This window comes from Schistocerca americana, chromosome 3 (genome assembly GCF_021461395.2).
Source record: "Schistocerca americana isolate TAMUIC-IGC-003095 chromosome 3, iqSchAmer2.1, whole genome shotgun sequence".
Classification (NCBI taxonomy): Eukaryota; Metazoa; Arthropoda; class Insecta; order Orthoptera; family Acrididae; genus Schistocerca; species Schistocerca americana.
Genome location: NC_060121.1, coordinates 963,001,453 through 963,145,631, shown reverse-complemented (window position 1 = coordinate 963,145,631; position 144,179 = coordinate 963,001,453). Strand labels below are relative to the sequence as shown.

The window sequence follows — 144,179 nt, the reverse complement described above, 5'->3', positions numbered from 1 at the left end:
GGTCAGTGTAGTGAAAGTACGACGGATGCATTTAATTCAGAAATAATGACCGACAGTATACATTCGACTGACAAATCTTTTTGTAATTCTCAAAATGACCAAATGGTTACAGAAAGTGAAACAATTCCAGATCCACCATTAAATAGCACAGAGAATAGAAATGCTGACTTTGAGTCGAATCCAATTATGGCATTGTTGCGACAAATGAGTAAACAACTTAATGAAATTAGGGAGGATAACAAACAAGATAACGAACACTTAAATGAAAAACTTGACAATAATGACAAAAAACAAGACAAACTTAGTGAACAGGTCAAGCAAGATAACGAAAAACTCAAACAATACTTAAATGAAAAATTAGACGACAATTCCAGACAGCTTAGTGAACAAATTAGAGCCGTTGCCGCGCAGTGTCATGACACTAAGGAACAGTTGCGCGTGGAAATTGAGGCTTGTTCACGAAAAAATAGCGAAGAAATTAAGTCTGTTGCGCAAGAATTAAGAGAAATGCGAACAGCCGCAACAGAAACACTCAGAGACGAAATTAGCGGAGTCGCTAAACAATGCTCTGAAAAAGCTACACAATTACGGGACGAGTTTAAAGCTATGACGGTAGAACTTTCGCGCACAGTGGACGCAAAGATAGACGCGAAATTCGAACAACAGAACACTCAGATGAACGAGCGCTTTAATCAGCACATACAGAACAGTGATACGCGTTTCCGCAAATTTATTCAAGATCAAAACAAAGTAAAACGGCAAGTCATGGAAACAATCACTGCACAAAGACAAGAGGACAAACGTAAAATGTTCGCGAAAGCGAAGACGTATGTAGACAATAATATTACTACAGTGTCCGACAAAATTAATACCATAGAACAGTTGAACGCGGAATTAAGGGATGAGATTTCTGATCTTAAATCAAAAACAGATACACACACAGTAAATATTCAAACAGTGACAGACAGATTCGTACAATTAGAACTAACACAGGATTGCGATGTCATCAAAGCTGATGTTAAAAAACTGAGCGAAACTACGCGTAAGTTGCAAAAACAGATTAATGCGTCTGATTCTAAAACCGATGATCAGGTTAAAATGCTGTCTGAAAAATGTGATGAATTGGCCAGTCGTATTGATGTCATCGAAAATACTAATGACAATAAATCAGACGATACTGCACCGATTTCATTTAACCAAACACCTGAATTTCAAAATTTACAGCAGACTATTAATGAGATCGATTCATCTAACAACACGTTACGTAGGAAGTTGTCAAATTTACAACAAGAAGTAACAGAGATGAAAAACACTTCAGTTAATAACATACAGCAGACGCCACGTTGCGAGCATTTGTCAGAGTCACGCAGCGTGTATACTGTGAACAATTTACAGAGACTACGCGACTTAAAATCCGAAAAGCCACGCGACTTAAAATCTGAAAAGCTACGCAACTTGAAATCCGAAATAAACAGACGAACAGATTCACACACAAACCTGAACGTGTTATCAAACTGAGTGACGAGAACGTAGATTTCGAGCAATTTGCATTTGTAAGAAAATGTAAGGAATTTAATAATGACAGCGTACAGGTACACGATTTGCACTGTATACGACAATTTATCTTTGTACATTCACCGCTATTACCTGTAATGCAGAAACTAGCTTTGAACCAGATGCGACAATTTATTTTTGCATTTTCATCAGCATTGCCTATAATGCAGAAATTTGAATTAGCACGGATACAACAATTTGCCTTTGGATTTTTACCGCTATTGCGTGCAACGCAAAAGCTAAAATTTATTTGCAGTGCGTAATTGACCTCAGGGGATTCATTACGCTTTAATGAATATGTGCCGTAGCGAGCATAGGGCCCCGAGCTGTAGTAGTGCTATTTCATCTTTAGTTTTCTGCACTGCTGCCTTTTCTTCTACTATCCTTTATATCTATCAAAACTGCTCTTCAACTATTGCTCTATCTAGGATTAAGAATATGTAAAGAAAACCCGATCTGACAAATTTTTAGCGAATGTGACAATTTTCATTAGGCACTCCAGAATCACGAGAACTAAAATAACAGATAAAAATCGTAATCATCAGTATGTGTAAAATTAACAGCAAACGCATTTTTTTGTAACAATAGACGTTTTCCACCACAGTAGCATGAAAGTCAGCCGCTTAGCATACGTAACCAACAATGCAGTCTACAAGGTCAACCAGGCTTTAATGTTTCGCCGCGTGCATGTATAGTCTCAGCTACAACAAATAGTAACGCACAGCAGCAAAGAAATAACTACGTACAGGCAACACACTATTTCAACTCGTATCGCAATGCGCCGTATAGAAATTACTATCATGACAGACGTAAAAATAACGAGCACAATTTTCAGCGTACATTTAATAACAGTCGATCTTACTAGCAGCAACAACATCAGCAACAACAAATAATCATGAATGAAACAGACAATAGGTGTCATCCATAGCGTAACACGTCAGTAAGAAATAACAAAGCAGTTCATATAGTGGATATGCCACAATATTCTCCCGTAAATAACAGCACGTACGATAGAATTTGACCAGACACAGTACAGATTGCATATTCCAATAACGTAAGCAATAATTTAGGCACGCAGAATCTTGTTCACGAAAATGTTATTAATTTTGACGCCATCCGACACACGTTTGCATTAAAGACAGAATTACGACGTATGTAGACGACATTCTTATCGCAGAAGCTAACTGGTCTGAACACAATCTGATTCTTGAATAACTGTTACAAACCTTTCATGCACAAGGACTTACAGTTAATCTTAGTAAATCGCACTTTGGCAAAACTTCTATAAAATTTCTTGGACACGTGATTTCAGCAGAAGGCATTGCACCTGATCCAGAAAAACTTCAAGCTCTACGTGACATTACTGTTCCTACGACGAAGAAACAACTACGCAGTTTTTTGGGCTTAATTAACTTTTTCGTAAATTCATTCATTATTCCGCTTTAGACACACCCAGATTATGTCAATTGACAGGTAAAAACAGTATTTGGTCTTGGGATAAGCAAGCACATTCTGAATTCATGAACCTGAAACATGATTTGTTGAATGCTCCACTTTTATCGCACCCCGATCTTACTAGAAATTTTTCCATTGCCACCGACAGTTCTAACACCGCTTTAGGCGTACACATTTTCCAGGAAATTGAAGAAGATGGTTCAACAGTTATTAAAAACATCGCATTTGCAAGCCGTATTCTGTCACCTGCTGAACGAAATTATTCTGTTACAGAACTTGAAACATTATGTGTTGTATGGGCTTTTACGAGATTTAGGCACTTTCTTTATGGCAGACATACCACCGTTTACACAGACCATAGAGCTATACAATTTTTACTTTCGGCTAAATTTACTCACGACAGATTAAGTAGATGGAAACTATATTTGCAAGAATTTAATTTTACGATTGTTCACATTCCCGGCACACAAAATGTTATAGCAGACGCACTATCGCGTTCTCTCAGCAACAATCAGCAAGACGTAGCAACCAACTTCTGCAAAACAAATTTCAGTGTCATGTACATTCAGCAAGTCGCATTTGAAAACTTTATTTCATCGTCACTACAGGACATAGCGCAAGAGCAAAATAAGGACAATGTGTGGAAAGAAATTAAACACCTTTGGCAAGATAGGAAAAATGTTACGATTAGGAACCACTACACTGTACGCAATGACATTCTGTTTCGCCGCTCTCATCCTGACAGCAACAATTGGTTATTATGCATTCCTGACGAACTGGTTAACAAATTAATTTGGTACACTCATTTAAGTTACGCACATTACGGAGCACGAAAATGTTTTCTTATACTGAGACAGAACTCTTATTTTACTAACATGGAGAAACGTATACGACGAGTTTTAGCGTCTTGTAAAATTTGCCAGAAAGCTAAATCAGACACCACTTCACATATTCCTCCATTATATCCCATTATACCTGTTAAATTAAGACACATGGCCGCAGTAGATATTTTTGGTCCGATTCCGAGAACTAACAGAGGTTTTTGCTACATCTTTGTCGCTGTTGAGCTCACTTCAAAATTTGTTACTTTCACTCCGTTACGTAAAGCTACTGCTAAAACTGTTTCGAAAGCATTTGTAAAACATTTTCTATTTCATGTAGGGCATGTGATGAAAGTAATTTCTGACAATGGATCTCAATTTCGTAGTAGTGTATGGACACGCATGTTACGAGCCAGAAACATTTCTCCGATCTATATATCCAAGTACCACGCTTCTTCGAACCCCTGTGAACGGTTAATGAAAGAAATTGGTAAACTGTGCCGAATATACTGCCACAAAAGACATATTGATTGGGATACACACATACTCTCATTCCAAGATGTAATTAATTCCATTCCAAATGAATCCACTATGCTATCTCCGTCTATTATACTGAAAAACGTTGAACCACCAAACAAAATTAAAGAATTAGTAAACTTCCCTAAATGTCGTCGACTAAGACACCACGAAATAATTGACATTGCGCTGAACAACATCAAACGTGCCGCAGAGCGCCGGAGAAGACGGCAAAAATAGGTTTGTAGACGCCGCGACTTTCACATTGGACAGAAAATATTAGTACGTACACATTATTTATCCAGTAAATTAAAAGGTAAGTGCAGTAAATTTGAACTTCTATACGCAGGTCCATATCGGATTCGCAGCATCCCTCACCCCAATGTTGTACACGTCGAAACTTTGAGAACTAGAAAATCGAAAGGCAACCACCATATATCAAACATTAAACCGTTTATTGAATGAAGATACTTTATGATTCAACACACTATGATGTCATTTATTAATGCAATTATTTCACTTGACTAATTACTGATGATTATCGCATTTTTTCTTGGCAAGTGCCCGGCAAGGTAAGGTTAGCAGGTCGCTTTTCTTGTCGTTACACACCAGACCGTGCACATTTTCCACTTTTTTTGTGTATATGATTGTACTCCAGTTTTGTTTGTATGCACTGTGAAATAGTTAAGATATAACACACCTGTTGACTTTGACATTTTTTGCCTTATGACATCTCAACATCGTGACTGTTTTACATTTTTGCTGCTGCATTGTATTATTCTGTGTACATTTTTGCATCTGAACACTGTCAATGCCTTTGACATATTACGTTTTCTGTCATGTTATGCTGTATGGTTAATTATGTTACCATAAACCAGTCATTATTTAGTGGGTATATGATTTAAATGCAGGACATTAATCTTTGTTCATCAATTTCAGAAAGAAATGATGCGTGTAAGAAATAAATTCAACAGAAATGGGAATTTCGCCTACGGAATAAACGATAGAAGATGCAATAACTTGATGAGGAGGAGTAAATGGATCAGGATTAACAAGCATTAACAAGAATATACTATACTCATCGTAGAATAGCAGTCTTAACTAATTTTTTCTTTCAGAATACAAGGTGATTGATGCAGGCTGTCAGACTGAACTACACATCTTAGTTTTAGTGATGAAATATGCTAGAGATAAGGAATAGTTGTATAATGAGTAATGAAGTGATTTTTTGCAGATGATAATGAATACTGATGAATAATGATGAAGGATATGGTATTATGAATAATGAAGTTTTTATTTACAGGTGATGATAATAATGAAGTTATGATAATATGGATAATGAAGTGATTGATAATGAAGTTTTTTTTTTACAGATGAGGATAATGTTGGAGTTTTATATTTATGCTATGTAGTTATTTAAGTATTTGTTGCAGTTTGTTTTGACAGCAGGTGTTATATTGCACAGTAGGATGACGGAAAGTTTTGGAAAGGACAGCTATGGAACACATTTTATACACATTTCACTACTTGTTAATTCGAAGTTCACTACTTTTCAGCATGGTGTGCGTTTCTTCTTTCAGGTCAATAATCCATTTTGTATTTTTTCCAGGAGATGCTTGTCATGATACTTACTAAAACTGTTACTTATTATACCTGTTCTAGTACTTGCATTTTTTTTTACCCATTTGTGTTTACCATTTATAAATGTAATCACATATACTGCCTTGTTACATAACCTTGCTACAGCTGACTCATGACGAATGACGTTACCTATCCTCATTTGCAGCAATAGGTCAAAAGCAAAAGGTGTTATGCCTCAGCAATTAATTATCGATCCCAACGCAATGCATTGCTAACAAAAAAATGTATTAACAGTCCCAAATAGTGATACCAGTTTGAGAAAATTCTGAATAATACTGATTAGCTCTGAATAGTATGTCACTTGAGTAATGACTTCTTAATGAGACAACAAAAATACACATATATATAAAATAATGCTTAGTAACTGGCTAGTAATTGCCACTGTTATTGTAATGAGACTACTTATAATCCCCATGATTATTAATGTTATGACTATAATTAACTGATTTTTAATAATGACTTCGTAATGATCTGAATAATACTGAATGAGGAACAATGCTTTATACTATTCGATACCTGATGGCCACTGGGTGCCAATAATTAGTGTCACTTAATGAATTGTTATTAATTATGCCATTAATTAGCTCTTGTTTTATTCGATACCTGATGGCCACTGAGTGCCAATAATTAGTGTCACTTAATGAATTGTTATTAATTATGCCATTAATTAGCTCTTGTTTTATTCGATACCTGATGGCCACTGAGTGCCAATAATTAGTGTCACTTAATGAATTGTTATTAATTATGCCATTAATTAGCTCTTGTTTTATTCGATACCTGATGGCCACTGAGTGCCAATAATTAGTGTCACTTAATGAATTGTTATTAATTATGCCATTAATTAGCTCTTGTTTTATTCGATACCTGATGGCCACTGAGTGCCAATAATTAGTGTCACTTAATGAATTGTTATTAATTATGCCATTAATTAGCTCTTGTTTTCAATGTTCATACTTTGTAATTGGAAATGAATGTGACTGTTTAATAATGCTTTGTAATTAGAAGAAGGCTAATGATTCTTACTAGATTGGAATGACACATAATTAATTAACTATGCTATTGTTTCATAATGCTTTGTGATTAGGAAAAAGCTAATGATTATTACTATTGGAAGACAAATGATTAATTAATAATGCTATAGTTTATAACTGGAAATGAATGCGATTGTTTCATAATTGTTTGTAATTAGAAGGCTAATGATTCTTACTATATTGAAATGACAAATGATTAATTAACTATGCTTTATAATTGGAAATGAATGTGACTGTTTAATAATGCTTTGTAATTAGGAAAAAGCTAATGATTATTACTATTGAAATGACAAATGATTAATTAACTTTGCCATACTTAGTAACTGGAAAAGAATGCGATTATTTCATAATGCTTTGTAACTAGGAAAAGAAGATTACTGATTCTATGTAAAACAATTAATGAACATTTTTCTGTAATACTACATACATGGTACAGAAATGTTCAATAACTGGGCTATGAATGCCGCAAACTACTACTGTAATTGACAATATTATGTGACTTAATGTCCTTCACCTTATGAACTAACTACCCTGAATTACTGCAATGTCCATTGGTCCTGTTTATCCTAGTGATCACGGAGCACTATATTTGGTTTTGCACTAATTCTACGTTGATGTGCCGTGTAAGAGCGTGGTGTTGACACGACATGCTGTCCACCACCGTGAGCGATGAAGACGTTATTATGGTCCCACTGTTTGGTGTACCTAATATACTGCCAAAATAAAATAAAAATGGAATATTACTACGACAGTTCAGTGTCTTGGCTTCGCTGATAAATTCTGAGGGGAAAAGAACTTCAAGTTGTGTCACTTGGTGTTGTACTTCTGTGGAAAGATATGGACTTTCAAAACAGCTGTGTGCAATCTAAAGTGCTACAACCATGATGCAATCCTTCCCTTTCCTATCCTAATTCTTGTCATATAGTGAAAATCATTTTTTGCTAACATTATTTATGTTCATGGGTTATACATTTTTTTTTCGATTCGCTAAACTCCAGTGCGAGTACACTTATGTCACTGGTCGACATGATTTTTTTTTGCCATTATGTTTATTTATTGCGAAAATGCTAAAGACATTTTTTTGATTTGTTCTGAAGTACAGTATATGTGCACTTTTGTCTTTTATATTGTATATACATTTTTTATTTTCTGAACTACAGTGCATGAGCACTCCTGTTAGGTGTTAATATGTTTTCTACTGAACTTCAGTGCCTGTACACTTTTCTCATTTTTCAATATGATTTCTACTATTCTGTATATTCAATACTTTAATGCGAATGCACTTATGTCATTGGTTACTAATTGTACATACATTTCATCAATTACTGATATGTTCTCAACTGCAGTGCATGTGCACTCATGTCACTTGTCAACATAATATTTTGCCAGTCTGTTTATTTGTTCTGAATATGCTAAAGAATTTTTTTTCAGTGCCTGTGCACTTTGTTATCTGTCAAATAATTTGTATATACATTTTTCTGATTTGCTACTATGTTTTGTACTCACATTTTGTCTTTGTCTGATATATTTTGTACTTAGTGCGTGTGCACAACATTTAAATATTCTGTAAGTTGTAGAATTTTGTTAATTAAAGAAAAATTTTGCCGCGCTTGGCAAGTCCAAATGACTCACCATCGCTGCCAAATTTTTGCCCCCCCAGTGGAGGGTTATGAAACACGTATGTAACATAGCAGCGATGGCGAGGCATTGTAGCATCTGTGACCAGAGAGTATGCGCTTGACCGCGCGAGTGTTGCGAGCGGTTCTCAGTCTGTCAGTTAGTCGTTGCGAGTCGGTCGGTCAGTCGTTACGAGTCTGTAGCTCTGTCTAGTTGAGGGAGTACTCTGTCAGTAGTCGTCGCGTGCAGTACGCTAGTAGTCGTCATGCAGAGCGGTCGGTCAGTGGTAGCAGCCCAGTGGGGTTGCGTGATGTGGTCTGGCGACAACACTGGTCAAGATGCTGAATGAGGTATACTGTTAATTAAGATAATCATCGGATAATGTAAAGTTTAACTATTGTAACTAATTTTCAACAAGTGCCCCCAATAATAACTTTGATTTCAAAAGCAATTTTACATAAAATTTTCATTTAATTGAAGTAACTATTTCGTTCCACTTCCCTTAAACAAAAGTTTCAGTTTTCAATTAGATTACAAAAGAAAAAAAAAAGGGAATATTATTATTTGCAATGCAGTTCCTCCAAGCGGTGCGCAACAACAAGAGCAGAAATTTGACTAGGTGTTGCAATGAGGTAAGAATTTAATTTTGATTTTTTGCACAGGGCCAAAGACCGATATTTCGGTTTAATTGAATTATCATTATCACTGAGGTTTTCTTATCACTGAATGGACCTTAATTTTTTATGAAGTACTTATACTTGAGTCAGATTGCGATTCTCACTTTTATTGTCATTAAATTTAATCGCTAGGGAGGTTACGTTTGGCTCCTATTCATTTATTATTTCTGTCTTTAAAATTTCAGTGGAGAGGTTACACTTAGCGCAATGTCCATTGGCATTCCTAAATAATATTGTCATTCATTATAAATTTTTGTGGGGAGGTTACAATATATATATATATATATATATATATATATATATTACAGGGTGTTACCAAAAGGTACGGCCAAACTTCCAGGAAACATTCCTCACACACAAAGAAAATATGTTACGTGGACATGTGTCCGGAAATGCTTACTTTCCATGCTAGAGCTCATTTTATTACTTCTCTTCAAATCACATTAATCATGGAATGGAAACACACAGCAACAGAACGTACCAGCGTGACTTCAAACACTTTGTTACAGGAAATGTTCAAAACGTCCTCCGTTAGCGAGGATACACGCATCCACCCTCCGTCGCATGGAATGCCTGATGCGCTGATGCAGCCCTGGAGAATAGCGTATTGTATCACAGCCGTCCACAATACGAGCACGAAGAGTCTCTACATTTGGTGCCGGGGTTGCGTAGGCAAGAGCTTTCAAATGCCCCCATAAATGAAAGTCAAGAGGGTTGAGGTCAGGAGAGCGTGGAGTCCATGGAATTGGTCCGCCTCTACCAATCCATCGGTCACCGAATCTGTTGTTGAGAAGCGTACGAACACTTCGACTGAAATGTGCAGGAGCTCCATCGTGCATGAACCACATGTTGTGTCGTACTTGTAAAGGCACACGCTCTAGCAGCACAGGTAGAGTATCCCGTATGAAATCATGATAACGTGCTCCATTGAGTGTAAGTGGACGAAACTAAAATGAGCTCTAACATGGAAATTAAGCGTTTCCGGACACATGTACACATAACATCTTTGCTTTATTTGTGTGTGAGGAATGTTTCCTGAAAGTTTGGCCGTACCTTTTTGTAACACCCTGTATATCTATAAACGCACTCCAAATGTCCACGGGTGAATTCTTTCAAGTGCAAAAAAAAAAAAGTGAAGCACCCAGAAGAGGAGGAGGAAACAGAATGAAACTTCACTGGTTGTGAGGGTATGTGATGTTATTTTAGTGATTACAAAATCGACTCAAATTTAGAAAGAATTTGGCAGTACGAGTCCACTTATCAGTATGACGTTACACCCATCGTGGCCTGGTGCATCCACTGATTCGGTCGGGAAGGGCGTCGTAACGATTGTGTATCCTCTCCTGTGGCAAAACGCTGCAACTGGTGCTCTACATCCAGGATGCTGCCACTAGAACAGAGTTGGTGTCCGAGCCGGTCCCGGACACCTTACATCGGAGGCAGATCTGAGGCGCTTACTGGCTACAGAAGTACCTAAACGTCAAGCAGACACTTCGTAGAGGCAAGAGCTACGTGTGGATGAACACTGACATGCGGAAAAGTGGCACCACGACACTAAAAATAAATGTCGTGTGACTAGGGCCTCCCATCAGATAGACGGTCGCCGGCTGAGAGTCTTTCGATTTGACGTCACTTCGGCGACTTGCGCGTCGATGGGGATGAAATGATGATGATGATTAGGACAACACAACACCCAGTCTCGAAGCGGAGAAAAGCTCCGATCCCGCCGGGAATCGAACCCGCGCCCTTAGGATTGACATTCTGTCGCGCTGACCACTCAGCTATTGGGGGCGGACGCGACGGTACTCTCACATTGGCACCAATAAATGACGTACCGTCAGAGTTCCCTTAATCACAACCAGTCGAGTCCTGGAGTCATACACGGTGGCTCCCCACACCACGACGCCAGGACTAACGCTACTTTGCCTCTCCAAAACGTTTGAAGACCGGAACTTCACCTCAGGTCGCCACCACACTCGCCGGCGATAGTCATCCGGGGGTAGCGCAGAACTGCGATTCGTCGGTGAACACAGTGCGACGCCATTCATCAGCATCTACGGTCAGGCGCCACTCCAAACGCAGCCATTTGTGTTTTGGTGTTAACAGCAGCCCATACTTGGGACGGTAATTCCCCAGTCCAGCTGCTGCTGGTCTCCAACCAATGGTGCGGGGTGACACAAAACGTAGCAGGTAGATGGTAACTTTTACTCAGATGGCAGGCACATAAACACTACTGGTCATTAAAATTGCTACACCAAGAAGAAATGCAGATGATAAACAGGTATTCATTGGACAAATATATTATACTAGAACTGACATGTGATTACATTTTCACGCAATTTGGGTCCATAGATCCCGAGAAATCAGTACACAGAACAACCACCTCTGGCCGTAATAACAGCCTTGATACGACTGGGCATTGAGTCAAACAGAGTTTGGATGGCGTGTACAGGTACAGCTGCCCCTGCAGCGTCAACACGATACCACAGTTCATCAAGAGTAGTGACTGGCGTATTGTGACGAGCCAGTTGCTCAGCCATCATTGACCAGACGTTTTCAGTTGGTGAGAGATCTGGAGAATGTGCTGGCCAGCGCACCGTCGAACATTTTCTGTATCCAGAAAGACGCGTACAGGACCTGCAACATGCGGTCGTGCATTATCCTGCTGAAATGTAGGGTTTCGCAGGGATCGAATGAACGGTAGAGCCACATCTGAAATGTAACGTCCACTGTTGAAAGTGCCGTCAATACGAACAAGAGGTGACCGAGACGTGTAACCAATGGCACCCCATACCACCACGCCGGGTGATACGCCAGTATGGCGATGACGAATACACGCTTCCAATGTGCGTTCACCGCGATGTCGCCAAACACGGATCCGACTATCATGATGCTGTAAACAGAACCTGGATTCATCCGAGAAAATGACGTTTTGCCATCCGTTCGTCGCTGTGTAGCTCCTGTCTGTGATGCAGCGTCAAGGGTAACAACAGCCATGGTCTCCGAGCTGATAGTCCATGCTGCTGCAAACGTCGTCGAACTGTTCGTGCAGATGGTTGTTGTCTTACAAACGTCCCCATCTGTTGACTCAGGGATTGAGACGTGGCTGCACGATCCGTCACAGCCATGCGGATAAGATGCCGTTGGGATCCAGCACGGCCTTCCGTATTACCCTCCTGAACCCACCGATTCCATATTCTGCTAACAGTCTGCTGGATCTCGACCAACGCGAGCAGCAATGTCGCGATACGAAAACCGCAATCGCGATAGGCTACAATCCGACCTCTATCAAATTCGGAAACGAGACGGTACGCATTTCTCCTCCTCACACGAGGCATCACAACAACGTTTCACCAGGCAACGCCGGTCAACTGCTGTTTGTGTACGAGAAATCGGTTGGAAACTTTCCTCATGTGAGCACGTTATAGGTGTCGCTACCGGCGGCAATCTTGTGTGAATGCTATGAAAAGCTAATCATTTGCATATCACAGCATCTTCTTCCTGTTGGTTAAATTTCGCGTCTGTAGCACGTCATCTTCGTGATGTAGCAATTTTAATGGCCAGTAGTGTATGAAGGGGTTGGAATATGTTTACTGTGGTAGTGTATGAAGGGGTTGGAATATGTTTACTGCTAATGCACAATATGGTGGTCCTCTCTTGTGTTGGTCTGATGTGGTCAACCAGAACCCCGATCGGAGATACGCGCCGACCACTGTCACACATGATCCCCCCCACAATCTTGGATGTTGCACATTCAACCATCTGACCAAAAGACTCCCACAATGAGACCCTTTTGTAACTCTATGAGGTGCTGATAATGCTGTCTAAGACGATTATACCGCGTCTCCATGTCGCTCTCAGCGATCATGTAATGCTCTTCACGCCCCTTACATACCCTACGGGGCCTGATAGCAAACTACACTAATGCACTCTGATCACTGTTCTACCAGTCACAGAAAACTGTAGCTGTAACCATTTATATATCTGCCCATGGTGTTTATATGTACCATGTTACATTGACATATGACCATGTCTTCTCGGTGCTGTACATGCTTTTGGCTTTGGATAACTTCACATTTGGCTTCAGGCCCAAGCCATAAATGCTACACCGTGAGATATGGAACGAAAGTAAGCAAAACGTGATAGCTGTTTTACTTTTATGTCACCTAAGTCTGGCAACATTGGAATAGCAAAAGAGTATTTGTTTCCTTCAGCACACCGTCGACAACTGTTGCACAGCGTAATACAAAACCTTCCACCAAAGGTGCATTGCCTCTCCATTACAAGAAACTAAAAACGTGTTCGGCGTGACAAGTTACAAATGGTTCAAACGGCTCTGAGCACTACGGGACTTAACATCTGAGGTCATCAGTCCCCTAGACGTAGAACTACTTAAACGCAACTAACCTAAGGACATCACATACATCCATGCCCGAGGCAGGATTCGAACCTGTGACCGTAGCAGTTCCGGACTGAAGCGCCTAGTAGCGCTCGGCCACAGCGGCCGGCGCCAAGTTACAAATAAAACCTAAAAGACTATAAAATGTTGAAAGTTATTGTGCGATTTAGCCCGACAACCATTTTATTTTTATACGAGTACACCATTGGTGCGTTTGATGAAAGTGGTGAATTGAAAGAATTGCCAGCGTGCTGAGCTAATTGTAATTTGACGACCAAAATTACTTACAGAGTGCCAAATTTCGCAAGTATTCTTTAAAATTGTGCTTCATGTGTTTCGCAATTCCTCTGCCATGTTTGCAGGGGGGGGGGGGGGGGGGGACTAAGTACATAAAGTTTTCATAGAGAAACTAACTCTGGAGTCCGCCCCCGGTAGCTGAGTGGCGTACTCACTTCGGCGGTACATATTCTAAATTTGGAACAATACAGAGAAGTTTAGCATGGATGACACGCAAAATCGTGAAGCGTCCCACATTTTTTATATGTATCGCCGGCACGGTAACTCAGCGTGTTCGGTCAGAGGGTTTAGCTACCCTCTGTAGTAAAAAAACTGAGCGAACGGATCAACGAACAACCTTAACGAGTGTCATCGGTCATCGGACGCCCGCCACAAACAAATTCAACGAACAATATAGAACAAAAAAACAAAAAAAAGAAGTGGTCAGCGCGACAGAATGTCAATCCTAAGTGCCCGGGTTCGATTCCCGCCTGGGTGGGAGATTTTCTCCGCTCAGGGACTGGGAGTTGTGTTGTCCTAATCATCATCATTTCATCCCCATCGACGCGCAAGTCGTCGAAGCGGCGGTAAATCGAAAGACTTGCACTCGGCGAACGGTCTACCCGACGGGAGGCCCTAGTCATACGACATTTTTATTTTCCAAGTCTGGAAACATACTGTTTGAATACAAAACAAGTTGAAAGATCGAATCACAACGCGGTACGCGCACGAACTGAGAAGAAGGTCTCTTAGTAAGGCCCTGTTGTTGTTATGACGTCGCATACTACACTCCTGGAAATTTATGAAACTTCCCCTTTTTAACAATTGTACACGACTGTGCTTAAACTGACACACAATATTTTGTTAGCGCAACGCAATCTGACTTTCAAAAATCCTTACAAAAGAATGGCCCTGACTAACATTAAACTATACCTTTCACAAATCACTTACCTCACAAAAATCTTCGCTACTCAAGCTACTGCAATACAACGAGCGCCACTACTGCCAGCTAAATAAAAGATTCAAACTACTGAAGGCACTAACTACTGATAGGGATAGTTAGCAAATGAAAGATATTAATAGAGAACAAACAATGTATTTACCTTAATATCATCATATATAAATATGGCAGTTCATGACAAATTTCAAAACTCCGCCATCTCTCTCTCCACATCCACCACTGCTGGCGGCTCACCTCCAACTGCGCAACGCTACGCGCTGTTCACAGCCAGCTGCCTAACACTACAATGGCGAGTATTACAACAATGCAAAGCAGCCACAGACTGCACACAGCACAGCCAGTGATTTTCATACAGAGGTGGCGATACCAATAAAAAAACCTAAACAGCCTACTTACAACTACACTCCTGGAAATTGAAATAAGAACACCGTGAATTCATTGTCCCAGGAAGGGGAAACTTTATTGACACATTCCTGGGGTCAGATACATCACATGATCACACTGACAGAACCACAGGCACATAGACACAGGCAACAGAGCATGCACAATGTCGGCACTAGTACAGTGTATATCCACCTTTCGCAGCAATGCAGGCTGCTATTCTCCCATGGAGACGATCGTAGAGATGCTGGATGTAGTCCTGTGGAACGGCTTGCCATGCCATTTCCACCTGGCGCCTCAGTTGGACCAGCGTTCGTGCTGGACGTGCAGACCGCGTGAGCCGACGCTTCATCCAGTCCCAAACATGCTCAATGGGGGACAGATCCGGAGATCTTGCTGGCCAGGGTAGTTGACTTACACCTTCTAGAGCACGTTGGGTGGCACGGGATACATGCGGACGTGCATTGTCCTGTTGGAACAGCAAGTTCCCTTGCCGGTCTAGGAATGGTAGAACGATGGGTTCGATGACGGTTTGGATGTACCGTGCACTATTCAGTGTCCCCTCGACGATCACCAGTGGTGTACGGCCAGTGTAGGAGATCGCTCCCCACACCATGATGCCGGGTGTTGGCCCTGCGTGCCTCGGTCGTATGCAGTCCTGATTGTGGCGCTCACCTGCACGGCGCCAAACACGCATACGACCATCATTGGCACCAAGGCAGAAGCGACTCTCATCGCTGAAGACGACACGTCTCCATTCGTTCCTCCATTCACGCCTGTCGCGACACCACTGGAAGCGGGCTGCACGATGTTGGGGCGTGAGCGGAAGACGGCCTAACGGTGTGCGGGACCGTAGCCCAGCTTCATGGAGACGGTTGCGAATGGTCCTCGCCGATACCCCAGGAGCAACAGTGTCCCTAATTTGCTAGGTAGTGGCGGTGCGGTCCCCTACGGCACTGCGTAGGATCCTACGGTCTTGGCGTGCATCCGTGCGTCGCTGCGGTCCGGTCCCAGGTCGACGGGCACGTGCACCTTCCGCCGACCACTGGCGACAACATCGATGTACTGTGGAGACCTCACGCCCCACGTGTTGAGCAATTCGGCGGTACGTCTACCCGGCCTCCCGCATGCCCACTATACGCCCTCGCTCAAAGTCCGTCAACTGCACATACGGTTCACGTCCACGCTGTCGCGGCATGCTACCAGTGTTAAAGACTGCGATGGAGCACCATATGCCACGGCAAACTAGCTGACACTGACGGCGGCGGTGCACAAATGCTGCGCAGCTAGCGCCATTCGACGGCCAACACCGCGGTTCCTGGTGTGTCCGCTGTGGCGTGCGTGTGATCATTGCTTGTACAGCCCTCTCGCAGTGTCCGGAGCAAGTATGGTGGGTCTGACACACCGGTGTCAATGTGTTCTTTTTTCCATTTCCAGGAGTGTATTTTCGTCGACTACAGCAACGGCTGCGAGAAACTGGTACGTCCGCAACTTTCCGAATGGACACGCCGCACTCTCGGCTTTGAACAGGACGTCCTTCGTCACATAGAAGAGAACCCGACGACCAGTACTCGGAACACCGTCGAAACCATGGGTTCCTGTAGAGCACCAGGTCACCGCTCATTGTCTTCGCTGTGTGCTTGCTGTGGAGCGAGAGATTTGAAAATGATCCGATCTTCAAAATTATTGTACAAGCAAACAGTACATTACCGGATATGGGTTCCTCATCAACACATTAACTTCTAAGTCTCCTCTACAACATCCTGGATAAAACTATTGTCTGACGTTTCCTCTCCGACTGCAACAGACATCTTCGGAGGTAAAACGGCATTTGCCTCCGAAGATGTCTTCTGCAGTCGGAGACGAAAGAATAGTTCTATTCATCGATCACGTCATCTCAGCCCCTAAATTTTAACTGAAGTAAACTCCGACTGTGAAGACCTACCTTGTATGGTTAGTTCCTGTATAGTTCGTGCAATCACTACAGAATTCAAGGAGGTGATTCACGAGCCGTATGTTGCCGCGCATCCCAACTTTCAATCACGAATCCTTCATTCTGCAGTGGTTTTAAGCTTACTGACGGACTGTGACACGAAACTGGAACCTGCTTTCGCGGACATTGATATCACCAAATGTGCTACCTTGGCACGACTTAGAAACCAGCCTGACAGATTCATTTCAGCCAACACCTGTCTCTTATTGGTTGGCGACTCCATGGAGTGCTGTGTGCACAACGACCATATACGTGAAATTAGAAGGAAGGTCAGTGTTGGCAGTAATATAGATAGTTTATTGATAGAAAAATCGATTTTCAACCACATAGTGATCATCTTCAGTGCTGTGGTGTACAAATTAAATTCATGGGCACTGGTATCAAGTTATTATCAGCAAACAAATTTTGATCGTTTCTTGGCTTTGGTTACTGATAATAACTTGATACCAGCGCCTATGAGTTTAATTTGTACACCACAGCACGGAAGATGATCACTATGTGGTTGAAAATCGATTTTGCTATCAATAAACCATTAATATTACGGCCAACGCTGACCTTCCTTCTAATCTGTCTCTTAGTCTGCAAATATCACAGAAGTTCTCCTGCTTACTTTGCTCAAATAATATCCCTGGAAGAAAGCGTATCTCGGAGGACTGGTTTAGCCAAATGATCATTAATCCTGCAGCCCATTGGTCACGAAAGTGGATGTGGATATGGATATGAACACTATCCGGAGACATTGGGGCCAGGACTTAAAGTAGCATACATCGTATTACTGAAACAACTGCAATACGATTCCAGCCTTGCGGCATGAACAGCTGCCTTGAAACGCCATGTCCAGTAAGGTAGACGTCGCTTGGGGTGATCAGCAACACAAGCGACGTTGTTCGCAGCTTTTAAGGAGTATTGAGTAGTGCCACTGAGACCGATGTCAATTTTCCTCACGATACAACACTGCCAATGAGTGCGGTCTTGTAATCATTTACTGTGCACGTGTTTTCCTTGAAGACGGCATATCGTAACATACCCATTTCCGTTTTCACACAGGAAGCGGATCAGGCAATCAATTTCCATTGTTCTAAAAGCCCAGTCACGGTTTCCCCTGATAAGTGATTAAGCCGTAGCGTCAACAACAGCCCATATCCGTCATTATTTCGCTGCGGAGGCCCGTCTGTACTACTAACGGCTAAAAGGGAGCGCTATTCTACTTGCAGGTTGCCTATCTAACGACTTCCGGGGGCAACAAAAATTATATTTTCAGCGTTTCATATGGCTATCGATCGAATTTAAAAATTTAAAATGCTGTCATAACCTGCTCATTAATAGATATCATCTTATGTTAAATACACTACTGGCCATTAAAATTGCTACACCACGAAGATGACGTGACGTGCTACAGACGTGAAATTTAACCGACAGGAGGAAGATGCTGTGATGTGCAAATGATTAGCTTTTCAAAGCATTCACACAAGGTTGGCGCCGGTGGCGATATCTACAACGTGCTGACAAGAGGAAAGTTTAAAACCGATTTCTCATACACAAACAGCCGTTGACCGGCGTTGCCTGGTGAAACGTTGTTGTGATGCATCCTGTAAGGAGGAGAAATACTTACCATCACTTTTCCGACTTTGATAAAGGTCGGATTATAGCCTATCGCGATTGCGGTTTATCGTATCGCGACATTGCTGCTCGCGTTGATCGAGATCCAAGGACTGTTAGCAGAATATGGAATCGGTGGGATCAGGAGGCTAATACGGAACGCTGTGCTGGACCCCAACGGCCTCGTATCACTAGCCATCGAGATGACAGGTATCTTATCCACATGGCTGTAATGGATCGTGCAACCACGTCTCAATCTCTGAGTCAACAGATGGGAACGTCTGAAAGACGAGAACCATCTGCACGAACAGTTCGACGACGTTTGCAGCAGCATGGACTATCAGCTCGGAGACCATGGCTGCGGTTACCCTTGACGCTGCATCACAGACAGGAGCGCTTGCGATGGTGTACTCAACGACAAGCTGGGTGTACAAATGGCAAAACGCCATTTTTTTCGGATGAATCCAGTTCTGTTTACAGCATGATGATGGTCGCATCCGTGTTGGGCGACATCGCGGAGAACGCACATCGGAAGCGTGTATTCGTCATCTCCATACTGGCGTATCACCCGGCGTGATGGTATGGGGTGCCATTGGTTACGCTGTAAGTAGGCTGTTTATGTTTTCTTATTGGCAACGTTACGTAGCGCTCTGGATGAAAATCACTGGCTGTGCTGTGTGCAGTCTGTGTCTAGTTTGCATTGTTGTCTGCCATTGTAGTGTTGGGCAGCGGCAGCTGGGTGTTAACAGCGCGTAGCGTTGCGCAGTTGGAGGTGAGCCGCCAGCAGTGGTGGATGTGGGGAGAGAGATGGCGGAGTTTTGAAACTTTTAAAACTGGATGTCATGAACTGATATGTATATTATGAGTTTTCAACATTATTAAGGTAAATACATTGTTTGTTCTCTATTAAAATCTTTCATTTGCAAACTATGCCTATTAGTAGTTAGTGCCTTCCGTAGTTTGAATCTTTTATTTAGCTGGCAGTAGTGGCGCTCGCTGTTTTGCAGTAGTTCGAGTAATGAAGATTTTTGGTGAGGTAAGTGATTTGTGAAAGGTATAGGTTAATGTTAGTCAGGGCCATTCTTTTGTAGGGATTTTTGAAAGTCAGATTGCGTTGCGCAAAAAAAATATTGTGTGTCAGTTTAAGCCCAGTCACGTGTATAATTTTTCAAAAGGGACGTTTCAACACGTCTCGGACACCTCTTGTTCGCAGTGACGCACTTTGAACAGTGGACGTTACATTTCAGATGTGTTACGACCCGTGGCTCTACCCTTCATTCGATCCCTGCGAAACACTACATTTCAGCAGGATAATGCACGACCGCATGTTGCAGGTCCTGTACGGGCCTTCCTGGATACAGAAAATGCTCGACTGCTACCCTGGCCAGCACATTCTCCAGACGTCTCACCATTTGAAAACGTCTGGTCAATGGTGGCCGACAAACTGGCTCGTCACAATACGGCAGTCGCTACTCTTGATGAACTGTGGTATCGTGTTGAAGCTGCATGGGCAGCTGTACCTGTACACGCCATCCAAGCTCTGTTTGACTAATTGCCCAGCCGTTATTATGGCCAGAAGTGGTTGTTCTGGGTACTGATTTCTCAAGATCCATGCACCCAAACTGCGTGAAAATGTAATCACATGTCAGTTCTAGTATAATATATTTGTCCAATGGATAGCCGTTTATCATCTGCATTTCTTCTTGGTGTAGCAATTTTAATGGCCAGTACTGTACAATAAGCCAGGTGTTAAAATTGGAAAGTTTATATATGTCTTGAGGCAGTATAGGTCACAAAGCACTGCACTCCGTCTTCAGGCCACAAGTGTCCCATCGGTACCATCCGACCGCCGTGTCATCCTCAGATGAGAATGCGGATTGTAGGATCGTGTTGTCAGCACACCGCTCTCCCAGTCGTTATGGTAGTTGTCTTTGAACGGAGCCGCTACTATTCGGTCGAATAGCTCCTCAATTGGCATCACGAGACTGAATGTACCCCGAATAATCGCAACAGCGCATGGCGGCCCAGATGGTCACCCATTCAAGTACCGCCCATGCCCGACAGCGCTTAATGTCGGTGGTCTGACGGGAACCGGCGTATCCACTGCGGCAAGGCCGCTGCACAGTGTAACTCAGAGCGTGCAAATATCCGGACTTTGTTCATCCCTTATTTGAAAATGAGAGCACTTAGCGAATTCCAACGAACTTTACACATAATTTCAAACTTTTAGGAAATCTTTTCCCCTTACACCGCCCCCCTCCCTCCCACAAAATTAGTAAAGGAAAAAAGTTAATCGCCTACTGCATTTCGTTGTTACTGGACTAAATCTGCAACATCAGGTATGGTGTCTTAATTTGTTACTTCTTTACTACTTACACCATTCGCAATGCTTTATGCAGACAGTATCCACATATGAGACTGAACGTACCTGCAAAATTATATCACTGTATTAGGTTTGTGCATAAGTTCGTAGCGTTTTTGTTTAGCATGTTAGCATTCCGGTTGCTAGGGGTTTATTTATCGACTGTCGTTTTTCATTTGTGGTTTGCTGCTGCTATTTGAGTTTCCATATTGCCATCTTGTCACCTGGAGATAGTGAGTGAAGGTGTGGAAGTTAGAAAATGGAATGCCAAGAAAAGAAATCGGAACATTTCCGATATACCTGTATTCTTCTGTTTGAGTTCAATAGTGGGGAGACACTGCGGAGGCAGCCATAAATGTTTGCGGCGTGTATGGCGATATTGCCATTGGATAAAGCACGCAAGAAAATGGTTTTCTCGTTTTAAGGAGGATTATTGTGACATTAGTGACTGTCCATATTCAGGAAAACCTTCGCGGTTTGATGAGGATGATTAGAGTGCTTTAATCAACAATGATGCACGTCAGTGTACTCGAGAACTGTCAAATGCGGTGAACTGTGATTATTCTACCATCGTGCGACGTTTGCATGCAATGGGGAAGGTTCAAAAATCGGCTGTGTGGGTACCGCATTCTCTAAGCCAAAATCACAAATATGAGGAGGGGCCATATGTGAATCTCTGCCTGCTTGTCATCAGTTGGCTCGTGAACAAGACCAACCATTCCTACAATGTATTGTTACTGATGACGGGAAATGTACCGTTATGCCAACGTAAGGAAACGGAACGAATGGTTGAGCCCTAACAAAGCAGCAAATCCTAGTAAAAAAGCTGCGCGCATCCACGAAAGATAATCTTATGCTTCTGATGGAACAGCGACGGTGTGGTGTGCTACGAATTGCTTCCCCGAGATTTAACCATAGCTGAGGACATTTATTGTCAACAACTGAGACGTCTTGCAGACGCAATTCAAGAACAACGACCAGGAAGACTGCGTGAAGCGATTCTACTCCGAGATAATACACACAGGCAGTCTGCTAAACTGGCAAAAAACACTGCACAGGAGTTGGATTGGGAGATCATTCCGCACCCACCTCTTCACACGATTTTGAACCCTTAGATTTTCAGCTTTTCCTCTCTCTACCGAACAACTTTCAAGGAACTTCCTTTCCAGTAACATAGCTTGACGAGTTCTTCACCACAAAACCACGTGATTTCTGCAGTCGTAGAACCGAAAAGCTACCCCAGCGTTGGCAGAGTGTTGTAAATAGTGTTGATGAAGTCCCATACTCAATCACAGAGCATAGGGAACGATGCAGGAGACCCGCACCTAGGCAAGGTCCTACCGGAGGTGGTTTGCCATTGTCTTCCTGCGACCGTAATGGGGATGAATGAAGAAGACGACACAACAACACCCAGTCATCTCGAGGCAGGTGAAAATCCCTGACCCCGACGGGAATCGAATCCGGGACCCCGTGCTCGGGAAGCGAGAACGCTACCGCGTGACTACGAGCTGTGGACTGTTGTAAATACCAGTGAAGGAGGACAAATTATTGAAGACTAGAGCCTCTGTTATGTGTATTTGTAGTGTTTATTAAACTCACGGAAAAACGCTACGAACTTATGCACCAACCTAATACGACACCGTCCGCATCTCGTGGTCGTGCGGTAGCGTTCTCGCTTCCCACGCCCCGGTTCCCGGGTTCGATTCCCGGCGGGGTCAGGGATTTTCTCTGCCTCGTGATGACTGGGTGTTGTGTGCTGTCCTTAGGTTAATTAGGTTTAAGTAGTTCTAAGTTCTAGGGGACTGATGACCATAGATGTTAAGTCCCATAGTGCTCAGAGCCATTTGAACCTGGCCGGCCACGGTGGCCGTGCGGTTCTGGCGCTGCAGTCCGGAACCGCGGGACTGCTACGGTCGCAGGTTCGAATCCTGCCTCGGGCATGGGTGTGTGTGATGTCCTTAGGTTAGTTAGGTTTAAGTAGTTCTAAGTTCTAGGGGACTTATGACCTAAGATGTTGAGTCCCATAGTGCTCAGAGCCATTTGAACCATTTTTTGAACCATTTTTTTTAATACGACACACAATTCGGAAGATATAACGTTTCATTCATGGGAGTTAGATTGTTTGGAGTCGAGAATAGAAGTTTACTTGACTATAACTTACGATGAACTGTATTAAAATCTGCAAGCCGACCACTGCAGTTGAGGTAATAACCACAAAATTTGCGCCGTGTTCTAAGTAAGTAATACGATTTATTGGAGTCAGAACTAGTGAATAGTCCTGTCGTCAAACTGTATAGTCATAGCAATCGGTCGGCTGTCGCTTTGTCTCCGCCCTAATAACAGCCCTAGCTGCCAGTCTTTGACAGGCAATGATCGATTAAATGCATGATGTCTAGCATATATTGCAAAAATTACACGGTCCAGTCACATTAACGTGTCCACCGCCTATGTTCGACTTCAGCGTGCAATAACCACTGACTGACAACAAGAGGCGGCACCAGCGGTGGAAGGTTTATAAAGCGTGCCTGGGGGACGCGGTGAGTAGTGCAGTTGTTGTTGACGTCCAAGAGAGCACGATCATTGGCTTTCACACTAACAAGGGGAGGCCGCCAATTGTGAAATTCAGATTCGATTCATACTGCGCATAATAAAAGATCATGGCCAGAGGTGTAATGTGGCAAAGCACCAAGATGCACTTCTCAGCCGTTGTCGAGAAAATCGACAGTTAAAAGAAACCGTTGTGGTTAAATACTCTCCACGATTAACAATTTTCTACAGCGTCGTGGCGCAGCGGTAAGCGTTTGGGTTCGTAATCCGAAGGTCGCCGGATCGAATCTCGCGCCGTGCGACCTATTTTTTTTTTTAGTATTTGTTTTTTGTAATTAAAAAAATGGTTCTGAGCACTATGGGACTCAACTGCTGTGGTCATAAGTCCCCTAGAACTTAGAACTACTTAAACCTAACGACAACACAAACATTCATGCCCGAGGCAGGATTCGAACCTGCGACCGTAGCGGTCGCGCGGTTCCAGACTGTAGCGCCAGAACCGCTGGGCCACCAGCGCCCGGCTTTTGTAATTCAAATATATATATATATATATATTTGATATATATATATATTTGAATTACGCAACAATTATGCATATATAATAAGTTGTTGAAAGTCGTTTGTCGTGGAAAAACTGGCGACTTCGAACATCATTATGTTTTCCGCAAAAAAAGTTATATTTCACAAATGTTATTAATTGTCTTCATAATGTTAACCACGTATAGTTAACGGAAGACGTAGAAACGATATTCCGAAACGAATACGTATAGCGTAAGTCAAACGTTCGAATTAGGATAGAGACCCCACGAACACAAATTTGCTGTGGCAGGTATGAAATACAAACTCCGTTACTCGCTCGTTACACTTGAAGGACAGATGTTGAATGGGCCGAAACGAGCCGCCGCATAACAGCGTAGTTGCCTGCTAACTTCGAAAGAAGGTAGATGCGGTCCCTAGCGCAACTTATAACATCGTCGAAAATCAGTGCGGACGTGAGAGCTTTGGTACACCCTGTTAAAAAAAAACGGAAAAATGGAGGCGGTACAATTGGAGAGCGATTCGCCTTCACCAACATGCATAAGCAATTCATTAATACTTTATATATATATATATATATATATATATATATATATATATATATATATATATAATTTGAATTACAAGAAACTAATAATAAGAAAATGTCGCATGCCGCGAGATTCGATCCGGCGACCTACGGATTACGAACCCGAGCGCTTACCGCTGCGCCACGATGCTGTAAAAAATTATTAATCGTATAAGTGTATATACCTACGATACGTAATTATTCAGAAGTTTTCCTGTATATTTTATTTTTGTTGAGAATAATAACCCTCTAAATTCAAAACGTAAACTGTCACCTGTAGTCATTGGTACGATTTCAGGTAAAATCCCTCATTATTTTATTCGGAAAGCAGTTTTTGTTTCTGTTCACGCTTATACAACGGCTAGCAACTCACGATCGCCTAAAATTAGTGAAATTTGGGGTTTCTTCGCCGGTTTAGGTGATGGGAAAGCAAAGTGCAACTGTTGCTCTAAGTGTATTTCACCGCGCGATTCGTCGACAGGCAGTAGAGGGAGGCCTCAAGTGAAGGGAGAATGACTGACGTAGCGCCAATGTAGTGGAAAAGGGAGAGTGGAAGAGAGTGAGTGAACTAGACAAAAGTGTGGAGTGTGCTATCTGTGAAGAGTTTTAAGTGCCAGTTCATTGAAATTGAGTGGTTAGTTCACACTTCACTGGAGTGAAGCGTTCATTTGAACGACTCATTCACGAGCTCCCCATCACTACATCGGGTGCCTCTGAGTGTTCCAGAGATTATTCGCATTGTTTCCTTCAGTTGAACGTCCACTTCAGTCACTTGTGTACTTTTGATCCAGACTAGCGACGAACAATATTCCGTCACGCTGTAGACAAGAGCTACTGCTGAAGTCTTCAATGTGCTCGCTCTATATTTACGTTGATGGTCAAGTGACCGACCCAGCACCAACCGTCGAATATCTGCAAGCTTTTTTGCAGTTCTCTTCGGTTTTCTAGCTTTGTAATTTTCCTAAATACGACAGCAGCATCCGCAAACAGCTTCACGAAGCTGCCGACATTATCCACCAGATCAGTTATGTACACTCCTGGAAATTGAAATAAGAACACCGTGAATTCATTGTCCCAGGAAGGGGAAACTTTATTGACACATTCCTGGGGTCAGATACATCACATGATCACACTGACAGAACCACAGGCACATAGACACAGGCAACAGAGCATGCACAATGTCGGCACTAGTACAGTGTATATCCACCTTTCGCAGCAATGCAGGCTGCTATTCTCCCATGGAGACGATCGTAGAGATGCTGGATGTAGTCCTGTGGAACGGCTTGCCATGCCATTTCCACCTGGCGCCTCAGTTGGACCAGCGTTCGTGCTGGACGTGCAGACCGCGTGAGACGACGCTTCATCCAGTCCCAAACATGCTCAATGGGGGACAGATCCGGAGATCTTGCTGGCCAGGGTAGTTGACTTACACCTTCTAGAGCACGTTGGGTGGCACGGGATACATGCAGACGTGCATTGTCCTGTTGGAACAGCAAGTTCCCTTGCCGGTCTAGGAATGGTAGAACGATGGGTTCGATGACGGTTTGGATGTACCGTGCACTATTCAGTGTCCCCTCGACGATCACCAGTGGTGTACGGCCAGTGTAGGAGATCGCTCCCCACACCATGATGCCGGGTGTTGGCCCTGTGTGCCTCGGTCGTATGCAGTCCTGATTGTGGCGCTCACCTGCACGGCGCCAAACACGCATACGACCATCATTGGCACCAAGGCAGAAGCGACTCTCATCGCTGAAGACGACACGTCTCCATTCGTCCCTCCATTCACGCCTGTCGCGACACCATTGGAGGCGGGCTGCACGATGTTGGGGCGTGAGCGGAAGACGGCCTAACGGTGTGCAGGACCGTAGCCCAGCTTCATGGAGACAGTTGCGAATGGTCCTCGCCGATACCCCAGGAGCAACAGTGTCCCTAATTTGCTGGGAAGTGGCGGTGCGGTCCCCTACGGCACTGCGTAGGATCCTACGGTCTTGGCGTGCATCCGTGCGTCGCTGCGGTCCGGTCCCAGGTCGACGGGCACGTGCACCTTCCGCCGACCACTGGCGACAACATCGATGTACTGTGGAGACCTCACGCCCCACGTGTTGAGCAATTCGGCGGTACGTCCACCCGGCCTCCCGCATGCCCCCTATACGCCCTCGCTCAAAGTCCGTCAACTGCACATACGGTTCACGTCCACGTTGTCGCGGCATGCTACCAGTGTTAAAGACTGCGATCGAGCTCCGTATGCCACGGCAAACTGGCTGACACTGACTGCGGCGGTGCACAAATGCTGCGCAGCTAGCGCCATTAGGCTGCCAACACCGCGGTTCCTGGTGTGTCCGCTGTGCCGTGCGTGTGATCATTGCTTGTACAGCCCTCTCGCAGTGTCCGGAGCAAGTATGGTGGGTCTGACACACCGGTGTCAATGTGTTCCTTTTTCCATTTCCAGGAGTGTAATATACCGCGAACAGTGACGACCCATTGGGGTACTCCTGGGGATAATTTTACATCTAATGATTTCGTCAATTTAAGAAAGACACGTTCAATTCTGTGTACTAGGAAGTCCTGAATCCAGTCAGAAAGCAGGTTCGATATTTCATAACCTCATATTTCATTCATTAAGCTAAACTATGGAGCTGTATCGAAAGCGCTCCAAACGCCAGGTCTGGGGTTTCGTGCAAATGTAGTCTTATTATGTATTGACTTTCTCAGTAGTAACTCCTTTAATAGATATACAGGGTGTTTCAAAAATGACCGGTATATTTGAAACGGCAATAAAAACTAAACGAGCAGCGATAGAAATACACCGTTTGTTGCAATATGCTTGGGACAGCAGTACATTTTCAGGCGGACAAACTTTCGAAATTACAGTAGTTACAATTTTCAACAACAGATGGCGCTGCAAGTGATGTGAAAGATATAGAAGACAACGCAGTCTGTGGGTGCGCCATTCTGTACGTCGTCTTTCTGCTGTAAGCGTGTGCTGTTCACAACGTGCAAGTGTGCTGTAGACAACATGGTTTATTCCTTAGAACTGAGTGCCGGCCGAAGTGGCCGTGCGGTTAAAGGCGCTGCAGTCTGGAACCGCAAGACCGCTACGGTCGCAGGTCCGAATCCTGCCTCGGGCATGGATGTTTGTGATGTCCTTAGGTTAGTTAGGTTTAACTAGTTCTAAGTTCTAGGGGACTAATGACCTCAGCAGTTGAGTCCCATAGTGCTCAGAGCCATTTGAACCATTTGAACCTTAGAACTGAGGATTTTTCTGGTGTTGGAATTCCACCGCCTAGAACACAGTGTTGTTGCAACAAGACGAAGTTTTCAACGGAGGTTTAATGTAACCAAAGGACCGAAAAGCGATACAATAAAGGATCTGTTTGAAAAATTTCAACGGTCTGGGAACGTGACGGATGAACGTGCTGGAAAGGTAGGGCGACCGCGTACGGCAACCACAGAGGGCAACGCGCAGCTAGTGCAGCAGGTGATCCAACAGCGGCCTCGGGTTTCCGTTCGCTGTGTTGCAGCTGCGGTCCAAATGACGCCAACATCCACGTATCGTCTCATGCGCCAGAGATTACACCTCTATCCATACAAAATTCAAACGCGCCAACCCCTCAGCGCCGTTACCATTGCTGCACGAGAGACATTTGCTAACGATATAGTGCACAGGATTGATGACGGCGATATGCATGTGGGCAGCATTTGGTTTACTGACGAAGCTTATTTTTACCTGGACGGCTTCGTCAATAAACAGAACTGGCGCATATGGGGAACCGAAAAGCCCCATGTTGCAGTCCCATCGTCCCTGCATCCTCAAAAAGTACTGGTCTGGGCCGCCATTTCTTCCAAAGGAATCATTGGCCCATTTTTCAGATCCGAAACGATTACTGCATCACGCTATCTGGACATTCTTCGTGAATTTGTGGCGGTACAAACTGCCTTAGACGACACTGCGAACACCTCGTGGTTTATGCAAGATGGTGCCCGGCCACATCGCACGGCCGACGTCTTTAATTTCCTGAATGAATATTTCGATGATCGTGTGATTGATTTGGGCTATCCGAAACATACAGGAGGCGGCGTGGATTGGCCTCCCTATTCGCCAGACATGAACCCCTGTGACTTCTTTCTGTGGGGACACTTGAAACACCAGGTGTACCGCCAGAATCCAGAAACAATTGAACAGCTGAAGCAGTACATCTCATCTGCATGTGAAGCCATTCCGCCAGACACGTTGTCAAAGGTTTCGGGTAATTTCATTCAGAGACTACGCCATATTATTGCTACGCATGGTGGATATGTGGAAAATACCGTACTATAGAGTTTCCCAGACCGCAGCGCCATCTGTTGTTGAAAATTGTAACTACTGTAATTTCGAAAGTTTGTCTGCCTGAAAATGTACTGTTGTCCCAAGCACATTGCAACAAACGGTGTATTTCTATCGCTGCTCGTTTAGTTTTTATTGCCGTTTCAAATATACCGGTCATTTTTGAAACACCCTGTATATACATTTCTCTTCCACACTTACTTGTTAAATTATGTATTAAATAAGGCACTGTAGGAAGTCAAGTGGTAACTGTGGAATATCACACCAGAAATGAGATTCGTTTGTGAATGAGAGTGAGAATGACGCGCGATGGCCTCTTTGCTTATGTGCGTCTACTCCCAGCCTGCTTTGAGCGCGTTTGGACGCCATTTGCAACCGTATCGTCTGTGTGCAGATCTGTAGAAGTTTATAACGTTTAAGAAGTAGCCTATGCCTTCCAATGTGTTGCTCCTCAATGATAATCCAATGGCACATGTTTTTGCACAAAATCCGATGATGTCTTTTGGATGGAACAACCGGATCATCCACCTTACAGTCCAGGCCTGTCTCCCAATGATACTTGTTTCGATACTTAAATGAGTTCCTTGGCAGTGAACAGCTCAACGACGGCATAGAAGTGAAAACTGCAGCCATCGATTGGGTTTCTTCACAGGCGGGAGATTTCTTTGACGTCTGAATTCAAGAACTTGTTAACTGATATGACAAATTTTCGTATAAACAGTGTGAAAGAATAGTGACTTGTTGAGAATTGTGTTATAGATGATAACGTTTTAAGAAGGTTGAGATATAATGATGACGCGTCGACAATGTCAGAAGACTCTTGAAGTTTGATATTAGCCAAACCACAATTGGTAATGGTCTTTAAGACCAAAATTGCAATAGCGAAAATAAATAATTATATATTCAAGGGCGACTATGACTTCTTTTAAAAAGGCATGACAAAAGTTTGAAAAACAATGGAAATTATGTAGAAAAGTAGCTAAAAGTATGTGGAATACTGACAAAAAAGATATTCTCAGTGTTTTTGTTCTTATCGGAAAATATACCTTATTTTAAAAAAATACCTCTCATATAAATAAATCAAACAGCGCATAAGAGGTTTGCCTGTGGATGATACTGTCTAGAAAAGAAAGAAGTATGTGCTGGTGCTCTACATGTCTAAGACAGAGCAGCAATAAATCTTGCTAACAGCAATATTAACAACTGGAGGACCTAAATACACTTACTGGCGAGTTAAAATGATTCTTTCACACTGCAATGCATAGTAATCATTAAATTAAAATACACTACTGGCCATTAAAATTGCTACACCACGAAGGTGACGTGATACAAACGCGAAATTTAACCGACAGGAAGAAGATGCTGTGATATGCAAATGATTAGCTTTTCAGAGCATTCACACAAGGTTGGCGCCGGTGGCGACATCTACAACGAGCTGACATGAGGAAAGTTTCCAACCGATTTCTCATACAGAAATAGCAGTTGACCGGCGTTGCCTGGTGAAACGTTGTTGTGATGTCTCTTGTAAACAGGAGAAATGCGTACCATCACGTTTCAGACTTTGATAAAGGTCGGATTGTAGCGTGTCGCGATTGCGGTTTATCGTATCGCGACATTGCTGCTCGCGTTGGTCGAGATCCAATGACTGTTAGCAGAAAATGGAATCGGTGGCTTCAGGAGGGTAATACGGAACGCCGTGCTGGATCCCAACGGCCTCGTATCACTAGCAGTCGAGATGACAGGCATCTTATCCTCATGGCTGTAACGGATCGTGCAGCCACGTCTCGATCCCTGAGTCAACAGATGGGGACGTTTGCAAGATAACAACCATGTGCACGAACAGTTCGACGACGTTTGCAGCAGCATGGACTATCAGCTCGGAGACCACGGCTGAAGTTACCCTTGACGCTGGATCACAGACAGGAGCGCCTGCGATGGTATACTCGACGACGAACCTAGGTGCACGAATGGCAAAACGTCATTTTTTCGGATGACTCCAGGTTCTGTTTACAGCATCGTGATGGTCGCATCCGTGTTTGACGACATCGCGGTGAACGCACATTGGAAACGTGTATTCGTCGTCGCCATACTGGCGTATCACCCGGAGTGATGGTATGGGGTACCATTGGCTACATATCTCGGTCACCTCTTTTTCGCATTGACAGCACTTTGATCAGTGGACGTTACATTTCAGATGTGTCACGCCCGTGGCCCTACCCTTCATTCTATCTCTGCGAAACCCTACATTTCAGCAGGATAATGCACGAGCGCATGTCGCAGGTCCTGTACGGGCCTTTCTGGATACAGTAAATGTTCGACTGCTGCCCTGGCCAGCACATTCTCCAGATCTCGCACGAATTGAAAACGTGTGGTCAATGGCGGCCGAACAACTGGCTCGTCAAAACACACCAGTCACTACTCTTGATGAACTGTGGTATCGTGTTGAAGCTGCATGGGCAGCTGTACCTGTACACGCCATCCAAGCTCTGTTTGACTCAATGCCCAGGCGTATCAAGGCGGTTATTACGGCCAGAGGTGGTTGTTCAGGTTACTGATTTCTCAGGATCTGTGCACCCAAATTGCGTGAAAATGTAATCACATGTCAGTTCTAGTATAATACATTTGTCCAATGAATTTCTTCTTGGTGTAGCCATTTTAATGGCCAGTAGTGTAGATACACCCTCTTAACGGACTGTAGGTGATACAAGAAGTTGTTTCTGTGTGACTGCAGTTGTGGGTCAGCGCCACTGAATGGACGGCTGTCCCACGGGAGACAGCGCAGCGCCTGGCGCCTGACCAGCCGGCCGTCCGTGGCGCTAGCTACACAGAACGCACGCGCCGCCAAGGTCACACCACGCGCCACGCCCTGCGCTGCAGCTGCCGCCTACCGACGCCCACGCAGCCGCTACTTCGCGTCGCGTCGTACGACACCACTCAGACCACAGTCCGAGCGTCGAGTGCCCTAACAAAAGCAGCATCGCCCACCGGCTGTTCACCAAGAGCGCCCCGCGTCTTCAACTTCAGCTTTCACTAATATCGCACCCCAGCAAGAACAGTGACACAACTCAAAAATGCAATACTTGAGAAAACTCGACTTAAAGACATTGGTTAAAAACAGTCTCGGTTGCAATTTTAGTTTTTTATTTTTCTACAACGCGTTTCGCCTTATTTAGGCATCTTCAGGTTATCTACATAGAAAACAGAGAACAAATACATCTATTTAAGAATCGCGATCACGTTGTGCAGATTCTTAAATAGATGTATTTGTTCTCTGTTTTCTATGTAGATAACCTGAAGATGCCTAAATAAGGCGAAACGCGTCGTTGAAAAATAAAAAACTAAAATTGCAACCAAGACTGTTTTTAACCAATACCGTCAAGCACTGGTTTGCTGTATACCACATATGCATTGGAAGAATTTCGACTTAAAGAATTCTATAAAATTTATACTGAAAAACTATAAGCTACCTTTAAGTTTCGAATTGAGGAAAGCCGGAACAAAACCCGATATATCCACTTTTGCTGTATTGGCGTGTTTGAGCTGTAGGGGGGAGATATGGGAGTAATACATGCTGCCACAAAATAATTTTCAGCACAACGCAAGTGTTTTATGGTGCGTTTCTTCTTTTGATAGCTTGCGGAGCCATTTAGAGATAACTGTTTGTTACTTTCTGTATTAACAGCAAATGCGGATTCATACGTTTTTGTTCCGGTGCTCCCTAATCAGTATTTCTGACAGTAAATTCCAATATATTCTATACAACAGTAATATGGACGACATGTAGTTCTGTTCCCGTCGAACGTGACGTGTTACCGCGTAATTTTTAATTACTTATTTCAACTGTGTCACTTTTCTTCCTTTTCTAAAACTTTTTTTTTGTTTTTGTTATGACTCCTCATTCAATACTTTTGGCTCTTTCCCTTTCCAAATTATATATATAATTGATATCTTTGCAAGGCAATTCTTTGCAGCGTACAAGAAAAACTGAAATTTGTGCTGTAAAGAAAACTCTTTATTAAATCTCTTTTCTCCGCGAAATATGTTACAACATTGTATAAGCCCATTTATGATTCTATGTTTTTGTATATTGTGTTCGTTAAATTGTTCCGAATCGATGTCCTTTATTAAATTGTATTAATTTTCATAAATTATAAATTTGCATTTACTGTTTACCAAATAAAATAGTTACAACTTTTTTTCATTCTTTATTTCAGCCTTATTCCAGGATATATTAGTACTTAAGCTAGATATATATATATACAGGGTGAGTCACCTAACGTTACCGCTGGATATGTTTCGTAAACCACATCCAATACTGACGAATCGATTCCACAGACCGAACGTAAGGAGAGGGGCTAGTGTAATTGATTAATACAAACCATACAAAAATGCACGGAAGTATGTTTCTTAACACAAACCTACGTTTTTTTAAATGGAACCACGTTAGTTTTGTTAGCACATCTGAACATATAAACAAATACGTAATCAGTGCCGTTTGTTGCATTGTAAAGTGTTAGTTACATCCGGAGATTTGTAACCTAAAGTTGACGCTTGAAACCTCCGACGTTCAGTTGCGTGTTGTAACAAACACGGGCCACGGTCGGCGAGCAGCATCTGCAGGGACATGTTTACGATGACGACCGTGTTTCTCCTGATCTTACACCTCTGGACTTCTTTCTGTGGGGTACGTTAACCCTTTGTTTCCTGACATAAGAAAAAATTTGCTTTTTAACATTTTCTTTGCACAATTTATGCTATTGTGGCCTCAAATGACGGTAGAATTTTTTTGTAAAATTTTATTTTATTTTGCACAACTTTTTTCTCTCCTGGTACTCAGAAGTACCGTCAGACTCCATGGACAGAATCACAACATGCGCAGAAAAACGCTCCAATTTTTATAACTTGTACTTTATTCCACGTAAATATTAAATATTTTTACATTAGAAAATTAATTAACAGAAATATGATATTTCTGATTTTTTTTTAAATTTCGCATGAATTTATTCTAGAGCAACTTCACAATGCATAGTAACTTAGCTATACATTTTTGACAGTGTATACATATCACATATTTAGTGATACCTCATGAAATCGTAGGAAACAGTTCTTTTTTCATTGCAGCACAAATATACTTTACATGTACTACATTGTGAATGTGGTCTCGACTGAATTTTATTTTTCGCACACATTTCGCATCGTCCTCTTTTACAACTGAACACTACAAAATGGTTTCCTCGGTTGCCAAGACGTACATCCTTCGGAACAGAAGAGTTATCCTTCGTTCTCTTTGGGAGAGTTATTTCATCTTTACCAGTGTTTCTCTTTTTGAGATTTGGCACTTGCTGTTCATTCATTAGCCCTAGTGCCACAGCACGCCTGAATTCCAGCAGTGGCAGTGCCCCATGTAGATCACTGAAAATGACGTAAGCATTGACAAAAGCAATTTCTATTGCTCCACAGAAGAGACGGTGCCACCATTTCTTTCATCGCTTGTCAAGACCTTAAGTTGAACGTAATCTGTCTGCATGATCCACACCACCCATGTTTTTATTGTAATCACATACAATAACTGGACATGGTATAGTCATATTAGTTCCAACTTTCTGATTTTTTGTCACTACGCTCTGTTCAGTGCCATGGAAGTTTGACGCAAAATACACTACTTTATTTTCCTTCCATTGAAATACTGTTAGGTCTAAAGATGACTCTCTGTGATTTGATTTAGACATTTTTCTTTAGGTAAATTCCCTCGCAAACCTTTCCTGTTTGTTCTAATTGTTCCACAGGCAAATGTATTTACCGATTTCTGTGTGAGAAAAAGTGGACAGAACAACTAGTGAGAGGTAATGCATTGTTGCTACAATAAAGTGTTCACACAACCTGACGGTACTAATAAGTCCGCCTTATACACTCCTGGAAATGGAAAATAGAACACATTGACACCGGTGTGTCAGACCCACCATACTTGCTCCGGACACTGCGAGAGGGCTGTACAAGCAATGATCACACGCACGGCACAGCGGACACACCAGGAACCGCGGTGTTGGCCGTCGAATGGCGCTAGCTGCGCAGCATTTGTGCACCGCCGCCGTCAGTGTCAGCCAGTTTGCCGTGGCATACGGAGCTCCATCGCAGTCTTTAACACTGGTAGCATGCCGCGACAGCGTGGACGTGAACCGTATGTGCAGTTGACGGACTTTGAGCGAGGGCGTATAGTGGGCATGCGGGAGGCCGGGTGGACGTACCGCCGAATTGCTCAACACGTGGGGCGTGAGGTCTACACAGTACATCGATGTTGTCGCCAGTGGTCGGCGGAAGGTGCACGTGCCCGTCGACCTGGGACCGGACCGCAGCGACGCACGGATGCACGCCAAGACCGTAGGATCCTACGCAGTGCCGTAGGGGACCGCACCGCCACTTCCCAGCAAATTAGGGACACTGTTGCTCCTGGGGTATCGGCGAGGACCATTCGCAACCGTCTCCATGAAGCTGGGCTACGGTCCCGCACACCGTTAGGCCGTCTTCCGCTAACGCCCCAACATCGTGCAGCCCGCCTCCAGTGGTGTCGCGACAGGCGTGAATGGAGGGACGAATGGAGACGTGTCGTCTTTAGCGATGAGAGTCGCTTCTGCCTTGGTGCCAATGATGGTCGTATGCGTGTTTGGCGCCGTGCAGGTGAGCGCCACAATCAGGACTGCATACGACCGAGGCACACAGGGCCAACACCCGGCATCATGGTGTGGGGAGCGATCTCCTACACTGGCCGTACACCACTGGTGATCGTCGAGGGGACACTGAATAGTGCACGGTACATCCAAACCGTCATCGAACCCATCATTCTACCATTCCTAGACCGGCAAGGGAACTTGCTGTTCCAACAGGACAATGCACGTCCGCATGTATCCCGTGCCACCCAACGTGCTCTAGAAGGTGTAAGTCAACTACCCTGGCCAGCAAGATCTCCGGATCTGTCCCCCATTGAGCATGTTTGGGACTGGATGAAGCGTCGTCTCACGCGGTCTGCACGTCCAGCACGAACGCTGGTCCAACTGAGGCGCCAGGTGGAAATGGCATGGCAAGCCGTTCCACAGGACTACATCCAGCATCTCTACGATCGTCTCCATGGGAGAATAGCAGCCTGCATTGCTGCGAAAGGTGGATATACACTGTACTAGTGCCGACATTGTGCATGCTCTGTTGCCTGTGTCTATGTGCCTGTGGTTCTGTCAGTGTGATCATGTGATGTATCTGACCCCAGGAATGTGTCAATAAAGTTTCCCCTTCCTGGGACAATGAATTCACGGTGTTCTTATTTCAATTTCCAGGAGTGTATTTTCCACTTTATCTCATTCACATGTAACGTAATGCTTCGAACTATTATAAAAAAAACAAAGAAGGTAAGTACGTAGAATGGAAAACTCAACGGAAGTTTCAATAAATTGCGCTCAAATTCAGGCAACACCATGGAAACAAGCACATACAATCTTCTGCTTTCACAGCAGCGCGCGAAAAACAATTTCAAGCTCTGACCGGCAGAGAGGTCTATGTATTGCACAATAACATCTATGAAACAGTAGAGCAGAGTTACTGTTACGTACCGACAGGCTCTCAGATCACGAAACTGCACCACGAGAAAATAATGAAAGTCAAAACTTACTGGTACTTTTAAGTACCGTCAGGCAACAAAGGGTTAAAGGAGAATGTGTACCGTGATGTGCCTACAACCCCAGAGGATATGAAACAACGTATTGTGGCAGCCTGCGGCGACATTACACCAGATGTATTGCGGCGTGTACGACATTCATTACGCCAGAGATTGCAATTGTGTGCAGCAAATGATGGCCACCACATTGAACATCTATTGGCCTGACATGTCGGGACACATTCTATTCCACTCCGTAATTGAAACCGGAATCCACGTGTGTACGTGTACCTCACCCCTCATGGTAATACATGTGCGTCAGTGAAAAAGACCAATAAAAAGGTGTTAGCATGTGGACGTAATGTGCTGTTCCAGTCTCTTCTGTACCTAAGGTCCATCACCGTTCCCTTTGGATCCCTACGTAATTCGGTGCTCTCCGATACACACGATCGAACAGCGAAAGAGTGGTACTCAAGCGTCAACTTTAGGTTACAATACCTCCGGATGTAATTAGCATTTTACAATGCAACAAACGGCACTGATTACGTATTTGTTTATATGTTCAGATGTGCTAACAAAACTAACGGGGTTTCATTTAAAAAAACGTAGGTTTGTGTAAAAAAACATACTTCCGTGCATTTTTTTTTTATGGTTTGTATTAACCAACTACACTAGCCCCTCTCCTCACGTTCGGTCTGTGGAATCGATTCGTCAGTATTTGATGTGGTTTACGAAATATGTCCAGCGGTAATGTTAGGTGACTCTATGTGTGTGTGTGTGTGTGTGTGTGTGTGTGTGTGTGTGTGTGTGTTATTTATAAAATGGTCCAAATGGCTCTGAGCACTATGGGACTTAACTTCTGAGGTCATCAGTCCCCTAGTACTTAGAACTACCTAAACCTAACTAACCTAAGGACATCACACACATCCATGCCCGAGGCAGGATTCGATTCTGCGACCGTAGCGGTCGCGCGGTTCCAGACTGTAGCGTCTAGAACCGCTCGGCCACCCCGGCCGGATATATATATATATATATATATATATATATATATATATATATATATATATATATAAACCAAAATTAGTACTTAAGCTGGAATAAAAAAAGAAAAACAAGTTAAAATTGTTTTATTAGGTAAACAGAAAATGCAAAATTATAATTTATGAAAACTAATACAATTTAATAAAAAGAATATCCATGAGGAACAATCTAACGAACGCAATATACAAAAACATAGAATCACAAATGGACTTATATAAAGTTGTAACATATTTCGTCGAGAAAAGAGATTTTATTAAGAGTTTCTTTAGAGCACAAATTTCCGTTTTTCTTGTACGCTGCAAAGCATTGCATTGCAAAGATATCAGTTATTTTCTTCTGGTATTGTTGGCAATAATTTGCTCATGTTCTCTTTGCTTGTATGTGGTTTTCACAAAAGAAATTCCTGGGTCACTCTTCCGCACTTTGAGTAATTTTATGTCATGTTGTCCATGACACTTACGCTCGCACTTTGCCGCACAACTACGGACAAACTTTTTTTTTCTTTACATCGTCATTTTAGCCAGCGAACCATCTAATCACTGATTATTACAATGTCTGTATCTGACACTACAATGTCCTTCAGACATGCACGCATGTCTGAAAGACATTGTAATGTGAGATAGAGAGAGACACTGTATAACGGACGTAACAATCAGTTACGTTAAAATTACATTCAACGTGCGTTGTACATGAAAAGTGTAACAACTCAGAATGTGCCTCTCTTCTTGAATGACCCACGTGTACCTGCCAGTAGCAACACTGACGTGACAGCTCTTGCCGTAGCGCATCATGAATTAGGCTGCAACCAATCTGACACAACTGCACTCAAGTAGGCAAATCGCGAGATAAGAAATGTGACGTTTTTTGTGTGTATTGGGGCGCTTCACACACACTTTTCAGTGACATAAACTAACAACTGCCATTTTTCGACTTACGTCACTTCTTGTTGGGGTGTGATATGTATAATTCCTCCTAAATAAATATAGGCTTTATGGAACTGATTATATAACCAGTCAGTGGATAATGTCATATCTAACAAAAAGAATGCAGTAAGTTCCACTTAATAACTTAATTCCAACCAATGTAACCAGGAGAGGAGTCTTCTGGCTGGGGAGAAATCACTTATGGGGTTTCACAAGGCTCAATCCTACGTCCACTATTGATTCACAAGGTGCATCAAAATGGTATGGCCAAACTTTCAGAATTTATTTCTCACACGAAGATGAATAAAATGCGCTATATGGACATGGGTCCTGAAACGCATATTAGAGCTTATTTTCTGTTTCTCTTCATAATCACAGTAATCATGAGTAACATACAGAAACAGAATATACCAGATTACATGAAGCGTTCTTTTACAGGAAATGTTGAAAATACTCTCTTGGTTACGTTTGGTTAGAATTTGTAGTAAGTTGCTACTCCTGGTTCACTGCCGATGTTTGTTGTTCTAATACAACGAAGGTAATGTTGACATGTGACTCACTTAGTTGCTTGTGTTGACATGCGACTAACTTCATCCCTCTACTAGCATCAAGCACGTAGCATCACAGACTTAGTTTCTAGTGCAGGGCAATGGAAGTGTACTCAAATTCAGATCTGGAAAATGCCCATTCCCTGTAACAATCAGCAAATGGTAACAGCCGTGGCGCAAAAAGGTTTGTATCGGGAGAGACGTCTAGAACAACTGTGTCCCGACAGGAGGGCGTTTAATTCATTTGATCGTCCTCTTAGGGATAAACAGATGGACCAGTTCCTTGGCTTCCACGCTTTCCCGAGCTAAACCCACTAGAATTTTAATGGTGGAGGCATTTGAAAGCTCTTGTATACAGAATACCCGATGAAAGAGGTACAGAGTCTTGATGAACATACTGTGGGAGGCTGTGAATACGCAATTCTCCATCGATACATCAGCGCATAGGGGATTCAATGCGATGGTGGTTTCGTACATGTATCCTTGCTAACCGACGGCATTTTGAACATTTCATTTAGGAAGGTGTTTCGTATTGTACTGATACTTTTTTTTCCTGTATGCTTACCGTGATTAATGTGATCATGAAGGGAAGTATAAAATGAACTCTAACATGGAAATAAGGTGTTTCCAGAGCCATGTCTTCATCTAGTTGTGGGGAATGTTTCCTTAAAGTTTGACCATACCCTTTTGTTGCACCCTGTATAAACAATCTTCCCTCTAAAATACAAGAAGCAGAATTAGTTCTTGCTGCAGAATACATTAGTATTATAATCAGTCCAAACAAACGTACAACAATAGAAGAAATGGTGACTGGTGTTCTCTAAGTACTGTTGAGTGGTTTCTGCAAACGGCCCCGCTAGCACTTCCAAAAAGACACAACATATTCAGTTCTGCACATCTAGAGGTCCTGCACCAATGACAAATGTAACGCATGGTGAGGAAACTTTTAAATGTCTATACTGATGAGAAACTGAAATGAAAATAACACATTTTTTAACTTCTAAAATAATCCAGTTCAGCCACGTTTGCACTTTGAATCATCCCAAATCTTGGAGAGAGAGAAATCAGAAGTTATATTTTCCATATTTTCATTCAACGGAATAATGGTCTGTGGTAACTCATCTTTAAGATAGAAAGTTTTAATTGCTCAAAAACGTGCTGTAATACTAATACGTAATGCTCACTGTACATCGTCGAGTCCAATCCCAAAGAAAGCAGGTGTTGACAGATGTGAAAATTACCGAACTATCAGTTTAATAAGTCACAGCTGCAAAATACTAACGCGGATTCTTTACAGACGAATGGAAAAACTGGTGGAAGCCAACCTCGCGGAAGATCAGTTTGGACTCCATGGAAATGTTGGAACACGTGAGGCAATACTGACCTTACGAATTATCTTAGAAGAAAGATTAAGGAAAGGCAAACCCACGTTTCTAGCATTTGTAGACTTAGAGAAAGCTTTTGACAATGTTGACTGGAATACTCTCTTTCAAATTCTAAAGGTGGCAGGGGTAAAATACAGGGAGCGAAAGGCTATTTACAATTTGTACAGAAACCAGATGGCAGTTATAAGAGTCGAGGGGCACGAAAGGGAATCAGTGGTTGGGAAAGGAGTGAGACAGGGTTGTAGCCTCTCCCCGATGTTATTCAATCTGTATATTGAGCAAGCAGTAAAGGAAACAAAAGAAAAATATGGAGTAGGTATTAAAATCCATGGAGAAGAAATAAAAACTTTGATGTGCGACGATGACATTGTAATTCTGTCAGAGACAGAAAAGGACCTGGAAGAGCAGTTGAACGGAATGGACAATGTCTTGAAAGGAGGGTATAAGATGAACATCAACAAAAGCAAAACGAGAATAATGGAATGTAGTCGAAATAAATCGGGTGATGCTGCTGGAATTAGATTAGGAAATGAGACACTTAAAGTAGTAAAGGAGTTTTGCTAGGGGAGCAAAATATCTGATGATGGTCGAAGTAGAGAGGATATAAAATGTAGACTGGCAATGGCAAGGAAAGCGTTTCTGAAGAAGAGAAATTTGTTAACATCGAGTATAGATTTAAGTGTCAGGAAGTCGTTTCTGAAAGTATTTGTATGGAGTGTAACCATGTATGACTGATGACCTCAAAAGTTAAGTCGCATAGTGCTCACAGCCATTTTTTGTAGCCATGTATGGAAGTGAAACATGGACGATAAATAGTTTGGACAAGAAGAGAATAGAAGCTTTTGAAATGTGGTGCTACAGAAGAATGCTGAAGATTAGATGGGTAGATCACATAACTAATGAGGAGGTATTGAATAGAATTGGGGAGAAGAGGAGTTTGTGGCACAACTTGATAAGAAGAAGGGACATGTTAGTAGGACATGTTCTGAGGCATCAGGGGATCACAGATTTAGCATTGGGGGGGCAGCGTGGAAGGTAAAAATCGTAGAGGGAGACCAAGAGATGAATACACTAAGCCGATTCAGAAGGATGTAGGTTGCAGTAAGTACTGGGCGATGAAGAAGCTTGCACAGGATAGAGTAGCATGGAGAGCTGCATTAAATCAGTCTCAGGGCTGAAGACAACAATAACAACAATATCGTCGAGTAGATATCTATTTTAAGAGTTAAGCATTTTGATTACTACTTCACAGTATACAGCGTCTTCATAAATTAGTTATACGCAAGTAACCCTATAAATTCTTTCAGTATAATTTCAGAACAGCCTTTTATTGCACTACTCTCCACCTTACACAATATAGTGGCTTGCAGAGTATATATGTTCATGCAGAAGTAGATGAAGGCTAAGATAAGAGGTAACTCCTACATCAGTCCCACAGCACCGTCCACTCGACCGGCCGGCGCGTCATCCTCTGCCGCATGACGACAGCATTTTTGTGAACCAAAACGAATTAAAAACACAAGTTTAAAGACGCTGGCATTTCAGTGTGTAAGGCCTAGTTATCTACCGCAGCACCACAAAATCACTTGAAAATGCCTTAGAAGGCTGAAACTAGTTGTGAACAAATAAAAACAACAAACGTGGCAAATGACAACTTTTTTAATAAATGAAGAAAATTATCTACTTTTGTAAAATTTAATCTAAAAATGAGAACCTAACTTGAATGAGCACAGACCACTCTACGTCCAGAAAAAAAAAAAAAAAAAAAGCCAATGAAATTCTTACCAGTTCTTTAATAGCGTAGTGAAGACAACAACTTTCAATAATTGTATAATCATCCAATTTTCCTTATTGTACAATTTTTCCTTTTTACTCTTTCCACTCGATTTCTTCTCTTTGTGTTTGCCACATGTAACTTTCATGAAATAAATACGAGAAGATTATAAGAATGTGACAGTACACAGATTTTACTTGTCAAGAAAGTGTATAAGGTCCTATCACCGTGTGGTGAATGTAATGTATCGCCTTCAAAATAAAATAAGAAATGTGACTGAAATATAATGAATGTAATTAATTGCTCTGAAAACTAATTGTTCGGAATCTGGATACATCACAGCGACTACAGTAGGAGCAGAACAAGGAAAGAGGCCGCATAATGAGTTCAATTTTGATTAAGCTATCATAGTGTTGGCCAAAATAAAACTCCTCCGTAACCTGATTTCGTAAGAGTCTAAAGAGTCGTTGTTGGGGAGCAGATGAGCTTGATGACGACGAACTATGATAATATGAAGGAAGTATGATCAGTGGGGGATTTAAAACTCTCTCTTAGGCACACCATAATACATGCGCCCCTCCAAAAATATGTTTTAAATAAAAATTACATAGTTTTTAAATCACAGTGAGTGTGGTCTAAGTTGTTAATAAAAATTACATAATAACCGGAATTTTTTAAAACTAATATGCACGCGCGTATTGACCGAAAAAGTATGAGAGAAAGGCAAGAACCTGGTCATTGTATTCCGGGATATACAAAAAGCCTATGATAGTTTTATAAGAGATAAGATCTGGGAATGCCTGAGGAAAAACGATGTGCCTGAAGGACTAATAAGAAAAATTCAGGTGTTGTGCAAAGACTGTACTAGCTGTGTACAAATTGAGGATAGACGATCATCATTGTTTGAGACCAAGAGTGGAGTTCAGCAAGGGAGTGCACTGTCCCCACTACTATTCATCACTGTTATGGATACTATAATGAAGAACGTAAAGGAGAAGTCAGGTGCACTGAATGCATTTGCCTTTGCTGATGACATCATGATATGGGGTGAAACTGAAGAGGAAGTACAGATCAGAATTGATGAATGGAAATCTCAGTTCCAGAAATAAAACCTCATCATCAGCAAGACAAAAACAGTGGTGATGGCAGTCAGCAAAGATGGACAACCAGCAAGTCTGAAACTAGGAGACCACTAACTAGAGTGTGTAGACAGTTTTCCTTAACCTTGGAAGTTTAATCTCCAGTGATAATTTGGTCAGAAATGAAATCACCAACAGAGTCCAAAAAGGATCTGAATTCTACCAACAAGTAAGATCACTTTTATGGGATGACTTGATTCCAAAACCGGCCAAACTGATGCTGTTTAATAGCTATTTCATTCCAATATTGACCTATGGTACTGAAACACGTACCCTCACAAAAAGAGAATCGTCAAGGCTGCAAGCATCAGAGATGAAATTTCTTAGATTCACCATCCAGAAAACCAAGATGGACAAGTAAAGGAATGAGGAGGTGAGGAAAGAAGCCGGAATAAAGACATCCCTACTAGACAGAATTGCCGCATCTAGATTTCGATGGTACGGGCACGTGATGAGAATGGAGCGAACTAGAACAGCCAGAATAAATTTGGAAAGACACGTGGATGGGAAAAGACCTCAAGTAAGACCTCGAAACAGATGTATGGACTTGATTAAGGCTGATCTAGTGACCAGAGGATGGACAGTGGATAATGTGCTCTGTGAACAGGTGTATTTGGACAGGACGAAGTGGAAGAGGCTCATTACCAGTACCCGGGAAACTGGAACTGTTAAATGATGATGATGATGATGATGATGATGATGATGATGATGATGATGATGAAATAAACAAAATTTACCAGTCAGCAAAGTCTGCGTCTGACTTTTATGGCTGCAAACTCGTTAATCATATCTTTATAGTTGAGATGGTCGTCAGTTAGGAAGTCAGCTATGACGTGACGAATGAACGAGCCGTTCAGTTTCTTCTCAGACGAGGTAGAACGCAGGTATGATTCCAGCCTTCTAAGTGCCGAAAACGAACGTTCTGCTGAACATTTTGTAAGTGCCGTGCATAGAAACATTCTGAGAGTAATATCGACATTCGGAGACATGGATTGTAACCTCTCCTTATGTAGAAATTTACTCATTTCGACATGTACATCACTAATTTCACAAGATTTCAAAAGTGCCGCCAAATGCACACGTTCTCTTGGGCAGGAAGGTTCTAAATCAGTTTCATTTGGTGCTTCAGAAATAACGTCTGGTGAACTACTCTTAAGTTTGCTAAAAAATGGCTGTGAGCACTATGGGGCTTAACATCTATGGTCATCAGTCCCCTAGAACTTAGAACTACTTAAACCTAACTAACCTAAGGACATCACACAACACCCAGTCATCACGAGGCAGAGAAAATCCCTGACCCCGCCAGGAATCGAACCCGGGAACCCGGGCGCGGGAAGCGAGAACGCCACCGCACGACCACGAGCTGCGGATAGTTTACTAAAACCTATAAAGGAGTCTGACAGTATTTTATATCTTTCCTTCCTCCTCACTAATAATTCAGCGTACAAGTTGTCGAGGACTGGGAAAAATGTTTCGACTCTGAGTTTCTCCCAACTACTCAGAAGAACTTCTTCAGTGTCTGCTTCTTCATCACCATGAAATTTGCATTTCCTTGATCTTTTTTAAGTGCATTCGTAGTCCATATCAATCATTATCCCCATGGATTAATTTTCATAATAGTCGAATATGCCACGAACAGCAATAAAATCTTGAAGTGATTCATATAATTAATGCACTATTTTAGTATCAGTATTTACACTTTTCAGTTTCACATTTACACTGTTAAATCTCTGGAGCGTTTCCTTCCAAACTGTCATCATGATAACTGTTTCTAGTCTATGGAGTTGATGTACTAAAATTGAAGCTTCATTTCGGGCAAGTGGTTTCTCACGGGTATATTGGTAACTTGCTGACCAACGCGTTTTTGATAAACATTTCACTGTTTTGCTTCCTGGTTTCACGAAAAAAAGAAGTTGATCCCGGAGTTGTGTAGAACCAGAGAAAAAATTAAAAACGTTTTGCACTAAATCGAAAAATGAACATACTTCCTAGCATCAACTTGCAGTATTAGTACCAACTAAACTCAAAGAATGTAGTAACATCAACGATATTTGTAGACAGGACTTTCAAGACGGCCGCAGCAAGGTTTTCAGGCTTCTGTTCCTTGTTTGACAAAAACAAAAAGAAACGTTCAACAGACTCACAATTCTCGTTCCCATATCTTAGTGCGAAAGATAATTGATCAATATGTGAAATGTCCGCAGGAGAATCTGCTGTTATACAAAAATATTTGGCCTAATTTTTATCACTTATGGTAATTCTTTTTCTTCGTTCAGAAAGCGGCTCTATTATTTCATCACATATTATGCAAGACAGACAGTTGAGTGTTCCTGTCCTGGACTTTCAAATCGTTCAGTGTGCTCTGGGACAAAAGGAGACATCATAAATTGTCCGTTATGTAATGAATGGAATTTTTCAACGTGTCCAACGAGGTATAATCCGCCACTTGTTAGCTTCTTCACTACTGCAAACATGCTTTTCAACACACTGCGTCAGTACATTTTATTCTGTCTCAACGTACAATTCCAAAATGGTTTTCTACCGTTCCAAGCCCCCCATGAACCACGGACCTTGCCGTTGGTGGGGAGGCTTGCGTGCCTCAGCGATACAGACAGCCGTACCGTAGGTGCAACCACAACGGAGGGGTATCTGTTGAGAGGCCAGACAAACGTGTGGTTCCTGAAGAGGGGCAGCAGCCTTTTCAGTAGTTGCAAGGGCAACAGTCTGGATGATTGACTGATCTGGCCTTGTAACAATAACCAAAACAGCCTTGCTGTGCTGGTACTGCGAACGGCTGAAAGCAAGGGGAAACTACGGCCGTAATTTTTCCCGAGGGCATGCAGCTTTACTGTATGATTAAATGATGATGGCGTCCTCTTGGGTAAAATATTCCAGAGGTAAAATAGTCCCCCATTCGGATCTCCGGGCGGGGACTACTCAAGAGGACGTCGTTATCAGGAGAAAGAAAACTGGCGTTCTACGGATCGGGGTGTGGAATGTCAGATCCCTTAATCGGGCAGGTAGGTTAGAAAATTTAAAAAGGGAAATGGATAGGTTAAAGTTAGATATAGTGGGAATTAGTGAAGTTCGGTGGCAGGAGGAACAAGACTTCTGGTCAGGTGACTACAGGGTTATAAACACAAAATCAAATAGGGGTCATGCAGAAGTAGGTTTAATAATGAATAGGAATGCGGGTAAGCTACTACAAACAGCATAGTGATAGATACGAAGCCCACACCTACTACAGTAGTACAAGTTTATATGCCAACTAGCTCTGCAGATGACGAAGAAATTGAAGAAATGTATGATGAAATAAAAGAAATTATTCAGGTAGTGAAGGGTGATGAAAATTTAATAGTCATGGGTGACTAGAATTCGGTAGTAGGAAAAGGGAGAGAAGGAAACGTAGTAGGTGAATATGGATTGGGGCTAAGAAATGAAAGAGGAAGCCGCCTGGTAGAATTTTGCACAGAGCACAACTTAATCATAGCTAACACTTGGTTTAAGAATCATGAAAGAAGGTTGTATACATGGAAGAACCCTGGAGATACTAAAAGGTATCAGATAGATTATATAATGGTAAGACAGAGATTTAGGAACCAGGTTTTAAATTGTAAGACATTTCCAGGGGCAGATGTGGACTCTGACCACAATCTATTGGTTATGACCTGTAGATTATAACTGAAAAAACTGCAAGAAGGTGGGAATTAAAGGAGATGGGACCTGGATAAACTGAAAGAACCAGAGGTTGTACAGAGTTTCAGGGAGAGCATAAGGGAACAATTGACAGGAATGGGGGAAAGAAATACAGTAGAAGAAGAATGGGAAGCTCTGAGGGATGAAGTAGTGAAGGCAGCAGAGGATCAAGTAGGTAAAAAGACGAGGGCTAGTAGAAATCCTTGGGTAACGGAAGAAATATTGAATTTAATTGATGAAAGGAGAAAATATAAAAATGCAGTAAATGAAGCAGGCAAAAAGGAATACAAACGTCTCAAAAATGAGATCGACAGGAAGTGCAAAATGGCTAAGCAGGGATGGCTAGAGGACAAATGTAAGGATGTAGAGGCTTATCTCACTAGGGGTAAGATAGATACTGCCTGCAGGTAAGTTAAAGAGACCTTTGGAGAAAAGAGAACCACTTGTATGAAAATCAAGAGCTCAGATGGAAACCCAGCTCTAAGCAAAGAAGGGAAAGCAGAAAGGTGGAAGGAGTATATAGGGGGTCTATACAAGGGCGATGTACTTGAGGACAATATTATGGAAATGGAAGAGGATGTAGATGAAGATGAAATGGGAGATAAGATACTGCGTGAAGAGTTTGACAGAGCACTGAAAGACCTGAGTCGAAACAAGGCCCCGGGAGTAGACAACATTCCATTGGAACTACTGATGGCCTTGGGAGAGCCAGTCCTGACAAAACTCTACCATCTGGTGAGCAAGATGTATGACAGGCGAAATACCCTCAGACTTCAAGAAGAATATAATAATTCCAATCCCAAAGAAAGCAGGTGTTGACAGATGTGAAAACTACCGAACAATCAGTTTAATAAGCCACAGCTGCAAAATATTAACGCGAATTCTTTACAGACGAATGGAAAAACTGGTAGAAGCGGACCTCGGGGAAGATCAGTTTGGATTCCGTAGAAACACTGGAACACGTGAGCAATACTGACCTTACGACTTATCTTAGAAGAAAGATTAAGGAAAGGCAAACCTACGTTTCTAGCATTTGTAGACTTAGAGAAAGCTTTTGACAATGTTGACTGGAATACTCTCTTTCAAATTCTAAAGGTGGCAGGGGTAAAATACAGGGAGCGAAAGGCTATTTACAATTTGTACAGAAACCAGATGGCAGTTATAAGAGTCGAGGGACATGAAAGGGAAGCAGTGGTTGGGAAGGGAGTAAGACAGGGTTGTAGCCTCTCCCCTATGTTATTCAATCTGTATATTGAGCAAGCAGTAAAGGAAAGAAAAGAAAAATTCGGAGTAGGAATTAAAATCCATGGAGAAGAAATAAAAACTTTGAGGTTTGCCGATGACATTGTAATTCTGTCAGAGACAGCAAACGACTTGCAAGAGCAGTTGAATGGAATGGACAATATCTTGAAGGGAAGATATAAGATGAACATCAACAAAAGCAAAACGAGGATAATGGAATGTAGTCGAATAATAGTCGGGTGATGCTGAGGGAATTAGATTAGGAAATGAGACACTTAAAGTAGTAAAGGAGTTTTGCTATTTGGGGAGCAAAATAACTGATGATGGTCGAAGTAGAGAGGATATAAAATGTAGACTGGCAATGGCAAGGAAAGCGTTTCTGAAGAAGAGAAATTTGTTTACATCGAGTATAGATTTAAGTGTCAGGAAGTCATTTCTGAAAGTATTTGTATGGAGTGTAGCCATGTATGGAAGTGAAACATGGACGATAAATAGTTTGGACAAGAAGAGAATAGAAGCTTTTGAAATGTGGTGCTACAGAAGAATGCTGAAGATTAGATGGGTAGATCACATAACTAATGAGGAAGTATTGAATAGGATTGCGGAGAAGTTTGTGGCACAACTTGACCAGAAGAAGGGATATGTTGGTAGGACATGTTCTGAGGCATCAAGGGATCACCAATTTAGTATTGGAGGGCAGCGTAGAGGGTAAAAATCGTAGAGGGAGACCAAGAGATTCAGAAGGATGCAGGTTGCAGTAGGTACTGGGAGATGAAGAAGCTTGCACAGGATAGAGTAGCATGGAGAGCTGCATCAAACCAGTCTCAGGACTGAAGACCACATAAACAACAACAACCGTTCCAAGCGATTTTTTTCCTTGTTAAATGTGGTAACTCAAAATTTTAGTGTTCAATTGTATTTTCATGATGAGATAAAATACGAGAAATATTTCTCCAATGTGAAATACCAATAGTAGTAATTGCGGTCTTCCATCTGAACAACTTACATTATGCACAAAAAATAGCACCAGTGCTACAGGAGTATACTAAGTAAATACTATTTAGTTAACGATAAAATAAGATTTTGTTTACGCATCTGCTTTTAACACCTATTGACCTTCGTGAATTAGAAAACTCACCGTTACAATTTTGATTAATGCCACGGCGTAAAAGAAAGTCGATTGTTTATTCATTAACACACCATTCCGCAAGATCATCACTAACCTTTTTTTTTTTTGTAATATCTGATTCTATATCTCGGTTTTTGTGAGACCCCAACTCAGGAACAATTTGTTTCTCTTCATTTTTAAATTTACTTCTCTACTTCTTTTATAACTGTAGTGCTAGACTCATCATCAGCACCTACTTGAAATCGAAATCGAACCAGCAACACCGTTTTTTGAAGAATATGTCTACTCTACCAAGTGTCTTTAGAACATTAGCTTCTCGTTCTCGTTTTTCCTCCGCTAATTTCCACCCCACTTAATTTTCCAATTTTGTTTTTGTCACTATTATACATGTTAAAGATACTTAACGAACCTGGCAACCAACACAAAAGAAAATAAGTTTGTAAGTAAAAAGCATCGAGTACAAAATCATGCCACACGTCACAAGAGTACAAAGCTTTTTACTTTAAACACGACAGTGATCAACTGACTAACTTAGATTACTTGACCGAACTGAGCTACGAAATGAAATCGTAGAGAAGACCAACAATGCAGAATAATTTAATTTCATTGCCACCTCTTTCTCTGTTCTCGATGAACAGATATTAGAAGCCGACAGCATTCTCAAAGCTCGTATTGTCATCCTGATAGCTAACTTTGAAACATTACTCAGCAATTTCACAAACACGACTCCATCCGGAAACTGAGTTTTCAATTTCCATTCAGTGACCAAGTAGACCAATAACACTTGATAGCTTGTATTGCCAATTGTCGTTCTTAGGGCTTGTTTAAACTACCAAGACATTTCACAATATTAATGATTTTTATCATTTGTGAATGCAGTTATCTTAAAACGTAGAATAAATAGAGTGCAAAAAATGCCGCCCTCTAAAGCTGCAGCCCCTAAGCCCTTAACTAGTGGGCCCATATGTTACTCCGCCTCTGAATATAATATGAAAAAAGTTTTGGATTATCAAAAAACATTGATCGGACCTTGTGACAAAAAATTTACACTGCAAGTTTCGACTTACGGAATCTGCGTATAATGATGCGCGGAGCGGATGGCGTGCATATCGACACATCACCAAACCAATCGCTTCACAGCGTTATTAGAAACTGAAAGAGAGAAAAATTTCTGGACGTAGCATTAGTTACAGGAACTGTATTCGATGGTTATGAAATAAAATATAAATTCATTAATATATGATCATTATTACTGTCGTAATTACATATAACAAGAAAGAGTGCCCTTACATTATAGCGGACAGGAGGCTATATAGGCCTTGGTTATTCTTTAATTGGAAATTTGTGGTAAGATCTTATGGGATCAAACTGCTGAGGTCATCGGTCTCTAAGCCTGCACACTATTTGATGTAACTTAAAGTAACTTACTCTAAAGACAACACACACACACCCATGCCCGAGGCAGGACTCGAACCTCCGACGGGGAGCCGCGAGGACCGTGACAAGGCACCTCTGACCGCGCGGTTGGTTATTCTTTAAGTCGAAGATCGAAAATATTGAGTGATCACAGACATGTATGTAATGCATGTTTGTGAGTGAAACAGGTATAATGTACAGTTTTATCTTTGAAATATAACAACAAATTAATTAATTACAAATCGCTTTATCTCTTGCATGTAGTACCTGCGTTTGCTAACATACCGCTACCTCTTTACGTTTGAGCATAGAATCTGCAGCAGAGGGATGTCAGTTCTATTTTGTTGGTCGCTTCTACTACTCTTCTTGTACATATGTGTGACCCGTGCTTTCTTACAGCCTCTGAGTACAGTTTTTTAATCGTGGGATCTACGATGTACTGTGGTTCTAATGGGAGTTAACTCAGCTGCAAATTATGTAGTGTCTGACTGGGATTCCATTGGGCCCTGGAGTCCTGTTTAATCCTAGCGATTTCAGCTGTTTCTCAGTACCAGTGTGCACTAAAGCCACTAATACCTATATCATTGAACTCTGTAGTGATACGAGAATTAATCTAGAGCACAACCTCTGAAACTCTGTAAAGGAACATTTGAAAACGGAGATTAGCATTTCTCCCCTTGTTTTGGTTGGTGTATCATCCATGCTTCTGACAATATTATTAGAACTTCGAAGGGTTTCATGGGGTCTTTTGATAATAATTTGCTAATCATTGAAAGCATTTCACTTTAGACAATCAAACATGTTTTGTTTAGTTTCTCTATATGCTCTGTTTTACAGCTATTGTGCAGTACGCGATTTTTTTTTATGATTCTTTATAGTGACTGTGGTCCATGAAAGATCTCATCCATCGTGAACTGTTCACCATGAAAATGAATGACACCTGGTGGCACTGTGTGCACACTGGACATGATGTTGTAAGGAAAATACAGGTTACAATAATTGTAAGGTTCATGAAATATTTTTGAAAACTGGTATAAGTAAATGGCTAAACGCAACATAACAAATGATATCAAATGTGCAAGACAAGCTCTCAAAGATTTTGTTTCTTTAATGTGTTGCTGGCAAATTAGTTCAGAAAACTACCGAAAAGGATGCCGCCAACCTAAGTTGCTGAAAATGGCGGCGAGCCAGGTTAGAGTTAGCATTTTGTTGGGAGCAGCTAGAGACACATTCAGAGCTTGGTGTGAAGTGATGTAAAAATGACATGTCGCTTGATCCGACTATGAAACTTGATAGCAATCGACAGGTGCAGAACTTTGTGCACGCCATATTGAATTTTGCCGTATATCAGGTATTATACCTCCATGTTTATGACAATATGCCATTCCCAGAAAACAGTGCATTGAAGATTTATCGCAAAGTTCTCTCTCATGAGGAACTGTTCTACAGGTTCAAACACTGATGAACCAAGACATTGTTACACCTAAAAGTCAGTTAACGACACATCAATGGTAAAAGACTTCCGGAGATCCTAACATCAAACATACTGTTGCCAAAAGTTGTATACGTTCACACAGTCCAAAGTTCTGCCCAACAGGGCTGCCCCATATCAACGATACTGTTTGTCATTTGTTTAGAACCATTTACTCATACAATCAGCACCTGAATACCAGGTTAAATATCGTTGCACAGCGATACATCGTGAACGCCCGTGCTGATGACGTTACCATTATAATTACAGAATCCTAAGAAACTGCAAAAGTACCAGAAATAACGGCCTATTGTAAATAAGCTGCAGGGGCAACGATAAACAACAAAGCTCTTGTAGCTAAATGGAAGTACTCATCCCATTCCACATCCCTTCTCTGAAGTGTTGAATTGGAAGTGTTAGAGCGAAATTGAAAAAAACAAAAAATGAGTTAATTGATGTCAGTTCCAAAGGAATAGTAGAAAAAGTGTAAGGTTCCCTGATGCAAAGGAGTGAATGTGTAAACATACTGGTCCTATCCAAATTGTGTTATGTTGCACACATTATACCTGTCAATAGAAAATATATCACACAAATCAAAAAGTCCATTGGCTGGTTTATTTGGAAAGTTGTGTTGTTTCAGGTAACCAGAGATCAAAACAAGTGCTGTATTTCTAGACTTAACATCTGCATATGATACTGTTTGGAGAGATGAAATAATTTACAAACTCTTAAGAGTGATTCCTTGCCAGACTTTAACATCCTTAATACGTAATATGCTGAGTAACAGAACCTTCCAGGTCACCCTAAACGGAAAGACAAGCAAAACAAAACTTATTAACAACGGGCTTCCGCAAGGCTCCGTATTGGCCCCTCTTCTGTTTAACCTCTATATAGCAGATCTCCCAAACACAAAGTCAAGAAAATTTTGCTATGCGGATGACATAGCACTGGCTACCAGAGACAAGTATCTCTTCAATACAGAGAAAGTCCTTAACAATGATGTCGAAATACTATACAATTATTTCAAGAAATGGAGACTCAAGCCAAAACCTAACAAAACTGAAGTATCTACATTCCATCTTAATAACAAAATGGCAAATGAAATTATTAACATAAAACTCGGAAACACCAACCTCAAATATAATAAGTTTCCAAAGTACTTAGGTATAACATTGGATCGCACTCTTTCTTACTGAAAACATCTGGAGAACACCACTGCAAAAATTGGAACACGGAATAACATCATTCAAAAACTTAGCGGTACTACTTGGGGAGCTAACGCAAAAACATTACGCATCTCATCTATCGCCTTAGTGTTCTCCAGTACTGCGCTCCAGTCTGGATAAATAGCTGTCACACCAAACTTATTGACAGGCAATTAAATAACACAATGAGGTTGATTTCTGGAACTGTTAAATCAACGCCCACGTACTGGTTACCAGTGCTATGTAATATCCTGCCCCCTGACCTGCGTAGAAAAGCGGCCCTACTGCACGAATTCAGAAAGATTGAGACAAAACCAGAACTATCAATTAAAGAAGAATTCTCACAATTGCGACACACTCGATTGAAATCAAGAAAGCCACCCATACGCACAGCTGAGCAGCTTCAAAATAATAACTATGACCACATGAAACAATGGAGACTAGATTGGAACCAAGAGACAAATGACCAACTACAGACCTGGTTTGAGAGCTGTAACTGCAACATCTCTGGAATGGATCTAAGACGGAAAACATGGTCCGCATTAAATCGAATACGTACTGGACATGGCAGGTGTGCGTATTCGCTACACAAATGGGGAAGAGCGATGTCACCAGAATGCGACTGCGGTGCCCCTAGACAGACGATCCAACACATCCATGGTGAATGCTCCTTGCGAGCATATGCAGGGAACTGGTCCGACTTCCTGGAGGCATCCCCATCGGCGCTAGAATGGATCTCAAACCTCGATATAACCTTTTAACTGACCAATATAAACATAAATTATATTCATGATTGTTATAAGATTTTAATGTCTAACACTTGATGTATTAATGTTGCATGTATAGCCATACGCTAAATAAAATAAAAAAACCAGAGATCAACTGACAAAACCACGTAACGAAGGTGGCATAACCTTAACAGGTTGTGAGGTAAAATGTTCAACCCTCATAGCGAAAAATTGCATTAATATCTTCAAATCAGCAGTTGGACTTACTAAAGGCTGGGTAGAGTATTCTGGCAGCAAATATAGCTAACATGAGTATGCCAGCAAGCTGCAACGTATATTTTAGAGAAGACAACCAAGTAAGATTCTACACAATGAAGAAAATAATCGAAATCACTTGAGAGAAAAACTCCATGTCCCTCAGTAAATCAGATTAAATACAAAAACTTAAGCTAGAAAATAGTCTGGTCTAGTTTTGCAGATACATCCATAAGATCAAGGTTGCATTCAGCTACCTACATTTTTATTAATGATATAATCCCAACAGCTGCATGACACCATAATAATACAGTAAAGCTGACTTGTCATCCATAGTGTGAAATGGTTCATACTGCCATACACCAAACAGTAGGCCTAGGTTGCACGAAAATTACAGGTATGTGAAACAGATAAGATTTAAATCAGCAAGTTTGCTATCAGTGACTGTCAACAAAAGAAACAACAAGAAAATAATGTACATGGTTGTCAAAGCATTCCCAGCATCCAAGACAATAACGCTTGTATGATTCAGATATTGTTTTATAAACTACTTCTTCAGTGAGGGAGGACACACTATAAATGACTTTGACATGTTGACTGCCATGGTCTGGTGGCGAAGCATCCCTCACTGAGCATGTGGCAGTGAGTGTGTTGAACACCACATGATGAATGAAAAGGAAAAAATCATCAACGATAAATGCAAAAGGCAAAAGATTTTACGATTTATACATCTTACTTAAATTCTGGGTTTAAAATTAATGTTGTTCTGTTTAAGAGGCACTTTCAAGGGCTAAACAATGAGTTGCAAACAATGGACTCATTTGACTGTGCACAGCATGCTGCACTTTTACACAAATCGGAGCATTGTGGAATAGCTGGCAAACGGGAGGCTATCCTCTATCTTCAGCTAGGAAAGAGGTTTGAATCTGATTGGGGTTCTGTAGAGTAGTGGGACACGGGTGTGCCACATGGTCCTGTTTTAGGTCCACCAAGTTTCTTAATACATAAGGGGCAATCAAATGAAAATGAGACAGATGGAAAAGTCTTTCTTTTTTTTATGTGTCAGTCAATGACTCAAAGCCTTTGCTATTCAGTGAGTGGTATCTTTTTACAAGATGTGAGATGTAATGAAGATTATTTAGCAAATAGGGTAGTGTATAACATAAGCTTGTAATTTACAGAGAACAGATTTTTTGCTCAAAAGCAATCAAATGCAGTACATGCACAGAACAACAAAATATTCACTAAAGTCATACTTTTTAAATTCTAAACGTTCCAATTTGGTAGTTTACATTCTTATGTCTAGTTTCTGAGCAGTAGTTTTTGTGGAGAGCTGGCACAGAAAGGTAGAACTTTATTTAAACTCCTCCAGTGTAGGGATTATTTGTCAAAAGAACAATTAAATTTTCAAGAAATACTAAAAGTACACTGATCAGCTAGAGGTTATGACCACTGACCTACTATCAATATAAACCCATCCAGGTGATAACGGCATCTGCTAGTCAGACACACACCTGGTGCATGTAGTGTCAGTGAGCTTGCTTTCCATGTATAGAATAGGGATGGCGCACAATCAATCTGTCTGACTAAGAGCAGAGTGTGATGGCCCCAAAGCTTGGTACAAGCATTTCAGAAACTGCATGACTTGTCAGTTGTTTGAGGAGTGCTGTGGTGAGTGTCTTCAACACCTGGTGAAACCATATCCAGACATCATGAGGTTGGGCAGCCAACCCTCATTACTGGTACTGGAAGTTGTAGGCTGGGCTGACTGGTGGAACAGGACAGGCAGCGAACTGTGTGGAACTGACATCTGACCTTATTGCTGCACAGTTCACAAGTGCTTCTGAACACACAGTGCACTGAACAGTCCTAACGATAGGCCTCCACAGCCGATAAAAGATGCACGTGCCAATGTTAACACCATGACATCAGCAACTATGACAAAAATGGGCGCTTGACCATCAGCACTGGGTGTTGGCACGGTGGCAGAGCATTGCATGGGATGAATACCAATACTTTCTTCATCATGCTGATGGAGGGTGCGACTCCATTGTCCTCCAGGGGGACAGCTCCTTGACACATGTATGATGGGACGGAGACAAGTTGGCATGGGCTCCATTATGCTCTGGGGAATATTCACGTATGACGATCACGTTTCCTGATAGCAGCTGCATTTTTCAACAAGACAATGCACCATGGCAGGTGGACACCACCAGCTGTTAGGTAGGCGGTCATAAAGTTCCGAGTGATTACATTTAAAACATCACTTAACTTTCAGTGTGGTGTAAGTGATGTAATCTTCAAAACAAAATCCTACATTGCAAACTTTTCCCGAGAGTTTCCAGTAGTTCCGTTACAAGAGACTGCCTGAAATTTATGTACACCATTCTTTGTCTTTTCAGTGACTGACACAATGTGCCGGAATTATTAGCGGCATGTATGATACAAGCTCAAGGGGTTTGTGGTGCCCACCATCATCGAACATGTAAAGATTGATTGTAACAAGAACTACTGTGATGGACTTCATGCTTATCTTTGACTCAGTCTGGTTTCAACCAGCACTTTATGTGTATGTTATGCCACTTATTGTAATGTGCTAACTTCAATAAAAGTGCTTTCTCTGTACATTAGCTCTTCTCTTGGTGATCATTCTCCATCAGTTCACCATGGGAACAGCAATAGCCACATTAGTGACCACTGATGTATTCCGTTGAACTGTGTTTGTGTGGGACACATTTGCATTTTCACGCCAAATCCTGCACAATGGACAGGCACCAGTATTATGACTTGGATTCCGCTGTGGGTGCGCAGACAGCGTTTTTGATAGTGACACTCCTACCTTTCAGTGTATACAAATTCCGCACTCATGTGTGCCTACCAGCTCGCATCATATGTGAGTGTGAACTCTGACCTCTCCAGGTTGCAGACACGTTGGCAGGAACTGCACACAGGACATGTGCACTTTTACAATGTGCCGCAATACCCTGACTTGCAACACCATTGACCAGTAAAATGTGCATGCAGCTCTTATTGTCACTATAAACTGAAGGTAATGGACCAGTGTGTCTTGAGCAGACTTGCAGGGTGCCTCGCAGATGTATGCGCAAACCATTCCATCAAATTAGTGACTTTGAAAGAGGGCACATTTATGGCATGAGAGAATGTGATGCATCCATCTGGGAAATTGCTGCTCGTGCAGGACCAAGTGTTTTGGTAGTGCAACAAGTGTGTATAGATTTTTCACATAATGCTGTAGAACATGACAAGATGGGTCAGATCGATAGCTCCTCCTAATGGCATTGCAGGATAGATCTGCATTCTCCTCAGTCCTGGCACAACAGTGGAACAGTATAACACATCGTACACTATCAGGGGTGATAGTCCGTGGCCATTTATTGTGGCACTGGTTACATGCACATCGGCCACTTCTACACCTACTTTTGACGAGTATGGAGAAACATGCTAGACGACAATGATGTGTGGAACGATTTCACTGTGGACAGGAATAGCATCAGATAGTGTTTTCGGATGAATCCAGGTTCTGTTTGTTTGAAAATAATGGCCACATTTTGGTTAGCCGCAGACAGGGGAAACAGCATCAGAGTGACTGCATTTGCAAAAGACATACAGTGCCAATTAGAGGCTTTATGGTGTGGGGTGCTATTGGGTACAGCCATAAATCACAGTTGGTGCATGTCCAGGACACGGTGACCGGTGTGACCTACATGACATCCTGCAATCCGTAGCCATACCCTTTCTCTACAACACCCCAGACATCATCTTGCAGCAAGCCAATGCACGATCACATGTTGCCGTATGAACACATGCCTTCTTGGTGTCACAGGATGTCAGTCTTTTGCCCTGGTCCATCAGATCACCAGACTTGTTGCCGATCAAAAATGTTTGGGATATGGTGAAACAACAGGTGCAGCACTGTGGCCCAATGCCGGCCACCATAAATGAATTTTGGAACCAAGTGATACAGAATGGGTAGCTATAATACAGGACGCTATCTGTGCCTTATACGTGTTGGTGCCATCACACATGTACCCTGTGCCTACTAGGCAACAGGGTGCATGCTGAACTGAGGTGACAAGAATGCTAATCATTTCTGCAGCACATACATTTCCTGTTAATATGAATGTCCTATCTCTAGTTATTCAAGGTGTTCTGTTTTTTTTCTGAAAGTGAGTTAATTGGTTCATCTTTGTTTGCAATATACAGGGTGGTCCGTCACTTTCATGAGGACATAGAAGGTCGATCTGTAATTATCACAAAATACTTGCGGATGCCATCCGTAATCCTGCTGAGTTGACAGCCAGCTACTTTCATAGCATGTACCTCATTTGCCAATATACCACTGATGTCTGTTGTATGAAAGGAACAAATAATGTCATCACTGATTACATGTCGCTTGTACACACCGTTTCTTCACTTTTGGACTTGAACGAACTGGTGTGCCTGTAACAAGGTAATCTGGATATCTGCCATTTGCAACAAGATGATGCTACCACACTGACTACCAAGCCATGCCGTCTCCTTTGTGCCCTACGCTATGTAACACCTCCACAGCTACCCTCCACCCCCTGTTCCACAAAGTCTTCTCGGCAGTTCAGACCTCCCTCATTCAGGCCTAAAGGCTGCTACTCACCTTGTCACTAATGCTTCATTTGGATAGGGGTTAAGTCAGGCTGTTGCTCCTGGATGTGCACATGCTTACCATGTCAATGTTGTAAAGTTTGATGCCATGCACAACCTCCACTGGGTCAATTCAACATCCCCAAAGGACAGTTCCAACATGTTTATCTCGACTTCAATGGTCCACTTTCACCTTAGATGGTTGCAAATACATACTTCTATTATCAACTGCATCGGCAGATGGGTCGTGGTTGTGCTGCTCCCAGACATTATCACTGACACTGTCTCTCATGCATTTTGTCACTTCTTGAACTGCTTGCTTCAGTTGCACATACTGGAAGCAAGACTTACATGCATTGATGTGTTGATACTCTTCTAGATTATATGGGCCAGAGTGGGTTTCATTACAATGACATTATTGTTGCAAGAAAAATATGAAAAAAAGGACAGATCTGAACTGTCACACCTAATCAGTAGTGATATACAAGAGGCATGGGCTAAAATCTTGTCTCACTCCCTTCTGAAGCACTTCTTCCCTTTCATGCCCCTCAACTCTTGTAACTGGAGTCTGGTTTCTGTACATGTTCTAAACTGCCAGGAAAGAAATGCGACACCCTCAAGGACAAGATCATTTTATGGACAAGAGATGCCATGCAGTTCATAACTGTAATAGTAAATGATAAATTCAGACCAAATGAAACACACATCACAGTAAAGGGTACCCAATCAGTTCACAATGTATGCCTCTCTGGTGGCAATGCAGGCATGTATTCTTGTATGTAAATGATGATAAAGGTGCCGAATGGAATCCAGCAGTAGACTGTCCCAAGCATCTTGCGCCTTTTGTTGCAGTTTGGCAATGATCCTTACAGATCGTGGAGAATGAGTCAGTTTCCACTTCACCATGTCCCATATATGCTCGGCTGATAGATCTGGTGGTCTTGCTGGGCAGGGCAGGGCAGGGCAGTTGTACACCCTGAAGAGCACAATGTGCTGGAGGAGTCATATGTGGATGTGCATCATCCTGCTAAAAAAGCACATCACCTTCCTGTTGAAGAACCAGCAATTGCAATGGGATAACAGCCTGTGCAGTGTAGCGGGCACTGGTTACTTTGTCCTACATAAACACCAAATGTGACTGCGAGTTATAAACTGATTGCCCTCCACGCCATGCAAGCCTGGGGTGGGATCCGAGTGTCAAGAAGAAATGCACTCCAAAATTCACCAGGTCTATGCCATATACGAGTATTCCATCATTTGTATACAGAAAGCACTTACTTATTTTCATCACTGAAGACAACGGGCCACCATTCCACTCTGCAGTCAACTCTTACATCTGTTTAACTTCCCGCAAGACCAGTATGCTCCCATTCATATGGTTGAAGCTGTTCAACAGAAGCATGTACTCATCTGTGGGGGCCTGGTTGTATCACAGAATGAATAATACAAACACTGTTCGCCTCTAAACTCAGAACAGTTACTGCCTTCAGAATTGATATGCAGACAGACAGACAGACAGGCCTCCTGAGCACCATGTGACTGACAGTGACCATGACAAATGAAAAGAGGAGAGGATGATGAATGGGTTTAACATCCCGTTGACATCAAGGTTGTTACATAAGGAGCACAAGCTTGCATTGTGTCAAGGATAGGGAAGGAAAACGGCTGTGCCCATTCAAAGGAACCATCTTGGCATTTGCCTGGAATGATTTACGGAAATCACAGAAAACAGATCTGCATGACTGGACTTGTGTTTGAACTGTTATCCTCCCAAATGTGACAAATGGATCACTAACACTACAACCCTTCATTATGCACGTTATACTCTGATACCACTGGATGGTCCTTGTGGAACTTGCATTTATTTTTCTACCGGCAGTGTATATAACCTTTCACTCCCTGTATTTTACCCTTGCTATCTTCAGAATTTCGAAGTTTGTATTCCAGTCAACATTCTCATAAGCTTTTTCTAAGTCACTGGATCATTATTGCCTCACACATTCCAAAGTTTCCCCAGAAGCCAAACTAGTCCTCCCCAAGGTCAGCTTCTACCAGTTTTTACTCTTCTGTAAGTAACGTGTTAGTATTTTGCCACCATGACTTGTTCAACTAATAATTCGCTAACATTCACACTTGTTTTATTTGGAATTATTACATTCTTCTTAAAGTCTGAGGGTATTTCCCACCTCATATCTTGCGTATCAGATGTAGTATATTTCTGTCATGTCTGTCTCTCTCTCAAGGATATCAGCAGTTCTGAGGGTCTTGTTTCAGCTTAAATCTTTCTGTGCTCTGCCAAATTCCACTCAGATACAACAACAAAAATGATCAATTATTGACAAAATTATTTAATTACAGATAAAAAAATCTACTCAAAAGTGCTGGCAGAAAACACAAACAAAATATGGTTTTAATTGGCAACCTTCAGAGCCAGTAGCTCCTCCTTCAGGCCGAAGGGGGAGGAAGAAGGGTGAAAGAAAAGGACTGGAAAGCCTTTCCTTCTCATTCTGTACAATAGGTCTCACCTGACCTGCGGTTCTGGGTGACTTTCCCGAAATTTATCCCTTTCCATACACTTTTCCAGTCCTTTCTCTTCCCCTTCAAACCTTCTGCCTGAAGGAGCCATTGGCTCCAAAAGCTTGCCAATTACAACAGTCTTTTATGGGTGTGTTCTGCCGCCGCTTGGTGAGTAGACTTTTTATCTATCTAATTAAATAAATTCCTCTCACAGTATCATATCTCCCATCTACATCTACTTCTCTCCCCTTTCTACAATATTGCCTTCAACCGCATTTCCCATGTATAGCCACTCTATACATTCCTTCCACTTTTCCCTTCTTTGCTTGCTACTATCATTTCCCATCAGAGCTGTTATTCAAAATCATACACCTGCTTCTGTCTTCTCCTAATGTCTCTCTAATTTTCCTACAGATAGCATCTTTCTTTCTCCTAGTCACACACAATTCTATAGACTTGTATTCATCCTCTTACCTTTTCCTGCTTACCAGCTTTGCACATCCTGTCAATCCATTTTTTAGATATCTGTATTCCTTTTCGCCTGCTTCATTTTTATGTTTTCCTCTTTCCTCAATTAAATTCAGTATTTCTTGTGATCTCCAAGGACCATCCCTTTATCTTTCTAATCATCTGTCGCCTTCACTATTTCATTCTCTCAAGGCGAACCATCGTCTTCTACTGTACTCCTTTCCCCTGTTTCAGTCAATTGTTGCCTAAGGCTTCCTTCCAAATTTTCAACTTACCCACATCCCATCTCCTTAATTTCCTAACCTTTTCGCAAATTCTTCAGTTTTAATCTACAGTTCATAATCAAAAAATTATGATCGGAGTCCACAGCTGCCCATGTGAATGTGTTACAGTCTAAAATCTGGTTCCGAAATATGTGTCTTGCCCTTATAAAGGGTCTTTCATATAGTACACAATTTTTAAAGAGAGTGGTAAAATTTTGTTTTCAAGTTTACAGCACTGTATTAATTACTTTTAATATCAACTGTTATTCTAACTACTTGATCAATTGTTGTTTGCGTATTCCATGATCTGTTGCCATGGAGCGGTTCACAAAGGAGGAACATGTTATCGTGAAAACCCATCACAGAACTGGCAAATGCTATGCACAGAATGTTTGTAGACTTTGAGGGATCTTTGCACGTAATAATGCTCCAACAGCATCGAGAGAGCTCAGACTGATAACGTAATCAAGGAAACTGGGTCCATTGCAACCATAAAATCGCCTGGATAAAACCATACACTTCATATGGAACAAAACATTGCATTGGTGCAGGGTAGTGTGCTGTGAGCCTCAAAGAACTTTGAAAAAGGATCTTCATATACACCCGTACAAGATTTGGCTGACTGGGTATCTTAAACCTATAAATTATTCGAAACAGAAAAATTTCAACAAATAGATTGTCACAAAACAAGAAGAGGACAACAATTTTTGAAGAAGAATAATCTTCAGTGACATATTTTCATCTGTGTGGGCTCATTAACCGACAAAATTGCTGTATATGGGGCCAAGAAAACCCTAGGATGATCCAAGAAACGACTACAGCCACATGTATCCACTGTGAACCACAGTTTGGTGTGGCTTATAAGCAGGTGGTGTGAATGGCCTCTTCTTTCTTGAAAATTTCGACATTAGATAATGCAGCAAATGTTAACAGTGAAATGGTCAGAAACAATTTCTGGCCTGCTCTGGATGAAGGTGATACAGGCAGTATGTGGTTTCGGTAGGACTGGGCTACATGTCACACATCCTGCTAGACAATAACTCTAGTCCATGAAAAATTCCCTCAGTCTGTTATCTCACTTCATGGCGACCTGGAATGGCCTCCCAGATCTTGTGACCTTACTCCATGTGATTTCTTTTTATGGAGTTGTGTGAATTCCAAGGTCTACCAGAACACACCACAAACCGTTCTTTAACTTAACATGTCATTAATGACCACAAGACACACGTCCGTGGGAGGGTCATCACAAACTTCATAGACCAAGTAACTGCCTGCCAAGACAGTGGAGGTGGACATATTCCTGATATAATTTTCCTCACTTAAATGGGAATGTATGTAGACGAAAGTAAAAAAAAAAAATATTTTGATGTACTTTTGAATTAATTATTGCATTTTTTTTTTAAATTGTGTAATATATGAAAGACCCTATGCATCAAGTTGAAATCTTATAGTATCTCTTCCACATATACAGCTTTCTTTCATTATTCTTAAACCAAGTGTTAGCAATAGGGAAGGGTAGACACAAACGAAAAATTACTATAAATATAAATTTTAATGTACAAGAAATTTACAATTTTCACACAAAATATTAAAAAAAGTATCACGTCGCACTTCATAGTGTCCATAAATAGGCAGTCAAGTATCAGACAACTGTGCACATTGTCTTTGCTATCGACGCTCCTTTGGCCGATCTTCAACACCACGCGATGAATGTCTACTGCGTGATTTTCCACTAGAATAATACCTGTCATAATTTTCACCACGGCGACTTTCATGGCTTCGAGAACGTGAACGATGCCTCGTCTTCTCCCTGCAACAAATACTATCATTAAGTTCCTTATGAATAGATAATAGGTGATAGTTAGTGTATCTGTTAGATTAGCTTTATCATAATCTAAATCAAAACAAATTTGTAAATACTGAACTGAACCCATCCTCTTTTGTCTTTCTATCAAGTCAGTGTCAGATCTCTCTGCTGCTATCTCCTGGGCAAAACGGAGAGTTACACACTACTATGTCGTTGTTGTTGTTGTTGTTTGTGGTATTCAGTCCAGAGACTGATTTGATGCAGCACTCCACGCTACTCTATCCTGTGCTAGCTGCTTCATCACTCAGTACCTACTGCAACCTACATCCATCTGGATCTGTTTAGTGTCTTGGTCTCCCTCTAAAATTTTCACCCTCCGTGCTGCTTTCCAATACTAAATTGGTGATCCCTTGATGCCTCAGGACATTTTCTAGAAACTGATCCCTTCTTCTAGTCAAGTTGTGCCACAAATTTCTCTTCTCCCCAATTCTATTCAATACCTCCTCATTAGTTATCTGATCTATCTATCTAATCTTCAGCATTCTTCTGTAGCACCACATTTTGAAAGGTTAATACTATTCCTGTCTAAACTATTTATCATCCACGTTTCACTTCCATACATGGCTATACTCCACACAAATACTTTCAGAAAGGTCTTCCTGACATTTAAATCTATACTCGATGTTAACAAATTTCTCTTCTTCAGAAACACTTTCCTCGCCATTGCCAGTCTACATTTTATATCCTCTCTATTTCGACCATCATCAGTTACTTTGCTCCCCAAACAGCAAAACTCCTTTACTACTTCAAGTGTCTCACATCCTAATGTAATTCCCTCAGCATCACCCAATTTAATTCCACTATATTCAATTATCCTCGTTTTGCTTTGGTTGATGTCCATCTTATACCCTCCTTTCAAGACACAGCCATATCGTTCAACTACAGGCCCTTTGCTGTCTCTGGCAGAATTACAATGTCATCAGTGGACCTCAAAGTTTTTATTTCTTCTCCATGGATTTTAATTCCTACTCTGAATTTTTCTTTTGTTTCCTTTACTGCTTGCTCAATATACAGATTGAATAACATCGAGGATAGGCTCCAACCCGGTCTCACTCCCTTCCCAACCACTGCTTCCCTTTCATGTCCCTCTACTCTTATAACTGCCATCTGGTTTCTGTACAAATTGTAAATAACCTTTTGCTCCCTGTATTTTACCCCTGCCACCTTCAGAATTTAAAAGAGAATGTTCCAGTCAACATTGTCAAAAGCTTCCTCCAAGTCTACAAATGCTAGAAACGTAGGTTTGCCTTTCCTTAATCCCCATGTTCCAACATTTCTACAGAATCCAAACTGATCTTCCCCGAGGTCGGCTTCTACCAGTTTTTCCATTCGTCTGTTAAGATTTTGTGTCAATATTTTGTAGCCGTGACTTATTCAACTGATAGTTCATAATTTTCACATCTGTCAACACCTGCTTTCTTTGGGATTGGAATTATTATATTCTTCTTGAAGTCTGAGGGTATTTCGCCTGGCTCATACATCTTGCTTACCAGAAGGTAAAGTTTTGTCAGGGCTGGCTCCTCCAAGGCTATAAGTAGTTCTAATTGAATGTTGTCTACTCCCGGGGCCTTGTTTCGACCTAGATCTTTCGGTGTTCTGCCAAACTCTTCATGCAGTATCGTATCTCCCATTTCATCTTTATCTACAAGCTCTTCCATTTCCATAATACTTTCCTCAAATGCATCGCCCTTGTATAGATCCTCTATATACTCCTTCAATATTTCTGCTTTCCCTTCTTTGCTTAGAACTGGGTATCCATCTGAGCTCTTAATACTCATACAAGTGGTTCTCTTTTCTCCAAAGGTCTCTCTATTTTTCCTGTAGGCAGTATCTATCTTATCCCTAGTGATATATGCCTCTACATCATTACATTTGTCCTCTAGCTATGCCTGCTTAGCCATTTTCCACTTCCTGTCGATCTCATTTTTGAGACATTTGTATTCCTTTTTTCCTGCTTCATTTACTGAATTTTTATATTTCCTTCTTTTATCAATTAAATTCAATATTTCTTCTGTTACCTAAGGATTACTAATAGCCCTTGTTTTTGTACCTACTTGATCCACTGCTGCCATCACTATTTCATCTCTCAAAGCTACCCATTCTTCATCTTCTGTATTTCTTTCCCCCATTCTTGTCAATCATTCCCTAATGCTCTCCCTGAAACTCTCTACAACCTCTGGTTCTGTCAGTTTATCCAGGTCCCATCTCCTTAAATTCCCACCTCTTTGCAGTTTCTTCAGTTTTAATCTACGGTTCACAACCAATAGATTGTGGTCAGAGTCATTATCTGCCACTGGAAATGTCTTACAATTTAAAACCTGTTTCCTAAATCTCTCTCTTACCATTATACGATCTGAAACCTTCCAGTATCTTCAGGCCTCTTCCATGTATACAACCTTCTTTCTTGATTCTTGAACCAAGTGTTAGCTATGATTAAGTTATGCTCTGTGCAAAATTCTACCAGGCGGCTTCCTCTTTCATTCCTTACCCCCATTCCATATTCACCTACTACGTTTCCTTCTTTTCCTTTTCCTACTATTGAATTCCACTTACCCATGACTATTAAATTTTCATCTCCCGTCACTATCTGATGAAATGTATGATGAGATAAAAGAAATTACTCAATCTCTTCATCATCTGCAGAACTAATTGGCATGTAAACTTGTACTACTGTGGTGGGCGTGGGCTTCATATCTATCTTGGCCACAATATTGCGTTCACTATGCTGTTTGTAGTAGCTTACCCACAATCCTATTTTTTTATTCATTATTAAACATACTCCTGCATTACCTCTATTTGATTTTGTATTTATAACCCTGTATTCACCTGACCAGAAGTCTTGTTTCTCCTACCGCTCAACTTCACTAATTCCCACCATATCTAACCTATCCATTTCCCTTTTTAAATTTTCTAACCTAACTGCTCGATTAAGGGATCTGACATTCCACGCTCCTATCCATAGAACGCCAGTTTTCGACGTCCTCCTGAGTAGTCCCCGCCCAGAGATCCGAATGGGGAACTATTTTACCTCCGGAATATTTTACCCAAGAGGACGCCATCATTTAACCATACAGTAAAGCCGCATGCCCTCTTTCCCCTTGCTTTCAGCCATTCGCAATACCAGCACAGCAAGACCCTTTTGGTTAGTGTTACAACGCCAGATCAGTCAATCATCCAGACTGTTACCTATGCAACTACTGAGAAGGCTGCTGCCCCTCTTCAGGAACCACACTTTTGTCTGGCCTCTCAACAAATATCCTTCATATCACTGAAGCATGCAAGCCTACCCACAAATGGCAAGGTCTATGGGTCTATGGGGGGGCATAAATAAGTAGGTTTGTCTAATTCAACCACCTGAGAGGATACACTTTCTGTATGTCTCTCATATGTCCAACTCTCATATTATGGCTCAAAAATTGTGAGCAACACAAAACACTTAATTTCATCTCTCTCTCATTATCTGTTTTCTTTCCAGTCTCTTTGGGACATACGCACTTGTGCCTCCCATATACAGCAAGTGCTGGTAACATTCCACATGTAAAAAAGAGGGAGAGACTATGACGACTTCAATAGGATGACAAAAAAAATGGTGCAAATACAAGCTGTTCCATGGATGCAACGAAGGTATGGTCCCCTTAGCTCACTCACAGGTTATCCGCCACGTGGCCATATTAACCCCTGAATATAAGAACCCCTGCCCCCTTTCTCTAAGAGCCTTGATGACAAAAATTTATTTTTAAAATAGTCTGATTAATCAAAAAAAAAAAAGTTTTACTGACAAAGTATCTGCCTAAATAGCAAATGTTATACCTATTCTAAATTAACGCAATTTACTGATTTCTACACTTCGATAACACAAAGAGAAATTTCTTCAGAGAAACATTGGATTTTGCTTCTATACTGGCTTGAAAATGTTACTGTCTCTCTTGCTTTCAAACTCATCTGCCTGCAACTCTCTCACTGGCTATATAGAATCAGCATTGGCCACACCCCCCTCTTGTTTCCATCATATGGCACGGATGGCAATGACGACACTGCAGCACAGAATGTGTCAGATGCCTTCGGCTCCTATCTAGCCTCTTACTATCTCTTGCAGACACGAATATTATTTTTGAGTATTTGTCCAACTTAAAAGTTGGTTCAATTCCTACTACAAATGGATCCACTCGAACTGTGGTTAAAAACATGATAGATGTTCCTAGAGTGCCAAGGTACATGGTACTGATTCCCACGGTTGGCAATACTACTTCATTTGCTGCCCCATCTCTACTCCCCCCTTCCCCTCCTCCTGCACTCATTCTAGTTCTCAGTCAAGGGGTGTCATTGTTTCATATGTGACAATAGCAACTAATATATAAATAAAATATCGCAAAAAAGTTCAGTCCAATTCTTGAGCTTCTGCTTGCCTCGTAATGTACCGACCTCTGTTGGTACTAAATTAGAATTATAATAATAGTAAGTATCTGTTGGTACTGTCTCCACAGCGGGTCTCGCCATCTTAATTTATTCTCATGATAACAATTAGTTTAATATTTGTTTTAGTTGTTAGACAGTTCATTCTGAATCTGTATCACCATCATGTGCTAAGGCTGATAAAAACCTGGGAACGTTTTTACCTGATATTCTAATACGTGAACAGGGACTGAATTTCTCATCTGTGACCCATTTAGTAAATGATTACGGTCTCTTCTAATCAAATAAAATATCAATCTAGGTTCGGAATCAAGTAATGTTTTTTCATGGACAGTATTTTCACAACTGAATGTTACCTTTACTTAAAAACCAACATTAATGTTTGCATGTGGTATCTATACAAGTATGAGAACTTTTATAGCAAACATGTTCAAATGCAACTAAAGGTTGCAAGATGACAGGTTTTAATACTATTTCCTCCTGCATTTCACAAAACTGTCCAATTTTAAACAGAGCAACAGATTTGTTATACTGCAGTTTCTCGCGATCCCTTGCGCTAATGTTGCGCTAGTCAAATCTCATGTTGTTGTTTGAGCGACACTGATTCTGCATCAAGCACTTCAGAATATCAGACAATCTTGGGCCTGTTCGAATGCAAGTATTGTCTATCCATAACAGCCCTTCCAAATTCGAAATAAATTTTCACGTAGGATTTAATGTCCTGTCGAGGGCACAGTCACTGGGGATTGAGTACAAACCCAGGTTGGTGAAAGAAATGGGCTATTGCCTTTCAAAGAAACATTTGCCTCAAGCAATTTAGGGAAATCATGGAGAAATTGCATCTGCATGGCTAATAGAGAATTTGAACTACTGTCCTCCCGAATACATATCCAGTACCTTATTACTGCACCACCTCACTCTGTAACAACTGTTTACATATACAGAGTGAGGCAGCTGAAGTCATAACACCCTTTGTATCTCCCCAACCGTAATAGACACAAAGGTGCCGTTTGGACAGTGAATTGCAGGGACAGGGGCTACTCGAATACATCACAATTCATGTTTGTGCTATTTTTTATTACAGAGATATGAGGCCATCTTTGTTTTTTTTTTTTTTAAATGGAACCCTATGTTAAATTTTTGCATAACATGATGGGCTTAAAAAGACGAATAGGTGAATAGTTTTTGAGACACAGATAAGTTCTCGTATTGTGTTTGTCCTTCGAAGTGGCGTTGTCCAATGCGACCTTTCCTGTTGTGTAGAGTACACGGTAAACGTCGCGAGTCGATCCTTACACAAACACGCCCATTTACCTGACAATAGTAATACATACTGCGATATTTTGTGCAAAAATTAACTGAGGATGTCGCGCAAATATTATTCAGTTATTTGACACCTGTGATACCAAAATAGTAGACAACATACAGTATTAAAATACAACAAGATGTTAATACGTTTTAAGTAACAGAAAGAGAAATACAAATGTAAATGAGGAGGCCCTTATTGGTCACAATTATTTTGTACGTATTTTTTTTTTTTAAATCTGAAAATATTTACTATTGATCACAATACGAAGCAAATACACACAAAGATGCTAAATACATACTATACATGACATAAAACTTTACTGGAGCATGTGCTCAAAATGCTTCCCCTCTGCTGCAATGCACATTTGTAGTCGGCGTTTGAATGATTTGTGAACGGCTGCGAGGCATATTGTGCAAATTCACATTATCGTGGTTGGTGAAAGTCGCTTCATCAGTAAAAAGCACCTGTTGAAAAAACGTTGGATCATCTTGTAGGCACTGCAGAGCAAACCGGCAAAATTACTGGCGCCGTTCGAAATCCACACCGGAGTGTGCTTGATGTATTGAGAGGTGAAACGGGTGAAATCTATGCGGGTGCAATATGCGTAGATCACTTCTCTGACTTATATCACATTCCGAGGCGATATGTCGCGACGAAACAGTAGGGTCGTTATGCGCAAATACTAGAACGCCCTCTTCATGTACCTCGCCAGCTGCAGTTTTCTGCCTTGTCCTCTGCATGGCGTTCCATATCCCGATTCACGTAGTTTCTTGCAAATATGTGCACGGAGCTGACGTATATCGCTTTATTGCTCTAACAGCATTTTTTCTGCTTTCACCATACACTAGAAGCATATCTAACTTTTCATCGTTGGTGCACATGTCTGTTCCAAGAAACTGCAATGGAAATGCAATGTCTCATTACCCCAGCAGCACATGTATACCCTTCTCTCCAGATACTAGTGCATCACCTTGCGGTGTTATCGAGAGGCAGGAAAACAACGCCTTCCTCGTTAAGTTCCTCAGTGTTCAACAGGAAAGGTTGCATTGGACAACACCGCTTCGAAAGACGAACACAATACAAGAACATATCTGATCTGTGTCTCAAAAACCTTCGCCTAAATATTATGATATACACATATTTGAAACAGTCTTTTTAAGCCCATCATGTTACGCTAAAATTTAACATAGGGTTCCTATTACGGTTGGGGAGGGAGATACAAGGGGTGTTATGACTTAGCTGTCTCACCCTGTAGAAGACTGTTGCGCAAAAAGTTACGAACTCGGAGGGAATACTTTTTTATGTGGTAGGTTAGCACAGACCAGTCTTAAAACAAAAGTCTTTAGGTGTTATTGCTCCACATTATAAAGTTAATTGGTCCTTGTGCACTTTTTCCATGAAAATCAACTCAATACAGTACACGTGAATGAACAGCAAGTTCTTCGATTATACAGAAATGGTACCACATTCTGCTTGGTTAACTGTTATGCACCTGAGGCCAGAATAAATGGTAATGCTGAACTATTATGCATGGTTTGTACATTAATATAGAAATGGGAGTATTATAGATCTATTACCTGGTTGCTTTTCGTGACTTGTGTGGTGAAAGACTTGGAGAACGAGAGTAGCTGCGCCGACTTTTTGTCCACTTACGATTCTTCCTCTCATGGGAACGCGACCGAGACCGAGATCTTGATCGAGACAGAGATCGTGTCCTGCAACGGAAGGAAAAGTATTTTTTGTAAATCAGCGAAACAGCGTAATTTTCTGAGTCAACAATTTCCCCACAATTCTGATAGCTTACATCCTGTAATTCAAAGAAGTGAAAAAAGGAAAACAGTTTATTGCTAACTGTTTCTTATTAAAATTTTAACACATTTTGACTCCGTTAAGGATAATAGTAACAAAAAAAAAACTGATAACTTCAGTAATATGCAAATGGCAATTAATAACTAAAATGTGGTTTCTAAATAAAGGTAGAGAGAAACTGGTAATTTGGAAGTAAAGTGGCATCTAATTTTTACTGCTTTTTCAATAACTGCTCAAAAATACATGAGAATAGGAGTTTAGCGAACAGATCATAAATGCTTCATCAATAAGGAAATCCAATGACGGACAGAACAATGTCCATTGTGAGAAACACAAAAGTAAGTTAGTCCATCCTCTGGAAGATGAACTGCACAAGGATCAACAGTTCACTATGAGACTTCTGTCTGTGCACTTTTCAAACATTTTTCAGTCACTGCGACATGAAAGTGACTCCCCTTGAAATAGACACAGCATTCCCTGAAGTAGATGCACACACCAGCACAAAGCAACATGAATGACAGCCCAATTCTGATGACTCAATCTACTACTGTGCGTGGTGTTTTAGGGCTGAGAATATGTACCAAGTACAATTCAAAGAAGTGTTGTGGAGCACAGAGGGTAGCATTTTCATGTTTGACAATGATCGGCTGACATAGTCACTGCAGTACAACAGCTCATTTGAAACTGGTGGTAAACACTTCTCATACCCATAAAGTCATACCCCACCTCGTCTGATTCTCACGTTTTTGTACCTGAATATTTTATTTCTTTCAATGGATATGCAAGATGAGAAACACCAATTATAACTCTGTTGTTTTAACAAACAAATGGTAATGATGTTAGAACAAACTTCAATATACATACAAGAAAGTTTACATTTTGTGTCATCTCAATTGACCAACAGTACTTACTCTCCTGGCACATGAGTTCTAAACCCGATCTCATCAAGGTAAGTATATACTACACTCCACGACTGCAACCAATGAGTTCCTGATCTCACAAAATAAGTAATATTAAACAAAAGTAAAAACTCAACCTTCTGGAAACCTGTCATCATAAGACAAAAGTTCATTTTTGATCTGGTAATGATCCTCAAATGCTTGAATTTTAATTTTGATTTGAAGCAAATTATAAATGGAGGACTCAACACCGATTGAAGTTTACATTCCTCTTAAGGGGATACGGAATCACCTATCCCCGCAATGTTAATATATGCCTACTATAGGGAACATTTTCTCACAAACTACTGGAGACAGAGAGGTAAAAATTTTACTGTATGTGCATTCATATGTTACAACAATACTGAAACAACAGTTTATTGTCAAAGTATTTTCTTACAGAGATATTGTACATTTATTTTTAAGTAAATTTTTTCCATCGCTTTTTACTAGACTATCACCCCTAAGTCTTTTGTAAATCAAGTAATTAAAAAATCGTTGTTTCAGTATGTAATAGGGACCTATGTCACTACGTCATAAAAATTTCAGACTTCTAGGTTGACCAGTACCTGAGATAATGTTCCTAGATGAAGTAAAAAGTAAACTTACGGGAAACGGAGAAAGAAGATTAAAACATTCCTGATCCGTAGCTAATACCCCCTTCACAGTCTTCATAATCATCTTCAAGTCTTCTTTTGGCACCCCTCTGCACCTGTCTTGCTTTTTTCACTAATGTCTTGATTATATTATCAGCATGCCTTAGTCTGTGCTGATCTAAAAAGAACATAGCACGTACCGTACGGGAACCAACACACATACCCAACTTTTGAAGGACCTGGCATTTAGTTATATTTCCAAGATTGAAGGTTGCCACAGCATCATACACACCAAAATGTAGTGTATTAATTCCGACAAACACTGTTTTTGGGAGACGATGCCATATCACACTATTCAAGCACTCGTTAGGGTTCTGCGTTTTTCCGTGAAGACATTTCATCAGAAGACTTCTGTCAGCCAGATCTCTGAAAATGGGCTTTATTTCTGCCATGATGGCTGATGGTAGACTGTGGTGGTGAATGTATTTCTCTCCTGTTGTTAGTCCCCTATTGTATTTACACCAGCTGTTTTCACCTTTGGGGCACAAACCATGTTGTGGACGCTCATCCGTGGATGCGGTGTGGAAATATAAAGCCCATATAGCTCTCCTCATTTCTTCAAGATTGCCTGTATTTTGCCTGATTGCAAGGCCATAACAGTTCTGAATGTGGTCTATTATGGAATCAGTCAATCTTCCTCTGCCATCCAAGGTTTTCCCATCATCTAGTTTTTTCCCTTTCATAACTGATTTTAACCTTCTCAGCCTGGCACCCATTCTCTTCTGCACATGTCCTATACATTCAAGTTTGCTTATATTTACACTGTTCCCATATGGTTTGCTTTCCAAAACTTCTTTGAATGCTTTAGAGTCACCATCTCCCAGATATTTGACATAGCGAACATTATACCACTGTGAAGAGCGATGAAAAATTTTCTTCACCCCAGCAACCTCCATGCCACCACTACTACCATAATAATTAGCAATACAGTCATCACTGTGTTCATTTTTCAGCCTGCCTGTGCACCTACAGTATTTAGACATTATTGCAACATCAATAACCTTGCCAGTATCAACACTAGTTGCTGTTACAACACCATTGTTGGAGGTGTGGCCCCTTTTCTGCCACGTGCCATCAAACGCCACTGTGAGGTCACGACTGCCGTCATTTTCTTCCACTGCTTCTTCCACAGCAACCTGCATTGACTTCTGTGCTACATCTTCAACTGCAGATCCTAGTACATAATTGTAAGCTTCAAACTTTGAAGGTGCACTTGGAAGATTTAGAACACCACATAGCATATCACCAGCTGCTTTGCCCTTACCAATTGCTCGCAATCCATAAACTAACCTAATATTTACACTATAAAGTTCAGTTTTCTTGTATCCATTATTTACAGTTACTGAAACCGAACTTGGAAACTTACAGCTGTATTTACAAACACTGCATATTAAATTAAACTGGGCAGCCAGGCCAACATGGGATTCTACTTTCAGAGAAACGTTTCCATGACATTTTTTGCAGCACAAACTGTTTTCAAGAGCTTCACACAATATATTCGTATCAATGAGTTCAAAAACTTCATTCCCTCTATCAAGTAAATTATATTTCTCTTCCAAATCTCTTAGTTTTTTATGAGAAGCACTGTTTTCATTTGGTGTAAGTTCGTTCGGCAAATCAGTAATAAGTGGATTCACATTTTCCAACAGTGATGATGATGAACTGCTTTGCTTTGCTAATGAATCATTATTTCTTTTCTTTTGCCAGTTCACACGCTTTTTAAATACTTTTGCTTTAGCTCTAGGCATTTTCACTGCGAAAAATGAAGCACTAAATACGAAATAACTCAACAACAACTACTTTCTTATATCACACTGTTTACAAAACAGTCCCGCCACAAAGTCAAAGAGTAACTTGAGGAAACCAGAGAGAAACATTTTCGGGCAACTAGTGTATAAATAGTCGCTGGAAACCGGGATATTTGAATTCATGTCACTTTAAAGGTACTGCCAAAAAGTTCATGGTCAGCCACGAGAGACGTGTATAACTAAAGCGCAATACCCGATCTCACAAATATATAAAAATAAAATAGTTATAATTGTAGTAGAGCTATGTATGATACGTCATTTTAAAGAGGAAACATGGCAGAATATAATACGCCAATAAAAAAAAATTCGATTTTTTAACCCAAAATCCGATTCCGTATCCCCTTAAAAGCGCCATTATTTTAATAAATGGCAAACAAATTTAATTATACACTGTATTCCCAATTATTTGTGGGCGGATCATTCACCCTTAAAGAAAAAAAGGGGGGGGGGGGGGGGGGGGGGCCACAAATGCCGCACATACGGGGACCATCAGCAGCGGAAGATTACTCCGCTGAATGGTGTCTGGGTGCACACAGACGTTTGCCACTGATGCTGCTGCTGCTCCTGCTATTACCCATCCACTAGCCACTGTTCAGAACATGCACTTGAAAATATCTCAATTACTCACGCATCTTGTTCCCCACATTACCCTGAATAAATGGGAATATACAGTATTTATGCACATCAACATTTTCCAGGTATAATCTTCAATGCAAAGTACATACAAGGTTGCACACAAATAGGCTGTATCAATGTGTCCTAAGGCCTACTGAAGTTTCTCCCAATTTGCTCTAAAGTTCCTACTGAAAGAGTTTCTCGCTGACTGACAGACCGCACGATGTTGCTGAGTGGCACTTGTTTCCTTTCAGTTTTCTTTGAGACAACAGTTGATTAATTATTAATCTTTTACAATGCACTATAGAGAAAACAGAATCCTCTGCCTCTTGATATAGAATCAATCTTTGAAAATCCAAAGGTGTTTCAAAAAGAATGATCCAATTTTGGACAGTAATTATTACCAAACATGGGACTACCTGCAAGTAAATAAGTGTTCTTTGAGTGGGTGTGGCCTGGAGTTTAGAAAATTGTCCCTAGATCTCAGTCAATGCATCTTCCAAGTTTGCAATCACAAGTAAGATAGTGTCCACTCAACAGAAGGTATTTTGTGCACTATAATTTGGAAAGAGTCAGTCAGTGATTTCAGTCCAGTGAGCTACTAGTTGGCATTGGTCCGCGTGCAGCCCCCCCCCCCCCCCCCCCCGCCCAAAAAAAAAAAAAAAAAAATCATTCATTGTTGGTATCGCCAATTTGAAGAGACTGGATGCCTGTGCAAAGGTAAGAGTCCAGTTTGAGCTCACACTTCTGATGACACGGTGGAAAGAATTCAGCAAACATTTGAGCAGACTCCACAGAAGTCTACTCCCCCGCAAGCAGAGGACTGGCAGGGCCTCATATGATTGTGGTGAGTGTTAAGGCATCATTTGGTCTATCAACCATACAGACTACAATTACTGCAAGCACTTCGGGTTCGTGATAAAAAAATAAATAAATAAAATAAAATAAAAATAAAAAATAAATAAAAAAAGACGGGTTGACTTCATCGATGCTCTGCCAGAGGACATGGAAGACAATAAATTTTTACCATGGCTAATTTTCAGTGATGAAGCAACATTTCATGTTAGCAGTAAGTGAACTGACATAGCGTGCGCATATGGGGATTCCATAATCCTCACAAAATTACTGAATATGAAGGGAGAGGCACCTGAAGTGAAGGTTTCTTGTGCCATTCTCATGAACAAGCGTACATCCTTGCTTTTTTGAGGAAAACACAGTAATTGGAATGAGCTACCTTCAAACGTTACAGAACTGGCTTTTTGCACAACTTCAGGAGGGCTCCGATGACTTAAATTTACAACAGGATGGAGCTCCACCACACAGGCACAACATACATTATTTTTTCAATGACACTCCACCTCAATGCTGGGATAGGGCGCACGGGACGCTGAGACACTGCCTTGCATTCTTGGCCTCCCAAGATCGCCAGGCCACGACCCTATGTGATTTTTTTCTTGGGGGAATACGTGAAAGAAAGCACATTCACCCCCCTTTTACCTCATGACATAGAAGAAGTGGAGAACAGAATAACAGCCACCATAACTTCTCTAAAATCAGATTGTGAAGAGTTTATGACAAATTTAGCTAACTGCTAGATGATGTTCATGCCGGTGGTGGTGAACACACAGAGCATTTGTAATAGCATACCTAAAACTATAATAGTTTTTTTTTAGTATTTTGCAATTTATCCCATGTTAGTAGTATGTTTTATCAATAAATATAGAGTTTTGAAATCAGGTCGTTCTTTTTTAAACACCCTGTGTAATGTAAATGGATGAATAAAAACCTATCTCACCAAGCAGCAGCAGGAGAACACACATACAAAGGTAAAGAAATATGCAAGCTTTCGGAAGCAGTGGCTCTTCCTCTGGCAGAAGAGCAACTCAACCCTTCTGCCAGTGGCTCACTGGCTCTGAAAACTTGCAAATTTCTAAACCTTGATGTCTGTTCTGCCGCCACTACGCAAGTAAATTTTTTGTACACCCAATTATGTTACTTTCCAATGTAAGGTACTTAACATTAAAACACTTAAATTCTAATTATGTACTTAATGTGTCCCCTACCTGCTGGCTTTTGACTTTTTATGTTTCACTGGTGGTGGTGAATGACTGGGAGATCTCGTACGGCTTCTGCTCCTGTGTTTGTCTGAACTGTGATTACTGCGGCTGGAATAAACACAAAACCCTGCAGTTCAAGCAATATAACATTTATTTAGTTCTCTCTCTCTCTCTCTCTCTCTCTCTCTCTCTCTCTCTCTCTCTCTCTCTCTCACACACACACACACACACACACACACACACACACACACACACAGAGAGAGAGAGAGAGAGAGAGAGAGAGAGAGAGAGAGAGAGAGAGAGAGAGAGAGAGAGAGAGAACATCCGCAAGTTATCAGACATAATACTTATTTTTAGGGCCAAAAGAGAGAGAACGACGGCAAACTTAATGGTCAGCCAACAACTCAGACTATTAACATCAAAGCTGCGAGTACGAGGGTAAATCAAATATAAACAGGAACTTAGTTCCCGAAGTTGTTAGGGCTGAGCCTACGCTTCTATTGTGCTAGGGTTAAGTCCTCAGGAGTGGGGAGAACAGGACTTCTACATTCTCAAATAATTCGTCACTAACACTCATTGTGTCTGAGCAAACATTGCACCCCTCCACTGTGCAACACATAATTATGAAATTTATTACCCTTGCAAGAGTTCAAGAGATGGAAATTTTTCAGAGATTAACTGCACAGTTTGGGGACCAAACAATGTCAAAGAGTCGTGTGTGTGTGTGTGTGTGTGTGTGTGTGTGTGTGTGTGTGTGCGCGCGCCTCTGAAACAAATACTTCAAGGAAGGACAACAAATGGAAAATCAGGAACATGATCACAATCCTTAGACCAGCACTACAAATGAAAACATTTGTGCAGTTAGAGACATTCTTTAACATGATCGACAGGTGAGAGTATCAGAAATTGCATTGGCCTAACAGGCCAGATTAATTTAATGGAGCTGGAAACTGATCATCACAAAAAGTGTGATTCAAGAGACCACCTTCCTTCATGACAACACCAGGACGCATACTTCAGCTCTCATGGTCTCAAAACTACAAGAAATACACATTGCCTCATTGTCAGCTAACAGTAGAGGCATCGTTCAAACAGAATTTGTACATCCAGGCAGAATAATAAATTTGCAGTACTGAAACACTTCCTTATTTCAAACCAATTAGTTTCCCTTGACCTCATCAGCTTTTCATATTTTTTTTTTCCCAATACAACAACACTATAGCAAATGCAGTAACCGTGTCGTCCTGTTTCTCAATGTTTGAACAACTTCCAAATTTTCCAGGTTTGTAATGTATCCTCAAAACCGAACACACACCTGAAGCGTGCAACATTCGATTTGATTTAAAAAACCCTTAAGATTTGACTCACTCAAGATCATGCTCATTGTAAAAGAAGGCTTCTCGGAGAAATTAATTGAAAACATATGCCGAGCAACATATTATAACAAACAGAGCCTATTTTCTGTAAATAAAGGTAGAACCAGTAACCCTACATTAATGCCTTAGTCAGAGAACTTATAATAGATGGATACTGTTCATAAGAGGTAAACATCATCTAAATGTATATGATGTTCAATTTTGACTCACCTTGTTTTTTTGGACTTTTTGCTGTGCTTTGAAGGTGGTGGGCTATGGCTTGGAGATCTTGTTCTACTTCGACTCCTGTGTTTTTCAGAGTTGTGATTATTTCGGCTGTAAATAAATGAAATAAAATGGAAAGAGCCACAAAAATGTACAGCTGTACTTGGGTCACAAAAATAACATTATATTTTACACGTGTTTGAAATTGTTGTCAGTGATTCAGCTGACAGATATATAGAAATAAAGTATTTTAATCAAAATATACCTGATAAAGCCACCCCATCGTGGAGAAGTATGTCGAGCTCGTGAAGGTGAGCCAGGGCTATTGCTCCCTGCACCACCTCCAGTACCTGTACTATTTGTACCTCGAGCTTTTAATCGCGCTTCTTGGTACTGTTTCCTAAGCTCCTCCACACGCCTCTCCAACTCTTCAGAATTTGGCTGCAATTAAGTATCTTCAATTATAATCAACAATTTTGTAATTTATCAGATGACTCTTGAAAATACATGGATACAATATTTCTAAAATATTAACACTGTAAAACATTATACGCAATATAAGCACACAAACGAATTTCATAACTTAATTTCTGTGACCAACGTCATCCATTTATAGAATGAGATTTTCACTCTGCAGCGGAGTGTGCGCTGATATGAAACTTCCTGGCAGATTAAAACTGTGTGCCCGACCGAGACTCGAACTCGGGACCTTTGCCTTTCGCGGGCAATCTGCCAGGAAGTTTCATATCAGCGCACACTCCGCTGCAGAGTGAAAATCTCATTCTGGAAACATCCCCCAGGCTGTGGCTAAGCCATGTCTCCGCAATATCCTTTCTTTCAGGAGTGCTAGTTCTGCATGTTTCGCAGGAGAGCTTCTGTAAAGATTGGAAGGTAGGAGACGAGGTACTGGCAGAAGTAAAGCTGTGAGTACCGGACGTGAGTCGTGCTTCGGTAGCTCAGATGGTAGAGCACTTGCCCGCGAAAGGCAAAGGTCCCGAGTTCGAGTCTCGGTCGGGCACACAGTTTTAATCTGCCAGGAAGTGTCATCCATTTATGTTACAATTGCCTGTTCTTATCCCTTAGCCTCCACTGTGAATTATCAAGTTACTATTTTTAACCTGTAGATCTGTTGACATTTTTTGATCCTCCTCTTCTGCTGAGAACACTTAGCTGATCACATGTAGAAATTTCAAAACAGTATTTTGGTCTAAAACTAATAATTCATGTTACTGCATTTCGTTAGCAGTCACTACTCACTGCATTAAATGAACAGGCTTCATGGGCATTAGTCTGAATAAACAATCACACAAGACAATATTTATATCAAGTTGTGTTTCTTTTTACAATGCAAGTGGTATGTCCTCTAGAACAACACCAACCATCAACGATAACTGTTGCCATGAAGGCTCTTGTTTACTACAGCAGTGAACACAAGCACCTACAGAAACTGAGGGTACAGTAAACTGTTAACTTCATCTTCAAGTTTTTAACATTAACTTCCATATGGTATCATGAAAGTCTCAAGCTAAACTTCTGGCTGCCGCATTTTGTGACAACAGGACTATGTCAACATTGTTCTTGTGCACTCTCTACTGTGTGGAACAACAAGACGACGGAGTTGCATCACAAATATGTAAGATACAGTCACTTATAATATGAGGTGCCTCTGCAGGTAAGCAATCTCAGTATTATGATTCTTTCCTGAGATTAACTATATCAAATGAAGAAGGATGAGGCACGAAAGTAGCCATGTCTTATTTAAAAAATAACCCCAGCATTTGTCATAAGTAATACCTGCATCTACAGCCATGCATTGCTAACCACACTGTGCAGTGCACGACAGAGAGTATTTTCTATTGTACCCATAATTAGAACACCTTTTTCTTTTTTAAGTATGGAATGTGGGAATAATAATTGCTTAACTGCTCCTATGTGCACTGTGATAGGTCTAAACTTGACTTTGCGATCCCTACAGGGGCAATACATAGTGTCTGTAGTATATCCCTAAATTCATAACTTAAAGTTGTCTTTAGGAAGTTTTTGTCTACCTTTAAGCATTTGCCAGTTCAGTTTTTCAGTATCACTGTGATGCTCTACCCCCAAGTCAAATAAACCTGCAATCATGCATGCTGCCCTTCTTTCCATATAGTGAATTCAACATCTCAGTGTCCTCATTGTATCGCCTTATAGACAAAAGGGGCACTCCCAATTGTACTGATTACAGCATATAGTCTACAATGTACAGAGATATGGCCAGATTCCACATTTGAATGCACTGGTACTCAGAAAAACTGACAACCTTAGAACACAAAGTTTGCAGAAGCCCATTTATACAGCATTCCAGCTATCACTGACAGTACTTGTGAGTCATATCCACTGTTTTGTATTTTATAGACAGTAGTCACATTGTTTTCGTATGCTTGTTAATAATCTCACTGTTAACATCCAGTCATCACCACTTTCAGTGAAGATATTTTCTTTTTTTGTTTCGATGATTAACTACTTAATTACAGCATGCATAAACTTGTACCTGACCTGCATATGGCTGCACCTTGACATATGATTAAGTTTTGTTCCCACAACTGCTGGAGCAACACTTGTCTTTGTTGAATACTGTAACTGCATGCTGTAGAAACTGAATTATCTGTTCCCTGTGAGCTAGTAATAAATAGGAGCAGCAGACCATTGAAAGCCCCAGACTATGACACTTCAAAGGGACTTGCACACTACAGTGCTGTCACTTTATCCAATGATTTTTAATTAATGTATGAGGTGTGCAAAAAAAAGTAATGAGACAAACAACACTGAGCGATCTGGCAACACTGTGTTGTTCTACTTTTGTAGATTGGTGTGTTCATCCCTTCCAGATGTTCAGTCTGCTTTTCAGCTCTATACAGCCATCATGTGATTTCTGAGTGTGCAATCAGTGAAGTTGTGCTTTTTTGTGTTACAAAAATGGAACAGCAGAATTTAGAGCAATGTTATGCAATCAAGAGTTGTGTTGAACTTGGAACGTACTTGAGTGTGTCCTTTTGAAAAACAAACAAGTCTACAGGAAATATTCCTTATCAAGAGACAAGTTTTTCACTGGCACATATCATTTCTGGAAGGCTGATAACATGTCTAAAGATGGACCACACTGAGGGGGACCTTCAACTTCAGAAACATACAAAGATGCTGAACGCATTATGTTTTCTCTTTTGAGATCCGACTGGCGTTAGGAAGATTTTCAGCATACATTAAACTTTGACCAAAGTTTTGCAAAAAATTTGTGCCATAATACCTCACAACCGAGCAGTACGCTCTAAGTAGCAAGTGCACTTATCTTGAAAGGATTTCCAATGACCTCGAGTGGCAAGGTCATGTAATCACAGGCGATTTTTGGTTATGATACTGGGACAAAGCAATAAAGTGAGGAGTGGTACACTGAAACATCTCCTCGGCAAATAAATAGCCAGGATCAGCTAGTCAAAACAACACAGATTTGGTTTTTTTGGTAGTAGGTGTACCAAGCATAAAGAAGTTGTTCCCCCTGGACAAACTGTCAACCAAGTATTTTACAAAGATATCCTTGAAAGGCTCAGGAAAAGGATGAATCGAGTGAGACCGAACACTGTAGACACGTGGATGCTGCATCATGAAAATTCCCCATGTCACATGGCCACTTCCATCAATTTTTGACCTCTAAAGGCATTCCTGTTGTTCCACAACCCCCTTCCCCCCATTTACCTGATCTGAGTCCTTGTGACTTTTTTCTTTTCCCAAAACTGAAAAATGTCTCAAACAGACGTCTTGGGATTCTGGAGAACATTTGAAAGGATGTGACTGACATTTTAAAGGCCCTCTCAGTTGGAGCCTTTCAGTGCTGCTACCGAGACTGGCAACAACTACTCTGCCAGTGTATAGCTGCTGAAGGAAACTACTTTGAAAGCAACAATATTGTTGTTTGGTAAAAAATTTATCTCATTTTCTCACACACCTTGCATGTTTGTGACTGTGTTCTTGGGGAAAAAAGCTGTTCTCAAACTATGCCCCAGTGAGATATGGAAACTCAACGTAATTAACAGGCAAAAACTAATTCACATGATAAAAGACCTCCCAAGACACCTAAAACATTGTACAATTAAATAGAGGAAGTCTGACTGTCAGATAGGTGGCACAGAATCAAACATGTAGATACAAAATGACCATCTTAGTGACAAAAATCAAATACAAAGAATAAATAAAATTTTTAGGAAGTTGCAAGAACTATACTTCAATCAAAATAACAAAGTGATTGATAGTAGAGCATGGGAGGGGGCGATGTTGGTTAATATTTGTCTGTATACACAATATAACTGTGCCAGCAACAGGCGGGCATTTCCACACTGGAAACACAATGTCCATCAACATATAGTATTGGGTTTACTTAGAAGGTGGAAAAAGTCCTAACACTCCTCTGTGCACTTGCACAACTAGTTTAGGGCAGTCTGTTGAGTAGAATACTCATCATACATAAACCACACAAACCAGAAAAAGCAACACCACTGTTATATTACCGCTCATAAGCACTGCCTGCAACAAACTATGGCAACTGGTACCTGATTAGCAGAACAATATTGAAACAATGAGCATAACAGGAGGTGTGACCACAATTGCTCTCTGATTGCTTGTTAATTGGTAGCTGTCCTGTATGATACCCGCTACCATTCACTTTGTAATTCTGATCTGGGTATAACACCATATATCACCACATAAAACTGCTTAAACGTAACTGAAGCAAAGTTTAATAAAAAGCAGAGGTAAATCGATATCAATTTATACTACAGGTAGTACTACTGGTCATCTATTTTCGTTTTGTTTATACCTTCTTGCGGGCATAGAGGCGTAAAATGCGCATACACACATCTTGAATGTCTTTTTCTTCAACACGGAACAGGCTGTACCAGGCTGGGGATTTTGGAAGTGGAATACCTAGTCGACGGGATGTTAGGTAAATGCAAGCACAAGCAACTGTCTCTGGCTGATACCGTACAAAGACATCAGTCCGCAAAGAATCATTCATGTAATTCCTGCAAAGAAACAATGGTGTGATCCTTTTTAGTATTCTGTAACAGTAACAAATTTAATAATAGATTAATATAACTCTATGAAAATGTGTGACAAGATATTCTTACCATGCCAACTGCATGAGAGTTTGGTGTTTTTCGAAGCACAGAACTTGCAGGTACATTACTATTAACTGAAAGAAGAAAAATATTTCATTATTTATACAATTAATGATGAAATATACCAATAATAATATTGAAAATCTTAAACTTTTACTATCACTTTCTAACCTTGTGAGGATGTTTTACATGAACACAGAAACCAAGCTCTTTTAACACTCTCCTTTCTGCCTTAATGACCTGAGTTTTGAGAGCTATATAATTCTGGTCCAGTATCATTGGCTGGATAGTCCTGTAACATACAAAAGCAACCAAACTCTAAGCAATAAATATTCCGAACTATAGCGTGACAGCAACAGTTAAACAAAAAATTCTTTTCTCCAAAATAACATGAACACTTCTTCTGGTCTGTAGTAGGTTGTAACACACACATTGTGTAGTTGGATGAAATGCTTCAAATGTGCTGTAAACAGAACAGTGATTAATCATTATTAACTGGCATAGGACTTTAATGATGTGTAAATGCCAAATCTTAAATACTTACACATAACCTATAACCTAACAAAATCTTCTCTTTTGCTTGAAACAATAGGCTTTATACCATTAACTTTTTTGTGACAGCGACACAAAGGACAGTAATTAACTTACACAACAGTGTCAGAACTAAAAATTAATAAACAGAACAGTTTCCATCCACAAGGTGCTTTGCACAATTCTGTTTGAAAATCCAGAGCAAGTCCCCTAGCATGTTTCCTTCTGTACACAAACAGTACTTTACTGACAATAGTATTCCTCTGAGCCAACACCTTACCAAGTCTTAAGTTTCGTTATAACTGCTGCACACTTCCACTGAATTTCTTCTTTCTTCATTGTTGAACACTCAGACAACTTTTCTTGAAGCAACTCCAAAAGTACGCCAGTGAAGTACTGCATCACATCCATCAATAAATTAGCGGCTGATGTGGGAAAAGTTGAAAATTCACTCCCATAAATCGGCTTCTGATTGAGAAAGTCAAAACTTCACAGCGATGAATCAGTTTCTGACTGGGAAACAGTCAAAACTTCACAAGTCAATGTTTCTCTTAAATGTCAACAGCTTATGTTTAAGTTTCACAACATACCTAGTTCTACATACCTTTCACAAAAACCATCACACGCACCTTTGTTACCTGGTTTTGCACTATACACAAACTGATTTCCATTTTCCAAAAAGGAACTTTCATGTTCATTCAGAATATTCACTGCACTCTGTGGAATCTATTGGAAACTAGCTGTGGATAAAAGGTTAGCCCTCAATACTTACCAAAATAATTTCCACATGTATGGAATTACTGCTAAAACTACATTTTGCAATTTGAAGTGATTAACACAAACTTACATGTAGACTCAAAGTATTTTTTTTAAATAATTAGCAAAATTCTCAGAAGGAATCTTAACAACAGAGAAATTGTTAACCAGGGCAATACATTTTCATGTAGATCTTTCCTTACACTGGTGTTAAGTAACAAATACATACATTCTGGTGTACACTGTGGCCTTCTTTTGGAGACTTTTAGTGCCCTTTTCATAGCACATAGCAACTAATTTGCAGAATGTGACATTCAAACCCATTATTGTTCTGGGGAAACAATAACCAAGCCAACAGGTTTAAAGAGAAATCCACTGCAAGACAATGTGAGATATAAAGCTAATAGAAATATGTAAACACACAAAAAGTTAACAACTTATAACACTTCTTATAGTTAAATATGTTTTCAAATGTGATAAAAAATGTAGAGAAAATGATGGCAAAAGGAGAAAGAGCAAGTTTGAGGGGAAAGGAGAGGGGGGGGGGGGGGGAGGGGGGAAGAAAACATACAAACACATTTCATTTCTGTGGCTTACATTTGCACATTATGTCTTCCACAAGCATGGTTTGACCTATAATGTATACTTACCAACAGATCAGTTATTTTGTTTCAAAGAGCCACAATTTCCATAAAATGATGAAGGAATCGACTAAAAAATTCATTCTTTTCATTACATCACTCACCGTAATCAGTTTCTGTGACATTTTTGAACAATAATGGCAGCAAAGTGTTTGAACAGTCAATGAGTACACAGTTAAGAGTATTGTAATACCACTTTATTTTAACCGTATAATAACTAAGACGATGATGAATTTGATCTGGCCCACTTGCAATCTCTCTAGTAGTCCACTTATGACACTATGTTGAAATGAAACAAAAGTTAGTGCACAACACGCATTATATGATTACAATGAAAATATGTACTTTGTAATGATACTAAAAGCAAAACAGACTACATCCTTACTGTTTGAACATCTTCCTGTAACATTAGACTGATTCACCTACATTCTTTTCTGGGTACACAATGGTACCTTTTTTTGCTTTTTAAAACTCCCAATGAGATAAGATCATTGAATTGCTGCAGTAACAGCAAAACTATTACATAACTCTAAGTGGGAGAAGATTAAGATTTTAGTGAATCTTTTAACACTGTTTCTCATAATACTTATCCCTCTTCTAATTGAACCAAAGTTATGGTTTTTTCCCCTTAGAATGCTTATCATACAATTATTTCATATATTTCTATATTCACGAACATTTGACAAATTTTGTTACTGGTAATTCAATAGTGTTTTGTTTACCGTTGGCTGCCATGATCAAAAAGAAATGGAGCTCATTAGAGAGGGAGCACAAGCTCATATTTATTAAGTGAATCACCTGTGTACTTTACAAAGAAATCCTGATAACAACTGGCTAAGGCGATTTGTCGAAGTCATGGGAAACCTAGCTCCTGATGGCTGGACAATAATTTCTTGTGGTTCTCCCAACGAAAGTCTAGTGTTTTACCACCTAACCAATACCAGCAATAATTAAAAATTCCTGTATGGAGTCAGTACATACTCAAATAAAACCACATGGTTCCAGAGACTGTACCAAGTGTCAAATAGCTGTGATGTACATATGCAGACTGAACGGACATCGCTTCGGTCTGCATATCTACATCATAAATGTTTAACACTTGGTAAAGCCTCTGGAACCATATTGTTTTATTTGATCAAAGTACCTAGAACTGGATTTCAGGCAGGATCCCCTGTTTTGTTCAATGCTGATGTGCTATTCCAATACAGCTGGAGAGCCTCTGCAATGCTGTTCCTATGGGACTACGAAGCTGGCTGAGGCATAAATGGGAATTAAGATCAAGTCTGGGCTAGTCTGTGCAATCCTGTGCAATCGCGCAAAGCTACTCGGTCAGGTTAGAGTAGTGGTTAGAGTGTATCTGCCTAGCGAGCAGCTGACCCATGTTTGAATCCCGGTCATAGTATAAATTTTCATTCGTCACTTCAGTCTGCATATACAGGGTGTACATAAAGTCTGGGAACACTCAATCATTTATTGCACAAGAACCAAACACAATATACATAATTCCAATCCCAAAGAAAGCAAGTGTTGACAGATGTGAAAATTACCGAACTATCAGTTTAATAAGTCACAGCTGCAAAATACTAACGCGAATTCTTTACAGACAAATGGAAAAACTGGTAGAAGCGGACCTTGGGGAAGATCAGTTTGGATTCCGTAGAAATGTTGGAACACGTGAGGCAATACTAACCTCACGACTTATCTTAGAAGAAAGATTAAGGAAAGGCAAACCTACGTTTCTAGCATTTGTAGACTTAGAGAAAGCTTTTGACAATATTAACTGGAATACTTTCTTTTAAATTCTGAAGGTGGTAGGGGTAAAATACAGGGAGCGAAAGGCTATTTACAATTTGTACAGAAACCAGATGGCAGTTGTAAGCGTATAGGGGCATGAAATGGAAGCAGTGGTTGGGAAAGGAGTGAGACAGGGTTGTACCCTCTCCCCGATGTTATTCAATCTGTATATTGAGCAAGCTGAAAAGGAAACAAAAGAAAAATTCGGAGTAGGCATTAAAATTCATGGAGAAGAAGTAAAAACTTTGAGGTTCGCCGATGACATTGTAATTCTGTCAGGGACAGCAAAAGACTTGGAAGAGCAGTTGAACGGAATGGACAGTGTCTTGAAAGGAGGATATAAGATGAACATCAACAAAAGCAAAATGAGGATAATGGAATGTAGTCAAATTAAATCGGGTGATGCTGAAGGAATTAGATTAGGAAATGAGACACTTAAAGTAGTAAAGGAGTTTTGCTATTTAGGGAGTAAAATAACTGATGATGGTCGAAGAAGAGAGGATATAAAATGTAGACTGGCAATGGCAAGGAAAGCGTTTCTGAAGAAGAGAAATTTGTTAACATCGAGTATAGATTTAAGTGTCAGGAAGTCATTTCTGAAAGTATTTGTATGGAGTGTAGCCATGTATGGAAGTGAAACATGGACGATAACTAGTGTGGACAAGAAGAGAATAGAAGCTTTCGAAATGTGGTGCTACAGAAGAATGCTGAAGATAAGGTGGGTAGATCACGTAACTAATGAGGAGGTATTGAATAGGATTGGGGAGAAGAGAAGTTTGTGGCACAACTTGACTAGAAGAAGGGATTGGTTGGTAGGACACGTTTTGAGGCATCAAGGGATCACAAATTTAGCATTGGAGGGCAGCTTGGAGGGTAAAAATCGTAGAGGGAGACCAAGAGATGAATACACTAAGCAGATTCAGAAGGATGTAGGTTGCAGTAGGTACTGGGAGATGAAGAAGCTTGCACAGGATAGAGTAGCATGGAGAGCTGCATCAAACCAGTCTCAGGACTGAAGACCACAACAACTATATATATAATAGAGGGAAACATTCCACGTGGGAAAAATATGTCTTTAAATATGTCTGCTTGTGTCTGTATATGTGTGGATGGATATGTGTGTGTGTGCGCGAGTGTATACCCGTCCTTTTTTCCCCCTAAGGTAAGTCTTTCCGCTCCCGGGATTGGAATGACTCCTTACCCTCTCCCTTAAAACCCACATCCTTTCGTCTTTTCCCTGTCCTTCCCTCTTTCCTGATGAGGCAACAGTTTGTTGCGAAAGCTTGAATTTTGTGTGTATGTTTGTGTTTGTTTGTGTGTCTGTCGACCTGCCAGCACTTTCATTTGGTAAGTCACATCATCTTTGTTTTTAGATATATATTTCCTACGTGGAATGTTTCCCCTATTATAACCATATATATCATTTTGACGAGAAATCTTAAAAAGTTTTTTTTCATGTATACCGCCACAGTGTAGTTTGGAAATTTGCCGATAGTCAGCGCTAGTCGCAAACATGGCGAGTTCAGGTGCAGAGCGAGCTGTTTCATGAAATGGCCTCCCCGATCACCAGATCCCACTCCGTGTGACTTTTTTCTGTAGGGACACATTGAAGATCTGATGTATGTACCGCCTCTACCATGTGACGTAGCGGAGCTCTGGGAGAGAATACGGAAAGCGACTGCTACAGTCGACAATGTCATCTAGGACGGGTATGGCAAGAATTTGATTACCGTATTGACATAAAAAAAATAATAAATAAAAAAAAACTTTCCGAGTTTCTCTTCAAAATGCAATATGTATGACATTTGTACAATGTTTAGTTCTCGTGCAATAAATAATTTAAATAATTGAAATTGGTCCTGGACTTTATGCACACCCTGTATATACACCAATATCTACTACCCCATTTCTTCTGTTCTGAACACTGGTAATAGTCACTGAAACATGTAAGTAGCATGTCACAACAGTTTATGTGCTGCTCTTTGCGTGATGCACTGAAAGCAAATGTACACTGTTTAATAAAAGAATGTGTACTGATCAATTAGTTCTTGCATTAGTATTGGGATTTTCATTAACATTTCTATAACAACTTAGTGAAACCTCATGCCAACACTCTGACAAAATAATGGGTTTATAGAAATATTTCTTAAGTAACAATGTATCTCAATCACCTTAAAAAGTTATATATATCTATGATTATATGTGTGTAAAGTACTCATGGAAATTATGAGAGTTGAAGGGGACCCAGATACAATTAAATACTCAGTTGGTACCATAGACACCTGTATAGTGATTCTAGTGGATGTGGAACACGGCAGAAGAACAAAAGTATGTAACTTATAAAAAATAGCTGATATGCTGATGTTTCTTGAGGGTGCTACATTCCATGGATTCAAGTTCATCTGAGGTGTTTGGAACATACCATTGTGCAAATGGCCATGCTTTTACAGGAATATCTGACAATTCATTATAGCTGCTGCAATAGACTGTAGACAACATTCACGGTAAGATTCTGAGTGTAAGTAACATGGGTAGTGGAATAGGAAAAGGCAAGGAGATGCTATACTCCAATATTCAAACGCATTTTTCAGTACACAATTTTAGCCAAAAATAGAATAGCATTCTCTGCAATATGGGACAAAAAAATTAAAGTCAAATTTTGTAACACTGTATAATGCAGCACTTTTAAGAGATGTTCAAAAAGGTTAGTTATCAAATATAAACAATGGCAGGATGAAGCAGTATACTGAGTAACACTGTGGCATATTCATGCAACATAATCGTGCATCTTAATGCAGGAAGGTGATTCATCATGAAATTCACACGTTTCACAACTACCAGGGTGACACAGATAAGTGGTCACTCTCTGGTAACTACAGCTGTTAGGTCTCAAGGTACTTTATAGCAACGGTAATGAAATGGATATGCAAACTGATTTGAATACCATAACAAATGGCATTAAGTAACTAAAGGAAATGTCTCGACAGCCTCTGCTAATAAGCTGAATCCCTTTTTGCAATGTTACAAACTCCATAAGCAAATTAGTTTCAAATTCCTTTACTTTTTATGGTCCACTTTATATTACTCACAAAGTACCTGGAAATCATACACATGTGCATATGACTAGTGTGAAGCCACAAACATGACAGGTCCCCTTTTTCCACTTCACATTACTATTTATCAGATACATAACAGAAAGACAGTAACAGGTTCCCCTTATATCCTATACATTACTCTTTATCTGATATATTACACTGAAGCAGGAAACCTGAATGTGACAAACTGCAACACAGAAGTTCCTAAATTGTAAGGCACATTAAATGGAAAGCAAATGGATTATAATTATCATGTTGATTTCACAACTTTCAATACAGCCTTTTTCAGAAGTTCACATATCATATTTCTACAAAAATTCTGTAATGTGAGAAATTTGTCATACCAGTCATCACATTGAAATCGGGTTCACCTGGCTATCAGACGAAAAAATTTCTAGCAATGTAGTAAGCACAAAAAGTCTAAGTACCGATCACCTAGCTTGAGGGCAAGGAATTTTTCACATCTACTTCAGAATAACATGATTTAATTTGCTTTGAAGCATCCCATTGCAGAGAGGCAGTACAGCAACCAGAAAGACATGTTACAGACAATAATTTCCAGTAAAGTCTTCTGTAAAATAGCTGCCTTCTTCAGTAAGTTGAGGAAATGTGAAGTTCAACCCAACAGATACAAATATTCCATGGTTTAGTCTCGTGAGTATGCATGCAATTATCTTACTAATGAGTAATGGAAGCTAAAAAATGGCTCTGAGCACTATGCGACTTAACTTCTGAGGTCATCAGTCACCTAGAACTTAGAACTAATTAAACTTAACTAACCTAAGGACATCACACACATCCATGCCCAAGGCAGGATTCGAACCTCCAACCATAGCAGTCGCTTGGTTCTAGACTGTAGTGCCTAGAACCGCATGGCCACTAGGGCCAGCTAATGGAGGCTACATCAACACAACAGAAATAATGTAGAAATCAAAGTGTTACTGAGATGGGACAATTAAAGAGTCATAAACTTCCCTTAAAGATCAGTCTTCAATGTGTATAGTTTTAAATATCATTTACAAAAGGGTATAAAGCAAATATCGAATCAAACTTACTCTGAAAACCTAAATTTGGAAATTTACACCCCATAAGAGTACAGATGAATCAAATGTGATTGGTTAAATGAGAACTACTCATAGTTTAAATAAATACAAATGTTTCTGTGACAACAGATAGTTACAAGCACTGGAACAAACAGGTGAAAATGTGGAGGAAGTGATAAGGCTGGAATACGACTTTTTGGTTAATACTGTTCTGGATGGCAATACTTCTTACAACATTTATGGGTAGCTGAAATGCTTTAAATATGGACATATGTGTGTATTGCAATGAAAAGTGTTCAGGCCGGTTAGCGTTTTGAAAACATAGGACCAGTGAAGCAACTGAGTGAAAGCCACAACTGTCTATGAACTTCTAAACAGTCACAGAGTTGTGCTTGTTGGGAACCATGTCAACTGACTCTCACACAGGAACATACGGAAATATTGAAATTACATTTAAGATGTTTCAAAGACGGAAGAGGAGACTTCCTCAGTCACATAGTAACCGTTGGTGAGATGTGGCTCCATCACTATAAACCACAGAGCAAGATTTCTTCACCACCTACAGAAAAAAATTACGAAAAGCCAAGTTTCTGTAAGATTGTTGATAATGACAGCATTGTGTTATGTAAATGGCCCATTGCTGAGTACTTACTCTGCTAGGGGCAAACAGAGAAGATTGACAGCTACAGTGAGATATGAAACCCACAATTGGAACAAAGGCTTTCAAAAGTTGTAATTTTGGTTGAAGTAAGTCGTTAAGTACCTATAAACTTTACCACGTATCAAACCATTTTTAGCTACAATACATCCGTGATGAATAGTAGGAGATCATAAAACAATGATTGCGGAAAAGGAGGCTCAAAAGGACAATCTAAAAAGTATATTTTAACAACGATATAATATTTATAAAATCAGTTCATATTTAACTACCTGTCAGCTGCATTATGAAAAACCACTTTTGTTATACGAGTTACAATGAAGTACTTTTTCACCAAGTTTGATTACATCAGAACAGTTGTGCACAGCAACTGTGGTATATTTCAAAAAAAGGAAAAGGAATATCAGCAATCAGCTGCAAATCTGATCTGTATTTTATTGCAGACCATTTCAGCAACTGAGTAGCTACCTTCAGTATGTTAAAATCGAGTCACGTACACTTGTCTCAAACAGAGAAGATTGACAGCTACAGTGAGATATGAAACCCACAATTGGAACAAAGGCTTTCAAAAGTTGTAATTTTGATTTTGCTTCAGCTTGAGAAACAATAAAGTGCATATAAAATTGCGGTTTTAAGCTGCTGAAACAAGACCTTACACTACTGACCTAGCTGTAATCGATTTCCACATTTTTGGTCCGGCGTGGGATCACCTGTGTGAATCCATATGTTTGTCAGATGACGTGGTTGTGGAGGCAGCACATAAGTGGTTGTGCACAGTGCCACAAAGCTGCTTCTAGGCTATAATTAGAGTGTCTTTCAAGGGATGAGCAAAATACATAGTGGTCGGGGGAGATTATGCTGAGAAGTTCTGTTGGTTGCAATTTCTTTTTCCAATAAAAAATTTCTTTTCAAAAAATTGTCTTTACTTTTTGACTTACTCTTTACTTTAATAAATTTCATGCATTTGCATGTGCTCTCCCTTTATGAAACTTCTGATGATTGATACCAGTTGATGACTGTGGAAGAACAGAGAGGAAAAAGGAGAAGGCATTTGGAAGTCAGTCGCAAATGTGCTTTGTATTGCAGATGTAGATTTCAGCTATTGGGTAGCAATCTTCAGTGCGTGAAGACCAACTCGTACAGACTCATCAAGCTTGTGACAACACGTTACTATAAGACTCCAAAAGGTATGTAGACAGATTGAATTACAGTCTGTCTCTGTACCTGTTAGTAGTAACGAGTTATCACAAACTTGACAAGTGTACGTGACTCGATTTTAACATACTGAAGGTAGCTAGGTAGCTACTCAGTTGCTGAAATGGTCTGCAATAAAATACAGATCAGATTTGCAGCTGATTGCTGATATTCCTTTTCCTTTTTTTGAAATATACCACAGTTGCTGTGCACAACTGTTCTGATGTAATCAAACTTGGTGAAAAAGTACTTCATTGTAACTCGTATAACAAAAGTGGTTTTTCATAATGCAGCTGACAGGTAGTTAAATATGAACTGATTTTATAAATATTATATCGTTGTTAAAATATACTTTTTAGATTGTCCTTTTGAGCCTCCTTTTCCGCAATCATTGTTTTATGATCTCCTACTATTCATCACGGATGTATTGTAGCTAAAAATGGTTTGATATGTGGTAAAGTTTATAGGTACTTAACGACTTACTTCAACCAAAATTACAACTTTTGAAAGCCTTTGTTCCAATTGTGGGTTTCATATCTCACTGTAGCTGTCAATCTTCTCTGTTTGCCCCTAGCAGAGTAAGTACTCAGCAATGGGCCATTTACATAACACAATGCTGTCATTATCAACAATCTTACAGAAACTTGGCTTTTCGTAATTTTTTTCTGTAGGTGGTGAAGAAATCTTGCTCTGTGGTTTATAGTGATGGAGCCACATCTCACCAACGGTTACTATGTGACTGAGGAAGTCTCCTCTTCCGTCTTTGAAACATCTTAAATGTAATTTCAATATTTCCGTATGTTCCTGTGTGAGAGTCAGTTGACATGGTTCCCAACAAGCACAACTCTGTGACTGTTTAGAAGTTCATAGACAGTTGTGGCTTTCACTCAGTTGCTTCACTGGTCCTATGTTTTCAAAACGCTAACCGGCCTGAACACTTTTCATTGCAATACACACATATGTCCATATTTAAAGCATTTCAGCTACCCATAAATTTTTCATTCACTAAAACAGCTACCACCATACTGCAGTCGCATCTGTGAATACGTTTCTAAGCTGTAGTTCCTTCCCCATAAATAAATTTAATCACTTCCGTCATGGGGCACTATTAAAAAAAAATGTTCTGAAATCACCATGAATAGAGCAACTCACTGAAGCAACACAGCTATTACAAAAAAACAACAGTGTGATTAAGATAAGGCATGCTATTGTTGAATCAGTCATGTCCACTTATGAGGTAGGAAAAAATTGCCTTTACTTACCGACTTGCTCTCGTATCTTCTGACATGTCTGATTTAGAGAAATCACACAACTGACTAAATTTTATAAAATGTAGTATATACATATCAACCATTCCAGCATTACATTTACAATGTAATGCACGCATGCAGTGCGTGCCGCTCACATGCGCGCACGCAAAACACAGTTTACTATCTCTATCTTAAGGCTAATCTTGGGACCCGCTACAAGAATTTTGTTACAGTTTTGGTTAGAACACTGACTGATTTACAAGGAAGGTTTGTGTAAATAATCTATGCCAGACATGTCATCTGGCCATAGATACTTCATGATACCCACGCAAAACTGGTATGGGTCGATCGATGGCTCAGTCTACAATAGAAGTAGTTAGGCCTGCAAGAGTAGTACGTCAACTGAAAAGTATTTGTTGCATAGGTTAAGAGGAAAATAAATCAAATAAAAGGTTGGCAGTTTCAATGGGAAAGACAATGCATTGATTTCAGAAGGTCAAAATTAGAGAATGTGAAGCTGGACTAATTCAGTGAATAATTAGATTTTCCTACATGGCAAGCAGTGTGAACAGTAGATGCTCCAATCACCTGACACACTTATGTTCTTGGCACTTTCACACAAAATTTAAGTAAGGTATTGAACACAATCAAGCAGTTACATGACACCACACTAAATACTAACCACAATTGGCAACGAAAAATGCAGAAATGTGCAACATTTTGAAGCTCCAATTTAAAAACTAAACTGGCATCAGCTTTGTGAAGAGTATTTTCAAGAGGTTATAAGCAAGATGCAATAACATTTTTCCCCCCTACACCATACAATCTGCCTCCCCATTGCAAATTTGTCTATTTCATATACTCTATTACAGTGTGTTCTCTTCTATACACACATTAAAACTAATTCACTGATTTTTTGATTTCAGGGAAGTTATTTCATGGTACCCAATTAACTATATCTGAAATTTGTTCAAATACAAAAGAAGTGTGAGCTCTCAGAACTCACAACCTTGTGAGAGGTGTATGAAGCTTTACTCATATGAACAATGAGCCTACACCACACGTGTGCCATAATTAAGATTAAATTAAAAACATGTTCAGTGATTTCATGTTTCCTCTCATATTTAAAAAGCTTTTAAAATGAATTCAACTGGCTATGATGTTTAATAACTGCATGTCAAACACTATAGAAGCTGACCAGATACTTCATTCCTAATAGTAATGTTTCCTAGTATCGTCATATTCCTGTTCTAGTAACAATATAAAAATAAGATGTCTGAGCAGTTTGAAGTCTACTTTTCTAAACTTTCTATTAATATCATGGAATACATATTCTCAGTCTTCTGCAGCTCCATCTATGTCCCTCTCCCCCCTTTTTGACAGGACCAGATCCTATTATCCCTCCAACAATGAAAATCTGAATGTGCTATGGAAAATAATCGTGAACAGACAACACACCGAATAACCTGGGAAAGTGGTTGGTGGAATTGTAGGAGCGCTCTACTCATCTGCCACAGTGGTTCATTTTACACTAAAAAATTAGCTGGTTGTAATAAATTCACTAAATTAGAAGTTTTGTTGTTGTAAGGTGGAAGGTTGGTGTAGAGAAGTACTAAAAAACAAGACTTAATACTGTTCTTAAAATTTTTGGCCAACTTTTGGAACTGTAGGATTCCCATTTTGTAAACTGCCAAACAACTTCATCTGAAAACGAAGATCAAACTTTTCTAAAAATTCTGTGTATTTTGTGAATATACTAAATAATATCTGAAGATAATGATGTGCTTTTGCCTGAAGCAGCAACTCAATTATGATGCCACAGAATGAAAGTGTAATGAAAACATCTGAGGCATTGTTAATAATCCACACAGACAGAGTTATATTATACAGTAAACTGGATAATCCACAAAGAAAATTATTAGAAGGTATTAGATGAGCATTAATACAATGTGCAGAGTATGAAGAGTAATTTGGGAAGATCAAACACTGATCTGCAATAGAATGAATAAGAAATACAAGAATATTGAATCAGAAAGCATAAAAGAAGAAAGCAGGGAAGAAAAATGTTCCAAAAGACCTACAGTAACCAAATCATAATTAAATGACTGAAAAGTTAAAAATATAGTGAAACTCACTGCTATGAAAAATGTTTATTTCAAATGGATCTCTAATGAAACTAAAATATTTGTAACAGAGATGGAGGAAAAAAAATGAAGAAGACAAGATATAGTGGGGTTACAACAGTCCTCATAAGTATTCATTAATTAAATGGATAGATAAAAAATCTACCCACCATGCAGCAGCAGAACACACATATAAAAGATGGCTGTAATTGGCAAGCTTCTTCAGGATAAAGGGTTGAAGGGGAAGGAAGAGAGGTGAAGCAAAAGGACTGGAGAGGTCTAGGAAAAGGGGTACGTTTCGGAAAAGTCGTCCAGAACAGCAGGTCAAGGGAGTTCTCAGGTTCTAAAATCTCGTCCGAAGCGGTCCCCAATAATCAGTCTTTCCTTCTCGTCCCATACGGTAAGTCCCCCCAACCCGCCGTTCTGGGAGAGTTTCCTAAAATCTATCCTTTTCCTACACGTCTCCAGTCCTTTTCCTTCACCCCTCTTCCTTCCCCTTCTGCCAATTACAACTATCTTTCGTGTGTGTTCTGCCACCACTTGGTGAGTAGATTTTTTATCTATCCAGTTAAATTGGTCAATAATTGATTGTTTTCACTGTTATAAGTATTCATTAAACAACATCAGAAAATCTGTTTTCATATCACAACTGTCAAATATTAGCTTTTAAAGAATCTAGTGTGATTTAAAAGCATTGAAGTGTGTATGCACCTATTTCGTTCTCACTCCATTATAGACACACACTAGTGACTATACAGAAAACGAATAATTAACATTAAATTATACATGCATCATAAATGAAGTTCATATTAAATTCTCAAAATCATTAACATGAGATCACAAAATTTAATTATTGATCACACTGTGAGCTGTACTTGGTATGTACAGTGCATTATGTGCATTCAATAAACATTGTCATGCATTAACTTTATAAAGATCATTATCTTGCAGCAGACTTACTTACACTCAACCTGTTGGCACAACTACATAAACTTATTTCAACATCATAAATTTAATGATTAAGCTTCATGCTGAAATTCTCTGCCACCTTTTTTCCTTACAATATTACAGACTAAATATTACATAAAAGCAGCAGAGATGAACTAGCCATTCTTGAATGATTCAGATTATTAAATTGAGATCCTTTTCTTACATTGGATCAAGCATAATGAAGCATCACTACAAACCTAATCACCAGGCAACTTCTCACTGACAGAGTAGTAAGCGTTAACGTCTATATCATTATTATTTTTGTTATGCTACTGATGATTTAACATCATGTGCACACAAACTAATGTTAAAATTTGAATGCCCATTTTCTATAATGGGTTATCAAAATAAGAGAACAAAACATTCTTGTTGAATATCTATTGATCACCCACTCACGTTAAAGATCAAAAAGTTCCTAGATAAAGCCATGTTGCTCTCAAGAAATTGCCAGAAAGCAAAATGAATAAAACACACAACAGCTCCTAACTTCCTATTTTAATTCTAGTATTTGATTTTCCTCCATGTACTAGGAAAGAGGAGGAGGGCCATCAACGTAATGTACAAGATTTTACCATAACCTCACTCAAGATATGCACTTTTAACAGAAATATTCCAAATGTTATGGCAGTTTCTAACTATAACCCAAACCAAATACAAAACCACAGGTGTAGTGGGCAAAACATCAAATGTCATTTCATAGCAACCTGAGTACTACAGAGCATAGTAATAATCAATATAACTTCATGAACTGATGATAATGTGCACTTTTGACATAACATTAACGTCAAATTCTGTCCAAGTCATTCTTAGCTTCCCTGCTATCATACAACAATGACGCTTCTGCAAATTGCGTGTGTGTGTGTGTGTGTGTGTGTGTGTGTGTGTGTGTGTGTGTGTGTGTGTCTGAATGATATTTACATCTGCTGAGAAGACAATATGACAATATTTTCCTTTATTACATCTCACAATTACCAGAATAAAATGTCGAGTCATAAAGTGACAATACTGACTGGAAGAAGCAGTAAGAATATTAAGATAAGAGAGGGCCAAATGTATGCTTAAAACCACTGTGATGAGCGGGTAGAATGGGAAGATAATAATTAATTCAATAAGAACAAGTATTCCTTCCCTTGTTCAAAGATATATGTAGTTACTGAAGATAAATTCTCCATTAGATCTTCTCTCGAAAACCAAATGCTACTGCCATTCGGTGAGTGGCCTCCTTTGCTATTTATACTCTTCCAGAACTCTCATTATCATTACTCATGAATTTCATATATTGCTTAGGCCCATTGTTACGTAAACCTAGCTTCTATATTTAATATTTTGCCAACCATGTTATGCGATTCTTCTTTCAGTTACTTCTTTTTGCTCTGTGATACGAAAAATTGAGCAAGTACTTTACTGAAAGAATAAAAAGATACAGCAAGTCACACATAGACATCACTGAGCAGTGAGATGGAAAAGCCTGGGTCAGTCCAAAAGTGTCACTACTAAGAACATTTAATATCACTTCTCGAAGTGAGCAACAAGTAAAGAATATAAAGTGATAAAACAGCTCATCATTGCTATAGAGCAGGACATGGAAGCAAGATGATTAGGGTTTCCGAAGAATAACGGGTTGTCAAGGGATGAAGTGTAAGTTCATCCACTGGACAAGGATACAGAAGAAAATTGTCTGTGTCATGACATTCTACAGTGACTCAAAGAGAACAGTGAAAACTCCAATCTGGATAACGTAACCATTGAATTATTTCACTAGAGAACAATTGGACTTTGGAAGCAAGATGACTCATCTGGGGAGGAAAATGTGCTGTAACAGACATTCTTTCAAAAAAAAAAAAAAGTGTGGTTGCAATTTCTGAAACTGCAAATCTCTCTTATTACATAACAGAAATGTGCAACTGTTTGACTGAATTAGTTCTCAAATCAAATGCTAAAAATTGTTACTCCTAGCAATTTTTTCATCATTCTATCTTCTGGAAGCACTCCACAGTTATTATTATTTTTGCACTAAAGGAGACAAATATTTTGGTTATCAGAAACCAGAAAGAAAATTTTCAACCTTTCACTTATTCAACAAGTAACTAGAATACTACTTACCATTAAGAAGACATGTTAAGTTGCAGACAGGCACAATTAAGAGACACTTACACATAGCTTTCAGTAACAGCCTTCATCAATAAAAAAAGAGACACACACCATTCACACCACATGTGCACACAATCACCAACTCCAGCATCTCAGGTCAGAATGCAATATCACGAGGGATGGAAGCAGCAATCTGGAGGGCATGGAGAGGGGATGGTGGGGAGAGAGACGAATGCTGTCTGGTGGAGTGTGCAGGGATTAGGATGTCAACAGAGACAGTCACGGGGTTGTGAGACAGGGATGTGGAGTAGAAAAGGAGCACAAAAGGAGAGGAGCGAGGAAAGACAGGTGGATGCATTGGCAGACAGCTGCAAATAAACTGGGTGGGTGACGAGAATGGGGATAGAGGGATTGGAGGCTGTTGGATGGAGGGTGTGGGGACAGTATGTTACCGTAGTTTGAGGCCAGGATAATTACAGGAGGGAGAATGTGCTGTAAAGTTAACTCCCATCTGTGCAGTTCAGAAAATCTGTTGGTGGAGGGAAGGATTCAGAAGGCTTAGGTAGTGAAGCAGCCATTGAAATCAATTATGTTGTTTTCAGCTGCATGCTGTGCCACAAGGTGGTCTACTTTGCTCTTGGCCACAGTTTGGCAATAGCTGTTCATCCTGGTGGATAGCTGGTTGGTAGCCATACCAATATAAAAAGCTATGCAATGATTGCAGCAGGGCTGATAAATGACATGGCTGCTTTCACAAATGACCTGGCCCCAGATAGAGTAGGATAAACCTGTGACAGGACTGGAACAGGAAGTGCTGGGTGGCTGGATTGGGAAGGTTTTGCACCTGGGTCTTACACAAGAACATGATCCTTCTGTCAAGGATTGGGAGTGGCATAGGGATGGACTATGATGTCTTTGGGTGGGCAGTGGAACACCACTTTAGGAGGGGTGGGGACATCCATAACATCCTAGCCCATCCCTATGCCATTCCCAATGCCAACCCCTTGCCAAAAAGACCAAATCCTTTAGGAAGAGCCAGGTGCAAAACCTGCCCAATCCACCCAATCAGCACTTCCTATTCAAGTCCTGTCACATGTTTATCCTACCCCATCAGGGGATGGGCCACCTGTGAAAGCAGCCATCTTTTTATATTGGTATGACTACCAATCAACTGTCCACTAGAATGAATCGCCACCACCAAACTGTGGCTAAGAGCAAAGTAGTACAACATGCAGTTGAACACAACACATTTGATTTCAATGGCTGCTTCGCTACCTGAACCACCTGGATTCTTCCCTCCACTAACAGCTTTTCTGAACTGTGCAGATGGGAGTTATCCTTACAACACATTCTCCACTCCTGCAATTATCCCGGTCTCAATCTATGGTAACATGCTGTCCCCACACTCACCACCCAACAGTTCCCAACCCCTCTACCCCCAATCTCATCTCCCACCGTGTTTATTTGCAGCCCTACGCCAATGCATCTGCCTGTATTTCCCTGCTCCCCTTCTTTTCTCGTTACCTCCCTGCCTCCCAACTCTTCGCCTGTTGACATTCTAGTCCCTGCACACTCCACCAGACAGCATTCGTCTCTCTCCCCACCCGTAAACCATCCCTTCCCTTCCCTTCCCTGCCCCCTCCAGATTGCTGCTTGCATCCCGCATGACGTTGCATTCCAGCCCGAGATGCTGGAATTGGCAGTTGTGTGTGCATAATGTTTGCTTGCTTGCATGTGTGAAATGTGTGTGTGTGTGTGTGTGTGTGTGTGTGTGTGTGTGTGTGTGTGTGTGCGCGCGCGTGCGTTTTATTTATGACTGTGACCGAAAGCTATATGTTCGTGTCTCAATTGTGCCTATCTGCAACTTGACGTGTCTTCTTTACAGTAAGTAGCAACCTGCCATTTCCTAAATTCTTGATATGCACACCTGGAACTTCCATTGTTTGAAGTAAATAGAGTACATTTACGAAGATGAAGTCCAGTGACACTGCAAGCAAGTAAATTTTGTGTTATCCATATCTTAACTTCGAAGAACAGTTTTCTTTGGAATTTCTGAAGATGACACAACTACACCTATGCACTTAAAACACTGAGTGGTACAACATCACTCATTACATGGATTAGTAGTCATAGTTATGTATTGATATTTGCACAGTATTTGTTGTAGGTAGTCACTATCATATTAATGACTTTCACAAGCCAAGCTTTCATCATTTGATTTTCTTAACTTCTCAATCCTCAGTTTATGGATGATTTTGACTATACACCTGTATTCAACTGAAGAAATCATTTATACAGTCCTCCTCCAGTTACTGCTAATCACACAAAGCAATAGGTGCTATTTACATGTCTCTATAGCAAACTTCAATTAAAATGCTATTATTTGCACTTTTAATTATTCTTGTTTGGTATGAGTAGTCAACACATTTTAATCACACACTTGTCCATCTCCGTAGATGGAATGGTAGTAGCTACAGTAACCTGGGTAAGGAGCACCAATGTTCAATCTTTGCACTGAATTGATTTAGTCCTTCCACTACATGTTTTGTAATACAACTTCAGGTGTCTATTCACAAAAATGAAGACCACACAACTATTTGCCAATCAAGAATCAATTGGGATTTAAAAAGGTCACTTATGTTTCCAAGAATGCAATGCTGAAGTGTGTACTTTGAGCCTGCAATACAGATACATAATTCAAGACAACGATAATCACAAAACTTTTTAAGAAACAGCAATTTAAATTAAAAATTAACCATACAGAAGTTAATAAAATAGAAATCAAAACCTTAGACACACAAATCTACAGCAGTCCATATGGAATGTTGAAGATTCATATTTCTAAGATTATGATTGCAATTTCTATTTTGTTTGAAAGAAGTTTTGTTATTGTTATTGACTTAAATGATCTATTTATGGCAAGTTTAAAAATACTGCCATTAGCAACATACCTTGGCAGTACATTCAAGCTTGTAACCTAAAAATTTCTCTTACATGCAAGTGGCTCTTTTATATCCTAAATGATTCTTTATTGAGAACCATATAGTTATGTTGTCTTAGTCTTGTGAACAGATACGTGAAGACTTAAGACATGTTCTGAAATGTGTAGTGAGAGGAATAAATTAATTCAGTGATTACAGTCAAACATTTTACTACCACCCACAACATTTTACGTTAATCCTCTCACCCATCTCCAAAACGTACACACATAAAATTATCTTAGCAGATGAGATAGCCACTGGAAACATTAACAATAAATACACACACCATTACAAACCTGATTGCCCAACTCCGTCTATCAAGTTGCCTGGAGATTTAGAATTTGTAGTGTTTATTTTTTGTAAATCAACAAAACAATATTAGATGTAGATTGAGAGAGAAAGATCGAGAGATTAAGATTAGCAGAGCGCTTGATTCTCTCGTTGTGGACCACTGGGGGTGCAGAACTGAAGAGCCAGCAGGCGTGGCCCTAGCCAAACACCCCCGCTACCTGGGGTGGGCGCGCCAACTCACCAGCAGACCAACATCTGTGGAAACGAAGTACAAAAACACTCTGAGCAAAGGTATGGTTCTTGCGGCTTTTAGTGGTCCCCCCTCCCTTCCCATCTACATAACCAGTTGTGCCAACCACTCAAATACAAGAGGTCTACTGGTATAAGATTTCTTCCTTCCAAATAAAAAAACTGAGAGAAAATTTGTTCAAATAAAATTGATGATAGTAATATCAGTAATTTGATCTAGTAGCAGGAAGGAAATAATGTGGGACAATATCTTTCACTAAGTAGATTCAGTGAAAATTCTGCTATTAATTACAAGCAATACTCAATGCATCACAAATATTAAACCTACAGTATGTGATTGGCACCACTGTTTCTGGTATGATGAAAGGGGAAATAACTGATTGTGAAGAAAGAACCCAAGGCAATTCATACTTCACATAGAAATTACATTACTTTTAAGATATTGGTATTTTCCAATCCTAAAAAAATTAACAATAACCTTACAATCATTTCATTGTACCTCACTTGGAACACCATTACTCTTGAAATCATTTTATGTACCAACAGTGCCATAACAAAGGAATGAAATTTGTCCGGCAATAATATCATGGATGAAAGCTTCAAATCAAATCACCCCACAACACTTTTCTATCCTCTCATTGCCTTTGTTTTACATTTTTAATGAAAATACCAATATCCAAACATGAAATATGAAGGCTCTTATACTTTTAAGACACCTAACTGCTAGAATTTAAAGTATTTCTTTATGTACAGAAAACATATGATACATTAATACACAGTAAAAAGAGACTGCAAAATGTTATTGCCATATTATTTGGGGTCATCTGCTATATGAATGATCACTAAACTAATTAGAGATTTAAACAAATATTGATTAAATACAACTATTATAATAATTCATTAAGTGTTGACTAAGTCTACACTAATATCAACAAATTAATGGTATTATGAGTGTGCAAACACAATTCTGTAACAACAAAATAAGATGTTATGATGCAGTGAAGTATGTTTACAATGCAACCAAATGGTGAAATATGCAGAGATATTTCTTATGAAAAAAGGCAGTTAAGGAATTACTCTGGAATTAAATTTTACAGAAATACTGTAATTTCGAAAGTGATGCAGAGGATCACATATCCACTGATTTCACATCTGTTCACATGTAACTGTGCTGTGTGTGGAAATCCACTGAACACTGGTGTCATGTGCAGCTACATTCTTTCATGGATGGTGTACTGAAGAGACAACTGACACTACAATGACAATTACACCCCCAAGGTTTACAACTAGGTGCTTGCAATGTGCATCAGGGAGTTTCAAACCCCTCAGATCATCTCTTAACTAAACAGTGTAAATTAACGAAAGGGAGGAAAGTGGACACAAACTATGCAAATTTCAATGTTTTACAACTTGTAGCACTTGGCAACAGAAAATTGCACCACATTTGTACATTACTACGAAAGAGACAAATTTAGTGCAGTTTATATTACAATATCTTATAATCCGAATACTTTATATCTCAAGAGCAAATCATTAAAGGCAATTTTAATTATGTTTCTGCACAGTTAAAATGTACTGGCTTGGCAAGATGAGACAACTTCCAAAGCACATTAAGCATTTGAGCCAACTATTAGAACACAAAAGAGCAATAACTTCATATTTTAAAGTAAAAATATTTCAAACAGTAACAGTGAGACTGCTGAGAACTATAAAGACATTTCCTCATGAGGGCACTGCCAAAAATTAGGAAAAAGATGTAATATAAAGCTAAATGTGCCTGCAGAAAATGAACAATAAGTGAGAAACAACATAGCAACATAGATGTTGCTATTTATCCCCTTATATTCAAACTGCCCATAACTGAATATAAGTTTATGTAATCAATAAGAATATTTTTATATGAAGATTTCCACATTCTGCTATAATGTTACCGAAGTTGACACATTTCTATGCGGTCAATCTCAACCTGTCTGCTTCATAAATCACATTAAAGTCTCCATGTTTTATCAGTCTGACCTGAATCTGTATTTCAGTTAGCAAAAATTTTCATTCCTTGTAACACATCAACTGTTTTATACCTTTGCAAACACCCTCTGCATCATGACTTCTTCACATAACCAATATATCCCGACATTTGATATGAATTCCTGCACAAAGATCTTCTCCAAACCCGTCCCATGTATTACAGTCCTTAGCTATCTATACACATACATGTTGCTCCTTCACATTTTCAAAAGACCTCTCAGTTGTGTCATTGTCTCTGTCTTCTCTTGTCTGGAGAAAAAACTAATTTGCTTGACAATAGCACTCCAAGTCATCTTCTTGTTTCAACTATTTATTTTGCTGTACATCTAGCCACTGCTAAATAAAAAAAGAATCTTCAACTGGTTCTCTAACTAAATTGTAAATTTTTACAATTTTGTTCCTGAGCTGTCAATTAAATGTTACTTTTGTTTTATTACAACTAATTATCAGGTCCACTTTCAATCCCAGCAGTTAATGTACATGATACACGTATATCCCACTTGCATTTACTTCTCATTTTGCTCCGTTTAGGAATCTAAAGGCTTACTCCAGAAAAGTTGCAAATTTTGTGATGTGGAATCCTTGCTTGACCCTGCCCTCAGTTTATCACTATTCTGATGAAGTCTAATGAGAGCTGTAGTTCTAACATTCAGATTATTATCATAAGCTGAATTGATGCCTTCTTTTTCAAGAACTGCAAGTGCAACTATTCTTAAAACTGAGTAAAACGCTCTCTCATCCTCTACGAATCTCATACAAAGTGGTAATCCATACTTCTCCTCAACTTTATAATTTCATTCACAATAAGCATGTGGTTCATTTCACTATAGCCATTCTAATGCCAGTTTCTCCCTTTACCTTATTAACATATGTTTCTCTAGCCATTTGGGCCCATTTTAGTAAATAACCTGTAACACAGAGAACGCTGATATGTCGATAGTTATAATCTCATTTTGCTCTTATCACACAGAAGTGTAGAAGTTATGGGGTACTATTTTCTTCCACAGTCATTCTGTGAACAATTTTGAAAGTTCCTTTTGTTTTACTTGGATGTCAACTTTAATCATTTCTATTGCCTTCCTTGTTTTAATCTCTCAAAATGTTCTGTACATCTCATCTGGTATTATTCCCTTATTTCCCTTATTAACTATATGTGCTTCAGGTTTACCTTGAACTATAAAACCACTTACAAATATCTCAGAATATTTTTAAAATTTTCTCTCAGTTATTTACCCTGCTATCGCATTTGATGAAATGTGGTGTCCAAGCATCCATTTACACATTCCTTTTCGCACATACAAGAGTCTGCAGAGTTGTGTCTACTGTAAAAATTAGCTACCTCACAATGCACCCAACCAAAGAAAAGTCTACATCTGTGACAAAGTGCCAGCAATGACATACAAATGCTGCCAACAGAAGCTGCTTTCATGTGGTGATGGTAGCTGCAGCTGCTCACTTCACAGCTCCTGCAGCACATTGACAAAGTGATTTTGAGAAGGCGGAATATGACTTATTGCAAAATCTGAGCATATTTTACATCACTACACTATTAAGTTGCTAAATCAACACTTAACTTCCTGTTAAAAATTATATTTCCTGACAACTGCAGTTTGAAATGCAAAAGCAAATAAAATTTTCACAACAAATTATCAGTCAATTTTAGCAACCTAATAAAGCAGTGTTATGAGATGTGCTCAGAGTTCACATAATGCTCACAGGTCTCCTGTGTAGCTTGTATCACATTTTAAGCCACTTGGTGCAAAGAACATGAGCATGTCTTAACTGAATAATACGAACTGAAACCCTGTCTTGACAGCAGAAGTAAAGATTATAACAAGAAAATGTGTGATACAACATTTAAAAAAGTATACTTCAAATTACAATAATGTAGGAAACAACAATGGATGAAATTAAAAAAAAAAACGTGAATTCACAGTATTGTCAAAAAAGAGAAATCACTGACACCTAGAAGAGCAGTGTTACTGGCACTGACGTTTTGGTGAACTTCCATTCACCAGTTCCATGGAATCTTTGACTAGCCAATAACTTCTAAGAAAAAGCAACTGCTTTTCTCATCACAGGGTCTTATGTTAATTTCTGTTGTACAAGGCCCAATAGTAATTGATAACTACCCTTGCTCACTGACAATTTCAAACTGAGTATTCGTCCCCTAAGAGAAATTATTTTCAAAGAAATGTCATGTTTCCCCTCTTCCCTGCCTGTTCATCTATATTTTCAGCCATAACAACTGTTTTCTTCTTAAAATGTTTTCACTGCTATGGCATGTAACGCAGCAGCCCCAGAGAAAGCAAAAATAACTGATTTCCTTTAAGTGCCCGACACCTCTATACCTTGCTCTAAGTGTATGCAACAGGCTCCACTGATGTGCACTTTGAGGAGTGTGTAGCCACATCCAACTTTTATTGTTTATTTTAGTGCACACTTCAAGGAGTATGTAATTAATGTGCACTAACGTAAGAGTGGGTCAGCGGCTAAATGTCAGGTGACTAATCCAAAAGTTTAGGCTTCAGTTCTCAGTTGTTCATAAGTTGTTTTTTTTTTTTTTTTTTTTTTTTTTTTTTTTTTTTTTTTTTTTTTTTTTTACCACCTCAGGCAATGATATGTTAATGATAACAAAGTACAAAATCAGAAAATGGAGAACCACAATTGAATGATGGCAACATTACGAAAAGGACAGATTCCTCCTCCTCACAATAAGGACGGCATATTAAATTGCAGACTGGCATAACAAAATGACTGCCATACATTTGAGCTTTCAGCGAAAATGCCTCCTCCTAAAGTACAAAACACACACACACACACAAACCACTATCTCTTGCCAATGCACCTGATGTGAGAAGCAATCTGTGGGTGGTGGGGACAAAGAGGAGGTTGTGGTGGGGAAGGGGCAGGGATAGCGGGGTAGGGGTAGGGGAGGTTGTAGTGCTGCTTCTGGGAGCATGAAGGGACATGTCGGGGACAGGAATAAAAGGCTGTGTATTGCACTACGGGGAGCAAGGAAGGGGACTGGCAGGTGAAGAACAGGGACAAGCGAAGGTTGAGGCCAGGGGGAGGGGGGTTAGGGACTGCAGGATATATTGCAGGGAGAGTTCCCACCTGTGCAATTCAGAATGTATGAAGGATCCACATGACTCGGGCTGTAATAGTCACTGAAGCGAAGCACATTGTGTTGGGCATCATGTTCAGCAACTGGATGGGCCATCTGTATCTTAACCACCATTTGTTGGTGGCCATTCATGCGGACAGACAGCTTGTTGCTTGTTATACTGACACAGAGAGCAGCACAGTGGTTACAGCTTAGTTTATCACACAACTGCTTTCACAGGTGTGTCTGCCTTCGATGGGATAGGTGATGACTGACCAGACTGGAATAGATGGTGGCAGGTTGTAATGTTGTGTGTGCCTCACTGCTTTTTTTTCTTTAACTAATTTGTGCCTGATTTTATTCTGAGAAGCTCAGTAATGTATGTAAATACCGTAAATGTAAATGTGATTCAAAAAGTACTTGAAGTGAAGTGAAGCGCAGCTGGACAGCAAGAAACTCTTTAGCGCGCAATCCCCGCAATGATAGTATTAGAGAATCTTTGAGTATGGACTCTGAAAAGACAATTGATTTTATTAAAAAAAAGACTGTTAATCTGTATCCTGTGGAAAAAGGACATGTCGCTAGGCCGTTGCTCAGAATGTATTGTTACATTTAATGAAAATTGATATTTTAGTGATAAAACCGAGTGAGGTATGTGTATGAGTTGCCAAACATTTATGTATACAAATTTTCTGGTAGTGAAGAATAGAAATATCTTGTTCCTGGAAAAGCAGGTGAACTTCATTGTCGCCGTCTAGCAATCGACAGAATTGCAAGGGTACAAAGTTCACTAAAATACAGGAAAAGAAATGCATTCTTTGAAGTTTTCATTCAATAAGTAACAACCTCTTGTAATTTCTTAATTACAGTAACTGGATTATGTTCTTGTACAATAGTATGGTGCTGAACTCCACTGACCAATTTTGCTGTAGCAGGACGTGTAGTTTGAAGGAATGTGTGTGCCAAGCAATCTCCTTTTTTCACAAAAAGCAGATTGCTGTTTGATCTTTCTTACTTACAACAGTGGCCCCTTAGGTATGAAAAGCTACGAAAACTTGGGCTCAAAGCTATCCGCAATACGGCCAAGTAACTAACAGAGTCGTATTTTAAACCTTAAAGAACAATAACTTCCTCCAAATTGCAATACGTCAATAACTGGTGCAGAAGCTGATCATTCAAGGAGGCAGCAACCAAAGTTCAGGTACCAGTTACGACAAAGTAAAAATCTCAATCAAAAATCAACCTACCTACCCCCCCCCCCCCCCCTCCTCTCTCTCTCCAAACACATATGTCATTTTTATAAGGTGGATGTATGGGACAGGTCTTTCATTCAAGTCTATTGCAGGGATACAGAGCATGAAGCGAGGGCTTGGGAGCAGGGGTGGCATAGGTTTGGTGGGCGGCAGAATACCACTGTGGGGATGATAGTGGCAGGGCATTCTACATTTCAGGGCATGATGAGAGGTCATCAAAACCATGGCGGTGATTCAGTTGCTCCAATCCTGTGTGGCACTAAGTCACGAAGTGAGTGCTCCTTTGTGGCCACACGGTTGGAATGTGGGAGATGGTAGGTGACTGGAGTAATAAGGCACAGGAGATCTGTTTCTGTACAAGATTGAGAGCGTAAGTTTGGTCTGTGACGGCCTAAATGGAACCCTTGGTATATCTGGACACACATAGCTCACTACTACAGATGCGATGGGTGCAGGTGGCTAGGTGGTATGGAAGGGACTTCCTAGTATGGAGGTCTTAAGTCCCACAGAAATTATCAGTCCTTTCCAAAAGCCTTGTACCTTTTGCCCCTCTCTCAAATTCAATCATGTTGGATTCCTTTAAGGAATCCTTCTCCTGCCCCTACAGTGAAGACACTTTTGCCACTGACTCAACCCAAAGCAATGTTGAACCCTACTTGACTGTTCACTCCTCCATCCAACCGTGATGCAACCCCACTGTTTCCAAATCATCTCCTGTTAATGTTACAGAATTTATTAACCTCAAACCTTGCCTCAACATCATTCACAAAATCCCTCTACATGGAAGAAAACCTTAAATTCACAGGAAGAACTGCAACCCATCACCTGAAAACTGATCCTGACCTTATAGTACTACCTGCCAACAAAGGCTCCACCACTTTGATTTAGAACAGCATTACCTGATGGAAGGATTTCGCCAGCTGTCAGATTAATTGACCTCCAAACCATGCCACAGTGACTCCATTCCAGAAATCAAACGATTTCCCATCTCTCCTCAAATACTCAGCCCCATCCCAGAACCTCTCCCCTCTCTTTCACTCCCTCCCCCAATACTCCCTGCACTCCTACCTTCTACATGCTTCCAAAGTCCATCAACCCAACCACTCTATTTGCTTCACCTGGCCCTTCTCAACCCAACACGCCACCTTCCTTGATGCTGATCTCCACTTTAAAGACATCTGCTGCATCAGTACCTCCAGCTATAACAAACCTACCAACCACCAGCAATTCCTCCACTGTAATAGCTGTCACCTCTTCCAAACTAAGAAGTCCCCTTCATATTGCCTAGCCACTCACATGCCCACCACGTCTGTCCATCTCTAAATATACAGTGTCTCACTGAGGCCTTCACAGACTGAAGTTACCCTACCAACCTTGTACAGAAACATATCTCTCATGCCTTGTCTCTAAAGTCACCTACCATCTCCCACATTCCCACCATCCAGCCACAAAGGAGCACTCCCATCATTACTCAGTACCACTCAGGACTGGAGCAAAGGCCCTGTTCAATGAGGGACATCCTACTCACTACCCTTTCCACAGTGGTATTCTGCCACCCACTGAACATACACAATATCCTTGTCCATTGTTACTCCATCCCTGCTCCTAACCCCTTGCCTCGTACCTCATATCCCTGCTATACACCATGGTTCAAGGCCAGTCCTGAACGTCTTTCCACCATTACCTGCCCAAGTTCGGTCACAAGGATCACCTATCCTACCAAAGGCAGAGCTACAGTCACTTTACTTACAAACTAAGCGCAACCACTGTGTTGCTTTTGGCCACTGACAAACGGTCGTTAAGAGACAGCTGGACCATCCAGTTGCTGAACATGCTGCCCGACACAATGTGTTTCACTTCAGAGACTATATCACAGCCTGAGCCATCTGGATCTTTCATACAAATGCCAGATTTTCTGAATTGCACAGGTGGGAACACTCCTTGCGGTGTATCTTGTGTTCCCGTGAACCCCTGGCCTCAACCTTTATTATTCCCTGTCCTTCATCCACAATATCCCCTTCCCTGTTCCCACACGAATGGAACCACTAGCCTTTTCCCCCTCCTCTACTACTCTCCTTTTCCGCAACCCCCCCCCCCCCCCAATCTCAAACCTCCCAATTGCAACTAGCAGCCCCACCCTGTCCCCACCAAGTACCTCCATGCTCCCACAGGCAACACTAAACCCTCCCCAACCCAGTTTCCTCCTTTCCCCACCACACACTGATTGCTTATCCCATCAGGCGCAGTTGCTTGCAGTCTGACCTCAGTGGAAAGAGACCGTGGTAATGTATATCTGACTTGTGCTTGCATGAATGTGTATTTTTTCTACTCTAGACAAAGGTCTTTTTGGCTGAAAGCGCAAATGTATAACTGTCTTTTTGTTGTGCGTCTGAGACTATATGTTTCTATATGTTGAGTATCAGTCTATCGATTTCATAGTATTGCAGTTACAAAATACAAAAAGTTTTATTTGTCTACATCAGAAATTTATACAATGTTATGAGCAGGACAATAAAAATTGGCCATACCAGTGTATAAATTTGTGATCTACACAAGTAACTTTTATACTGAAAGCTAAGATCAATATTCAACACCTCCCTATGTCAAGTGATATGTATGTATAAACACCAAGCTGCACCTTTGTTTATAGCCCATACAGGGTCCACTATAACTGGATGTTTAAATCTGTAGCAAAGATTAAAGGAAAGGAAAGTTGGATCACCATGTTCAGTAAAGGACTGGGCTATAACTTCCAAAGTTATCTTTTGACAAGCTAGAGCAAAAGTCCAGCTGAATCACATAGTGGCTTAGGTGTGTGTGTGTGTGTGTGTGTGTGTGTGTGTGTGTTTAGCTCAGCAAAGGATAACTCCGAAAGCTAGCAGGTTTTCTTTTTTTTGTGTGTGCCTATTTACAGCTCAACAGTCCTGCTTTTCGGGGAGTGGTCTCCATTAATCCACAAGTTTCATTTTAGTCATACTTAAATTGTTTCTAACTGTTTCTCTGGTCAAATTCTCCTATCATCAAACAGTTTTCTTCAATTCAGCATACACTATCATGTTCCTATTAATGGTTGTTTGAAACTCTCCCCTTCTCTTTAACTACTGCCTTGCACTCTTACAGAATTTCCTCCCTCTGGTTTCTTCATGTATGCAACATATTTTGTTGTTTGCAAAAGAGATACAAATGATCACAGTTTCAGTAAAATTGGATGATTTATTCAAGAGAAAGTGCTTCACAAATTGAGCAGGTCAATAATGTGAAGGACCACCTTTGCCCCTTATGCAAGCAGTTATTCAGTTTGGCAATGACTAATATGGAGTTGTTGAATGTCCTCCACAGGAATATCATGCCAGAGTCTGTTCAACTGATGCTTTAGATTGTCAAAATCCCAAGCTGACTGCAGGGCCCTGCACATAATGTTCTAAACATTCTTAACTGGGAGAGATCCAGCTACCTTGCTGACCAACGTAGGGTTTGGCAAGCATTAAGACAAGCAGTTGAAACTCTTGCGATGTGCAGGCAGGGATTTCTCACAGCATGTAAGATCAGGATTGTTTGTCCAGAAACAACAAAATGAAGCATAGATTATTGTGACTATGCTGTCAACAGCACCACAGATGAAATGAAATGGCACCCCAGACCGTCACTCCGGGTTGTTGGGCCGTATGATTGGTTGGTATTCCATCGCTGTCCTGGGTGTCTCCAGACACCTCTTAGGTCTGGAATATCATTGGGAGGATATGATATGTCTTCAGTTATAAGGTACTGCTCTGAACTGAGCCCCGGTGACTAGTGAATATGTGTCTGGAGATGCCCTGGACAGCAACAGGACACCAACCTAATCATCACCCACCATACGGCCTGATAACCAGAAGTAATGGTCTGGGATGACATTTATTTTCACAGAAGGATCTCTTTGATTGTCATTTATGCCATCCTTATGGCAAAGTGAAAGGTTGAGGATATTCTACACCCCCCTTTTGTTGCCCTTCATAGCAAGTCATCCTGGCTTTACATTTCAGTGACATAATGCCCACCTGCAAATGACCGGAGTTTCTGCTGCTTGTCTTCGCGCTTGACAAACCCTACCTTTATCAATCATTGCAAAGCCAAATAAATGCTTGCAAGAGGTGGTCCGACACATTACTGACACGCTCAATTTGTGAAGCTCTCTCTCTTTAATAAATCATCCAATTATAATCATTTGTTTGTCTGTACATGTACATCACATTTACCATTTCTGTCCCATCTGGGTAATTCTTTCATGGAGCATATATTTTCTTCGAGCGTATACTAAATTTTACTTGCAAAAGAAGAAAATGTAAAATCTCAGCAAATTAATCGGGCAAAGGGAAATAGTGTCATATAAAGAATGAGACTGACAAATGCAAAATTGAAAGCAGGAATGACTAGAAGATAAATGCTAGACTGTGCAAACATGCATGACTAAGGTGAAGACAGATGCAGCCAATAGGAAAATTAGAGAAACCTTTTGAGGGAAAAGAAGAAGCTGCTTGAATATTATGAGCTTAAATGGTAAGCCCATATTAAGCTAAAAATGCAGGCAGAAAAGAATAGGGAATATGCAGAAGGGCTATAAGAGGGAAATGGAACTTAAGGCAATATTATAGAGAAAATGGAAGATTCTAAAAAGAGAAGAGGACGCACATGAAGATGAGATGGGAGATGTGATACTGCAAAAAGAACGTGACAAAGTCAAAAAAAGACACATGGGTTAGATGACATTCCCTGAGAACTTCTGAGATCCTTGACAGAACATACCATTTCACCTGACATCCATGATACATGAGACAGGCAAAATAACCTCTCATAAATGTAATAATAATTCCAAAGAGGCAGGTCCTGACAGGTGTGAATATTACTGAACCATCGGGTTATTAAGTCATGGTTAATACTGGCATAAATGTGTTACAGGAGACTAGAAAAACCTAAATCAATTATAGTTCTACAGAAATGGAGAAACACATGACACAATACTGATCATACGACTTATCTATGATAATTTACAGGAATGGGGGAAAGAAATACAGTAGAAGAAGAATGGGTAGCTTTGAGGAATGAAATAGTGAAGGCAGCAGAGGTTCAAGTAGGTAAAAATACGAGGGCTAGTAGAAATCCCTGGGTAACAGAAGAGATACTGAATTTAACTGATGAAAAGAGAAAATACAAAAATGCAGCAAGTGAAGCAGGCAAAAAGGAATACAAACGTCTCAAAAATGAGATCGACAGGAAGTGCAAAATGGCTAAGCAGGGATGGCTAGAGAACAAATGTAAGGATGTAGAGGCTTATCTCATGAGGGGTAAGATACATACTGCCTACAGGAAAATTAAAAAGAGGCCTTTGGAGAAATTGATGAAATGTATGATGAGATAAAAGAAATTACTCAGATAGTGAAGCGAGACGAAAATTTAATAGTCACGGGTGACTGGAATTCGAGAGTAGGAAAAGGGAGAAAAGGAAACGTAGAAGGTGAATATGGATTGGGGCTAAGAAATTAAAGAGGAAGCCGCCTGGTAGAATTTTGCACAGAGCACAACTTAATCATAGCTAACACTTGGTTCAAGAATCATAAAAGATGGTTGTATACATGGAAGAAGCCTGGAGATACTGACAGGTTGCAGATAGATTATATAATGGTAAAACAGAGATTTAGGAACCAGGTTTTAAATTGTAAGACATTGCCAGGGGCAGATGTGGACTCTGACCACAGTCTATTGGTTATGAACTGTAGATTAAAAAACTGAAGAAACTGCAAAAAGGTGGGAATTTAAGGAGATGGGACCTGGATAAACTGACTAAACCAGAGGTTGTACAGAGTTTCAGGGAGAGCATAAGGGAACAATTGACAGGAATGGGAGAAAGCAATACAGTAGAAGAAGAATGGGTAGCTCTAAGGGATGAAGTAGTGAAGGCAGCAGAGGATCAAGTAGGTAAAAAGACGAGGCCTAGTAGAAATCCTTGGGTAACAGAAGAAATATTGAATTTAATTGATGAAAGGAGAAAATATAAAAATGCAGTAAATGAAGCAGACAAAAAGGAATACAAACGTCTCAAAAATGAGATCGGCAGGAAGTGCAAAATGGCTAAGCAGGGATGGCTAGAGGACAAATGTAAGGATGTAGAGGCTTATCTCACTAGGGGTAAGATAGATACTGCCTGCAGGTAAATTAAAGAGACCTTTGGAGAAAAGAGAACCACTTGCATGAATATCAAGAGCTCAGATGGAAACCCAGTTCTAAGCAAAGAAGGGAAAGCAGAAAGGTGGAAGGAGTATATAGAGGGTATATACAAGGGCGATGTTCTTGAGGACAATATTATGGAAATGGAAGAGGAGGTAGATGAAGATGAAATGGGAGATATGATACTGCGTGAAGAGTTTGACAGAGCACTGAAAGACCAAAGTAGAAACAAGCCCCTGGGAGTAGACAACATTCCATTTGAATTACTGACAGCCTTGGGAGAGCCAGTTCTGACAAAACTCTACCATCTGGTGAGCAAGATGTATGAGACAGGCGAAATTCCTTCAGACTTCAAGAAGAATATAATAATTCCAATCCCAAAGAAAGCAGGTGTTGACAGATGTGAAAATTACCGAACTATCAGTTTAATAAGTCACAGCTGCAAAATACTAACGTGAATTCTATACAGACAAATGGAAAAACTGGTAGAAGCTGACCTCGGGGAAGATCAGTTTGGATTCCGTAGAAATGTTGGAACACACGAGACAATACTGACCCTACGACTTATCTTAGAAGAAAGGTTAAGGAAAGGCAAACCTACGTTTCTGCATTTGTAGACTTAGAGAAAGCTTTTGACAACGTTAACTGGAATACTCTCTTTCAAATTCTGAAGGTGGCAGGGGCAAAATACCTGGAGCGGCAGGCTATTTACAATTTGTACAGAAACCAGATGGCAGTTATAAGAGTCGAGGGACATGAAAGGGAAGCAGTGGTTGGGAAGGGAGTGAGTCATGGTTGTAGCCTCTCCCCCGATGCTATTCTATCTGTATATTCAGCAAGCAGTAAAGGAAATGAAAGAATAGTTTGGAGTACGTATTAAAATCCATGGAGAAGAAATAAAAACTTTGAGGTTCGCCAATGACATTGTAAGTCTGTCAGAGACAGCAAATGACTTGGAAGAGCAGTTGAACAGAATGGACAGTGTCTTGAAAGGAGGGTATAAGATGAACATCAACAAAAGCAAAATGAGGATAATGGAACGTAGTCGAATTAAGTCGGGTGATACGGAGGGAATTAGATTAGGAAACGAGACACTTAAAGTCGATGGTCGAAGTAGAGAGGGTATCAAATGTAGACTGGCAATGGCAAGGAAAGCGTTTCTGAAGAAGAGAATTGATTAAAGTGTCAAGAAGTCGTTTCTGAAAGTATTTGTATGGAGTGTAGCCATGTATGGAAGTGAAACATGGACAATAAATAGTTTAGACAGGAAGAGAATAGAAGCTTCCGAAATGTGATGCTACAGAAGAGTGCTGAAGATTAGATGGGTAGATCACATAACTAATGAGGAGGTATTGAATAGAATTGGGGAGAAGAGGAGTTTGTGGCACAACTTGACTAGAAGAAGGGATCGGTTGGTAGGTCATGTTCTGAGGCATCACGGGACCACTAATTTAGTCCTGGAGGGCAGCGTGGAATGAAAAAATCGTAGAGGTAGACCAAGAGATGAGTACACTAAGCAGATTCAGAAGGATGTAGGCTGCAGTAGGTACTGGGAGATGAAGAAGCTTGTACAGGACAGAGTACAATGGAGAGCTACATCAAACCAATCTCAGGACTGAAGACCACAATAACATGATAATGGGCTGAAGAAAAGCAATGTTAACAGGATGCACTCTTTGAAATTCCGGAGGTAGGAGGAATAAAACACAGAAATCACAGACTGCAGTTAAGAGTCAAAGGAAACAAAAGAGAAACAGTAGCTGAGAAGGGAATGAGACAGTTGTAGCTTATTCCCATTGTTATTCAATCTTTACATCGAGCAAGCTACAAAGGAAACCAAGGGGAAAGTTAGATAGGGAAATAAAGTTCAGAGGGAACAAATTAAAACTCTCAAGGTATTCTGATGACGTTAGCAGACCTCATACGTACAGTTTTAAACATGCAACTGAGTGGGGCACATCTTCATCCGCACAGAACCATGGTGCCCAGGTCCATGTAGTGACATTTAGATATATGTTCTTATCCATGTGCAAGTCTGTGTTCAGAAGTGCCACACACACGCATCTGCATGTAAATTGTAAAATCTACTCGTAGATATGTGTGCAAATGTGAGGTATGGAGTTTCTTCAGTTTTAATATCTCACATGGCTTGTGTGCGGCAAGTACATTACTTGCAGCCGTGTTGCGTGAGAAAGCAGATCAGACAGACATCATCATCACTAATACATCACTAGGTGCAGCAGCTATCAACATGAACACGAATCAAAGAAAACATGGTTTTGATTGAACGCTTTGGAGTCCAGCCACTTACAAGAATGATGGGCCTAGGAAACAATTTTTTATGCCACTACTTGTCGCGTTACTGGCTGATATGTAATTCATATGTCTTCACGAGTAACACATACTAAAAAAGGACTAAGCTTCGAAGATTTATTTTTCATTACTTTGATAGATTCAGTCTTTTGACAGATTACAAATTTTAAAATAACAACAAAGTACAATTATCCTCCCAAAGAAAAATAACTGAGCAACTTCTCTCTTGAACTTCCAAAATTTCTTGCTCTCACAACAAAAGTAACTTATTTGTGGTAGAATTACAGAAAACTGTGAAACCTATTAAGTACAGTCATGAAATTACATCAAAGCAATCATATTGACCCACTCATTCACCACTCCAGCTGTTATGTTCGCTAATGTTTCTTTCGAAATAATTCACGTCGAGAAAATCGCAGTCCGACCTATACTCGGGCTTCGTCTCTAAATTGTTAAGAATAAAATACCATCACAATCATACTTCTTTGATTACAGTGATGCGAGATGACGACCAAAACGGTTAAAGAATGACAGTGGAAAACTTGATACGTCGTCGAGGACAAACTCGGCTAGAACATACTGTGATGAGGAAGAGCATTTCTGCAGAGGAAAATCTTTTATTTATGAAACTCCTGAAAATAACTTGGAGAAAAGTCACACAGACAGGCACGTACTTTTTTTAGCGGCATCACTGGTCAAGAATGAGATAAAGGAACTGCCACTGTTACTATCCTACTGTCACATAATTACCATATTGGATGTAAAATGTGTTAAGGGAAGTATTGTCTTGATCTGGAACACAAGTGAGAAACCTTGCAAATGAAGGAGACAAAGGAGAAAAAGAGTATTGAAGCACGGGACAGGGCTGATAGTAGCCTGACTTTAACACACATTTTTGTCACACAAATTAGTCTCTGTAGTTGAAGCTTTTAGCAAACCTTGGCAGCTTTTGATCTACAGCAAATAAAAGAAAGTCATAGTACCACGAAGTTCGTACATAAATGGAATCGAGAAGTCTGACGCTAAGCTTGCTGTCACAAACTTCCTTCAATTCCTTTCTAAATAAGCCCTGTAAGCTTTGTACTCTCCCCCCTCCCTCAACCACCCCCCTCGACAAAGTTCTGATTTGTTTGAGGAAAACTGGTTTGCACAACGCAATCTTCAGTCTTTAAATTTTTATTTATACAATATTTGGATCTCACTTTCCACAAGCACTGTTGCTCTTTGTGCATTTTATAAAGCCTGCCAAAAAGTTCTTGATCCAAAAATGGGAATTCACCATGATCATGTCATGTGCTTAGTTTCTGGCAAAAATCTGTGAAAGAATGCACAACAATCCTATCTTGTACTGTACTGTAGGCAACTGACTGAAGAATCCTTGACGGAGCACACAATCTGTGAGAGAACACCACGCGCCAGGCACATAGGTCTAAACATGCTGGTGAGCATGTAGGAGGTATAGTGTTCATCTGACCAGCAGCTTAACTGCACACTTGCCTCTTTAATGAAACTGCATTCACACAGACGTACTTGTGCACAGGTCTGCATGGGTCACCCCAAATCAATCAGTTAGGAGTGAGTGTGTGAGTACCCCTATTGCAATTGTGTGTGAAACAGCAAAGGACTTGGAAGAGCAGTTGGATGGAATGAATAATAGCTTGAAAGGATGATACAAGATGATCTTCATCAACAGTAAAACAAAGGTAATAGAAAACAGTAAAATTAAAATAGGTGATTCTGAGGAAATTCAATTAGAATGGATTTTGCTACTTGGGGAGCAAAAGAAGTGATAATACTCAGTAAAGAAGAAAAGCTGTAAAAGGAAAAAAACTGTTTCTGTAAAAAGGTGAATTTTGACGACATGAAATTTAGGTGTTAGTCTTTTTGGAGCATAGCCTTGTACGGATGTGAAACACTTACGCGCTATTCGGGCAAGTAGAGAACAGAAGCTTTCGAAATGTAATATTATACTATGAATGTCAAAAAACTGGATGGTTAGATCAGACAGCTGAGAAGGCACTGAATTTATCTGGAAGAAAAATGTATAGCACAACTTGAGTAAAAGAAGGGATCAGCTGATAAGAGCACATCCTGAGGCATCAAGAGACTGCCAATGTAATAAAGGGGAGGGAGGGAGGGAGGGAGCAAGGGGCAGTGAGGGGGGGGGGGGGGGGGGGGGGGGAAGGGTGTAAAAATTTTACAAGTAATTTCTTTCTAGCTTGGTAATTGTTTTACTCTGCATTTTAACTGTTTAAAAGTTCGTATGTGGTTTAAGACCATCACATCCAGTACAATTTCTTTATTATCTGTTAAAATATAGACTATAAAATTTTTAGTTTCATTTTGTCCCTCCAAATCCATTTTTATTTCTGGAAGAATATGTTAAAAACAACCACTGCATTTCCCCAGCAAATTCCAATAACAAATGAAATTTCTGATACGAGAACTGAAGTGTTTCATTACTTTTACCATTCTGTCACTCTGAATTAAAATCCCTCTATCATCTTCTAACAGTATTTGCCGTAATTTATCAGCTCCCGTAACTCCTCACAGAGGTCGTCATCGTCATCGCCGTCGTCGTCAATATTCAAATGACCATAAACCAATCAAAGACACTGTACACTTTAAATGAGAGTTAAACTTTTCAACAATTTATTACATAAAAATAGGCACAAATTCCAGATGAAATTCCAACAAACTTCAGGAAACTGATGTTTGTACAGACACCTGTGTAGATAGCCATGCATTATCACGCCGCTTCCGAGGTTTGAGCAGGTGCGCTGGAACTGGGTTCAAATCTGCCAGATGGACTAATGATGAGGACCAGAGTGCCGGTCAGTCTGGATGTGGTTTTAAACTTCTTTTCTCACAGCCGAATAGGTGAATACTGAACTGGTATCCACAATCTGCTTCACTTACACAATTCGCAAACATTTAATGTTCTCACACAATATAACATGCAGACAATCGGGATAGATATTCAGTCACGCAGATAAAGGAGTGGTGACAGAAGGGCATTCAGGCACTCTCCCCAACACTGACAATGCTAAATCCATCAATAACCAGGGTCTGGGAAGAAGTCAAAAGAAGAAGTGGTATCTTATATAGACATGACTGTTTCACTTCAACATCCAAAGACTGACATCATAATGAGAGATTTCAACAATGTTTGTGTATATTCTTTCTGAATACAACTACTTGAAAATTCACTGTGTAAGTACAGTCACTGGACTAAACATCTTTATAAAGAAGACAACAGTTTATACTAATTTGTTTTCCCTTTCTTGGGACAAGTCATGCATGGATAATTTCACCAACAGTAAATTAGTAATATGAGAAATAGGAGGCAGATGGAAAAATGAAAGGAAATAATTCTGCATTATCAGATATACTACATCACAGAAGAAAAAATTAACTTCATATCTCTGCAATATTTCAGCATTTCGTAGCAAGGAGTTTTTACAATGTCGACGTGTGTTCATCTAATACAGATACATATTACATTAAGTTATCTAAGTCAAATACAAAATGTTTATTACAGCAAATGTCAGTTGGTCCACTGGTGGCGCTGTCATTAATTTTGTTATCTCATAACAAACCAGAAGGTAAAGGTTATGTTTATTTCTTTGCGTTCAGCAATGTCAAATGGATCTAAAGCTATTATTCAATGTCCTGTTAAAATTATTTATCTAAACTAGTTTAGAAGTTCTGTAAAAAACTGTGTGAACTATGGAATAATTATGTCCTGAAAACAACAACTATCAGCATTCTTTGGATTCATACTGATCAACCACATTATGAAACATCAGCTACCACACTGAAACAACAGCTAAAAATACACAGCTTAGATTCTTTTGTGTTCTTAACTAGTAATGTGGTTACAGTTGGATTCATTGATCTAACAAAGTTACTCTTCTTACCCACAGGTAGAAGAATGTTTGAAATAAGAATAATATCCATGACCTAACAAACTATTCTGATTTAAACATGGAGACCATAATGGATACAGCAAATGTAATACAGCTGCCAATAACAGAAAGTAGATACCAAATTTCAAAAAACGGTTCAAATGGCTCTGAGCACTATGGGACTTAACATCTATGGTCATGAGTCCCTTAGAACTTAGAACTACTTAAACCTAACTAACTTAAGGACATCACACAACACCCAGTCATCACGAGGCAGAGAAAATCCCTGAACTCGGGCGCGGGAAGCGAGAACGCTACCGCACGACCACAAGCTGCGGACACCAAACTTCAAATTCACACAGCTAGGCAAAATTGATTCACAGCTACGAGAATAAGAGGAATGAAGCAGAACGCTGATTTTCTCATGTCTTCCGTCCATCTTGACTTTTGTTACTGACTCTTCATTTTATTTCCATAGCCTTTTAAATATTTCTTCTGTACTCTAGCTCCCTAATGTAAAAATTTGGTATCCACAATCTGTCTTGCAGTCAGCTTGGTTTTAAGTCAAACAACTACCTACATAGTCCTGAAGTATTAATTATACACTGCAATTGGGACTGTTTAATACAAAACTCACTGATAAATGGCCCTGTGTACTTTGAATGTGAGTATATATTAATCATCTTGTGGTGCAGTTCTTCTTCTTGTCTCCGTGCTTGCTAAGAAAATGGGATGAGAAGTTCCGCCTTATGCAAGACACCTTTTTTCTTTTGTTTCACCCATACATGTTTCAGCACTTTTGTGCTATCATCAGTGGGTTCTATTTTTATTTTTAACTGTAAATTTGTTGTTAACATATTAACATTTTCGTCATTTACAACATTATGTAAAAGTTGCATTTATAACTTAATTGGCGAAAAGGAACATACCTTACATTATATTATTGTCCTCTTGTTTTGGTAGCTGTTATGCTACACAATATGTTAACAACAAATTTACAGTTAAAAATAAAAAATAAAAATAGAACCCACTGATGATAGCACAAAAGTGCTGAAACATGTATGGGTGAAACAAAAGAAAAAAGGTGTCTTGCATAAGGCGGAACTTCTCAACCCATTGAGTATATATTTGTGAATATACTGACAAATGAACATGACATTCTCAAATCTGTGAAACAGATACTTCTTTTTCACATTAAAACACATTGCACTGTATGTAACATGCCAAAAAACCATATACTTTTTGAATGGTTATTTAATGCACTTCAATGTCCTTATTTATTTTTTCCATTGTGAAGTAAATAGAAATAAAGTGCTGCACTCTTATGGTCTCCAGTTTGCAGGTATACTGACATCAAATACCATACACTTTAACACAAAAAGTAAGTAAACAAATGACGCATCAACATCAAAATGTCAATCAACAGGAGGTTAAACTGTTGGAGCATTTATTAAATGCCTAAAGGGAAAGAGTAAATATTACCACTCACCATATAGTTGTGCTGAGTAGCCGACAGGCACAGAAACAAGACAAAAACTTTGCTGAGCTTTCAGCGAATGTCCTTCAATATTAACTAAAGAGAGTACACATACACAACAACATTCTGCACTGTTACAGATGACTAAACTGTAATGGCACTACTGACATTGTTTGAAAGCTCAGCAACATTTTTAGTCTTGCTTGTATGTCTATCAACCACTCAATGCCTCAATTATACAGTGTGTGGCTCCTCTGTTCCTTCCATTATTTGTATTTCACCCACGACAGTCCATATCAAAGCTAAAAACAGTAGTGACATGCTCACAGGCAACAGAAGATAATTATTTATACTGTATCATTCTTTTAACCAGTTACAGTTAAAATAAAAAAATAAATCACTGAAAAATAAGATAAATATTAGTGATTATGCCTAACATTGTGCAATGTGTGCATGACAACTAGGCAGTAAACAATTTTAAAAGTAGCAAAGAGATCCAAGACACTTTACAAATGACATGCACCCCCCCCCCCCCCCAGCCCCAACACACATACACACAAAACAAAAGACCAATTGACTTCTTCTAATAACAACACCAAAAAACTAAAAGTAGTATGTAAAACTGACAAGCTGAAGGAAGACACACAACAATGAATGAACTTTTATTCAATGAGGGTGTGCGTCCAGGTGTTTTGCGGAGTTGATGTTTCCAGGAACTCAGCAGAAAGCAAGGCGGTACACCAAGAAAACCTGAGATGTCACATTTATTATACGTGTAATTGAATAAGTATAGGCAATAACTCATCAAATAGTATAGGTGTTGAGCCATCAAAAGGCACATAAACAAAATGAATTTTGTGTGTGTGTGTGTGTGTGTGTGTGTGTGTGTGTGTGTGTGTGTCTCCGTAAAGGGAATTGTTGGAAAATTTCCTCATTCTTCATTATGTGCTTTCAATAACTCAATGCTCCAACTACTTAGTAAATCATTATCTTTACTCCTTAAAATATTTTACGTTTCAACAGGACTCTACATACCCGTACTTATACATCTTTATTTTCAAAAGATATGACCCAATTATTTCTTATTAATGGTACAATATACTAACATCAAAACTGTTCAGTTCGCCCACAACTTGAACGAGGCTCATCTCTGTATTAAATGATAAAAGCTGTATTTTAAATACCTTAAATATATGAAGTAGCATGCACAATAAATACTTGCATAACGATAATCTGGCTCAACTGGCTTTTCTCTTTACGTGATTCGTGTGAAAGATGCTGCATCCTTCTAGGAGTACACAGTTCATAACTGTTATTAGTTTACTTTGCATAGGGAAGTGGTAATTCCAGCAATTAACACCCCAAGAACCAAATTTAAAATGCAGAGTGCTTTCTTCAGCCAGATAGGTGCCCCTCAGAAAAAAGTCTTAACAGCTAATGTAGTTAAGTACTAAGCCTCTTTTACTTTTTCTAGAAAGTTTAAAACTAATTATTTGTTACAACCAATTCCTCGAAGTTTCCTTATTAGATGGAAATTGTCACAAGCCTGTGGAAGGAAAACTGAGGAAGGGAACAATCGACAAGTATCTTTTACCAATGCCTCATGGCAAATATTGACTTTGTTCAAACATTACTGATACTGTCCAGTTTGGCAACAAAATTATTATTACCAATTCAACTACTGGAACATGAAGCCAATGCTATATTAATACTTCGAAACCAATAGATAATCTAATTATAATGCAAGATTTCTGCAACTAAAGTCAGTCATCATTTAAATGTGATGCTTTGTATTTCTAGGTTGTGAAATGATACTTCAGATGTGGGCTAGCTAAGGCAATAAATCTGAGCACAAAATTCAAGTTATGGTGACAGACTGATATGTAACAAAGCCCAAGATCACAGTCAGGTTGACAGTTTTACTTGCCGCAAGTAAGAAAAGTTGTGTGATCAAAATTAAAATACAAATTTCTAGAATTATGATAGCTGAAAATTACTATAGGCCCACATGATGTATTAGCTTACTTCCTGTTGTACAAATTTGTCCCACCAGACAAAATTTTCCCCACCAATTTACTTGGTCTCAGGCTTACAGTTTTGAGGCTGTCATGTTAGAAACTATACTTTTGCAAAAGTTACTACGCACACACTCGATAAGGAGACTCTCAGCAGCGTGATTGATGGGATTTATGAAACCAAACAATAACTGCTTTCTGCTTGTTACCAACATTTGATGAAATTTTGTATGTACAGATTTGAATAACCCATAGTTGTTGACATGTTAGAGGCATTAAATACTGGGTTTTCTATTAAGTTAACAGTAATCCGAGAGCATCCAATAACAAAGAACGAATATCAGTGTCTATCAACTGAGCTACTCCCATCACCCACATTGCTCACAGTACTTGTATAGTGGATGTAGAGTAGAACAGGACAACGCCTAGCGAGGGCCACTTTCTCCTCTGTGTGCAGGCTGAGAATTCAGCTGTTTCACACAGCCAGCTGGGAGGATAAGTTTAGAAAACTAGTAACAGATAAAAAAAGCAGCAACAGAATGATATTCATCACAGGTTATTTGCGGTTATGTTTAGTCCTAAATGACTGCCTTAAATTTCCACAGCTTTCCAATTGTTCTCTCTTTTTGGAGTGCATGTTGTTGTGGCACACTGTTCTGCAATGTAGCTAGAGATCTGCATTAGAATGGAAGGATATAGTTTAACTGCCCATTGTTGAAGAAAGTGAATAGGAGAACATGAGAAAATGCTTGGCTACAGTTACTGAGAAGTTTCAGCAGCAAATCGTGTACTGTACCATGAACTTACTTTTATTGTTATAGCCAACACATCATGAACTTATTGGATTACAACTGCTGTTATACCAAATACACTGTGCATTCATTCAGTAGTCGTATAAATAAATGGCACAAATGCTTCAACTCACTGCTCTAAAATGTCACCCATCTGGTTTTCTCACACTGCATAGTGGCAACCACCTGTTGACACACACCACACATGCATTCCCATCACACCTAATTTTGCGAAACACATGAAAGCAGTGCCCCTAATATCAATGCTTCTTGTTAACTTTCCCCACAATCTGAAGATCCCATAATCAACTCACATCATACACCACCAAGATACATCTACAGAATATTCATGAACAGTCCCCTGTTAGCTTTTACACAATCGTCTACATCATGATTAAAAAATATTTTTTAAACACGCCAATACAAATAATTTTAAATCTGTTTTGCTAAACTAACAGTTTCTAAACATGATACTATGATGTCAAAATGGTTTTACCTTATAGGTGCAAAACAATAATCCCAAAAGAAAGTTTTACTGGAAGGGGAAATTGTATTTTCCAAATCTAAAAAAGGACAAAAAATAGATGCAAAAAGAGCTGAACTTCTACTTCCCAGGGTTTCTTAAGTTGCACTCTAGCATAAAAATTGCTCACAAACTTCCCAACTATTCAAAAACAAAAAAGGTAAAAACTATTTCCACAACTATCAAACTGGTAATAGTATCTAGTCTGCTGAGGAAGAATAATGGATAGTAAAGTTAAGGGTAGGCCAACTTAGGGTTAATAAATCGTCAGCAAAATGGACAAAACACCCCCACCCAAGTGCCCAGATATGGTGGCCATGTGTGTGAGCTGTGTGAATTTTGTGTGCGTGTTTTAATTCGGGAGTACTATTGGCTCAAAATTTTAGACATTTAGCAGTCCTTTTCATTGTGGTCGTCTTCAACTTAATGGTTTCTCTATATGCTGAGCAGTAGCCTATCCTTTTAACATTACTGTTGTCCCATGTTCTCATATACTTGTTGCCCCTGTTCACACAACATGAAAGATCTTAATACACTATACATGGTGTCTCATTGAAACATGCCTGGGAGGGATCCACGGGGCACGCAGTGCATTTGCCGGCTGCTGCTGCTGCTGTTTCTGCCGGTTCTCTCAGATGCCAATACTCAACGCACACCCCCATACACTGAGTGTACCGGTTTTTCTTTTGAGTTGCCTATTGCCAAGTTAAATTTGCTTCAAATATTGTTGCTAGGCATCATTATTGCAACTGCACCGAGTCTGGGGCTGTCCCTGCCCATCTGTCGCTGGGCCTCGTCCTCAAGACAGAAACACAGCGTGCATATCTTCTTTACTGTGTGACAAATGTTCGGATGTTTTGAGTTTCCTGTCAAGTTTGAATTTGGTATGGTACACACCAAGGATCAACAAGTGTTTTGTGTGCTGAACTATGCAAAAACAGAATGAAATGATAATTAAATAGACACCTTAGCTGCAAACAGGCATTGATATACTTCACTGGGGACATGTTGAAAATGTGTGCCCCGACCGGGACTCTAACCCGGGATCTCCTGCTTACATGGCAGACGCTCTATCTATTCATTTCTAGCAAAGCTGCATGGTCATCCACGGTATGTGTTCTTCCGAGAACAGATACTACCGTCATATATAGCAAAAACAGAATCATGTGGAATGTCAACTTGAATTCATACGAATATTTCCCAGTGTGCATTTTCCCAATGATTTGGTGGTAAGCAGATTAGTGGAGAAATTTCAAGAGACTGGATGTGTGTTACACAACCAAAGGCCTCGAGAACCTAGTGTTTCATCTGAAAATAAATTATATGAGATAGGGGAGGCATTGGAAAGAAGTTTGAGAAAATCTCTGTGCCATTTGGCACTGCAGTCTGGTGTTATGAGTAGAGACCGGATTATATGAATCATAAAAACATTAAAATATGAGATTTTCACTCTGCACTCCGCTGCAGAGTGAAAATCTCATTCTGGAAACATCCCCCAGGCTGTGGCTAAGCCATTTCTCCACAGTATCCTTTCTTTCAGGAGTGTTAGTTCTGCAAGGTTCGCAGGAGAGCTTCTGTAAAGTTTGGAAGGTAGGAGATGAGAGACTGGCAGAAGTAAAGCTGTGAGTACCGGGCGTGAGTCGTGCTTCGGTAGCTCAGATGGTAGAGCACTTGCCCGCGAAAGGCAACGGTCCCGAGTTCGAGTCTCGGTCGGGCACACAGTTTTAATATGTCAGGAAGTTTCACCTTAAAATATGCTGAAAAATTCTTAAAAATGCAAGACAAGTGTCGAAATATGCAAGGTCAAATAATAAGAAAAACATGGTAGTTACTAGGTACATTATATCTCAAAGTCCAACCTGTGCATATCAATTATGAGGAAGGGTGCCGGCCAAGCATAAAATCAGTACAATTAGAAAACCGATATTTTCTGAATACTTTCTGGCAGAGGTTACGAAGGGGCCTTTCTGGGATTATTTTCTAAAAATTTGCAAAATGGAGACACATGCCGTGTTTCAAGAACTGTTCCTTCTTTGCTACTGTTGTAGGTAACAATCAGATGTGATGCGAGTGGGTCGCAGTGAAAGAATCAATTCGCACAGGACCAATTTCAAGATATGTCGCACCAGAGCGGCACGCTCAAAAACAACATATAATCATGAATTTTTTTAACAGTATTATCTTTTAATTAATACTATTGGACCAAAGCATCATTTATGATTTATTTTATGTTTTCCTATTACTGTAAACATAAACGAACCAGTACTTTCCCAAATGTTCAGTAGTAAGACTGTGTCTTCGATCACTCAAAACATTTCCATAAACACAAAAGGACCATTCTACATCAAATGAGGTAACTGGGCAATATTTGAATTTGGGTGCTATGTTGGCACTTATTGTTTCTGGTAAAAGTTCACCCATCCCATTAATAAAACTATCAATATGGCACAAGGGTTCAAAATGTGGTTTATTGCTTAAAATGTTTTCAAACTTTTTTTTTTTAAGTTTTCTTAAGAATACCTCCGGTAATGAGGAGTTCACTAGAATAATTTTATTCATTAACTGAATAGATTCCCTTAACGCCAAACCTTTAGTTTAAAGCTTCCTAATACTTGCAGATATGTGGGAAAAATGAGTGCCAATCACAAAAATGTCTTTTTTAATACTGGAATCATTAAAAGCTTCCTTGCACTGGCAAAATACCAAAGCCTCTGCACTATCGAAGTCATTTACTACCCCTCTAATGGCCTCGAAATGTTCATTGTAAAATAACACAGCTTTTACCCATGTACCCCAATGAGTTACCACTGGTGCGAGCAGGAGCCTTTAGAAATACTTTCTTTGTGGATTAAATCAGTTTATTTACATTCACAAAAGTGGAATGTATTACTTCAGTAAGACAATGTACTCCATGAACAAAGCATGTCACATGAATCAAACTGGTATAAAATACTCGGAGGGCTTTTCCTGCTTTGATCATACAGGGAGCAGCTTCTAAAATGAACACAAACACCCTTTCCTCTTCGGAAGATTCTGGAAATCTTTTTCTGATACCCCCATCCACAAATCTGGCGATCATAGAACGATTTACTTTTTCCAAGTTCTCCGCAGGCCGGTAAATAGGAAGAAGGAGGCTCTTCTTTTAACGCACCAACAATTAAATTTGCAATGTAACAACCACAAGTTTCTGTAGTTTCGTCAACTGAAATCCAGATAATGCTGTCCTTGAGTTCGTAGCGTATTTCCTCCAGAACATTTATGTAAATTGTCGGTACACGATTTTTATGCAATGTTGATTTATGTGGTATATTTTGATTTAAGCAATATTTGCGCAGCAAGCCTCTGAGTATAGGGTTTGTAAGTTGGTGAGAAGGAATTTTGCTTGCGATGAAGTCTTCACACAGATCCATGTTAAACAGACTTTTTTTGTTAACTTTGGACAAATCCCTGCTACTGCAAGCTGCTGTTTTCAGAAGTTGTTGTCATGGTCCTTTCTTCTGCATTCCTACGATATGAATACTTGTCTTGATGTGTTGACATATTCAACACTTTTTTTTTGTACGATCCTTTCTCTCGCAAACTTGACAATATGAAACAATTCCGTCATGTTAATGTTCCAGGGTGATCACCTATCCACGAAATGATGTTTCCTTTTTCGGGTGGCATGGCGCCCAACACGTTACACACTACACATCGTAAACACATTCAACTGTGTACAAGTAAATAAAAAGCTAAGTGAAACAATGGACAAGTAACTAGAAGCTTGCACAGTTTGATTTAATTGTTGCTGACGCGTACGGTGTGACAGCGAAGGGGATTAACGGGGGGTGTGCTGCACACAGGGGCAATGACTCTGTCTGCCTGTTCCTCTTCTTTAATGATTTCACTAGGCAGTTGGCTCCCGGTTAGTGACTGCACGCAGTTCTAGGTAGCGGTCAATCTGTGAGACATCAAAACTAGATCGAGCTAGAGACTGCTCATCTAACTTTTTTAAGTATTGTAAACATAGAGCGAAAACATGCATTGTCACTTGTTTTTAGTAAAATATGCAATAAGCGGTGAAAAGGAGTGAAATATGCAAATGTATATAAGCCAATTTCCAGCCACGAGCATCTGCTCACAGAGCTGTGCATAAACTGAAATTGAAACCATACAAAATACAGCAGTGCATCAACTGAGGAACTGAGATACTGTTGCTCGATGTCATTACTGCAACTGGCTGTTACAGTCTGCGCACAATGGGGAAGTTGACCCTAAGATGCCTTTTTTCCTGATGAATCATGGCTCCATTTGTCAGGGTATGTAAATTCTCAGAACAATTAACATTGGAGCTCCGAAAATACCCACGAATTACATCAATAACTTCTGCATAACATGAAAACAGGAGTGTGGTGTGCAATTAGTGCAAGCTGAATTATTGGACCAATCTTTTTCCACAAAACAATACAGTCTGACAGGTGTGTGAACAATACACAAGACCACACATCGCCTGTGACAGCAATACAAAATGTTTTGGGTGATAGGATAGTTGACTGGCCTCCTCATTCTCCAAATCTAAATCTATGTGATTTTTATGCTTGGGGAATGTTGAAAGACGAGATGTATGCAACCAACCCTCCCACACTTGAAGAGTTGGAAGGCAGTGTTTGGCTAGTCACGCCCAAGATTTCAGCAGCCGTAATTTGTCAAGTGTTTGCTAATGTGTTCAGGAGATGTCAGGCTGCTCTTACCACAGAGAGATATCATTTTGGGCACATACTGTAAATAAAGGTAAGCTTAAGTTGGTAAAATGGCAACAAGGTTTACACTTAGAGAAACCACGTGTGCTGCCGACCACCCGCAGATTGGTGTCCAATAGCTGGGTGCAGTGGTGGGTGGCGACCAATCTGTGTGACCTGTAGACCCCTCCCACGTGTCTTCCGTGAGACACTGAACTTGACTACAGTTTAATGTCACAGTATTACCATAATAACTGGTTTCATTCAGCTACAAAACATCTACTTATCTTCATGTTTCCAAGACCATTCTAAACCAAAGGACCACTTCCCAAAAAGTATTGTGACACTGACAGAACAGCCTGATTCACTTAAGATAAATGATTCCTAATTATGGGCGAAACATGGTTCAAGGGCTATTGTTAGTAATTATTGACACTGGTCTGAAATGATTTGGAAACACACAAGATTAGAAGATATTCTGCAACAGAACGAAGCCAGCTATCATTGTGAATAGATGACATCCTCTAACAGAAAAAAGCACTATCCCATTTTGAACTGTGAGAGTTTTCATTACATCATCTTAAAACCCAAATTTTTCAAGTTATTAAAAGGCGGGCTGCAAAGATTAAACATACAAAATTATGACTAGCAGCACAATTTCTTTTTTTTTCATGATAAAATCATTTCATTTGTGTGTTAAATGAACCCAACTCAAATTACCCTTGTTGTCAACAAGGATATGACAACTCAAAAGTCAGATTAATGAAAAATAAACATTCTGACCATTTTTGGCGCCAGGAAAATGGGTAACCATAAAAATCATCCAAAAGAAAAGAAAAACATTTGCCAGAATCACTTGGCCTAAACATTTTTTTGCTATAGTTTTTTCAAGTGTACCACTCTACTAATCTGAAACTGCCAATTGCTAATATTTGAACTTTGTAACTACCCACGTTACACTAAACGGACAACACTTTCGGAAGTGCACACTTCACTCACTTATGTACGAAAAGGAAAGAGTACTTACCCGATCAAATAATTACTTTATTATGATCTGTACATCCTCTTCTGAAGAAAATAAGAAAATTGAAAGTTATAATATACAATCTGTGCCAATTAATGAGATAAAAATCAATCTCATTTGTTCTCAGCGGCTCCACTTTGTTTTTATTAATAATGATCTGTCATAATAGTTATTTTCAACTAACTGCATCACTAACATGTGCATTAAAGTGCACATGTAACAAAATAATTAATGATGCAAGTGTAGAAGCAATTACTCACTCTAAAGTGTTTGGCCTTTTGTTTCAATGCAATCTCGTTAAAATTCCACAGGTGCTTGGGGTCCTGGGAATATAAAGCACCATTTTACATCTAGTCACACCAACCCTTTTAAAAATATTTGCCCCAATCAAGGGCAGAAACTAAAAGCACACATTGCACAATGTTGAAAATATGCTTTAATATATTACCAAAAGAGTGAAAAATACTTACTTCTGCCCCTTTACTTGTTTGATGTGATGGAATACATTAATCACATCACGTATTCTCCTTGGAGCTTCCTCTATTTTGGATGCTAGGCAAATGCAGCCCATAGCAGTAGTTTCCATTGCATGGCGTACAAAAGAAGTTGAATAATAAAATCGTTGAAACAGAACTTGTCCTGTAGCCATTGCTACCTAGAAAGCAAGTACAAAGTGATCATTTTCTGTGAACAGTTGAACAGCACAATTGAAACCTTTGCTCTGGTTACAGAAAAAAAGCTTTAAACACCAACTGTTTGCTGCATAACACAGGGAAGAGAAACAAATAAAACAGAAGAAAAGTATTAAAGACTGAGGCTGACAAAAATAATATTATCAACTCTCTTTCAAATACTGAGTAAGTAGAGTAGCCACCCGAATAACAGGTGTAAAAGAACAACAGACTTAGTAATGGGAAAAAAATCTGCTTCATCTGCTTGCTTGGTGGAAAACTTTATGATTACTGTCATGCATGCAAAAACATTAACAAATAACTTCTGTTGAAAATAGTTTAAAATTTTTTTACAGTATTAAAGTTATCAATAATTCATAATTATGGAGCCTTCCCAAGCATTTTTAAAGAAACACTCTTGACAAATCAATAATACAAACACACTAGCGCAGTTCAGTGGAATTTACAATTACACTCATAAAAACATTATTTAAATTTACAGTGATTACAATGTATATCCATAACAGTTGTCCAAAAATAATCTTCGATAATTCTTTTTAATTAGTTATGCAGCAGTATTAAGACACTGTTGACCACTAACAAGACGCAGGGCTTAATATTAATGGAAATAAACCAATAAAATAAAAGTATTTACCAACTTGCTCACAATTGAATGTAATACTTCACAGAAAACAGAAAGCTATTTGCTTTGCAACAACTTCTAAATTTCTGCATTTTTTAAAAGGTGATTGTACAGCAACACTGAATGAAAACTTGCTCAGAAGTAACTGACAAAGGGAAATCTGATAAAATAAGGAAGTAATTTCTCACAAACTGCTTTTAAAAGGATTGTAAAGGTCAGACATTTCTTTAAAGGAACAGAAACAGATTTTCAAGCCACACTTCGGTGAATGCTGGGATGGCTCCTTTGATTAGGCCATGGCTGATTCCCTGCATTATCCTCCTGTTATGATATCCTATTATGTTAATGTTTTATACATACAAATTATTTATGCATGTTTCTCGCATAACCAATACTACTGTACTAAATATTCTGTGGACAAACAAACAAGCACTACACAATCTCCACAAGTTTAGGCTATATTGTTTTTGCTCACTGATCTGATATTGCAGTAAGTAAGCCCTAGTTATTAAATTCTTACAAACTGGAGATAACATTATCCTCAAACACAAATTGACAAGCCTTTTCACTCTTCTATGACATCACAACCACCACAGCAAGACCAAAAAATAAAGCAAACTGGGAAATAAATCCTGGTAGTAAGTAGTAGCATCCCACTTAATTTTTCTATGGCTGCACTTTATTTATTATGTAATATGTGACAAAAATAGACTGCAGGGATGAATTTTATAAGATGCAAGTTTTTTAGTCACTACACATATGAAGACATTGGGCAGCTAGAGCAATGTATCAAGTTACTGCCAACAATTTTGTTAAGAGTTGGCAAAGACAACAAATGTGGATGCAAAATAAGGCTTGAACTGTGTGTAGCCAGATGTTTTCAGTCGCACCAGATTTAATACAGCTTTAATTATAAAAGCTAAAACTACAAAGCACACTCAGAAACATTGTATTACACAGTGCGCAAGTACCTGACAAGTATTTTGATGACTATGACACACAAACTGTGCCAAAAGCTATGGGTGCCCACTACGTAACTTTTACCGAATTATCTCTTTCTAAGCTAACATAGACTTCGGCTAGGCCTACCTTCAGATCAGTCTTGTCACCACAGTGAATAATTAGGGGGTGGACCACTTTCACTCCAGTTGGCTATCCAACAGAAAAGGAACACAGCCTATGTTTTTTTAGCATTGCAAAAAAGTCAGTGAACTGAATGCTGTGTCCACCATTGTAGTTGTTTCATAATAACTAGTATCTACTGCCAATACTGATCATAAAAAATGATTCAAAGTGTTCTTTACCACTGTGTTATCTCCCTTTTTTTACAGATACATACTCTCACTCAAAGCACATTAAAACTTGCAACACTACCGTTTTTCTTTGACCAATAGCATTTAATTTCATGAAATAACAATTTAAAAGGTGCATGTGGTTACAAATTGATTCGGAGTACTTCCCAGGCATAGGTAGGCTGGAAGACGATAGTTTGGTTGTGAAAGTGTCACAAAACCAGGTTTTTCAATATTTGGTTGTGGTGATCGACTAATCTGCAGCAGTGTAGCCCGAGTCACATGTTACTGTTCATTGTGATAGTCCGAAAGTTTCATGAATTTTTATTATCTCACATGGAGCATTTCGTAAATACATTTGCGTCACCATTAAAATTTTAGGCAAGTACTGCGTGGAGCAATAAATTTGTACAACGGTTACGTAACATTAAGTCGACAATTTCTTGAATTCTCCGATTAAAAAAGAAATATTCAAACCGTCAAACTTGCGAGACAGAACTTCTTTAAGGCCTAGCCTACTTATCACACTGCTATGAAAAATTTAATACTTCATAAGACGTTAAAATAACGCTATCGATAAAATGGACTACGTAAAATTGACGCTGACAAGTTCTATTACAGACGTCATTCAGATTTTTTTTACCTTTAAGGAATTCACATTTTGGGCAACATTTAACATTTGGCATATAACAAAAAAACAGCAAAATTCCAACGTTTATTATCGAAACGAACAGGTTTTCTATTATTTTAAATCCACAGAGCCGTCGTCTCCTCACAAGAGCGATATTTTCAAATTGTGCTGGTCAGCCAACATCTACCCTTTTCACATAGTTTACAAGATTTACAACGCTATAAGAAAAAATGTACAACACATCCGTATGAAGATTTAGGTCCAAGCCATTCGCAAAACAAGGTCGTCGCAAGGATGAACCAAAACTATGATACATTAAGAAGAAATAATGTTGTAATATAGTAAAAACAATACTCACTTGAGGTAGTTTGAGCAAAATCCCCGCTGTCTGGATTAATTCACAGCCTAATATCCTCAAATCAGTTTCTGTTTCAGCATCAAGTCCATCCAACTGAGAGGGGGTTGGCACGAGTTTCTCGTCGGGTAATAAACAGTTCTTCAGAGTTAAAACTATTTTACCGTACGGTTTTTTCACTGAATTCGAAACGGTAGCACTATCCTGTTTTGGTGTACCCATTGTTTTTGTACTTTAAAACAAAGTATCACAAATAAATTACAACCTTCGTAATAAAACAAAATGTCCGACCATTGCACATTTCAGATCCACTTCCACTCATTCGCGTGACCTCTATCGACAACAGGTCTACCAACCGAACTAAAGTGTCGTCAGAGATAAATGTTAACAGCATCAAACACCCAGAAAGGGCGAAAGTAGTATTGCATTATGTTATTTTTGAGTTCAATCATGTATTGCCCTATTAGTTTTCTTTGGATGTTGATGAACTTCTCAAAGCAAGTTCGGCTGCATCGCCTTCATCCACAGTAAGTACAAAAATATTGGTTTTACAAATGCAACCACCGTTTCTCTCGCTACAATCTCTTTAATTTGCTCGAGACCCGTTTCATATTTTACATTCCGACATCTTCAGTGGACTTAATAATTATTCGTTTTTCTGGCCGACTTCTGCGTTTCATCTCATCTCTATTTTTTGATCATAGGTAAGAGATCGCACTGTCACTAGAGTTGCAAAATATCGACACATTTTCACGTCAAGGTCTTTTTGTTCCATAGTTTGCATTCATACTTCGTAAGTTCGTAAGCAAACTGCTATTAAACAGGACTACCAGTCTGGCGGTAACTTCCAGATTTTCTTACGAGAACTGTGTATGATTTCTGTCGTAACTGTGTGCTCGCCTGATCGGAGATATAATGCACAAAAAATTGGCAGGTCAACAGCAATAAAATAAGAATTCACGTGGAACATAAAAAAATGGCACGACACAAATAGGAACAAAAAATCACAACAAGCACGGATATCGCAGTTCTCTGGTAATGAGAGAGTAAAAAGTGACAGTCAGGATTCAGTTAACACTTTGTTTCACCGTAGGTCAGAAGAAAATCCACGGGTGGCGTGTGCTATGGGGCTGCAGTGCCAACCCCTCCCTAGCAGAACTACGCTTGTTGTTTTCTTTTTTAAAAAAAAAAGATTTCTTGGGACGTTGCTTTCAGTCTTAACAGTCTCGAAAATTTTCTCGCGATTGTAGTTGGTTTTGTAACAGATTAAGGAAAACACCTTCGTTTACGGCAGAGAACCTGAGACAGAATGGCGAAAAAAAAGTTACGTGAACTCAGCCTACCCTCCCGAAACCAGAATCTTTGCTGTTGCTAAAAGAAGGGTCATATATGCATGTAGGGTATATAAAAATTCAATGTCCAGACTGACGGATATGATGATGGAGAAAAAACAAACATACTTTGTTACACAACGCGATGTCAAGTACTGAATCACTGTGGAGGTTCCTGGTGAATCAGAGGCTGTGATTGAGAATAAAACAATGTTAAACGTGTTTCAGTCCTTTAATGTTCTTATCAATGCTACAGCGAATGTTCAAAATGTGAACATTTAATTTCACCCCAAGGCCAGTACTGACTTAGCAGGGCGTCCTCTGTTCCATGAAACATGAGGTGCGTGTGTTACACATGTGTGTCTGCGACAAGAATCTTGCAAATAATCCCTTCTCCGAGTCCACAGGAGTAGAAAATACTTTGGTTTGCGTGCAGGCCTACCTCCAGAGAAAGATGTATAAAACGGCGAGGTCCGGGGACCTTGCAGGCCAAGCTACAGGTCCTCTCCAGCCGACACCCCATCTGCCGTAAGTATGGTTAATGACGCACGCACTGGCTCTGTAAAATTGGTCGGGCTGCTGGAACCACATCCTCTGTAATACATGGGGATACAATTCCAGTAACATCTACAGGTCCTCTTGCACATACAATCTGTATATTGGCCCCTTGATTTGAGGATGTAACATGTAAGGGCCAAGGCAGTAGTCGGCCTAAATACTGTCCCATTTGTTCACTGAAAATTGTCTCTGGCAACCTCGTACAACTGTTGCACATGGGTTTGCATCTACCCACAAGTGAGATTTATGACAGTTGTCACACCCATGGTGTAGGGCTAGTGTCTTTGATTAGTAATTCGAATCCTGCCGCTGCTTAAATTTTGATTAATAATCAGCATTGGCGGCCGAAGACTTCCAGCATAAGAAGCCACTCTCATTCTGCCAATGGCCTTGTCAAGAGGTTGGAGGAGTAGACAGAGGTTTAGGGCATTCTCTTGTCCTAGGGATGGGAAACTGCCCCTAAAGGCGGAAGAATCAGCAATGACCAACAGCATGAGGATGCAGAAGGCAATGGACACCATTGCATTAAAGACACATAACATATATCCACAGGACATGTGGCCTGTAATTGAATAGTGTCATGATGATCTCTCCATTGGCAAAAGATTCCGGAATAGTGCCCCATTCTGATCTCTGGGAGGGAACTGCCAGGAGGGAGGTGGCCATGATAAAAGGACTGAATGATCAATGGAAGGATAACATTCTACGAGTCGGAGTCTGGAATGAAAGAAGCCTGTCTGTGATAGGAAAACTAGAAAATCTGAAAAGGGAAATCTGAAGGCTCAATCTAGATATAGTAGGGGGCAGTGAAGTGAAATGGAAAAAAGACAAGGATTTTTGGTCAGATAAGTATAGGGTGACATCAACAGCTGCAGAGAATGGTTATAACAGGAGTACGATTCGTTATGAATAGGGAGGTAGGTCAGAAAGTGTGTTACTGTGTCGGCCGGTGTGGCCGAGCGGATCTAGGCGCTTCAGTCTGGAACCGCGCGACTGCTCTGGTCGCAGGTTCGAATCCTGCCTCGGGCATGGATGTGTGTGATGTCCTTAGGTTTAAGTAGTTCTAAGTTCTAGGGGAGTGATGACCTCAGATGTTAAGTCCCATAGTGCTCAGAGCCATTTGAACCATTTTTTTGTGTTACTGTGAACAGCTCAGTGATAGAGCTGTTCTTATCAGAATCGACAGCAATCCAACACTGACAACAATAGTTCAGGTATACAAGCCGACGTCGCAAGCTGAAGATGAAGATATAGAGGAAGTATATGAGGATATTGAAAGAGTAACACAGTATGTAAAGAAAGATGAAAATCTAATAGTCATGGGGAAGGAGTGGAAGCAAAGGCTACAGGAGGATATGGGCTTCGGACAAGGAATGAGAGAGGGGAAGGACTAATTGAGTTCTGTAATAAATTTCAGTTAGTCGTAGTGAATACCCTGTTCAAGAATCATAACAGGAGGAGGTATACTTGGAAAAGGCCGGGTGATGCGGGAAGATTTCAGTTAGATTACGTAATGATCGACAAAGATTCCGAAATCAGATACTGGATTGTAAGGTGTATCCAGGAGCAGATATAGACTCAGATCACAATGTAGTAGAGATGAAGAGTTGGTTGAGGTTTAAGACATTAGTCATGAAGAATTAATAAGTAAAGAACTGGGATACAGAAGTATAAGAAATGACGAGATACGCTTGAAGTTCTCTAAGACTATGGATATCGCTATAAAGAATAGCTTAGTAGACAGCACAGTTGAAGAGGAATGGACATCTCTCATAAGGGCGTTCACGGAAGTTGGAAAGAAAACCACAGGTACAAAGAATGCAACTGCAAAGAAACCGTGGGTAACAGAGAAATACTTCTAGACAAAAATAGAAGTCGCTGAGGATTTGGTAAATAGGAAGTGCAGGGCGGCTAAGATGAAATGGCTGCATGAAAACTGTAAAGAATCGAAAAATGAATGATTGTCGGAAGGACAGACTCAGCAGATAGGCAAGTCAAAGAAACATTCGGTGACATTAAAAGCAAGAGTGCAACGAGAATTCCACTATCAAATGCAGAGGAGAGAGCGGATAGATGGAAAGAATACATTGAAAGGCTCTATGAAGCGGATGATTTGTCTGATGTAAAAGAAGAAGAAACAGGAGTCGATTTAGAAGAGATACGGGATCCTGTATTAGAATTTGAATTTAAAAGAGTTTTGGAGGATTTTAAGATCAAATAAGGCAGAAGAGATAGATAACATTCCATCAGCATTTGTAAATTAATTGCTGGAAGTGGCAACAAAACGGCTATTCACGTTGGTGTGTAGAATGTATGAGTCTGGCGACGCACCATCTGACTTTCATAAAAATATCATCCACACAATTCCGAAGACGGAAACAACTGATAAGTGAGAGAATTATCGCACAGTCAGCTTAACAGCTCATACATCCAAGTTGCTTACAAGAATAATATACAGAAGAATGGGAAAGAGAATTGAGGATGCGCTAGATGACGATCAGTATGGCTTTAGAAAAGGTAAAGGCACGAGACAGGCAATTCTGACGTTGCAGTTGATAATGGAAGCAAGACTAAAGAAAAATTAACACACGTTCATAGGATTTGTCGATATGGAAAAAGCCTACAACAATGTGAAATGGTGTAAGATGTTCGAAATTCTGAGAAATATAGGGGTAAGCTATAGGGAGAGATGGGTATTATACAATATGTACAAGAGGCAAGAGGGAATAATAAGAGTGGACAACAAAGAACGATGTGCTCGGATCAAAAAGAGTGTAAGACAGGGACATAGTCTTTTGCACCTACCGTTCAATCTGCACATCGAAGAAGCAATGATGGAAATAAAAGAAAGGTTTCGGAATGGAATTAAAATTCAAGGTGAAAGGATATCAATGATACGATTCGCTGATGAAGTTTATATCGTAAGTGAAAGTGGAAAAGAATTACATTATCTGCTGAATGGAATGAACAATCTAATGAGTACAGAATGTGGACTGAGAGTAAATCGAAGATAGACAAAAGTAATGAGAAGTAGCAGAAATGAGAACAGAGAGGGACTCAACATCAGGAGTGATGGTAACGAAGTAGATGAAGCTAAGGAATTCTGCTACCTAGGCAGTAAAATAACTAGTGACAGATGGAGCAAGGAGGACATCAAAAGCAGACTAGCAATGGCAAAAAGGGCATTCCTGGCCAAGAGAAGTCTACTATTATCAAACATAGGCCTTAATTTGAGGAATAATTTCTGAGAATGTACATCTGGAGTACAGAAGAGAATCGAAGCATTTGAGACGTGGTGCTGCAGACGTATGTTGAAAACTAGGTGGTCTGGTAATATAAGGAATGAGGAGATTCTGCGCAGAATCAGAGAGGAAAGGAATATGTGGAAAACACTGATAAGGAGAAGGGACAGAATGATAGAACATCTGTTAAGACTCAGGGAATGACTTCGATGGTACTAGTAGGAGCTGTAGACGGCAAAAACTGTAGAGGAAGACAGATATTGGAATACATCCAGCAAATAATTGAAGATGTAGGTTGCAAGTGCTACTCTGAGATGAAGAGGTTAGCACAGGAGAAGCACCCGTGGCGGGCCGCATCAAACCAGTCAGAGGACTGATGACCCCCCCCCCCCCCAAAAAAAAAAGAAAAATCGTGCCTTCACAAATACACCGATCCTCATCCGTAAGCAGAAATGGGCATACTTGTGCATGCTAGGAGCTCATTCAACACGTGTTTCTCATACACGGTTCAACTAACGAAGTGTGTTTGATACTGGGTCCATCATATATGCCCAGCAAAGATTATTTAATTATTTACTGGCATCGGACACACGTGCATATCATCAGCGGCATCTTATATATACTATTTTCTTAGCACATGCCAAGACTATTACCAACAACACACGCCTCTTAGGTATATACTAAGAAAGTGCCACAAACAAGGTCTCCCTGCCAAGAGTCGTTCGGCGCATTTTCTTTGATGTTTCGGCGGATATTTGCAATTTCGCTTTATCAGAGTGTAGCTAGAATCAGCTCAAAGAAATACTGCTCATCACGTCATTCATACAATGCTTAGTATCGATGGAAAGCGTAGATTCGTTTTCCATTACAAAACACAGTTATTTTGAAAATCGAATTTTACTTGCCTATTAGATAGAGCGTTGCCACATTAGTTTAATGCGAAATTTTTTCATCGATGTACAATAAAAGAGATACCAAAACACGAAAAATATCCTGTACTCCAGCGCTGCTGCACGGCGGTAGCGGTCAGCACGGGCCACGATGGTGCTATCGTTGCTGATGTACTGGTTATTATTCGTGTTTTACTGTCCCTGTAAACACATATCGGTTAAACGAATATCACACTAGACTAATACTTGGAATTGGACATGCAAAATTCCGCTTAAAAATAGTTTTGTTTTAATGGGAAACAAACCAATGCATTTCATTAACACTGAGTTTCACAAGAAAGACATGATAAGTATTAATCATCCTGTGGTGCAGTTCTTCTTGTTGTCTCCGTGCTTGCTAAAAGAGTGGGATGAGAAGTTCCGCCTTATGCAAGACACCTTTTTTCTTTTGTTTCACCCATACATGTTTCAGCACTTTTGTGCTATCGTCTGTGGGTTCTATTTTTATTTTTAACTGTAAATTTTTTGTTAACATATTAACATTTGCATCGTTTACAACATTATGTAAAAGTTGCATTTATAACTTA

At 40.0% G+C, this 144,179-nt stretch overlaps 1 protein-coding gene and 2 pseudogenes across 2 annotated transcripts; 1 reads left to right on the top strand and 2 right to left on the bottom strand.

Moving 5' to 3' along the window:
• The first annotated feature begins 14,155 nt into the window (after window positions 1-14,155).
• On the top strand, window positions 14,156-14,249 carry LOC124608717 (annotated as a pseudogene).
• Window positions 14,250-20,925: 6,676 nt separating this feature from the next.
• On the bottom strand, window positions 20,926-21,043 carry LOC124608910 (annotated as a pseudogene).
• A 43,229-nt stretch (window positions 21,044-64,272) lies between these two features.
• On the bottom strand, window positions 64,273-137,892 carry LOC124607445 (cyclin-L1). Of its 2 annotated transcripts, none has more exons than XM_047139779.1 (10): window positions 137,575-137,892; window positions 134,450-134,634; window positions 85,110-85,230; window positions 84,948-85,012; window positions 84,638-84,842; window positions 80,057-80,232; window positions 79,798-79,902; window positions 78,218-78,319; window positions 71,906-72,043; window positions 64,273-64,549 (listed from the first exon to the last, which is right to left on the bottom strand). In XM_047139779.1, the coding sequence occupies exons 1-10, from the start codon at window positions 137,791-137,793 to the stop codon at window positions 64,408-64,410; spliced, it is 1,458 nt and encodes a 485-aa protein (XP_046995735.1). In that variant the 5' UTR covers window positions 137,794-137,892; the 3' UTR covers window positions 64,273-64,407. The 2 variants fall into 2 exon arrangements, with proteins under 2 accessions (XP_046995735.1, XP_046995736.1); XM_047139780.1 differs by having other exon boundaries at window positions 78,218-78,313.
• Window positions 137,893-144,179: the final 6,287 nt, after the last annotated feature.

Excerpts from the sequence above, each read along its gene's own strand:
- LOC124607445 (XM_047139779.1), bottom strand. The coding sequence starts at position 137,793 with ATGGGTACACCAAAACAGGATAGTGCTACCGTTTCGAATTCAGTGAAA. Across the intron at positions 134,635-137,574 it reads TTTTGCTCAAACTACCTCAA|GTAGCAATGGCTACAGGACA; the intron begins GTGAGTATTGTT and ends CTTGCTTTCTAG. Across the intron at positions 85,231-134,449 it reads AAACAAGTAAAGGGGCAGAA|GACTATCCAGCCAATGATAC; the intron begins GTAAGTATTTTT and ends TGTATGTTACAG.